Source organism: Oncorhynchus clarkii, chromosome 10 (genome assembly GCF_045791955.1).
Source record: "Oncorhynchus clarkii lewisi isolate Uvic-CL-2024 chromosome 10, UVic_Ocla_1.0, whole genome shotgun sequence".
In the NCBI taxonomy this organism is placed as follows: Eukaryota; Metazoa; Chordata; class Actinopteri; order Salmoniformes; family Salmonidae; genus Oncorhynchus; species Oncorhynchus clarkii.
Genome location: NC_092156.1, coordinates 50,335,260 through 50,479,438, shown reverse-complemented (window position 1 = coordinate 50,479,438; position 144,179 = coordinate 50,335,260). Strand labels below are relative to the sequence as shown.

General features: G+C 41.7%; 2 protein-coding genes across 3 annotated transcripts; both read right to left on the bottom strand.

Annotated features, from left to right (window-relative positions):
- Positions 1-36,957: 36,957 nt before the first annotated feature.
- Positions 36,958-97,267, bottom strand: LOC139418733 (ubiquitin associated and SH3 domain containing Ba). Its single transcript, XM_071168399.1, has 13 exons — positions 96,724-97,267; positions 49,037-49,090; positions 48,213-48,399; positions 47,709-47,907; positions 44,685-44,854; positions 44,236-44,444; positions 43,878-44,022; positions 43,522-43,642; positions 43,199-43,414; positions 42,931-43,075; positions 39,929-40,035; positions 37,500-37,609; positions 36,958-37,279 (listed from the first exon to the last, which is right to left on the bottom strand). The coding sequence occupies exons 1-13, from the start codon at positions 96,852-96,854 to the stop codon at positions 37,142-37,144; spliced, it is 1,932 nt and encodes a 643-aa protein (XP_071024500.1). The 5' UTR covers positions 96,855-97,267; the 3' UTR covers positions 36,958-37,141.
- Positions 97,268-97,912: 645 nt separating this feature from the next.
- Positions 97,913-141,078, bottom strand: LOC139418732 (junctional adhesion molecule A-like). Of its 2 annotated transcripts, XM_071168397.1 has the most exons (10): positions 140,816-141,078; positions 122,450-122,512; positions 122,153-122,269; positions 121,808-121,948; positions 119,057-119,259; positions 103,982-104,084; positions 101,295-101,402; positions 100,997-101,009; positions 100,670-100,727; positions 99,999-100,181 (listed from the first exon to the last, which is right to left on the bottom strand). In XM_071168397.1, the coding sequence occupies exons 1-10, from the start codon at positions 140,862-140,864 to the stop codon at positions 100,146-100,148; spliced, it is 891 nt and encodes a 296-aa protein (XP_071024498.1). In that variant the 5' UTR covers positions 140,865-141,078; the 3' UTR covers positions 99,999-100,145. The 2 variants fall into 2 exon arrangements, with proteins under 2 accessions (XP_071024499.1, XP_071024498.1); XM_071168398.1 differs by lacking the exon at positions 100,997-101,009 and having other exon boundaries at positions 97,913-100,181; positions 101,291-101,402.
- Positions 141,079-144,179: the final 3,101 nt, after the last annotated feature.

The window sequence follows — 144,179 nt, the reverse complement described above, 5'->3', positions numbered from 1 at the left end:
CATTTGCTGTTGACGTGGAAAGCTCACCACCAAACCTCCAAATGGAGTTGATTGACCTCCAATGCAATGATGCACTGAGGGCAAAATATGCGGCAGTGGGTGCTGCGGAGTTCGCCCGTTTCCTCCCCGGCACAATGCCCCAGCTGCGCATCCAGGCTGCTCAAACGTTGTCTATGTTTGGCAGCACATACCTGTGTGAACAACTGTTTTCTTTGATGAACCTGAACAAAACATCACACAGAAGTCGACTTACTGCTGAACACCTCCACTCAATTCTGAGGATTTCTTCAGCTCAGAGCCTTACCCCGAACATTGATGAACTTGTGGAAAAGATGGGACACCACCAAGTATCACCCTCAACCTCAAACAAGTGAACATTACTGTGCAATCACATATTTAGAGTTTTTACTCAGTTCAAGTTTAAAAGTTAAAATTTAATATTTGTTTTCACTGCATGTTACTTCTCCTTAAACAAAGTGTTGTTTTTGATTAATAGATTTTTGCACTTTATTTTTTTGTATTTCAATCCAATTATATTTTAAAAATATTTCAGTTGAGTGGATGATAGAAAATTGCTATTATTGTTTTTTCTTTGAAGTAAATTTAGCCCACTTTTGCTAAAATAGAAAATATAGTCTACTGATGGTGCCTTGAATACCGGTTTCTTTCATTTAATGTTCATGTTATGGGGATATTTATATAAAGGAAATTTGTCTTTTGTGTCTGTTGAAAATTAAAGATTACTGACAGAGCCATAAGAAAATATTGCTTTATTTATCTGATCATATTGTAATATATTTGTTAGGTTTTCAGTAGGTTCAATTAGGTTCACTAGACTATATGCGTCATTTAAAAATTTTTCAATGAACATTCGAACAGTCCGGCCCTCGTCTTGTAGCTGATTTTTTTATTTGGCCCTCCGTCCATTTGACTTTGACACCCCTGGCCTATAAGGTAGGGAGGGATGTGTTTTCTGTTTGTCAAGATTGAAATAGACAATTTATTGTGGTGTTAAAAACACACCATGATATTAAAGTGACCGAAGTCGGTATGTTTTGTTTATTGGTTGTGGTGCATTGGCACTGAAACCTGTTGCTGGATAATTCATTGCTTAGATTTTATATAATTATAAATATGCCATCAAAACGTAAAACAACGCATTTATCACAACACATACAGTAGGTTGTAATATGGCTATTTTGGGGGATTGGCTTCCCCGGTGATTTTACACACGCATCCATACTGGCAGAGCCAAGGGTGGGTCCCATCTTGTGTGCAGCATCAGAGTGAGATTTGCGCAGGTTAGCGTTTTTTGTTCTGGAGGCAGCTCTGCAGAGCGGTCATTTGTTGGCACAGCCACAAAGTCATCAAATCTGATATTAAACCTAATCCTAACCACACTAGAAATCCTAATGCCTAACCCTAACCTTTTTACAATATGTGACCTGTTTCAAGACACTAGGGTCTTTTATTTTTTTATCAAAATGTGTTTTTGCCATCTCGAACTTTCATGTTCCTTAATAACAAACGTGTATGCTATCTGTAAATACAAATAAAATTGTTACATTACGAGCCTAGTTGGTTTAGCCAAGTAAAAACAACCTTCCCGCTAGCCATGATTGGATGAGATTATGAGTGGGCTGGACATGCAGAGAGATGAGTTTGGATTGGTCTGCCATATAGCACACTTCTGTCTATTTGATCTGGTCAGTATATCTAGGTAATCCTGTCTAACATGGCTTTAATTTTTTTTTATCATGTATTAAAACTGCATAAGTGTTGCTCTCCACTTTCTGGAGGACTGAGTTTTGAAATCAGTGGAATTTGAGTATGATAGCTAAGGAGGTGGAGAAAACACCTGTCTCCGGATTACATCTTCAAACTAAGGACAACCATGGCATCCAACCGGAGACGCGTCGAACCATGAATGATGTATACGGTATAATGATGTAAGATAGTTTAGCTAGCTACATTTTCAGGTATTACACATTTCTAATTTTGACAGAAAGAGCCATTTGCTTGGTTCGCTATATCCTAATGTTAGCTAGCTAACACTGAACCTGGTTGGTTAGCTACCTGCAGATTCACGCAGGGTAGTAACGTCATCAGTTTTGATTATGGTTCCTGTTTACCTAGCTAGCTATTTTTTTTTACGTATATGACATTATTTGTATCTCAGAGCCAATTGCTTAGCTAGCTATAGCCTAATGTTAGCTAGTGTAACAGTTTTTAAAATACTTTGTGAATTTCACCAGGTTCATATATTAATATAGCATGATGATTTGTTATTATGCATGCCTGCATCCTGGGAATAGGTGAGTGTGTACTTGCGTTTTGCCCTGCGTGCTCATGTTCAAATCATTTTGATTGACTGTGAGAGGAAGGCATGTTTTTTCAGTTGTCTTCAGAAAAATTAGATTCCTTTAAGCACAAGCACAAGTCATGATACAGTGTTTTGCTCATGAATAATGTTGTATATTTAGAGTTTACTCATAAGTGGATGGTATTGTCAAAATGCAATTGTAATTGTACTTTTTAGAGTGATATTAACATTCTGAATTGAACATGTGGTTACTAGCTATGTTTTAGAAAAAGGCAACAATTGGCAGAACATATTTATGCTCTTCAAATGTTTTGTATTTTCTTTTTGATGCAGTTATGTAGTTTTATCGATGTAAAATGTGCGTTGTGTTGATACATTATGAGAGGCTGTACTCATTTTTGTATTCTAAAATATTTTTTACGCACTATGAGAGAAAGAGGCGGCAGTTGCCAGAAAATATTTGTGCAATACAAATATTTTGTCTTTTCTTTTAGATGCAGTGAATTCTGATGAATTAAAACAACCTGATCTCCGAAGTTCACGTCTATAGTCTCAATCAATCACATACAACGCAGAGTTACAGCAGTTCAGTTCAGCACCGGTTACACTATCTAACATTGAACCTGGTTGGTTAGCTACCTGCAGATTCATGCGTGGTAGTAACGTCATGAGTTGTAATTATCGTTAATTGTTTACCTAGCTAGCTAGCTAACGTTAGCTGGCTGGCTGGCTTGCTAGCTAACGTTATGTGCATGACCTTATTTGTATCTCAGAGCCATTTGCTTAGCTAGCTATAGCCTACTGTTAGATAACCAACCAGGTTGAATGTTAGCTATCTACCTGCAGATTCATGCTGAGTAGTAACGTCATGAGTTGTGATTATTGTTTACCTAGCTAGCTAACTAGCTACATGTCTTAACAAAAGACTCCACTATGCAAGTAACCATTTTGGGTATCTTCGTAAATTCAGTCTGGCACTCTGCTCCAATTTCAAAGCACTCTCGTCTGTGTGTGCAAGAGAGTGCAGAATAACTGATGAATTTACAAAAGCTCAACACCAGTTGAATGTGGCCGGTGCCAGTAAGTTCATCGGCCAGATCGTCCGGTGTGCGAAACGCTCTGAATTTATGAACGGACAATCTGACATCACAGTTGCAGTCACCAATGCTCTGGATAACATAACAGCCTAACCAGCCATGCAAGGGCTAGTAATGTTCAGTGAGCTGTTCGCTCTGACTTAGATGTCTGGAAGTAGCTAGCAAGTTAGCTTGGGTGCTTGACTGCTGCTGTTAGTACATTCGGATCAACCCTTAAATAGTTGGGTGGGGCTAAAGCTTAAGAGGGTGTGAACAATGCTGAATGGGTGTAGACAAAGAAGGGCTCTCCAATAGTAGTACCAAAACATTAAAAAGGCTATTTTCTCAAAAGTGAGTTTAAAAGTTTATCATCTTTCAAAGCAGAATTACTTTCCCATTGTTCCTCAACTGTAGTGTATGATATAACATTTTGTAGCTCATGAGTCTCTACTTTTAGCCTATGTAAAATAAAATAAAATTCAAATTATGCTACATAAGACCGATTTGAGCAGGTCAGTCACATATGGCAACTGTTTACTTTGCAGCTGGCCTAATGGGAAATCGCTCAGTTCTGCCTCCAGGAACAGGCAATAAGCAATAAATGTCAACCTGCAAGATTTACAGTGCCTTTCACCATATCATTTGCAATGCTGTCCCTTATTCTTCCTATATTGTCTGCAGAATAATTAAGAATAATTCAGTGTGCAGTGTATTGTACTGTGTCACCGTCGCATGCCCTATATATATGTGGGCTGGGAGTAATGGGGAGAGTAACCTACCTGAGGCTGACAGTCTGGGCAATGGTACAGTCTGCGGAAAAGGGGGTCCAGTAAACTATGAATGTTTCGGCATACTTACTGTACTTCTCCTGGTCTTCTGCGCTGGGTTTAAGTGCTGGAGAACTTCAAATTATGCATTGGGTGAAGTAATAGGGGTTCACTCTAAACTGTGACATGTACACCTTGGGGAAAATAACTACGGACAGAATAAATCTATAATGTATAACCTTCCAGTTTTTGCATTTGAGCTTTTTGCGGCTAGATCAATGAACTACCTCCTCCGCTATTCAACATTAAGAAACTAAGACAGATACATTTAGTGGTATTTTTGTGATGCATGCAGCATGTCACAATATATTATAGCCTACCATTTAAAGAAAGTGCAGAAGATATAAGTAAACACTTTTCTTGTAGACGGGGTGTTCAAAGCACACTGTCTAACGAGATCACTGTACCAGTAGTGCCAAACACACGTCTACCACCAGTGAGTGAGTGATCAAACAGCAAAGAGAATATTCCCCGATTGTTTCAACTGTCTGCTCTGCTCTGTTCTGTTCTGTGCGGCCTGTTACATAAAGGCTGTCCTCAAAACACTGCCATCCAATTCTGCTCACAGCACTGTTCGTTGTCTGTCTGAGTAATCTTCTTTTTTCCTCTGGCTGTGTCTGCGATGACCCAGTTTGCCTGCCTCTGCCTCCTCACTCAAAACACAACCAGAACACACAGGCTGCGTCTGAAATTGCACCCTATTCCCTGTATGGTGCACTTTTGTACAGAGCCATGTACTACTTTTGACTGGAGCAGTCTCAGGGCTCTGTCTGCGTCTGAAATTGCACCCACCCTATTCAATCAAAAGTAGTGCACTGCATAGGGAATAGGGTGACATTTCAGACGTTGTCACTGAGTCACAGGGCAATGAGTTTGCTCTGGGCAGTACACTTGACTGGACTGGACTGACAGACAGAAAGAGAGAGAGCTAGAGAGAGAGAGAGAGAGTCACAGCTCATGCCTGACAGTATCATGTCTCCCCAAACACAGTCCTAGTGCTGGAAATAGCTGTCAGTAATCCAGTGTGCAGACAGAATGCTCAGTCTTTTTCATGCACACGTTCAGGCAGCTTTTCTTTTTCATACCCATCAACACACAGCCAGCCTGGCTCACTGTTAGATCCCTTCTTACTCATCCCCATCTCTGTCTTCTCTCCTGTTCTCTACACTCCTCCACAGTTCTCCCCATCTCCTTTCCTCCCCTCTCATCTCTTCTCCTCCCACCTCAGCTCAACCCAGCTGATGAACTCATTAACTTACGCTGCTGCTGTATTCATTCATATATGATTCCATATTCTCATGCCAACTTCACTATAGGACACGACCCACTTGTTAACTATTACTCAATACCCACACAAACATGTGGAGCACAGAACGAGTCACTGTATTAGAAATAGATGTGCTATAGAGAATATGGAGAACAGGTTTAGTCAAGTAGCTGACTTCTAGTTGAGTAGTTTTAACACGGATAACTTCTTCAAAAGGTGATGTTTTGTGGGTTAATTGTGTGATATGCTAGTTACAGTGCATTCAGAAAGTATTTTTCCACATTTTCTTACGTTACAGCCTTATTCTAAAATGGATTACATGTTTTTTTCCCCTCATCAATCTACACACAATACCCCATAATGACAAAGCGAAAACAGGTTTTTAGAAATGTTTGCAAAAAAGAAATAAAATACCTTTGCTATGAGACTCGAAATTGAGCTCAGGTGCATCCTGTTTCTATTGATCATCCTTGAGATGTTTCTACAATTTGATTGGAGTCCACCTGTTGTAAATTCAATTGATAGACATGATTTGGAAAGGCACACACCTGGCACACAGTTGAAAGTGCATGTCAGAGCAAAAACCAAGCCATGAGATCGAAGGTATTGTCTGTAGAGCTTCGAGACAGGATTGTGTCAAGGCAAAGATCTGGGGAAGGGTACCAAAACATTTCTGCAGCATTGAAGGTCCCCAATAACACAGTGGCCTCCATCATTCTTCAATGGAAGAAGTTTGGAACCAACAAGACTCTTCCTAGAGCTGTCCGCCCGGACAAACTGATCAATCAAGGGAGAAGGGCCTTGGTCAGGGAGGTGACCAAGAACCAGATGGTCACTCTGACAGAGCTCCGGAGTTGCTCTGTGGAGATGGTTGTCCTTCTGGAAAATTCTCCCATCTCTGCAGCACCAATCAGGTCTTTATGGTAGAGTGAACAGACAGAAGCCACTCCTCAGTAAAAGGCACATGACAAAAAAAAGGCAATTAAAGGACTCTCAGACCAAGCGTCACATCTGGAGGAAACCTGGCACCGTCCCTACGGTGAAGCATGGTGGTGGAAGCATCAGGCTGAGATTAGTCAGGATCGAGGGAAAGATGAACGGAGAAAAGTACAGAGAGATCCTTGATGAAAAGACAACGCAGGAGTGGCTTCAGGACAAGTCTCTGAATGTTCTTGAGTGGCCCAGCCAGAGCCCGGACTTCAATCTGATCGAACATCACTTGGAGAGACCTGAAAGTAGCTGTGCAGCTACGCTCCCCATCAAACCTGACAGAGTTTGAGAGGATCTGCAGAGAAGAAATGGGAGAAACTCCCCAATTACAGGTGTGGAAAGCTTATAACGCCACACCCAAGAAGACTCAAGGCTGAGTGTAATCACTGCCAAAAGTGCTTCAACAAAGTACTGAGTAAAAGTTCTGAATATTTATGGAAATATGATATCAGTTTTTATTTTTTCTAATATTTTAACCTCTTTTTGCTTCGACTTTATGAGTTATTGTGTATAGATTGATGAGGATTTGTTTTAATCAATTAGATTGATGAGGATTTTTTTTAATCAATTTTAGAATATAAGTCTGTATCATAGCAAAATGTGGAAAAACTCAAAGGTTCTGAATACTTTCCAAATGCACTGTGTCTATATATACACACACAATACTTCTAGCAATGCTAATATACAGTATGACCAACGGCTAAAAACAGGAAGTAGTTCTCCGGAGGCAGAATGCCGTGAACCTATATTATCCGGAAATTGTTTTATGATGTTGAGAAGGTATCCCATTCAAATTCTGTTTCCAGTGCGTTGTGGCCAATTCAAATTCAATTCATTGTTTGAATTTAGAAATTCCGAATTGACCCCAACCCTGTCACACACACACACACACACATATAGTTGAGAGGAGCACAGGGTCACAGCAGTGCAGCGCATGTTGTGGGGTAAAGGGCTTTACTCAATGGCCCAATGGTAGGGAACTATTGTCAGGATCTGAACACAGCAGCCCTCCAGTTACCAGTTCAGTTCCCCCCACAGGAGGTTGGTGGCACCTTAATTGGGGAGAACAGGCTTTTGGTAATGACTGAAGCAGAATGGGTGGAATGGTATCAAATACATCAAACACACGGTTTCATTTTCTTCCAGAAACCGGCCCAGGATTCAAACTGGCGACCTTTCGGCTGCAGGTCCAACTCCTTAGCCGCTGGGCTACCTACAGGTTGATTAGCAGGTGCAGATATTCACCTGTACTGAGTGATTAATGTAGCAGCATTAAACAGATGTGGCAGAGCTACTGTACACTCAATTCCTTGTTGACCTTTCTGACCCCCCTTCTTCCTCTCTATCTTTCCATTTCTCTCTTTTGCCTCTCTCCCGTCTCCCCCTTTGTCGTTCTCTCTATTTTTCTCTCCTGCTCTCTCTTTCTCCCCTGTCTCCTACGCCTCTCCCATTATATTCCTTGCAATAACCATGTAAGTCTTTGAAGGGATACATTTTAACGTTTCTCAATCATCCCTGCACCCTACACCCCACCAAAGTGTTTTACATTTGTGTGTGTGTGGCTAGTGCATGTAGTGGTGTGTAAGCACAGAGCCTGGCATGGGGGGTGGGGGACACCTCTTAACTCCAGACAGCCATCCCACTGATACTGAAGGTTAAAGGTCATGGGAAAAGCAACAAACAAAATAGCTCAAGGTGAGAAAAGGAGAAGAAAAGAGAGCTTTCAGCTTGTGAGTGTGTGTGTGATGGTGTGGGGCTTCAGGATGTGTGTGTGTGCTAGCTATTCCTGTTTTGGGAGTGGGCGGGGCTAACCCCAACAAAACCAGAATACAGAGGCACTAAAGCAAAGTTCACAGCAACATGCAACACATGCAATCCAAGCTCTCCTTAAAGCTTGTCCACCCAGGGCCTTTGTCAAAAGTACTATGCTATAGGGAATATGGTGTCATTTGGGATGCATGAAATGGCTTTTTGACCTCCTCCCAGTCTGAGGTAATTTATAGGGGAAACCAGGGATGGTTGTAACACAGAATAGTTGTTACACTCTAAATATCTTTAACCAGGAACAAGATAAAATCATGTGACTCACTATGCACATGGTCAGTTTAGTCCTCAACCCTAATGTGAAGAAGCAAGACCCTGTGATAGACTGCAGATTTTATTGACAAAAAAAATCAGATTTTGAGGTAAGAAATTATTTTCTCTGGCATCAACTGCTTTGTCATTAGATTCACCTAACTTACTGTATATCATGTTTATAACCAGTGTGTGTACATATATTTGATGTAATTTAGCAATGCTAAAGTTTGAACACGCAGCTAAAATTGAAGATAGCTAATGACAGCAAGTTGTAACAAGCCTAAAGAGGACTTGGTGCTGGGAATGCAAATGATGGGCCCACCAAGCGTGTACCCTAGGACTATCATACCACTGTCACAACTGTGACTCTGATGGAGTGAACATGTCCAACATTTACTCACACACGCAAAAAAAGCATGTATTTTTGGAACACTTCACATGACATTCCACATGTGAAAACGTGTTTATGGACAACAAAAATGTGTCTATGATACACACACACACACACACAGTGGGTTTAACATAGTGTTTTCAGCTTACATATTTGACACACTTGACTACATTGTGTATGTTTATTTATATAGTAATTATTATTCAATCTGGGATTTGAACTCACAACCTCTTGGTTCACGTCTGAATGATATTTCTGCTACGCCACCACACCTGCATTCCTGCACTTTGAACTTCAAAGTACATCTCAGCTTTGTTAAATACACACTCAAGGAAAACTACGATATTGTGTTTATCATAGTGATTCAAGAGTAACATTGAAACAGAATAATATGCCCCACCAATATTAGACAACTATACAGAAAAGCAAATTTCGGAAATAAGTAATTGAAATCAATGAGAAAATAGTCAGATTAACTTCTAACTAAAATAATAATGAATTTGTAGGGGAATGCTGCAGACATTGTTGCTAAGCAGAAAGATCAGCACACCTCAAATCCAGAGGTTGTGAATTCAAATCCCAGGTGGGGTTAAATTTTAGATGAACAGTATACCACTTACTTTAAAACTACCATACCATTACCTTACTTACAATGGTTTGTGATGGTTTGGGACATCACATGACGTCCTGACGACTGGTAAAACAAATGTCTTGAGAACATCCATGTGCTTAATCTAAGTCACTTTTATCTTGAGCTAGCTTCGCCGTGGGCTTCGCCGAATGCTATCACTTTTTACCTGGGGTAAACTCCTCCCGCCGGGACAACCTGTGTCAGATAATCAAATCCCTGCAATATCTAGTGTGAAGTCTTCCAAAAACACATTTGCACATGATTTCACATGACATTTCACGAATGTGAAGTGTTCCAAAAACACATATTTATATGTGAAATGTCACATGAAGTGTTCCAAAAACACATTTATATGTGAAATGTCACATGAAGTGTTCCAAAAATACATATTTATATGTGAAATGTCACATGAAGTGTTCCAAAAACACATATTTATATGTGAAATGTTACATGGTGTTCCAAAAACACGTTTACTATGTGAAATGTCACATGAAGTGTTCCAAAAACACATTTATATGTGAAATGTCACATGAAGTGTTCCAAAAACACATGATTTCACGTGTGAAATGTCATGTGTAGTGTATCAATGTTGCATCCCCATGTCACATTGTATTAACATGAGATCATGTTCTCACGTGCTCACATGTTGTCACATGTAGTTTTACATTAGCTTCACATATAATCACGTGATCACACAAGATCATGTTCACGTGAAATTATTTATTTTTTCTTTCATAAGAGACACCACAAACATTAAATTGTTTAGTCCAGATTTTGCTATTTAGTTGTGAGATGTTTAGTTGAGAAGGGCCAGTTAATGGAACTTTTTATGATTTGTATTATTATTTCTGCAGCACAAAATGTTAAACATGGCAATGTTGTTCTCATGTTCTCAATAAAGGCTTTCAATATTTCGTTGCATATGATGATTTGTGCACTCTTTCAAACGGTTACATTTCACCCACGTCCCGGGTCAGTTGTAACATTTCAAAGTCACAACTTGTCTGTTTGATTTAGAGAGATAATACCTATGCCCATTTGTTGCAAACAGATGGAAGCTGTCCCTATCACATTTTGAATGTAGTACATCAAACATTCTCTGAAAAATTGACAAAAATGCTAAAAAAGAACATCCCTCAACAAACATCCCTCATCTCCCCTACTCAATATGAGACTTGACATACAGATATTTATAGTAGAAGTATATGGAGTCTAATTAGGACTTTGATACGTTCAAACTTGCACTCTATCATGGAGTAAGAAGGGGTGTTTTCGGAATGGAGTCTCCGGTGCCTGTGCAGTCACCCTGTTTTTAGAGCTACAGTTGAAGTCGGAAGTTTACATACACCTTAGCCAAATACATTTAAACTCAGTTTTTCACAATTCCTGACATTTAATCCTAGTAAAAATTCCCTGTCTTAGGTCAGTTAGGATCACCACTTTATTTTATGAATGTGAAGTGTCAGAATAATAGTAGAGAGAATGATTCATTTCAGCTTTTATTTCTTTCATCACATTCCCAGTGATTCAGAAGTTTACATACACTCAAATAGTATTTGGTAGCATTGCCTTTAAGTTGTTTAACTTGGGTCAAACATTTCAGGTTGCCTTCCACAAGCGTCCCACAATAAGTTGGGTGAATTTTGGCCCATTCCTCCTGACAGAGCTGGTGTAACTGAGTCAGATCTGTAGGCCTCCTTACTCGCACACGCTTTTTCAGTTCTTGCTCACACACTTTCTATAGGATTGAGGTCAAGGCTTTGTGATGGCCACTCCAATACCTTGACTTTGTTGTCCTTAAGCCATTTTGCCACAACTTTGGAAGTATGCTTGGGGTCATTGTCCATTTGGAAGACCCATTTGCGACCAAACTGATGTCTTGAGATGTTGCTTCAATATATCCACATAAATTTTGCTCCTTCGTGATGCCATCTTTTTCGTGAAGTGCACCAGTCCCTCCTGCAGCATAGCACCCCCACATCATGATGCTTCCACCACTGTGCTTCACGGTTGGGATGGTGTTCTTCGGCTTGCAAGCATCCCCCTTTTTCCTCCAAATGTAACGATAGTCATAATGGCCAAACAGTTCTATTTTTGTTTCATCAGACCAGAGGACATTTCTCCAAAAAGTACAATCTTTGTCCCCATGTGCAGTTGCAAACTGTAGTCTGGCTTTTTAATGGCGGTTTTGGAGCAGTGGCTTCTTCCTTGCTGAGCGGCCTTTCAGGTTATGTCGATATAGGACTCGTTTTACTGTGGATATACATGTACTGTAGATACCTTTGTACCTGTTTCCTCCAGCATCTTCTCAAGGTCCTTTGCTGTTGTTCTGGGATTGATTTGCACTTTTTGCACCAAAGTACGTTCATCTCTAGGAGCCTGAACGCGTCCCCTTCCTGAGCGGTATGATGGCTGGAATTTTACAAGCTGTTTAAAGCTTGTTAAAGGCACAGTCAACTTAGTTTATGTAAACTTCTGACCCACTGGAAATGTGTTACAGTGAATTATAAGTGAAATAATCTGTCTGTAAACAATTGTTGGAACAATTACTTGTGTCTTGCACAAGGTAGATGTCCTAGCCGACTTGCCAAAACTATAGTTTGTTTACAGTAAATTTGTGGAGTGGATGAAAAACAAGTTTTAATGACTCCAACCTAAATGTATGTAAACTTCAGCTGTATGTCCCATTGTGCCATACAGAATCAAGAGTGTCACACACAGTTGCACACACACCACCATTACCCTTCACACTTGCAAAAACGAGAGTGTTTGAGACACAGCTACTGGTTAGACTCACATAGACCCCTAACCTCTAAGGCAGGCTGGGACTTAGTGGGACTCGGGGCAGAAGGGAGGGTTAGTGGTATTCAGTAATGCTAAAACAAACAGAGGGCATCTGTCATTAAACAAGACCTCGTAATTTGAATATAGGCAAAACGTGCTGGTTTAACTACTCAACTCACTTTCTTGTTATGACTTCCAATACAGTCCAAACCCAACAAACGCTATCCCTGCCACTACTACTTTGTAAAGGGCATGGGCATTAGACAGTCCAGTATAAAAATAAATAAAATAAATTAACCAGGAAGGGCTCATTAAGATTTGAAATGTATTTTTCAAGAGCGTCCCGGCCAAGATGGGCAGCACCAAATCCTTACACAATTACAGACAAACATGAAAAACTACAGGCAATCTAAAAACTGAATTCACAAGTGTATAACAAAATCATAAAAGAGAAAATTAAAAACATTGAAAGGTCAGGGAATCAGCCTCAAAATCCTTCATCAATGATTGAAACGTACTGGTTTAAAGATGCACTATGCTCTGTTTTGTCTTGCTTGCAAAATTTCTAATAGTTTGCTTCATTTCAGTTTATCTGACAAAACAAGCAAGTATAGTGCAGAGAATCACTGTACCATCTAAACCGCTGTGAAATATATTTTCCATAACTAAAATAGTGTATTTTCAGCTGTTTGACTGCAAGTCTACGAAGCAATTGATCTGTTCTATGTGCACTATTTCTATGCTTCCCGTTTTGTTTTTGCATCTTTTACTATCGGTTTTGTACACTAGTTTCAAACAGCCGAAAAATACAATATTTTGAGTTTTAGAAAATATATTTCACATCCGTTTAGATGGTACTCTACACTATACTTGATTGTTTTGTCACAAACTGAAATTAGGCATACTATTAGAATTTGAGCATACTAGGAACTGGCAGAGCGATTTCTGCATAGTGCATCTTTAAGTCCAATTATAATGCTGTGAAGGCCTCCTACTGATATTACAATTTTCTACAAATTATTCCAATACATTTTTAGGCTATTTGACATTTAAAATATGCATGTATTTCTATTGTAATGGCAGAAATTATTGACGAGAACTTGGAAGACCGCCAACAGAGGGAACTTCTTGGAGAACTGATTGATATTCAGTGGAAAATGTCAGCTTTATGTTTAAATCAACTTTCTAGGACAGCAATGTGAGGTTTTGTGGTTTGCCAATATGGCAGTCACTATTAGGTCTACTTTCAGAAACTCCCATTACATAGCCTACTACAACAACACTATGTTGATGCTCGCTGGGATGTTGGTTACCAGAGATGGACTGTCTCAATACATTGCACAATTTCTCTGACATTTGGCTCGTAGTTCTTGCACAGGAAAGAATTGGAGACTGTTGTGATCTGATTGGTCCCTGAAAACTAACAGTGAACAGCGAGGGGGAGATAAAAATGATGGTTAAGGAGAAACCAATCAAACGACCACCACTACAGATAGAGTCCACTAGCTAGCTGCACTGGTGTAAAATGTCGCAATTGATATGATTTGTATATTAACACACAATATCTGGGACATTCTGGAGAACACTTATGGATCTGTTACCAACATACATACTGTACATCCATATATTTTCTCTGTAAACTGATTTGACAAATGATTTGCATTTATGCGGTGAGGTGGGGCTAACTAATTGAGAAATTGCAATCCAGGAGAAATGGAAACACAGCATACTTTGTGATATCAAATGCCTTACACTTTAGGATGGGGCATGCAACCAAGCTCACATGAAACAATCCATGAAGACAAATCTGAAGTATGAAGTATACCTTCTGAGTATAAAAAATTAAGATGATTATAGATAACGCAAAATATACTTAACAAAAAATTGTGCACAACATGCAACAATTTCTAAGATTTTATTGAGTTACAGTTCATATAAGGAAATCAGTCAATTTAAATAAATTCATTAGGCCCTAATCTATGGATTTCACATGACTGGGTCACAGATACCTTTAAAGAAAAAGTAGGGCTGTGGATCAGAAAACCAGTCTTTCTGGTGTGACCCCCATTTGCCTCATGCAGCACGACACATCTCCTTCGCATAGAGTTGATCAGGCTGTTGATTGTGGCCTGTGGAATGTTGTCCCACTCCTCTTCAATGGCTGTGCGAAGTTGCTGGAAATAGGCGATCCAGAGCATCCCAAACATGTTCAAATGGGTGACATGGCTGGTGAGTATGCAGGCCATAAAAGAACTGGGACATTTTCAGCTTCCATAAATTGTGAACAGTTCCTTTGCCGAATGGGGCTGCGCATTATCATGCTGAAACATGTGGTGATGGTGGCAGATGAATGGCACGAAAATGGGCATCAGGATCTCGTCACCGTAACTCTGAGCATTTACATTTCCATCGATAAAATGCAATTGTGTTTGTTGTCCATAGTTTATGCCTGCCCATACCATAACCCTACCATGGGGCACATTGACATCAGCAAACCGCTCACCCACACGACGCCATACACATGGTATGTGGTTGTGAGGCGAGTCGGACATACTGCCACATTGGATGTAGGATGGATTATCTTGACAAAAGGAGAAAAGCAGGGTTGTAGACAAATTTGAGCACAACATTTTAGAGAAATAAGCTTTTTTTGCATATGGAACATTTCTGGGATCTTTTATTTCAGCTCATGAAACCAACACTTTACATGTTGTGTTTATATTTTTGTTCAGTGTAGATTGAATGGGCTTGTCATTCACACATTAACGTATGCTCAACAGAAAAATAACCGTTTGCAAATTATCTGTGGGACAACAAAATATACTAATCCCAAAGTCGTCTGCTCCCGCCCGCAGCATGAAAAACCTCAATGATCGCTGTCCCGCAGGAGGGGTCCCAGCAGGGTCAGACAGCCAGGGAAGACCAGTCTACGCAGCAGAATTTTGCAGTGAATGATATAAAGTTCCATCTTGAATTGGGTAGACCTACAGTAGCTACAGGACAGCAGCTTAAGCTTAAAGTTACAGTCTGGGATCTGGGAATAATAGTCATTTAAATTATTGAACCATTGATTATATTTTTGGTTAATATAATGTGTACATGTACACCAAAATAATTATTTGTCATGCCTCATTTTAGGAGGATCAGATGGTGACATGGGTCTCAGCAGGGTCAGGCAGCCAGGTAAGACCAGTCTGTGACGAATGTAAGGTGAATTTTTGCAGATACAACACTTTACTCTCTCTGTGCAGCAAACACTGGAGAAGCCAGATGCCATTTTAAGATAATTTGACAAACCTTCAAATTTGATTTTCAAACTGTATCAAGGGTTGATAGAGGCTTTTCACGAAGACACAAAACATGGAAAACAAACATTTGAGGAAGACCTGATAGAAGCTATGATGATGATGAATGGATATGTTTGAATGCCCAGACATGTTCATATATCTCAGACATAAATTACTGCAGTTTAAGACTATCCATAGAATGTACTATATGCCTATGAAACTGAATATCATGCAGAGGAAATGCAATTCCTCTGCTGGAGGTGTAAAACACAAAACGGGACATAAATGCATATGTTATGATCTTGTGAAGGCCGGCTCAATTCAGGCAAAGAGTATGTTCTTTTATCTCAGCATGTCTACAGATTCTACCTTCTCCCTTTTGTTGTTTGTTTGTAAATGTTGATACTGGAGACTTACCTGAAGAAAATGTGCAACAAAGCATTTATAGCGGCAAAGAAATGCATTGCTATTAATTGGAAGGTCAGTTATCCTCACACAATGTCAAAGTATGTATCACTAAATGTAAACTCAGCAAAAAAATAAATGTCCTGTCACTGTCAACTGCGTTTATTTTCAGCAACTTAACATGTGTAAATATTTGTATGAACATAACAAGATTCAACAACTGAGACAAACTGAACCAGTTCCAAAGACATGTGACTAACAGAAATGGAATAGCGTTCCCCTGAACAAAGGGGGAAAATCAAAAGTAACAGTCAGTATCTGGTGTGGCCACCAGCTGCATTAAGTACTGCAGTGCATCTCCTCCTCATTGACTACACCAGATTTGCCAGTTCTTTGCTGTGAGATTTTACCCCACTCTTCCACCAAGGCTCCAGCTAGTTCCCGGCTATTTCTGTGGGGAATGGCCCTAGCACTCATCTTCCAATCCAACAGGTCCCAGACATGCTCAATGGGATTGAGATCCGGGCTCTTCGCTGGCCATGGCAGAACACTGACATTCCTGTCTTGCAGGAACTCATGCACAGAACGAGCAGTAATGCTGGTGGCATTGTCAGGTACCACATAAGGGAGGAGGATGTCTTCCCTGTAACGCACAGCGTTGAGATTGACCGCAATGACAACAAGCTCAGTCTGATGATGCTATGACACACCGCCCCAGACCATGACGGAACCTACACCTCCAAATCCATCCCGCTCCAGAGTACAGGCCTCAGTGAAACGTTCATTCCTTCGACGATAAACGTGAATCGTCAATGAAGAGCACTTTTTGCCAGTCCTGTCTGGTCCAGCGATGGTGGCTTTGTGCCCATAGGCAACGTTGTTGCCGGTGATGTCTGGTGAAGACCTACCTTACAACAGGCCTACAAGCCTTCAGTCCGGCCTTTTTCAGCCTATTGTGGACAGTCTGAGCACTGATGGAGGGATTGTGCATTCCTGGTTTAACTCGGGCAGTTGTTGTTGCCATCCTGTACCTGTCCCGCAGGTGTAATGTTCAAATGTACCAATCCTTTGCAGGTGTTACACGTGGTCTGCCACTGTGAGGACAATCAGCTGTCTGTCCTGTCTCCCTGTAGCACTGTCTTAGGCATCTCACAGTATGGACATTGCAATTTATTGCCCTGGCCACATCTGCAGTCCTCATGCCTCCGTGACTAAGGCACATTCACGCAGATGAGCAGGGACCCTGGGCATCTTTCATTTGGTGTTTTTCAGAGTCAGTAGAAAGGCCTCTTTAATGTCCTAAGTTTTCATAACTGTGACTTTAATTGCCTACCGTCTGAAAGATGTAAGTGTCTTATCGATCATTCCACAGGTGCATGTTCATTAATTGTTTATGGTTCATTGAACAAGCATGGGAAACAGTGTTTTAACCCTTTACAGTGAAGATCTGTGAAGTTATTTTGATTTTTACGAATCATCTTTGAAAGACAGTGTCCTGAAAGAGGGACGTTTCTTTTTTTGCTGAGTTTATTACAAGATTAGGGGTAAACTGGGGGAGGGGAGATACCTTTTGAGGTAATCCCTAGCTGCTGGGCTGCTCTGCCCTGGCCCTGGGGGTCTGCCATCCTGTAGGTTGTCACTCTGGCCTTGGCCTAACACACCCAAAACAAATAATGAATGTTCCACTTAGGTCCCAAACCTAAGTGGGGTGTGTTTCATTTGGGGGCTGCAGGGTGGTGGACCCCTAAGGACAGGACGTTTGAAACCCAGCTATATTGTGTGCAAGTAAAAAGAGCTCTACAGTACTATTAGACCTATCAGATTAATTATATGGAGGATTTGCTGTTTCTGTGTGTTAATGTACACTACCAGTCAAAAGTTTGGACACACTTACTCATTCCAGGGTTTTTCTTTATTTGTACTATTTTCTATATTGTAGAATAATAGTGAAGACATCAGAACTATGAAATAGCACATATGGGATCATGTAGTATCCAAAAAAGTATTAAACAAATCAAAACAAATTATATTTTCCAAAGTAGCCACCCTTTGCCTTGATGACAGCTTTGCACACTCTTGGCATTCTCTCAACCAGCTTCATGAGGTAATTACCTGGAATGCATTTAAATTAACAGGTGTGCCTTCTTAAAAGTTAATTTGTGTAATTTCTTTCCTTCTTAATGTGTTTGAGCCAATCAGTTGTGTTGTGACAAGGTAGGGGTGGTATACAGAAGATAGTCATATTTGGTAAAAGACCAAATCTAATCAAAGTTTATTTGTCACGTGCGCCGAATACAACCTTACAATGAAATGCTTACTTACAGGCCCTAACCAACACTGTAATTTAAAGTAAAAAAAAATTGGTATTGGGTGAACAATAGATAAGTAAAGAAATTTTCAAAAACAGTGGCGAGGCTATATACAGGCACCGGTTAGTCGGGCTAATTGAGGTAGTATGTACATGTATAGTTAAAGTGACTGTATGATAAACAGAGAGTAGCAGAGGGGGTGGGGGGGCGACGACGACACACAATGCAAATAGTCTGGGTAGCCATACCTGTTCAGGAGTCATATGGCTTGGGGGTAAAAGCTGTTGAGAAGCCTGTTGGTCCTAGACCTGGCGCTCCGGTACTGCTTGCCATGCAGTAGTAGAGAGAACAATCTGACTGGGGTGGCTGGGGTCTTTGAACATTTTTAGGGCCTTCCTCTGACCGCCTGGTGTAGAGGTCTTGGATGGCAGGCAGCTTAGCCCCAGTGATGTACTGGGCCGTACGCACTACCCTCTGTAGTGCCATGCAGTCGGAAGCCGAGCAGTTGCCGTACCAGCCAGGGATGCAACCAGTGTAGGATGCTCTCGATGTTGCAGCTGTAGAACCTTTTGAGGATCTGAGGACCATCGCAAAATCTTTTTAGTTTCCTGATAGGGAATAGGCTTTGTCGTGCCCTCTTCACGACTGTCTTGGTGTGTTTGGACCATTCTAGTTTGTTGGTGATGTGGACACCAAGGAACTTGAAGCTCTCAACCTGTTGAGAGAATGGGGCGTGGTCGGTCCTTTTCCTGTAGTCCACAATCATCTCCTTAGTCTTGATTACGTTGTGGGACTGGTTGCTATTCTGGCACCACCCGGCCAGGTCTCTGACCTCCTCCCTATAGGCTGTCTCGTTGTTGTCGGTGATCAGTTTACAGACTGTTGTGTAGTCTGAAAACTTGATGGTGTTGGAGTCGTGCCTGGCACACACCTCTCTGTAGGCTGTCTTGTCGTTGTTGGTAACCAGGCCTACGACTGATTGTGTCATCTAAAAACTTGATGATTGAGTTGGAGATGTGCGTGGTCACGCAGTCATGGGTGAACAGAGAGTAAAGGAGTGGGCTGAGTACGCACCCCTGTGGGTCCCCTGTGTTGAGGATCAGCATATTGGAGGTGTTGTAGCCTACCTTCACCACCTGGGGGCTGCCCATCAGGAAGTCCAGGACCCAGTTGCACAGGGTGGGGTTCAGACCCAGGGCCCCAATCTTAATGATGAGCTTGGATGGTACTATGGTGTTGAAGGCTGAGCTGTAGTCAATGCACAGCATTCTTACATAGTAGGTATTCCTCTTTTCCAGATGGGATAGGACAGTGTCCAGTGCGATGTCAATTGCGTCATCCATGGATCTATTGGGGTGGTACGTAAATTGAAGTGGGCCTAGGATGTTGGGTAAGGTGGAGGTTATATGATCCTTAACTATCCTCTCAAATGACAGTAGTGAGTGCTATGGGGAAATAGCCATTCAGTTCAGTTCCCTACACTTTCTTGGGTACAGTAACAATGGTGAATATCTTGAAGCAAGTGGGGACAACAGACTGGCATAGGGAGAGATTGAATGTGTCCATAAATCAAATCAAATCAAATGTATTTATATAGCCCTTCGTACATCAGCTGATATCTCAAAGTGCTGTACAGAAACCCAGCCTAAAACCCCAAACAGCAAGCAATGCAGGTGTAGAAGCACGGTGGCTAGGAAAAACTCCCTAGAAAGGCCAAAACCTAGGAAGAAACCTAGAGAGGAACCCGGCTATGTGGGGTCGCCAGTCCTCTTCTGGCTGTGCCGGGTGGAAATTATAACAGAACATGGCCAAGATGTTCAAATGTTCATAAATTACCAGCATGGTCAAATAATAATAATAATAATCACAGGCAGAACAGTTGAAACTGGAGCAGCAGCACAGCCAGGTGGACTGGGGACAGCAAGGAGTCATCAGGCCAGGTAATCCTGAGGCATGGTCCTAGGGCTCAGGTCCTACGAGAGAGAGAAAGAAAGAGAGAAAGAGAGGATTAGAGAGAGTATACTTAAAATTCACACAGGACACCGGATAGGACAGGAGAAGTACTCCAGATATAACAAACTGACCCTAGCCCCCCAACACATAAACTACTGCAGCATAAATACTGGAGGCTGAGACAGGAGGGGTCAGGAGACACGGTGGCCCCATCCGATGACACCCCCGGACAGGGCCAAACAGGAAGGATATAACCCCACCCACTTTGCCAAAGCACACCACTAGAGGGATATTTTCAACCACCAACTTACCATCCTGAGACAAGGCCGAGTATAGCCCACAAAGATCTCCGCCACGGCACAACCCAAGGGGGGGCGCCAACCCAGACAGGAAGATCACATCAGTGACTCAACCCACTCAAGTGATGCACCCTTCCTAGGGACGATATGAAAGAGCCCTAGTAAGCCAGTGACTCAGCCCCTGTAATAGGGTTAGAGGCAGAGGATCCCAGTGGAAAGAGGGGAACCAGCCAGGCAGAGACAGCAAGGGCGGTTTGTTGCTCCAGAGCCTTTCCGTTCACCTTCACATTCCTGGGCCAGACTACACTCAATCATATGACCCACTGAAGAGATGAGTCTTCAGTAAAGACTTAAAGGTTGAGACCGAGCTTGCGTCTCTCACATGGGTAGGCAGACCATTCCATAAAAATGGAGCTCTTTGGAGAAAGCCCTGCCTCCAGCTGTTTGCTTAGAAATTCTAGGGACAATTAGGAGGCCTGCGTCTTGTGACCGTAGCGTACGTGTAGGTATGTACAGCAGGACCAAATCAGAGAGATATGTAGGAGCAAGCCCATGTAATGCTTTGTAGGTTAGCAGTAAAACCTTGAAATCAGCCCTTGCCTTGACAGGAAGCCAGTGTAGGGAGGCTAGCACTGGAGTAATATGATCACATTTTTTGGTTCTAGTCAGGATTCTAGCAGCCGTATTTAGCACTAACTGAAGTTTATTTAGTGCTTTATCCGGGTAGCCGGAAAGTAGAGCATTGCAGTAGTCTAACCTAGAAGTGACAAAAGCATGGATGAATTTTTCTGCATCATTTTTGGACAGAAAGTTTCTGATTTTTGCAATGTTACGTAGATGGAAAAAAGCTGTCCTTGAAACAGTCTTGATATGTTCTTCAAAAGAGAGATCGGGGTCGAGAGTAACGCTGAGGTCCTTCACAGTTTTATTTGAGACGACTACAACCATTAAGATTAATTGTCAGATTCAACAGAAGACCTCTTTGCTTCTTGGGACCTAGAACAAGCATCTCTGTTTTGTCCGAGTTTAAAAGTAGAAAGTTTGCAGCCATCCATATCCTTATGTCTGAAACACATGCTTCTAGCGAGGGCAATTTTGTTTCATTGAAATGAACAGCTGTGTGTCATCCGCATAGCAGTGAAAGTTAACATTGTGTTTTCGAATGACATCCCCAAGAGCTAAAATAATAATGAAAACAATAGTGGTCCTAAAACGGAACCTTGAGGAACACCGAAATTTACAGTTGATTTGTCAGAGGACAAAACCATTCACAGAGACAAACTGATATCTTTCCAACAGATAAGATCTAAACCAGGCCAGAACTTGTCCGTGTAGACCAATTTGGGTTTCCAATCTCTCAAAAAGAATGTGGTGATCGATGGTATCAAAAGCTGCACTAAGGTCTAGGAGCACGAGGACAGATGCAGAGCCTCGGTCTGATGCCATTAAAATGTAATTTACCACCTTCACAAGTGCAGTCTCAGTGCTATGATGGGGTCTAAAACCGGACTGAAGCATTTCGTATACATTGTTTGTCTTCAGGAAGGCAGTGAGTTGCTGCGCAACAGCCTTTTCAAAAAAAATTGAGAGGAATGGAAGATTCAATATAGGCCGATAGTTTTTAAAATATTTTCTGGATCATGTTTGGCTTTTTTAAGAGAGGCTTTACTACTGCCACTTTTAGTGAGTTTAGGTACACATCCGGTGGATAGAGAGCCGTTTATTATGTTCAACATAGGAGGGCCAAGCACGGGAAGCAGCTCTTTCAGTAGTTTAGTTGGAATAGGGTCCAGTATGCAGCTTGAAGGTTTAGAGGCCATGATTATTTTCATCATTGTGTCAAGAGATATAGTACTAAAACACTTGAGCGTCTCTCTTGATCCTAGGTCCTGGCAGAGTTGTGCAGACTCAGGACAACTGAGCTTTGAAGGAATACACAGTCGATAATTTGCTTTCTAATAATCATGACCTTTTCCTCAAAGAAGTTCATGAATTTATTACTGCTGAAGTGAAAGCCATCCTCTCTTGGGGAATGCTGTTTTTTAGTTAGCTTTGCGACAGTATCAAAAAGGAATTTCGGATTGTTCTTATTTTCATCAATTAAGTTAGAAAAATAGGATGATCGAGCAGCAGTAAGGGTTCTTCGACACTGCACGGTACTGTCTTTCCAAGCTAGTCGGAAGACTTCCAGCTTGGTGTGTGGCCATTTCCGATCCAATTTTCTGGAAGCTTGCTTCAGAGCTCGGGTATTTTCTGTATACCAGGGAGCTAGTTTCTTTTGAGAAATGTTTTTAGTTTTTAGGGGTGAAACTGCATCTAGTGTATTGCGCAAGGTTAAATTGAGTTCCTCAGTTAGTTGGTTAACTGATTTTTGTCCTCTGGCGTCCTTGGGTAGACAGAGGGAGTCTGGAAGGACATCAAGGAATCTTTGTGTTGTCTGTGAATTTATAGCACGACTTTTGATGTTCCATGGTTGGGGTCTGAGAAGATTATTTGTTGCAATTGCAAACGTAATAAAATGGTGGTCCGATAGTCCAGGATTGTGAGGAAAAACATTAAGATCCACAACATTTATTCCATGGGACAAAACTAGATCCAGAGTATGACTGTGACAGTGAGTAGGTCCAGAGACATGTTGGACAAAACCCACTGAGTCGATGATGGCTCCGAAAGCCTTTTGGAGTGGGTCTGTGGACTTTTCCATGTGAATATTAAAGTCACCAAAGATTAGAAAATTATCTACTATGACTACAAGGTCCGATAGGAATTCAGGGAACTCAATGAGGAACGCTGTATATGGCCCAGGAGGCCTGTAAACAGTAGCTATAAAAAGTGATTGAGTAGGCTGCAGAGATTTCATGATTAGAAGCTCAAATGACGAAAACGTCATTTTTTTTTGTAAATTGAAATTTGCTATCGTAAATGTTAGCAACACCTCCGCCTTTGCGGGATGCACGGGGGATATGGTCACTAGTGTAGCCAGGAGGTGAGGCCTCATTTAACACAGTAAATTCATCAGGCTTAAGCCATGTTTCAGTCAGGCCAATCACATCAAGATTATGATCAGTGATTAGTTAATTGACTATAATTGCCTTTGAAGTAAGGGATCTAACATTAAGTAGCCCTATTTTGAGATGTGAGGTATCATGATCTCTTTCAATAATGACAGGAATGGAGGAGGTCTTTATCCTAGCGAGATTGCTAAAGCGAACACCACCATGTTTAGTTTTGCCCAACCTAGGTCGAGGCACAGACACGGTCTCAATGGGGATAGCTGAGCTGACTACACTGACTGTGCTAGTGGCAGACTCCACTATGCTGGCAGGCTGGCTAACAGCCTGCTGCCTGGCCTGCGCCCTATTTCATTGTGGAGCTAGAGGAGTTAGAGCCCTGTCTATGTTGGTAGATAAGATGAGAGCACCCCTCCAGCTAGGATGGAGTCCATCACTCCTCAGCAGGTAAACACTCCAGCCAGCTGGTCTGCGCATGCTTGGAGGACGAGGCTAGGGATGCCTTGCGAGGGTTAACACGCTTAAATGTCTAACTCACGTTGACCACAGAGAAGGAGCAGTGGTGGCCCACGTCAGCGGCACTGTGTTTTCCTCGAAGTGGGCTAAGAAGCTGTTTAGCTTGTCTGGGAGCAAGACATCGGTGTATGCGACGTGGCTGGTTTTCTCTTCATAATCTGTGATTGTCTGGGGTCCCTGCCACATACATCTCATGTCTGAGCTATTGTATTCCAACTCCACTTTGTTTCTGTACTGACGTTTTGCCTATTTGATTGCCTTACAGAGGGCATAACTGGACTGTTTGTACTCAACCATATTCCCAGTCACCTTGCCATGGTTAAATGAGGTGGTTCGCGCTTTCAGTTTTGCAGGAATGCTGCCCACTATCCACGGGTTTTGGTTTGGATAGCTTTTAATTGTCACAGTGGGAACAACATCCACTTTAAGCTTTCTGATGAATTCAGTCACCATGTCAGTGTATATGTCAATGCTATTCTTAGAGGAAACCCGGAACATATCCCAGTCCGTGTGATCAAAACAATTTTGAAGCATGGATTCCAATTGGTCGGACCAGTGAACAGTCCTTACCACTTGTACTTATTTGAATTTCTACCTATGGGAAGGGAGGAGCAGGATGGAGGCGTGATCTGATTTGGCGAAGGAAGAGCGGGGGAGGGCCTTGTTGCCGTCCCCGAAGTGAGATTAGCAGTAGTCGAGAGTTTTTGAAGTGTGAGTGGCGCAGGCAATGTGTTGAAACAAATTTGTTAGCATTTTCCTCAGATTTGCTTTGGTAAAGTTCCCAGCTACAATAAATGGGGCCTCAAGATATGCGGTTTCCAGTTTGCACAAAGTCCAGTGTAGTTCCTTGAGAGCCGTTGTGGTATCAGCTTGAGGGGGAATATACACGGCTGTGACGAAGACCGAAGAGAATTCTCTCGTGAATTTGATTGTAGGTCGGGTGAACAATAGGACTCGAGTTTCTGTACATTACCACAATCACACCATGAGTAGTTAATTATGAAATGCACACCTTCGCCTTTCACACCCACTTAAGCCTTAGCCTCACCCATCTCTTTAAGGATTCACATGTAAAGCCAAGTGCTAAACAGTGAGTACAGTAGTAAAGTATATGTCAATCTAGCAAACCAGGCTACAAACAGCAACTTTCTAAGCAACGTTTTGGTTTGTTTCTAGCTTGTTAGCTAGCTAGCTAACAGTGTGCTTTGATTGACTCCATTGTCTTAGTTGAGATGTTGACATCACTGGTGTGATCCACATGTTGCAGGTCAGTTGTGGCCAGGCCCATAGCGTAGACCGTGGTTGGAGTTTGCATTTGTCTGTGCTCTGTGGTTGATTGAGCTGTTCTGGACAAGAAGTTAGCTACCTGTAGTTATTTGCCCTGTTTCATTGCATGTGGAGTTGGTATCTTTGTAGCCTTAGCAACATTCTCTGCGGTCGCTTGGGGGCTGTGAGAAAGGGTTTCTTGAAGATTGTCTCGGGGGTTCGCGGTGTATTGTGATGAACTCTCTACCATGCAGATACTGGTCAAACGTGCAAAACAATAGAGAGACATTCTTTCTCAAACTGTGCATATCTTTGTTCTGTGTGAGTCAATGTTCTGGAGGCAAATGCGACAGGTTGTCCTTTTCGTAGAAGGTCTGCACCCAAACCTGTCTCACTGGCATCACACTGCGGTGTGACGTCATCACTCAGGTCGTCGTATCTGAGCACTGGGTGTTGTTTGACTAACTGTTTGATAGTCTCAACTGCTGTGTCATTTCTGTGGTAGACATGTCCATTCAATGTCCTTGTCAGTCAGTCTTCTGAGCGGCTCACACACATCAGATAGGCGGGGCATGAATTTTGCAAGATAGTTCACAAACCCCAATAGCCGCTGTAGTGACTTGACGTCGGTCTGTGTACCCATATTCTGAATGGCTGTTATTTTCTCTGTGTCAGGGCAAAGGCCCTCTGTGGTGAGAAGATGACCCATGTATGTCACACTAGGTAGCTTTAACCTGAGTTTATTTTTGTTCAGCTTTAGGTTGACATCTCTTGTTCTCTGCAGACGAGCTGTAAGGTTTCTGTCATGATCTGCCATCGCCTCTTCGTGTGTGTCACCACATCCATAGCGTAGAATGTAATCTGCGATCACACTCACTCATTTTAGTACCTGTAGTGATTCGTCCTCTCTGCGCTGGTATTCTTCAGCTGCTGGGTTGATTCCAAATTGCATTCTCAGAAATCTATACCTTCCTACAGGTGTATAGAAAGTTGTTAGCTGCTCACTTCATCAAGTTTGACATGCCAATATCCATCTTTGGCATTGAGTACTGAGAATACCTTTGCACTGGATATCATTGGTAGAATATTTTCTATTGTGGCCATCTGGAAGTGGATCTCAGTAAGGCGTTGTTGAGTGCACTGGGGTCCATGCATATTCGTCGTTTACCGGGTTTTTCAATAACAACCATGTTGCTGATCCACAGTGTGGGCTGTGACTTTCATGATGTCTGCAATGTCCGTTCAATGTATGGCCTTTGTGATCCTTTCCTTCAGTGGAATAGGCATCCGTCTTGGTAGCTGCTGCACAGGCCGGGCTGCATTGTCTACTTCTAGGTGTAACTCTCCAGGAAGGCAGCCAATCCCATCCAACACATCCTTGTACTTGGAGATGATCTCCTCAGTTGTCATGATGACCTCAGTGAATGTGGTGCTTGGGGTGTCAACGTGATGTAGCACATGGCTGTGGTTCACGTGTAGTAGGCTGAGTCTTTCACATGTGTCAGCTGACAGCAGAGGAAGCTGGGATGTCTTCAACTGGAATTTGAAATGAAACATTTTTCCATCATGATCTGCTGAGATTGCATTCTCCTGTTGAAAATTATCAGTGTGCCGTCATCTAGCTTGAGTGTAGTTTTGCTGGTTAGGAGAACTGGGTTACTGTCTTGCATGACTCGCTGTTGGTCCCCATAGCTTATGACATTCCCTGTTGATCCTGTGTCTAGTTGACATTTAATTGTATGGCCGGGGTCATATGTCAATGGCTCATCACTGAGTGGAGCTAGCTTAAGGTTAACGAACCATTTGTTTGCCTTGTCTTCCACAGAGTTAACCTGTGAGATGTACAAGATTGCATCTGTTTGGTCATCTGACTCATTATGGTCCTCTAATAGATTAAGTTGAGGTTTGTGTTGTGCTTGTTTATAAACTCTGGCAAAATGGTTTCGTTTGCCACATGCTTTACAGGTGACACTGTATGCTTGGCATTTGGCTTTGGCATTAGCATGTACTGAACCACAGTAATGACAGGGTCAGTCGTTTGGCATTCAATGTTTGTAAGTATCCCCTGTAAAGTCTGTCTGTTTACGACCTTATGTTTGGCGTATTTATTCTGAACGTCGCTCAATGGAGGTATAATGTACAGTCTTGTGTTTATTCACTTGAACGACACGTGAATGGATTTGTTCAGTGTGAGGTTAGGTTCTCTGAGCATGCGCGCTCGCACAGCTATATCTTTAGTGCCTATGACAGGCCTGTCACAGACTAATTCCTCCCGTAATGCGCCAAATTCGTGTGTCTGCTAGCTTCCTCAGATTTCCAATGTACTGCTCTGTTTCACATTGACTTTGTTGACAAGCATTAAACATGTGACTATTAAAACCTACCCTAAACAGAAACTGTGGATCGATGGCAGGATTCACGCAAAACTGAAAGCGTGAACCACCGCATTTAACCATGGAAAGGTGACTGGGAATATGGTTGAATACAAACAGTGTAGTTATTCCCTCCGCAAGGCAGTCAAACAAGCAAAATGTCAGTATAGAGACAAAGTGGAGTCGCAATTCAACGGTTCAGACATGAGACATATGTGGCAGGGACTACAAACAATCATAGACTACAAAAAGAAAACCAGCCATGTCACGGACACTGACGTCTTGCTTCCAGACAAACTAAACACCTTCTTTGCCCGCTTTGAGGATAATACAGTGCCACCGACGCGGCCCGCTACCAAGGACTGTGGGCTCTCCTTCTCTGTGGACGACATGAGTAAGACATTTAAGCATGTTAACCCTTGCAAGTCTGCAGGCCCAGACGGCATCCCTTGCAACATCCTCAGAGCAGGAGCAGACCAGCTGGCTGGTGTGTTTATGGACATATTCAATCTCTCCCTATGCCAGTCTGCTGTCCTCACATGCTTCAAGATGGCCACCATTGTTCCGGTACCCAAGAAGGCAAAGGTAAGTGAACTAAATGACTATCACCCTGTAGCACTCACTTCTGTCATCATGAATGCTTTGAGAGGATAGTCAAGGATCATATCAACTTCACCTTTCACCTGTCCCCCTAGACCCACTTCAATTTGCGTACCTTCCCAATAGGTCCACAGATGATGCAATCGCCATCACACTACACACTGCCCTATCCCATCTGGACAAGAGGAATACCTATGTAAGAACTCTGTTCATTGGCTACAGCTCAGCATTCAAAATCATAGTACCCTCCAAGCTCATCATTAAGCTGGAGTCCCTGGGTCTCAACCCCACCCTGTGCAATTGGGTCCTGGACTTCCTGATGGGCCACCCCCAGGTGGTGAAGGTAGGCTACAACATCTCCACTTCGCTGATCCTCAACACTGGGGCCCCACAAGGGTGCGTGCTCAGCCCCCTTCTGTACTCCCTGTTCACCCATGACTGCAAGGCCATGCACACCAACTCAATCATCAAGTTTTCAGACGACACAACAGTAGTAGGCTTGATTATCAAAAACAATGAGACACTCTATACTGTGGAGGTCAACACATTCGGAGTGTGGTGTCAGGAAAACAACTTCTCACTCAACGTCAACAAAACAAAGGAGATGATCGTTGACTTCAGGAAACAGCAGAGGGAGCACCCCTCTATCCACATCGATGGGACAGCAGTGGAGAAGGTAGAAAGATAAGTTCACATCACGGGTAAACTGAAACAGACAGTGTGGTGAAGACGGCTAAACAGCGCCTCTTCAACCTCAGGAGTCTGAAGAAATTTGGCTTGTCACCTCAAACCCTTACAAACCTTTACAGATGCACAATTGAGAGCATCCTGTCGGGCTGTATCACCGCCTGGTACGGCAACTGCCCTGCCCACAACCGCAGGGCTTTCCAGATGGTGGTGCGGTCTGCACAACGCATCACCGGGGGCTAACTACCTGCCCTCCAGGACACCTACAGCGCCCGATGTCACAGGAAGGCCAAAAAGATCATCAAGGGCAACATCCACCCGAGCCACTACCTGTTCACCCAGCTACCATCCAGAAGGCCAGGTTAGTACAGGTGCATCAAAGCTGGGACTGAGAGATAGAAGCTATTTTTCAATCTCATGGCCATCAGACTGTTAAACAGCCATCTCTAACACAGAGGCTGCTGCCTACATACAGACTTGAAATCATTGGCAACTTCAATAAATTGATCACTAGTCACTTTAATAATGCCACTTTAATAACATTTACATATCTTGTATTACTCATCTCATATGTATATACTGTATTTTAGACCATCTATTGCATCTTGCCTATGCCGCTCGGTCATTGCTCATCCGTATATTTATATATTCTTATTCCATTCCTTTACTTAGATGTGTGTGTACTAGGTAGTTGTGGAATTGTTAGATTACTGCACTGTCGGAACTAGAAGCACAAGCATTTCGCTACACTCGCATTAACATCTGCTAACCATGTGTATGTGACCAATAGAATTTGATTTGATTTTGGATTACTTCTAGTAGATCACATTTCTGGATGGCTCAAAGTGTTTCTGTAGCGCATCTATAATTTTTACCGGGTCAGTTCAGACATATGATGACGCTGTTGGAGATGACATTCATTTCCCCATCACATTTAGCAGAGTTGCCATGCATAATTTTTCTTCCTTTTCATCCAGACCCGTAGCCATCTCATAGTTTTCCCATTGTGCTCGGAAAAATGTGCAGTTGTATGTATCTCCTTTCATGTCCATAGGCTCTGGTACTGGAATGTTTTTTTTGTGTTTTGTTGTCGTTATTATTTGAAGCTGGTTAGCTAGTTGGCATGTCCCTTCCTGCTGTGCATTTATCCATGTGCTGTTTTGATATTTTGATTTTCAGGTATATGCCTATTTGGTTCTAACACTGTTTTGTGTGGTGTTTGATCTATACAAGAGCGAGGTAATGTTGATAAGAATGTCTTTACTTCAGAGGCCATGCAATTCAATACTCATCTTTAAAACAAAAGCAATTTAGGTCAAGCGGGTCCATATTAACAAAGGAAATGGAAGGACAAACAGTACAGCTAGATAGCAATAGAAACTGTACCATAGAGGCACAGAATAAGTTAGAGGAAAAACAAAAAGAAATGGAGGGAATTATTAAAGAAAGATCAAGTGTAATATATTAGGAAATATAAAAAATAAAGCGAACTGGATGCAATATGGGGAAAAATTTACCAAATATTTGTTTTAATCTTTTAACATAGAAATGCTACCATTCTTTTTTTTACTGAAACTGGTAACAAATGACGGAGTCGCCCATAATTCCCCAAACGATTATTTGAAAAAGAAAGCAAAGTACTTTAAGCATATATCTTCTCCATCTCCACTAACCTAAGTTAATTGTATGGATTTATATAATGAATATGAATTCAGAGGGCAGAAATGATTAAATATTAAAGCATAGACCTTTCACTAAAGGTGTGAGTCACACACAAGTTATACTTTTTTTCCGAACTGGTTCTCCAGCAGATAAGTGAGAATGTCTCACCCCATGTTCAAGAATGTCCTTTTTCTCTTTATTCAGATATCAACCTCTCTTTTTAAACAAGCCATAGAAAGTTAGTTGCAATTTCAGTTTAATCCACCAGAAAAGACAGAACAAATAATACAACAAGTAGTGGTTCAACTAAAATATACTAAATTGATTAAACATTTTTTTTTTTACAAAGATTATACATTTTTTAATGTTTAAAAATTATATCATAAATATGATTGGTGGAGTTGTCACACATGGAGCTAAAAAAAAAACATGGAAATGTCTGCTCTACTCAAAATTACAACCAACTAATTGCAGCATTTCCACAAAAATGGAAGAGGGAAAAAGTAAGGAACTTGTCTGTCTGCATTGTGGAATAGATATTGCTAGCTCCTGTACATATGTATAAAATGGTTTTACATAATGTTTTTTACAAGTGTACTGACAAGTATGTTTACATGCACACTAATAATTTGATATTAAACTGATTATGGCAGTAGGCCGAGTATGTAAATAGTCATGTAAACACCTTACTATGTTTATCTTAAATCGGCGTAACGTCAAAAGACGAAAATGCTATGACATATTCATGGGAAATCGTTGTGTATTGTCTGTATTCCTACTGTAGCAGCATGGTGCAGAATATGAGACATCTCAAAGACACACATTAGCTAGCAAGAACACACAGTTAAAAGACTAATGAGTCATTAAGCCAAAGTATTTTACTGAGTAACTTTCTATTAAGGTATCTATACTTTTACTCAAGTATGATAACTGGTTACTTTTTCCACCACTGCTCGTTTATCATTTGTTTTGTCAATGTTTTGTTGTCCGTCTCCTCTTGGAAAGAGGAATCATCAGAAGCAGCCATTGTAGATAATTATTTAACAGTCTTGGATGGACAGTGCACGGTAACATTGCTCCTGTGATCCTGTACCAGCTCTGTTTTGTAAAGCCTACCTTCGACGGTTGGAACAAGGAAATATGGTTCCTGTCAGGCTGTAGTCTTTACAAAGCCAGGGAAAATGAGTCAACCTAAATATCCTGCAATTTCCTGGCAGATAGGAACATCATTGAGACAACTCCAGTAGCTGCATTGAACAAGGATAACCCTACAGTATCTACTCGCATGATCTGTCACACCCTAATCTGTTTCACCTGTCCTTGTGATAGTCTCCACCCCCCTCCAGGTGTTGCACATAAGCCGCATTATCCCCTGTGTATTTATACATGTGTTCTCTGGTTGACCATTGCCAGTTCATCAAGCCAACCAGTGTTTTTGTTCTCAGCTCCTGCTTTTCCCAGTCTCTTTTTCTCGGCCTTCTGGTTTTGACCATTTCCTGTCCTGACTCTGAGCCTGCCTGCCTGCCCGACCTGTACCTTTGCCCCACCTCTGGATTGTTGACCTCTGCCTACCCTGAGGCTGCCTGCCGTCCGGTACCGTTGCACCACCTCTGGTTTACTGATCCCTGCCTGCCTTGACCTGTCTATTGCCTGCCCCTTTTGGACTATTAAACCATTTGTCAATTCGACGTTGTCTGCATCTGGATCTTACCTTCATTCCTGATACTGTTGGTCGTGCAATCAGTGAAATACAAAGGCCGCAATATTTGCTACAAAAAAATGACTCCAAAGACTTTTAGATCAGACATCAGGCTCAATCAAGCAATGACGTCATTGGCGTTACTCCCATGGTGAGAAAATACAGCTTTAGTGCATAATTATATCTGAAACACCTTCTCATCACTCAATCATGTAGGGAGGGATACATTGGTTGGCTAATACAGGACTAGTGAAAGACTCAGAGCACTACTTGTGAGAAAAAGTGTAATATTTTTATTAAGGTTTTTCAGGGGGTGCTGCAGCACCCTCAGAACCCCGACTTCCCATGGCTATGCTATTCACTCAGTGTAATGAAAAAATGTCTAGCTAAAATTGATCAAATCTTGCTGCGCAATGACAGAAATTCAGTCTATGCCTTCTCAGAGTATAATATGTCTAGTTAAATGACTATGGTATATCAACCGGTAAAAATGTGCTGTCCAACTGAAATACTCCAATCATACATTGCCACCTAGTGGCATTTAATAGTAGCATCTTTGCGAATATCAAAAATCACACATGAATGCAGATAAAACATTTATTTGCAAATCATTTGTATATTTCTTAAGCAGTTCATGATCACTATAATTTTCACAATCCTTTATCATTACAGAGGCAGTCATTTGCAACAAAATATAATACACAACCTTCTGGAACACTGTGTAATGCACACATCTTAAAACAATAAATACAACATTTTAACAGGATTTCTTTTTTTTTCATGTATAGTTTGTGAGCTTGTTTTATTTCCCCTTTTTGCATGGAGAGCACTTGTGGAAATAGTGAGAGCAGTCTGGCTCAGCGCAGAGGAGGTTATTAATAATAACAGTTTTTTCTTACCATTAAAATGACAACAAAACAAGTTAACGGTAATGTGGGAAGACTAGACTGTGTCGAGTACTGACGACTTCAATAGATGGAGTACTGCCAACTCAAGTAGGATGGACGAAACAGTGTGAGGGTAAAGTGAAGTTGCAAAACCAAGTAAAGGGAATTAACTCAGCGCAGAAAAAATTGATCTGTAACTTCTTTAACCAATAATACGTTTTCTTCACTCATTCATTAAAGCATTCGCTCCTTTACAACAATATAAATGAATGGTTTCATACATTATCATTTGAAGGCTGTTGTATATATTGTACATACATTTGACAACCATATCATTATATCCATTTTTCAATAATTGTGATTCCCCGGTTCATATAGGCAATCACGTACATTTAAAATAAACAACTTAAATATCCAATCTTTCAACATATTCAAATAACTTTCTAATCTAGCAAACATATCACTGGCTAAACACAGACAATGGGAGAGTCCTGAGAAGAGCTTTCTGTGCTCTGTGCAAAGACATGGCATAGAGCACAGTAAAGAGGGGAGAGAGAGAAAAACAGTGAGAGAGAGGAAGAGACAGAAGCGAGAGAGAGGGGGGGGGCCGTGACAGAAGCATTGTTTTAATTTCTAAGATCACGCTTTCCCACTTCTGCCAGCATATTGTGTTTGCAGCCATGTTGTTGCAAGCGCAATGCTTTGTTATACTGTAGATGGGGTTACTAATGACGTTTATCAGGTTGTGAAAGAAACAGGTGTATAGCTTTGCGGGGAGACCGAAACACAGTTGGCCTCAAATGTAGACATTTGTGACGTGACTGATCGTCATGACAAAACATATTGATATTGGCAATAGATTAATAATAAGTCCTTCCAGAGGAAGCATCTCAATGTTGATGGGTTTTAATGTACTGTTTAGTCAGTGTTTTTTTTGAGCAAAGGTGACGTTTGGGGCGGAGGAGTGGGGCTGTGTGGGTTACATTGCACATTTACCAGGTCTCCACTCATAGGTCACTATATAAAGGAAAAGGAAAGCATACATACATTAAGGGAAAAAAAGTGAAAATATGCTGGTGCTTTTTAACATAACACTGCTTATAACAGGTTCTGAGAAGGATCATTAGGATCAAATGCTTCTTCTCAAGACATCTGTGATGACTGTCAACCATCTCCATTTCACCTTGATAAGAAAAATCTTAATTCAGACAGCAAGAGTAGTTTGGTTGGTTGGCTACATCCTAGGTGTCTCATGTGCAGTAGCTAGCTGTCCCAAAACACATGGCACTGGTTGATATGTAGAACTGCTCATGACATCGTCCCTCTGCCTTCATTGGTTGGACATACCTGCATGTCATTTCTTAGTTGTGCTAACAAACGTGAACACTCTTGTCATTTAACAGGATGTGCGCTGCACAAATGTAAAAGACAAAAACAAATAAATGTTAAAAGCTTGAATGTTTAACCCTTTCCAAACAAACGTCTTTAAACAAAGCATTTACGGCTAGGTTGGAGTTGCTGAGGAATGGTTGAACTAGCCAACTCGACCCTAAAGCTAAAAGTGACAGCTCTCATCTGATTGTCAAGATTCAGGCCTATATTTGTGCTTTTTGAGGAGGGTTTATGCAGCGGGTGAAATGACTGAGTACATTGAACGTCACATTTTCAGAGCCATGGAAGATTTTAGCAGAAAAGGGGTTTCTTGTGCAGGTCTCTTCTCGTCACAGTGTATGAGAAAGCAGCCATGTTTTTTATTTTTTTATTTTAAAGGTGGCACCAAAGCGTCGGCTGGGTAGAGACCCCAGGCAGCCATGTCTGAAACATCCCCTTCTCATGACACGACCCAACCTAAGTTTGTTAGCCATCAACAACGGCTCAGAAATATGACACGTTTTCATGAAGCGCTCTCCCCATTCAGTGAGGCATAGGGAAGGGAGGGGAAAGGGCAACTTGGAGATTTTGCTGCCCTGCTCCTTTGTGCTCTGGCCAATACACACACCTCCTCATTCACAAATAGTGCATTAAAGCATACATCTTCAATACATATCAATATATTCTATCAATATACACTACCGTTCAAAATATACTATAACATCAAATTGATCAGAAATACAGTGTAGACATTGTTAATGTGTTAAATGACTATTGTCTCAACGTCAACAGTGAAGAGGCGACTCCGGGATGCTGGCCTTCCAGGCAGAGTTGCAAAGAAAAGGCCATATCTCAGACTGGACAATCAAAATAAATGCTTAAGACGGGGCAAAAGAACACAGACACTGGACAGAGGAACTCTGCCTAGAAGGCTAGCATCCCGGAGTCGCCTCTTCACTGTTGACATTGAGACTGGTGTTTTGCGGGTACCATTTAATGAAGCTGCCAGTTGAGGACTTGTGAGGCGTCTGTTTCTCAAACTAGAAACTCTAATATACTTGTCATCTTGCTCAGTTGTACACCGGGACCTCCCACTCCTCTTTCTATTCTGGTTAGAGCCAGTTGGTGCGGTTCTGTGAAGGGAGTAGTACACAGCATTGAGATCTTCAGTTTCTTGTCAATTTCTCGCATGGAATAGCCTTCATTTCTCAGAACAAGAATAGACTGACGAGTTTCAGAAGTTAGTTATTTGTTTCAGGCCATTTTGAGCCTGTAATCAAACCCACAAATACTGATGCTCCAGATACTCAACTAGTCTAAAGGCGGCCAGTTGTATTGCTTCTTTAATCAGAACAACAGTGTTCAGCTAACATAATTGCAAAAGGGTTTTCTAATGATCAATTAGCCTTTTAAAATGATAAACTTGGATTAGCTAACACAACGTGCCATTGGAACACAGGAGTGATGGTTGCTGATAATGAGCCTCTGTATGCCTATGTAGATATTCCATTAAAAAAATATGCCGTTTCCAGCTACAATAGTAATTTACAACATTTAACAAGGTCCACACTGTATTTCTGATCAATCTGATGTTATTTTAATGGGGGAAAAAAAATGCTTTTCTTTCAAAAACATCAACATTTCTAAGTGACCCCAAACTTTAGAACGGTAGTGTTTATATATATCTCAATGCTGCAATATACACTGATTGTACAACATATTAGGAACACCTGCTCTTTCCATGACATAAACTGACCAGGTGAATCCAGGTGAAAGCTATGATCCTTTATTGATGACACCTGTTAAATCCACTTCAATCAGTGTAGACGAAGGGGAGGACACAGGTTAAAGAAGGAGTTTTAAGCCTTGAGACATGGATTATGTATGTGTGCCATTCAGAGGGTGAATGGGCAAGACAAAATATTGAAGTGCCTTTGAACGAGGTATGGTAGCAAGTGCCAGGCGCACCGGTTTGAGTGTGTAAAGAACTGCAACGCTGCTGGGTTTTTCATGCTCAATAGTTTGCCGTGTGTATCAACAATTGGTCCACCAGCCAAAGAACATCCAGCCAACTTGACAACTGTGGGAAGCATAGGAATCAACATGGGCATCATCCCTGTGGAACGCTTTCAATATCCACGCCTCAACGAATTGAGGCTGTTCAACTCAATATTAGGAAGGCATTCCTAATGTTTTGTACCCTCAGTGTATATAGACTCATTCAATGAGTGTGTTTACACAGCATATGCGATGGAAGGCGGGGCATTTTTGGTCTGGTTTTGATAGCGGTGTGTGTGTGTGTGTGTGTGTGTGTGTGTGTGTGTGTGTGTGTATGTTTACCGCGCTAGTTAGATAGCAGAGGAAATGTTTGCTTTGCGTTGGCTGCATCCGTCTTAGCTCAGCAGTGTCTCTCTGGGCTGCTGGGAGGTGGGGGCAGGGCAGGAATTCCTCAGTCCTGCTGTAGCGTCTCCCTCCAATTGAAGCTGTGATTGGGCCCGTGGGTTAATGGAAGGATGGGCGGGTCCACCAGCTGCCACACCCCTGTCTCCCCCATCTCCTCAGCCGCACAGAAACCTAGGTAAGGAATCTATACAGGGAGAGAAGGAGAGATGGATGCGTATTGAGGGACAAACTGGTGTCATTAGAGAAGTGTGCGGGGGGGTGGGGAGGCAGAGAGAGAAAGGAGGCAGAGAGAAAGGGATAAAGAGGGAGAAAACAAGATACATTAGAAGGGAGAGAGCAAAAGAAAGCGAGATAGAAAGCAAGATATAGCAGATCAAGAGATGTCCTAAAGAAAGCATGCTGACCTTTCTGACCACTTGTACAAAGTCCTTGGCGTTCTGTGGGCTGAGGCCCTGCATCTGGCGAGTACATGCCTCCAGGGAGGAAGCATGGGCCACAATCAGCACATTGTTTCCTGTGTGAGACCAGAGGTTACATACGTTTAAATGTTTTGTCATTTAGCAGACATTCTTATCCAGAGCGACTTACAAGAGCAATTTGAGTTAAGTGCCTTGCTCAAGGGCACATCAACAGGTTTTTCACCTAGTCGGCTCGCGGATTCAAACCTTTCAATTATTGGTCCAACGCTCTTAACCGCTAGGCTACCTACCACACATAACATGACTTACTTACAGTACATATCTACTTATACACGCTAACTCACAAATACCATCACTTAAAGTACATGGACCAGTGGAGGCTTCTCAGAAGAGGAAGGGGAGGACCATCCTAATCAGTGAATTTCAGAAATAGATACAATTATATTCACTTCACCAAGTACCTGATTAAAACACACTGTTTTGCAATGAAGGTCTATAGTAGTCTCAACAGCACCCTCTAGGGTAGCACCATGGTGTAGCCGGACAACAGCTATTTTCCATCCTCCTCTGGCTACATTTATTTCAATACATAACCTAGGAGGCTCGTGCTCCTCAACCCCTTCCATAGACCTACATGGTAATCATGACGACTTTCGGCGCACGTCCTCAAACCAATCAAAGCTTTTGCAGTATGAACTGACATGTTGTTCATCCAATTAAAGAATTAGAGAATGAACCGAGTACTACGCATGTGTGATTTAGAAGCTTGGTGAGTTGGTGACATCGTTGGTTAGTTAGATTGAGATTGGCATAGTGAATAGTTAAGCGTTTTTAAGATATCCAATTCAAATTAGTTTCTTCAAACTACAGGACACGAAGGTAAAGTATATATTGTTTTCTTGGTTTTAGAACTATTTTTGTGTTGCGTTAGTGCTGTTTATAAAAATAAAAAAATGTGTAGCAAGTAGCTAGTTTAGCTACCAGAGTGCAGTTCTCTCTGCTAGAATTGCTGCTAACGCTCACAAACAATGTAGTGGATTTTTTTGTTGAGGAACCCTCATTGCCCACATCAGATGTTACGATGCTTTATTTGCTGAGCATATGGAAGTTTCTACTGTCTTCTTCTTTGATCATCTTCTTTGAGACAAAATCAATTCAGAATGATTTGACAGCTTCCATCGCATAATCCATTAAAAGAGAGATTAAAAGAAAGGTTGACGCAGAGCATTTTGGCACATGGCAAATCAGCTGTCGCTCGCAGTTGTTAGCTGTGAATACAAATAGCCAATACAATTCCATTACAGAAGCGCCATCATAGGTTTGTGCAACAAGTTTCTCCATGAAGTTAAACTCTGACTTTGTTAATTCTGAGTTGTCCAACAGACTGCGCACCTTGCTCATTTGACACAAAAGTACCCCAAGAAATGTTCCTGAATAAAGCCCTGATCATCCACATACCCGACTATAACTAACAACTGCAAGCGACAGCTGATGTCTGTGGTTTCATCCATTTGCCATGTGACAAAATGCGCTGTCAACCTCTTAAATGGATGGAAGCTATCAAATCATTTTGAATTGATTTCGGCATCAAAGAGAAAGACAGTAGAAACTTCCATATGCTCAGCAAGTAAAGCATCGTCACTTGTTGCCCAAACCTAGGATGGCGCTTATGTAATGGAATTTATTGGCTATTTGTATTCACAGCCTGGTCCCCTCCTGTTCCCTGATTAAGAGGGGATGACCACTCCGTTACCAGTGTCAACTCTTCTGACATGAACTGAAGCCATGTCTCATGGATGCACTGACTGTTTCCTGTCCAAGCATTGTGAGTAGGCCTGTCAATTTTCTCTCATTACAGTATGTAGAGTCAATCACATTCACAAACACAATCACATTATTACACATCAATGTGATTTTAATCCTTGCTTGGACTAACTCATTCTTAGCTATTTTGTACTGCACTGAAGCCTTTGAACACACCTCATACCCACATTCAATCCCTTCCCAACACTGTAAGTGGCCCTCTCATTCCCATTCCCCATAATATTTCATTATAAATGGTTTATTAAATGTATTAGGTTAAAATCATTTTTGAAACACACCGTCTTCTTTGTGTGGTCTGTGACTATACCGTGGTTCTCTTATACTCCTCCATTTTTGAAGTTACCAGCCTCCATTGATCAACTCAAGAGTTTAGGAGTTAATCAGCACTTTCGAGGGGATCATCCCGAGCGATTAGTTGCACAGATTTGCTAATCTTGACCACATCATGAGTAGTTGTTTAGGATGCAGGATGATTTGTAGATCAGGGATTCTGCACAGAGCCTTGCTCAAGCCCATCCTCTGGAACACTCTGAATATGTAGCATAGTGTTACTTCACAGTGACTGTCTAATCTGCTTTGGTCCTCCTTACCCAGGTTTTTGCACTCTGTCAGAATCTCCCTGGTGACCTGGAAGCTCCGGCTGATGTAGGCGTCATAGGACTCTGACACGCCAAGCTTGCTGATGGGAATATGAGGTCTGGAAGAGAAGGAGAGAATAATCTGTTAGTTACACTGAGCCCTGTCCTCTGTAGCTCAGTTAGTAGAGCATGACGCTTGCAACGCCAGGATAGTGGGTTAGATTCCCGGGACCACCGTACGTAAAATGTATGCAAGCATGACTATGTCACTTTGGATAAAAGCATTTGCTAAATTACATATTCAGAAAATCCTCATAATGACACTGTATACATTTTTTATTGCTGGCTATTTTCTGTTTACAATGTATTTTCACCTGACTGCAACACTTACCAAAGAGCTGCAGTTAGTTTCAGAATGGGTAGCAAGGAATTAGTTAGTCCTAAATATTTCCAAAACTAAAGACATTGTATTTGGGACAAATAATTCACTAAACCCTGTATCTCAACGTCTCGTAATGAATAATGTGGAAATTGAGCAAGTTGAGGTGCTTGGTGTAACCCTGGTTTGTAAAATGGTCAAAACATATTGATACAACAGAAGCTATGATGGGGAGAAGTCTGTCCATAATGAAGCGCTGCACTGCCTTCTTAACAACACCATCAACAAGGCAGGTCCTACAAGCCCTGGTTTTGTTGCACCTGGACTACTGTTCAGTAGTGTGGTCAGGTGCCACAAAGGGGGACTTGGGAAAATTGCAGTTGGCTCAGAACATGGCGGCACGGCTGGCCCGTAAAAGTACATGGAGAGGTAACATTAATGACGTGCATGTCAATCTCTCTTGGCTCAAAGTGGAAGAGAGATTGACTTCATCATTACTTGTTTTTGTAAGAGATTGACAAGCTGAATGTACCGAGCTGTCTGTTTAAAATTCTAGCATACAGCTCGGACACCCACGCATACCACACAAGACATGCCACCAGAGGTCTCTTCACAGTCCCCAAGTCCAGAACCGAATATGGAAGGCCATAGAGCCATGACTACATGGAACTCTATTCCACATCAGGTAACTGATGCAAGCAGTAGAATCAGATATAATAAGCAGGTGAAAACACACACAAAGGTAGACACATGCATACGCACACATTGTGTGTATGGGGTTATTACATTTTTGGGGGGTTGTGGATATGTGGTGGTGAAGGGATGTTACAGTGAGGGAAAAAAGTATTTGTTCCCCTGCTGATTTTCTACGTTTTCCCACTGACAAAGAAATGATCAGTCTATAATTTTAATGGTAGGTTTATTTGAACAGTGAGAGACAGAATAACAACAACATAAATCCAGAAAAACACATGTCAAAAATGTTATAAATTGATTTGCATTTTAATGAGGGAAATAAGTATTTGACCCCCTCTTAAATCAGAAAGATTTCTGGCTCCCAGGTGTCTTTTATACAGGTAACAAGGTGAGATTAGGAGCACATCTTAAAGGGAGTGCTCCTAATCTCAGTTTGTTACCTGTATAAACGACACCTGTCCACAGAAGCAATCAATCAATCAGATTCCAAACTCTCCACCATGGCCAAGACCAAAGAGCTCTCCAAGGATGTCAGGGACAAGATTGTAGACCTACACAAGGCTGGAATGGGCTACGAGACCATCGCCAAGCAGCTTGGTGAGAAGGTGACAACAGTTGGTGCGATTATTCGGAAATGGAAGAAACACAAAAGAACTGTCAATATCCCTCGGCCTGGGGCTCCATGCAAGATCTCACCTCGTGGAGTTGCAATGGTCATGAGAACGGTGATGAATCAGCCCAGAACTACACGGGATGTCAATGATCTCAAGGCAGCTGGGACCATAGTCACCGAGAAAACAATTGGTAACACACTACACCGTGAAGGACTGAAATCCTGCAGACCCCGCAAGGTCCCCCTGCTCAAGAAAGCACATATACATGCCCGTCTGAAGTTTGCCAATGAACATCTGAATGATTCAGAGGACAACTGGGTGAAAGTGTTGTGGTCAGATGAGACCAAAATGGAGCTTTTGGCATCAACTCAACTTGCCATGTTTGGAGGAGGAGGAATGCTGCCTATGACCCCAATAACACCATCCCCACCATCAAACATGGAGGTGGGAACATTATGTTTTGGGGGTGTTTTTCTGCTAAGGGGACAGGACAACTTCACTGCATCAAAGGGATGATGGATGAGGCCATGTACCGTCAAATCTTGGGTGAGGAGAACCTTCCCTCAGCCAGGGCATTGAAAATGGGTCGTGGATGGGTATTCCAGCATGACAATGACCCAAAACACACGGCCAAGGCAACAAAGGAATGGCTCAAGAAGAAGCACATTAAGGTCCTGGAGTGGCCTAGCCAGTCTCCAGACCTTAATCCCATCCAACATCTGTGGAGGGAGCTGAAGGTACGAGTTGACTTGGAGAAGATCTGCAAAGAGGAGTGGGACAAAATCCCTCCTGAGATGTGTGCAAACCTGGTGGCCAACTACAAGAAATGTCTGACCTCTGATTGCCACCAAGTACTAAGTAATGTTTTGCAGAGGGGTCAAATACTTATTTCCCTCATTAAAATGCAAATCATTTTTTTTTGTTGATATTCTGTCTCTCACTGTTCATATAAACCTACCATTAAAATTACAGACTTGATCATTTCCTTGTCAGTGGGCAAACGTGAAAAATCAGCAGGGGATCAAATACTTTTTTCACCTCACTGTATATGATGTACTATTTTACATGGCCTTTAGATTGCAGGCCTGCGTAAGAGTAAAGCAAAAAAACTGGTTAGGAACTGCTCTGAATCAGCCGTTATGGGGAGCCTAGCTGTGTGGAGAAGGCACTTTTTGTTTCCTTAAGTGTCCTTGCATCAACAACCTTTGAAATGTTTGAATCCTTTATGATGCCATGTTATTTGTGGATTCAAATAAAGTATTTCAGGTGTGTGTGTGTATGTATGTAAGTTCTGAGGTACTGTATTCAAACTAGGTGTACTGTACCTGTAGGTTGTGTCCACACTCAGGCTAGCAGCAGCCATGTCAGTGGGAGGAATCCAGGCAGGGAGAGAGGTGCCAGACACCCACTTGGTCCACTCAAACAGACCAGGCTCTATACGGATCTTAGTCTTCCCCTCCTGCTGCAGGCCTGTGGAATAGAATAAAACAGAATGGAATACAATAGAATAGTTTATTGTAATCCGAGGAGGAAATTCTTTGTTCATCAGGCTGATGATTGTGGTGGTTGGTGATGATATTGATCAGGACATACCTCTGAGGATGTTGTGGGCAGTCTGGACACAGCGCAGCGAGGGAGAACAGTAGACAAAATCTATCACCGCTTGGCTCTCCAACAGAGCTTCACCCACAAGGCGGGCCTGAGTGGAACCGAATACTGTGATTGGACAGTCTTTGTCGTAGTCTCGGAAGCCTCCACTTCTCGTTGGCAAACTAGACGGCATGTTGAGGTTGGAGCGAACATATCGGCCTAGAGTCATGAACGTAAAATAGGAGGCAGACTGATTATCATAATAGAGTAGGTACATTAGTACTACAGTAAAGCATATCTACTATTCAATCCAATCTCCTACTGACCTTTAGCATCAAAGCACTGAGTGATCCAGTGTTTCCCAAACACTACATCCATCCTCTCACCATGGCGACACACAAACAGACTCCTCTTGGGAAGACATGACTGAGTAGTGGGCCTCAGCATCTGGAGAACACAGTTTCATTACACACCGTTCATACATACTGTTAATAGCCATTATTAAGTACTATTATTCAATCATGTCTGTGCATAAACATTTGAATTCTTATTCAGAGTAGAATAAGCAAGGTTGTACAGCCTTTAGTAACCTAAAAAATGTATTGTGAAACAAAAAAATATATATAGATATATCAAAAATTTGTTACATTTTGTGGCAAATCATTCAGTGTAACACAACTACCTGGACAGGTGGACAGAGGACAGTGAGGCTGGATGGATCTCCAGGGTCGTCAAGAAAACTTCCGTCCAGCTGTCCATCAAATAACAGGCCGCCCACTGCACCCCCAGTGTTGGACGGGGAGGCTGGGTTGCTGAAAGAGTGAGATCTGGGGAACAGATATACAGAATCAGGAAATTAACTTGAACCTAAACCATATCACAAGTAACAACCCTCTTTTAAAATTGCTACGTTTTGGAGCAGCAAAACAGCAAGCAGATAGAAAAGGGGACAACTCTACTGCATTAAAAACTCACTTATTTACAAAATCACAGCCATAGCAAATCTCTACCCATTGAGTATGAAGCCTTCCTCTACTTACCCATGGAAGACCCAGGTGTCACACTCATCTGCCCGCCTGACATAGTTCTCAGGCAGCAGTCCAGGTAGCCCAGTGCCCAGAGAGGTGCCATAGACCCAGCCCTCGCTGGCACTACCCTGTTCCACGGGGGTCATGAAGATAAAGTCGCCAGGCGCCAGCTCTAGCTCGTCCTCATTCTGGGGCACGTATGGGTACATCACACGCAGCGTCTGGGGGGGGGGGGGTAGAGGTCAGGTTTCAAACAGGTCACCAATCAGAGAGCAGGGGTCAAATCTAAATTGCATTTAAAAATACACTTTACAGTAAAACAATACGACAATACAGTGAAACAAAACAATAAAGTAAGAGAGATATATAAAAAGGAAAACAAGAGATCAGTAATAAAGACAAAAAAGAGAGATGAATAACACATAGACCACAACCAGGTCAGATTGGGGGGGCTGGTGTACCTCGTGGTTGGCAAATCGGATGTCCCGGGAGAAGAGCACGGCCAGCCAATCGCAGCCCAGCGACACGTCCACTCCCTTGGCCAGCTTCTCCAAGGCAGCCAGGTGATTGGTCTGGAAGTGGTAGGCCAGGGTCACATGGAGCTGCTTCTTATGGGGCTCCACGTGCACATCTGAGTTACGGAGGGAGAGAAACAGGAGCATTATAGACACCATTTATATATTTACAGCTATATGGTAATTTATTTTTGAAAGTTTGATAATTGGAGAGAGACAGAAACAGAAAAGACCAAGTCCATATTATGGCGAGAACAGCTCAAATAAGCAAAGAGAAACAACAGTCCATCAATACTTAAAAGACATGAAGGTCAGTCAATGCAGAACATTTCAAGAACTTCAAGTGCAGTTGCAAAAACCATCAAGCGATAGGAGGCCGTCATGGGGACCGCCACAGGAAAGGAAGACCCAGAGTAACCTCTGCTGCAGAGGATAAGTTCATTAGAGTTACCAGCCTCAGAAATGAGCAATTAACTGCACCTCAGATTGCAGCCCAAATAAATGCTTCAGAGTTCAAGTAACAGACGCATCTCAACAACAACTGTTCAGAGGAGTCTGCATGAATCATGCCTTCATGGTCGAATTGCTGCAAAGAAACCACTACTAAAGGACACCAATAATAAGAAGAGACTTGATTGGGCCAAGAAACACGATCAATGGATATTAGACCGGTGGAAATTCAAAGGACTCATCTGAGTCACTGGCTTACTGGTGCTCTTCCATGCCATCCCTAGGAGGGGTGCGTCACTTGAGTGGGTTGAGTCACTGACGTGATCTTCCTGTCCGGGTTGGCACCCCCCCCTGGGTTGTGCCGTGGGAGATCTTCGTGGGCTATACTCGGCCTTGTTTCAGGATGGTAAGTTGGTGGTTGGCGATATCCCTCTAGTGGTGTGGGGGCTGTACTTTGGCAAAGTGGGTATCGTCGGACGGGGAACAGTCTCCCCTGACCCCTCCTGTCTCAGCCTCCAGTATTTATGCTGCAATAGTTTGTGTGTCGGGGGGCTAGGGTCAGTCTTATATCTGGAGTACTTCTCCTGTCTTATCCGGTGTCCTGTGTGAATTTAAGTATGCTCTCTCTAATTCTCTCTCTCTCGGAGGACATGAGCCCTAGGACCATGCCTCGGGACTACCTGGCCTGATGACTCCTTGCTGTCCCCAGTCCACCTGGTCGCACTGCTGCTCCAGTTTTAACTGTTCTGCCTGCGGCTATGGAACCCTGACCTGTTCACCGGACGTGCTACCTGTCCTAGACCTGCTGCTCTACCTGCGGTAGATACTCTGAATGATCGGCTATGAAAAGCCAACTGACATTTACTCCTGAGGTGCTGACTTGTTGCACCCTCTACAACCACTGTGATTATTATTTGACCCTGCTGGTCATCTATGAACATTTGAACATCTTGGCCATGTTCTGTTATAATCTCCACCCGGCACAGCCAGAAAAGGACTGGCCACCCCTCATAGCCTGGTTCCTCTCTGAGTTTCTTCCTAGGTTCTGGACTATCGAGGGAGTTTTTCCTAGCCACCGTGCTTCTACACCTGCATTGCTGTTCATTGCTGATGTTTAGGGTTTTAAGCTGGGTTTCTGTACAGAACTTTGTGACATCAGCTGATGTAAGAAGGGCTTTATAAATACATTTGATTGAGGAGTCCAAATGTAAGATTTTTGGTTCCAACCGTCGTGTCTTCATGAGACAGTAGGTAAACGGATGATCTCCGCATGTGTGATTCCCACCGTGAAGCATGGAGGAAGATGTGTGATGTTGCTTTGCTGGTGACACCGTCTGTGATTTATTTAGAATTCAAGGCACACTTAACCAGCATGGCTACCACAGCATTCTGCAGCGATACGCCATCCCATCGGGTTTGCGCTTAGTGGGACTATCATTTGTTTTTCAACAGGACAATTACCCAACGCACTTCCAGGCTGTGTAAGGGCTATTTTACCAATAAGGAGGGTGATGGAGGACTGCATTAATGACCTGGCCTCCACAATCACCTGACCTCAACCCGATTGCGATGGTTTGGGATGAGTTAGACCGCAGAGTGAAGGAAAAGCAGCCAACAAGTGCTCAGCACATGTGGGAACTCCTTCAATACTGTTGGAAAAGCATTCCAGATGAAACTGGCTAATGCCAAGTGTGTGCAAAGCTGTCATCAAGCCAAAGGGTGGCTACTTTGAAGAATCTAAAATATTTTGATTTGTTTAACACTTTTTGGATTACCACATGATTCCATATGCGTTATTTCATTGTTTTTGATGTCTTCACTTTTATTCTCAATGTAGAAAATAGTAAAAATAAAGAAAAACCCTTGAATGAGTAGGTGTGTCCAAACTTTTGACTGGTACTGTATACAAAATAACTATCTATAGAAAACAGGTCAAACGAAATTAAGTGCAGCTAAATTTGCAGTCTTTCCAGCTTCAGTTTGAAGTGATTGTGTTATCTGTGTTGTTGGCTAGCTCTCGAACAACAGTGTCCTGAGCACATTGTCTATGGCAGGTGAAATCTCGCATCATTAGGCCATTGATATGGATGTAACCAAATAAAACAGCTTAAACAAATGCAAATGCAGCTACTATGTTGTTTTTCTGGTTGCACTGTTTGACGTGACTGTAACTTAGCTGTAGTTGGCTAGCTAGCAAGCAAAGGATAAGAATGTTGCCAGCATGGTAATGGAACATTTAGAACGATCGATTGGGTCGCGTCCATAGATACAGAACAAAAAGACTGAACGATTGGGTCGTGTCTCTGGCAACCGAAACGATAGAACTAACGACCAGCCGGCTTGGGTAGCAACCCTAGATGTGTGTCGGAACTTGTGGAAGGATGAAACAGTGTGAATAAATGAATCAAAATACCATTTTCATTATTCGACTATGTTGGTAACCCGTTGTATGTCCTCCAAACACCTGCTTCTCGGACAGTATCATTTAAACGTATTGTCCAATACATAAGTCCAATATACCTGCTTTAGTAGCCGCCTCCGTAGCAAAGTCAGCGGCAAAGTCCTTGAGCACTTCTGCCACCTGCTCCTCCACAAAGAGGCCTATGAAGTTGGAGGAGGTGTAGAGCTCCAGGGGGAGAGGGTTAGGGAAACGACCCCTCCATGACCCCACTGTAGCCTGTAGGGCCTCACTCAGTGCCTCCACCTTACCGTCCGCACACTGGAGAGAGAGGGTGACTGAGTTAGTTACATGTACAGTATAGTACAGACAGAGACGCAACTCTGTACACAGTGCTGCATAACACAGAGATTGCACAGATACAGAGCAACGACAGCCGAGTCAAAACCCAGCTAGCAGCGTATACATGCACCATGGCACATTACACAGTAAAACAATGCCAAGAATCCAGGTCAAAGAAACCCAGCCAAGACGTGCAGTCACTGCCAGTACTGACGACAAACAGTCTCACGGTTTGTCCTGAAACAGACAAACAAGGGTCCCCCATTGGTCAGGGCAGTACTCACCATGAAGAACTGGCAGAGGGTGATGTGAGGGAAGATGTTGTGGGCCTTGTTCTTGCCGCAGGTGACCCGTGACTGCTGCCAGAAAGTGCTGAGCTGGTGGAGCAGGGGGCCGCTGGGGCGCAGGTACAACACATACTCCCTGGGGAGAGGGTCGTCCAGAAATGGGTCGTCCACATGAGAGAACAACCTTGGGCGAGGATAAGGGTAGGTGAGGAGAAGGAGAGGGGGAGGCGAGGAGGGATGGCAGGAGGGTCAGTACACAGGGCAAATTCAAAAAGTCTCAGAGTGGAAGCACTGATTTAAGATCAGTCTTGCCTTTCAGGTCACAACGAATATGTCTATATGGACGAGCGTGGGGGGCCCGATCCTAGATCAGCATTCATACACAAAGATGCCTTTGAAATATGAGCCTAGGGAACTGGATGTGGGCTACACCCTCAACCAACAACATGAGTCATGTCTTTATAACGAAGTGTCTGTCAAAATAGCCTTTCACTTGACACTACAGTATATTTCATTACTCTACAGTATATTCGTTCATATAACAACAAAAAACATATTTTTTCCATTTTATAAAGCGGCACTGTGCAATAATAAAAAGAGTGTGGGGTGAGTGAGTGGTGCATGTTTGTTCCATCACCAGCAGCTAGCAACAGGGTTTGCAGTAACAGAGTTACAACGATGTCCTCATACAGTCTATGGACAGATGTCCTTAAATGTGATCCGCTTGAATTACCACCTCTAACCAGGCCTTCACTATTAAGTCAGGAAGAAGTAAGTAAGGTGTGTGTGTGTGTGTGTGTGTGTGTGTGTTCAATACCCACCAATCACAGGCTGCCTGCACATTTTTGCCTCCCGTAGACACCAGAGCTTTTAGCCTGCAGAAAGAGAAAGACAGAGAGATGATCAGCAGTGTCAAAATCAAGTGTCTTTTCCAGAGGATGTTTTACTAGAACTTAGTTTATTGGAACTTGTTCAAGAGTTTTGTATTATTACCATGTATCCCTGTACCACAGTACCCAGCACTGTACCACAGCGAAAAATGTATCCAAGTATGCAGGCCTTGCAGTAGGTATGGCTATAGTTTGCATTTTATATGGCTCTAAATGTCATGATACAGTACAACCACAGTCGGCAAAGTCAACTTCTGTTCATTTGCTTTGGAGAGAGTTTAAATTAAGATGTGAAAACAGGGCTTATTAAGGGTTAAATAAATTACTCCTAATGCATGCTAAACACAAGCTACAGTGTTCATTCTTATCACGCGCTAGGGAGGGAGGAGATATCACACGCTAGTTCCTCTTACACTTTATTAGTCATTAAGAAAAACTGTGGCCACTGACCATCTTTAGATCAGCAAAGCCACTGTCCTCACGTCACACGGTTGGAGTGGATGATATTCAGTCGACTGTAATCAATAGCTCCTTACACAACTCTTAACAGACAGGCTGCAATAACACACTTTCCGTGGCAAGATTGAGCGGGTAAGATAGCTATAGCGTTTGACAACATGTATGTTTGTTTGTGTCTTTATGGACGATGTGTATCCATGCGTGTCCGTGTCAGAGAGAGAAGAGTCATTGTGTGCAGTGATAAAAGGCAGCAGCTGCAGATGTATTTTTCTTGTGGAAATTAATGATTGAATATGTGACGAAAATGCAAATGAGTTACTGCTGGGAAATGAGAAAAACATCAGCTAAAACTAAAGTGGGGAGAAAGTCACTGAGGTCAATTAGAAACATTATTACCTACATTTGATACCATCTATGAAGCTACGGTATAAAAAGCTAGCTAATTGTGCCATTTCCCAAAGCCAGTCAGCTAACATCTATGGAATTTTTTTTTACTCTGAGTGAGAAAGAGCTAATGACATTACAGTTAATGAGAGCTTCTCAGATTATAATTAGTGTCTTTTTATAAAACCTCTAAAATCACATGTTCACACTCACAGTAACTCTGTAGGGACTAGAATACCTGCTATGATGATCAGAGACTGTGCCAGGCAGTGCCAGCTGCCACATAACTCAAAGGACTACATATTAACCCAGAATACAAACTGACAACTGGACTACAACTCGGAGGACTTCATTACCCAGAATCCCCACTGACTACGGCACTGGGGATGGTAATTAACTGTGAGCCACATGGACAGAGTTAAGTGGATGGACTCTTATTGACACACACTCCCTCTCAGTGTGACACTGTTCTATGTCACATTGTTTCACACCCACCCCAGTCAGCCTGTCCTCAATGTGTCATTTGTACCTGTGAAGGATCTATATTCACACACACACGGACACCTGCACGCACGAATAAACAATTCAAGTGAATGACACAGATGAGAACTTTTACACACCGTCACACACGTTCGGACGCAACATACAACACCACACTGTCTCTCTGACTCGAGCTGAGAATAGCAAAAGCCCTAGTTTATTTCAGATGACAATAGAACACCATTTGTGTGATGTAATCACAAAAAGGGCCATTGACCAATTCCTTTTCCTGGTTCTTCTCAAGGTTACTTCACTTCCTGCTTCTCTTTCACAGGCTACTTACTGGTCACTTTAATAATGTTTTCATATTTTGCATTACTCATCTCATATGTATACACTATATTCTATCATATTCTACGGTGTCTTAGTCTATGCCGCTCTGACATTGCTCATCCAAATATGTATACATTCTTAATTCAATTCCTTTACTTTAGATTGTGCCTATTGTTAGATATTACTTGTTAGATATTACTGTTGGAGCTAGAAGAACAAGCATTTCGCTACACCCGCAATAACATCTGCTAAACAAGTGTATGTGACAAATAAAATGTTATTTGATGAACTGTATGCATTTCATTTCCGTTAGCAGTAAAAACTATCAAAAGTACTCGTGACTCTGCTCTATCACCATCAGTGAATGCGGAACAAACATTGTAAGAAGCACCACACAGACTAAAATGTACTGTCTTTTTCCCCCATTTCTGTTAGCAGCATAGAAACAACTGAGAAGACTAGTCTACCAATCACCCTGTTTGTGACTCTGCTCTCTTACTTTGCATGTCTCATGATCTCACCATCTGTCTGTGAATGAGTTAAGTTTGAAGTTGTATTCGTCACATGCAAAATAACAGTGAAATGCTTAACTTGCAAGCCCTTCAAAACAGTGCAGCATTCTATATCAAAATAGTATTAAAAAAAAAACAAGTCACACAAAAATGACAGGTTGACCTCAGAGTAAGCTATATACAGGGTCAGTGCCAGTACCACGTTTACAATGTGCATACTGGAGTAGTTGAGGTAGATACAATGCCTTCATAAACTATTCATACCCCTTTACTTATTCCACAAGTAGTTGTGTTTTTAGAAATAATGTCTGCAAATGTATTGAAAGTGAAATACAAAATTACATCATCATTCAGACCCCTGAGTTAATACTTTGTAGAAGCACCGTTGGCAGCGATTACAGCTGTGAATCTTTCTGGGTACGTCTAAGAAAGTTACACACCTGACTGTGCAACATTTGACCATGATGCTTTTCAAAATTCTTCAAGCTCTGTCAAATTGGTTGTTTATCATTGTTAGACAACCATTTGCAGGTATTCATAGATTCAAGTCAAAACTGTAACTCGGACACTCAGGGACATTCACCATCTTCTTGGTAAGCAACTCTTGGTAAGCAAAAGGTGAATTAATCTCCCAGCGTCTGATGGAAAGCAGACTAAACCAGCTTTTCCTTTAGGATTTTGCATGTGCTTAGCTCCTTTCCGTAATAATAATTATAATAACAATATAGCAGCAACATAAGTGGTGGGTGTGGGCATGGTGGTAAGTGTGTGTGTGTGTATGTGACTTTGTGTGTGTGTGTGTGCGCAAGAGTGTTAATGTGTATGAGTTGAGACAGTTTGCATTTAGTCAGTCAGAAGCATATGGTCCTTAGTGGGGGTAGGCAGCTATTGTCTATCTGCTTAAAAGTGCAATTGCTTGGGGGGGAAGGGGGGGGAAGCTGTCTCGGAGCCTGTTGTACCGAGACCTAATACTTCGCTGCCGCCAGCCGGACGGAAGCAGAGCGAGAACAGTCTATGGAAGGGGTGGCTGGAATGTTTGCCTATTTTTCGGCCCTTCCACAGATACCGTTTGGTGTGTACAGTATGTCCTGAGGATAATTCAGTGTGTAGACTAGACACTTCATAAAGAGGTGGAAGCAAATAAGTGTCAAAGACAACACTTACTATTACATTTTTGTTAGCAGTATAGAAACTATCCAAGACACAAGCAACCAACCAACCATCGTGAATATGACTATATTCACTGTGTGTGTGTGTGTGTGTGTGTGTCTTGGCTCACCACCATCTGTGTGTGAATGATTCATAAATGGAAACAGAGCCTGCATCTCAAATGGACCACTTTCCATGTATAGTACACTAGTGTTGACCAGGGTCAACAAGCAGTGCCCCATATAGGGAATCAGGTGCCATTTGGGACACATCCAAAGACTCCACCATCACCACTATGTGACCAGACCTCAGAGTGAGAAGCTAACAGTGAATGTTGTGCCACTCTGGTGTTCACAGTCGGTGAGCTATTTTTACACTAGCCATCCCCACAGAGAGAAAGCCTGCCGACAGAGCAGTGTGCCTGCCTGCCCTGGCTGCTGCTGCCGCAATGCATGCTAGGACAAGAAAGTCCTGATTACCTCACCAGATGGCTCATACAGTCACATAGAGAAAACACAGAGACATACGGTCATTTCCATGTAAAATTACCCATGAGCACCAACATATGAAGTTCAAAGGAGCATGTAAAATTGTGTGTGAAATATTTTGCAAAAGTAATTCATATATACACTACCAGTCAAAAGTTTAAGAACACCTTCTCATTCAAGGGTCTTTATTTTTACTATTTTCTACATTGTAGAATAATAGTGAAGACATCAAAACTATGAAACACATATGGAATCATGTAGTAACCAAAAACGTGTTAAATAAGTCAAAATATATTTTAGATGTTAGATTCTTCAAATGTGACCCATTTCAGGAAACTAGGCATATGTCGCTAGTCATGACTTCACAGGAGAGCCATTACATTTTATTTTTATTATAAAAATGCGTTTTTGGGCAGGAATGCCTTCTGGAATATGTGAACTTTCAAGTGCCTTAATAACAAATTTGTGTGCCATCTGTAAATATGAATACAAATTGTAAAATTACAAGCCTTGTTGGTTAAACCACAGAAAGAGACAGCAACCTTCCCACTAGCCATGATTGGCTGAGATAATGAATGGGCTGGACATGCTGTGCGAGGAGTTCGGATTGGTCTGCCATATAGAAAGCTTCTGTCTATTTGAGCTGGTCAGTCTGTTGGTAATCATGTCAAACATGGCATTAAAAAAAAATATACACTGCATCGCAGTGCTAGAGGCGTCACTACAGACCCTGGTTCGATCGGGAGTCCCATACGGCGGCGCACAATTGGTCAAGCGTCATCCGGGTTAGGGGAGGATTTGGCCGGGGTAGGCCGTCATTGTAAATAAGAATTTGTTCTTAACTAACTTGCCTAGTTAAATAAAACGGAGGTACATTTTACCGAAACTCTGTTACCAAACTTTGCATCTTCAGTAAAAATGTGTTTTTGTCAAATGTTCAGTGTACATTGTTAAAAGCAGTCCGTGCATCGATTTGTATGGTTTGTTAAATTTGGAAATGTATTTTAAAGTGAAAAATATGAGTTTACCATGGATGAGCATTACCATGGAATTGCCCATATGCAGTGAGGGAGCCATGTGGAAGCATAGGCCTACACACAAGCACTTTCGAACACACATATACAGTATATTCCACCTTTATTCAAGGGAGAAACTACGCTGAACAAAAAAAATAAAACGCAACATGTAAAGTGTTGCTGCCATGTTTCATGAGCTGAAATGAAAGATCCCATTCATTTTCCATACTCACCAAAAGCTTATTTCTCTCAAATTGTATGTACACATTTGTTTACATACCTGTTAATAAGCATTTCTTACAACCTGACCCCGTGTGGCATATTAAGAAGCTGATTAAACAGCATTATCATTACATATGTGGACCTAGAGACAAAAGGCCACTCTAAAATGTGCAGTTTTGTCACACAATACAATGCCACAGATGTCTCAAGTTGAGGGAGCAAGCAACTGCCATGCTGACTGTAGGAATGACCACCAGAGCTGTTGCCAAATAATTTAATGTTAATTTCTCTACCATGAGCCGCCTCCGTCATTTTAGAGAATTTAGAAGTATGTCCAACTGGCCTCACAATTGCAGACCATGTGTATGGCGTTGTGTGGGCGAGCAGTTTGCTGATGTCAACGTTGTGAACAGAGTACCACATGGTGGCGGTGGGGTCATGGTATGGGCAGGCGTAAGCTACGGACGCTGAACACAATTGCATTGTATTGATGGCAATTTTAAATGGACAGAGATACCGTGAAGAGATCCTGAGGCCCATTTTCGTACCATTCATCCGCAGCCATCATCTCATGTTTCAGCATGATAATGCATTTCACAATGATCTGTACACAATTCCTGGAAGCTGAAAATGTCCCCGTTCTTCCATGGCCTGCATACTCAGACATGTCACCCATTGAGCACGTTTGGGATGCTCTGGATCAACGTGTACGTCAGCTTGTTCCAGTTACTGCCAATATCCAGCAACTTCGCACAGCCATTGAAGAGGAGTGGGTAAACAGTCCACAATCAACAGCCTGATCAATTCCATGCGAGAGAGGCAAATGGTCTGACTGGTTTTCTGATCCACGCCTTTACTTTTTTTAAAAAGGTATCTGCGACTAACAGATGCATATCTGTATTCTCAGTCATGTGAAATCCATAATCCATAGATTAGGGGATAATGAATTTACTTCAGTTGACTGATTTCCTTATATGAACTGTAATTCAATAAAATCTTTGAAATTGTTGCATGTTGCATTTATATTTTTGAACAGTATAGATCGATTTCCTATTTCTGCAGGAGATATACTTATGAGATCACAGCGACCCAGAGGTGACCGAGTGACACCAATAATGAGGAGGACACTGCCCTCACATAAAACATTTGGCACACAATCAAATGAAGTGTGTTAGAACCCGTTTTCTCGATATTCTAACATTCTCAGTACAGCATTCTATGGAAGACACCCCAATGTGGTTATTATAAAGTAGCTAAATCTATGTAAGTGACACTTACAGCGACACAGACTAAAATACTTTGAAGCTTATCATCTCATGAGGATTAGGTGTGAGAGAGTTTAACTCATTCAGTGGAGACTAGAACACTAATATAACACACACACCTGTTAAAATGCTAGCTTGTCACCTTCTCCAGTGTGGGTGCTGGCCAGGTCTGGAGTTATTAACTCCAACCCCCTCCACCCCTCACAACTCCTCTAGTCCCTAACAGTGATGGGAGGGAAGAAAAAAAATATATAGTTACATATCAGGATTTCTCTTTGATGATATTATAATACATTATATCATATTGACAATATCGCAACATACTGTCATTTTTGCTCTAGTTGGCTGTACCTGCACCAAAACTCCAGTATTTTTCCTTCATTAGCTAGATCTCCATCTTGTTTTTAAATAGGGAGGCAATTTTTTTTGCGCTCTTATTTCCATGACTGATCAAAACTCGTTTTCTCATGGCTCGTCCTTCTGCAGCCGACATACGGTCAGCGAAATGTTTGCAACATCGAATCACAATACATATACAAATCGTATTGGCATTTAAGCATTGTGATATCATATCGTGAGGTCCTTGGCAATTCCAGGCACTAGTCCCTAGCCCCTCTCCTCGTCCACCCCGCCCCTCCTCGGTTCCAAGCAGGAACTCAATGATTTATTTATAAACTGCATTTCCTGTTCAAGGCAAGCAAGGGATAAAAAGGTTGGAGTGCACTCTGATAATGTACAATCATAGTAGTGGTGTGGTGAAAGGGAGTGTGGATTTGTCTGAATGGACATGTTGCATAGCCGTAGTGAATGTATGTTTTTGTTCTTGAATAAAATCACACAACAGGGTCAAACGGGAGAACTAACTGCTTGGTGATAAAGGAGGAGATATTTGAGCGAGTACAACATTTAGGAAACACTTGAGGGAGCTCTGTTTACTCACACAACCTAAAAACATACTCATCTGGTTGCATCCCCTTTCAGAATCTGAACTACAGCTCCCCCTGGCCCCTCCCCGACTCAGCCTCTATGGGGAAATTCACATTTCCTGTTTACAAAGCTGCTAGTGTGCACACATCACTCACCACTTATCACACTGACCGTGCAGAGAAAACTCCTCATCCACAATACACAAATCAACTGCACCTCCAAAACTATCAACAGAGGAAGTGTCCTTCCCTGTATCTGGCCTGGCTTCTGACTCACCCTTAGACAGCTGAGATAAGGCTTCACGAACCTGATCCTCATACATCATCAGCCTGCGTTTGAACTGAACCACACAGAATAAGAAAACACTTCCTCATCCTCTCCAACTTTAGGGCCTTTTTTCAACAGCAGTTAGTGAATTCCTGCTGGATGACCTTTCAGAAGAGAATATGTAAAAAAAAAAAAGGTTGAAGAACAACATTCTGTATGCGTCCGAAATGGCACCCTATAACCTACATAGTGTACTACTTTACAGTGCACCCTATGGGCCCTGGTCAATGTAGTGCACTATGTAGAGAATAGGTGCCCATTTGGGACAGAGCCTATGTCTCAGTCCCTGTGCTCTGTTGTGCCGTAAATGCATCATCTCCAGCTACGATCAGTCTCAATGAGACTCACTTCATATCCCTACTCACTCAGGGAGGAGTGATGGCACACCTCGCTGTAATGTGCAGAGGTAGGCAGAGCAGTGGGGGAAGAGGAGAGAGGGAGGAAGAGAGAGTTCTAAGACAAAGAGGATAGAGAGGGGGGGGGGGGGGGAGAAAAGGATATGGAAGACAACAGGAGGGAGATGGAAGTGAGTTAGGCATGCTGATCCTCTGTGCTTAAACCACACAAAGCCCATTCTGTGCTGTACTGACTGCGAGCTGCTCAAACATCTTCTGAACCCAACAAAAAAGCTCAGCCCACTAATTGGTTGTGTAAGACATCTTTGTTATCCAGGGCCAGTATTCATAAAGCAGCTCAGAATACAAGTGCCAATTTAGGATCAGGTCTCCCTCCTGTCCATGTGATCTTATTCATTATCATCTAAAAGGCAAAAAGGATCCCTGATCAGCACTCTTACTCTGAATACGGCCCCTGGTCTCTGGTACGGTGAATTAATTGATTGTGGTTAACAACTAGGCCTTAACTTTCCATTCAGTGTTTCCCTCAGACCGTAGTCTCTCTACAAAGCCAACAGTATGATGAACCCCTCTGCCAGTGTCTCACACAATCACTCACTTCATAAAAAAACATTAAAAAAAAAAAAGAGGATAGTGGACCATGTGGTCATTCAGGGTAGAGATAGCGGTGGGTGACACCATTAAATATAGAGACAGAGCGAGAGAGATAAAGAAAAAACACATTTTCATCCACAGTTATGAGAGTTAAGTCATAACGTATAAAACATTTTTTTAAATCACAACAGCTGTGATGGAAACAGGAACTTTCGGTACAATTTTTAGTAAGTGGTGTGATCTGTGTCTGTAAAATGTATTATGCGAGAAATGGCGGAAGAAACATCTATGTGCAAATATTGATATAATAATCATATCGAAGGAAACTTGGAGTCACAGATTAAATAAATGAACTTTGCAGGTTGGTGAAAGTGCACGGTGATGAGCTTGATGCTCCTTGACAATAAATATTGAGGGTCTTATTCTGGTGACATGATCGATGCTTGAAAAAAATATTCCATAATAAACTCATGTAGGATAGCCTACCTGCACAGCCTGCGAGCTGTTGGCTAGAGGGCTCGTGCCAAGACCAGAGTAGGCACATTTGCTATTTAACGCAACGCTATTTGACAAAACTAAAATCGGTAGAGTTGATAATGCGATGGAAACACACTGAACATGAGATCTTTTATTCGGTACATAAAAACAGAAGAAAAGAACAAGCTCACATGGGAATGTAAAAGCAACTACTAGTCCGTCTAACATTGGGAGTCTCCAGGCAGAACACTATGCAGCAAGGACAGATGAGTGTGCAACTTTCTTTTTCATTGATATATAGTTTCTTATCCGTTAGTCAGCACCACCTCATCTAAAAGGGTGTGTGTTCTTTATTTCATTCCCTTTCTCTCCAGAGAGATATGGTAATGTCCTAAATGACACCCCATCACCTATATAGTGCCCTACTTTTGACCAGAACCCTTAAAAAAAGGGCCCTGGTCAAAAGTAGTGCACTAAATAGGTGATGGGGTGTCATTTAGGACATTACCATATCTCTCTGGTGGCTCTGGAGAGAAAGGGAATGAAATAAAGGAGTAGGGTGTAATTTGGGACATAACCATAGCCTAACATCTGTCACACAGAAAGCCGAGTCAAGCTCAAGGCACCAGCAACATTTAATCCATCAGGTCCTCCCTATTCTACTCTAGCCTGGGTAGACCAGACTGAACACTGTACTTAGGTGGTGAGCGAATAGTACAGTCAGGTTTAACCAGGGCTGTGTTCAGTACAATTTTTTAGTTCTGGCACATTTCTTTTGAAGGGAAACGGTGCTGTACTGAACAACCATTTGAAAAACGGAATGTGGTTGGGTTGTGAAACGCTTGTCAGCATGGCCACTGCCCTTGATATATGTCACTCAATGCTTCAAGCCACACCCGCCGCGGTACATCCGCAAGACTAACCTAATTGTCAAACTGTAGAAATAGTAGCCCTTTACTGAAGTAGCACAACTTCAAAAGACTGGGTAGCTTTGCAAGGGACACAAATAAAAACACTAAATGATACCACCATTAATAACCAAATATGCTGATGTCAGTGTAGCTATTTGGATATGTTTTCCCCTCTGTTGCATAATGCATGAGATGCTGAGTCCACAGAAACAGTAAACACTAGTCTTTTGGTATTCACTTTTAGTTGACACAGAAGAGCCAGAGTAATCAATACAAATATCTCCTCTCAAAGTCTGTCCTCAGTGGCTCAGATCAGGCTACAAATGCATGAAGGCATCACCCCCCCCCCCCACACACACACACACACACACACACACACACATATCCAAAACAAAAAATGTTTTAAAACCTCTCTCTCATTTTGATCGTGGTCTAGTCCTTGTGTATGGCTTTAAGCTACAGTATATTACCAATGACACTACAGCTTTCTGACTCAGTACATACAGTATAGACTTGTCAGCAATCAAACCATACTTATTTTGTAATTCTAAAGAATTCCATCTATTCCAGCAGATCTGAATCTGTCCACCATGCATGTTTGTCTCTGGGGGCCTGATTGCTGAACGCACACAGTACAGAGCCTCAGCGAGCTATTCTGCAGACAGTCAGTAACCCCCCCCCCCCACCCACAAACAAACAAACAAACAAAAGAACATCAATATACCCATTTGCTTGTAGGCTACATCTAGCAATGTGGTAAACATCTCTACTGGATGTCCCTAGAATGCAACTACAAAGCTTTTAGAAAAAGGAAACAATAACAGGAGAGAGAGGGAGAGTCTTTGCTAGAGTGTACTTTATACCAAGTGTTAGATCTGTGACATTCACTTGTATTGATCATATCTTCAATGCAATATCAGATCCCATTGACTGTAGTGACCATAACATTGGCTTTCCTTGTTATTGCCACAAATTACCAAAGGAAGGGCTTATAGTTATTGATAAAGAGATCATCATGTTTCTCAGGAACATTTCTCTTTGTTGAAAATTTAAAACAAAGTGTATGTTAGTCTGATGTGTATAAGGAGGAGAATCCAGATGAAGCACGGAGTATTTGTAAAATTATTCTTGCTAATTGTTGACAAGCATGCACCTGTTAAGAAAGTGTCAGAGCCCACTGGATCGGTGATGAATTGAAAAATTGTATGGTTCAAAGAAATGCAAAAAAGTCAGGTTGTTCATCTGTTTGGTTGACATACTGTCAATTGAGGAAAATAAGACATATTAAAAAATAAATATATATATATATATATATATGTGTTTTGGTAAAGTAGGGATAAAGACTTCTGAGCACCTTACATGATAGGGAGTGGCTCCTAATCCATGACTGGATCTTTTATTTCTGAGGCTCAGTATTCATGAGTGTGCAAATTCTTGCAGTATCTCGCGGGAATTTGGGACTTCACTCATTTTCTCATGCCGAAATCAGATTAGATACATACAGTGACTTCAGAAAGTGCTCATAGCCCTTGACTTATTTCACAATCTGTTGTTTCTGTTTTCTGTCCTCTCCGGCACCTGACTTAGGAAGGACGCCTGTACCTTTGTAGTGACTGGGTGTATTGATACTCCATCCAAAGTGTAATTAACTTCACCATGATCAAAAAGATTTACAATGTCTGTTTTTTTTACCCATCTACCAATAGGTGCCCTCCTTTGCGAGGCATTGGAAAACCTCCCTGGTCTTTCTGGTTGAATCTTCGTTTGAAAATCAATGTTCGACTGAGGGACCTTACAGATAATTGTATGTATGTGTGGGGTAAAGTGACGAGGTAGTCATAAAAAAAAAATCATGTTAAACACGATTATTGCACAGAGTCCATGAAACTTGTTATGTTATAACCTCTTGAAGCTAGGGGGCACTATTTTTTATTTTTGGAAAAATAACATTCCCAAAGTAAACTGCCTATTTCTCAGGACCAGATGCTAGAATATGCATATAATTGACAGCTTGGGATAGAAAACTCTAAAGTTTCCAAAACTGTAAAAATATTGTCTGTGAGTATAACAGAACTGATATTGCAGGAGAAATCCTGAGAAAAATCCAATCAGGAAGTGACTCTTATTTTGAAACCCCTGTCTTTCTTTCGATCCCTATTGCCCATTGAAAGGGATATCAACCATAATTCCCTTTTCTGTGGCTTCCCTAAGGTGTCTACAGCCTTTAGACGTAGTTTCAGGCCTTTATTTTGAAGAATGAGCGTAAACATCCACATTGTGTAAGTGGTCTGTTGGCTCTGTGTGACTTTTGAGCAAAAAAGAGAGGTAGCCATTTTTCCTCCCGGTCCTAGTGAAAAGCCAACTATCCCGGTTGATATATTATCGAATAGATATTAGAAAAACACCTTGAGGATTGATTATAAAAAACGTTTGCCATGTTTGTCGATATTATGGATATAATTTTGAATTTTTGTCTGCGTTGTCGTGACCGCTATTTCCGGTGGATTCCTAGGCATAAAGGATCAAACTAACGGAGGTATTTGGATATAAAAAATATCTTTATGGGACAAAAGGAACATTTGCTGTCTAACTGGGAGTCTCGTGAGTGAAAACATCCGTAGCTCATCAAAGGTAAACAATTAATTTGATTGCTTTTCTGATTCGTGACCAAGCTTCCTGATGCTTAGTGTACATAATGCTATGCTAGGCTATCGATAAACTTACAAACGCTTGTATTGCTTTCGCTGTAAAGCATAATTTCAAAATCTGAGAAGACAGGGTGATTAACAAAAGGCTAAGCTGTGTTTCGCTATATTTCACTTGTGATTTCATGAATATGAATATTTTCTAGTAATATGTTTTGACTGTTGCGCTATGCTATTCAGCGTTGCTGATGACAAATATACCGGATCCGGGATGGGTAGTTCTAAGAGGGGAAGGGGTTGACTAGCTAGCCACATAGCCAGCAGGGTTGCATCAGTTTTCATTGGACTAGAGCTAGCTTGGCTGGCTAGCTAGGTAGCTAACACTAGCTAGATAACATGAGCTGATCATCATGTAGCAAGCAGCCTGTGCTGACTAGCGTCGTTAGCATGCTAAAATTAGTTAGCTAGCTATCAAAAAAAATAAAAAAGAAAGGAAATTGTACTGAACGCATGACAAAAAACATTGTAGTTGCTATTGATGTTTTGGTTGTTGTTTTTTTTGCTTAGTGACATTGTGAAAATCATAATTTTGCCATTTAACTAATTTAACTACCGGGATGTTTCTAAGAAGTCCTATACCTACCGGTATAAGAAGTCCTAAATCCCTGAGATAATTTGTGCGGAGAGGGAGCCTCAGAAATAAAAGATCCGGTCAAGCATTAGGAGACACCATAAGTGATATTATGGGAAGAAAACCCAATTCATCTCCATAGTTTAGCGATGGGTCATTTATAACAAAACCTTTTGATATAGCCAGTCATTTCAATTATTATTTCACCGGTAAAGTGGCCAAACTGAGAAGTGAAATTATAACATTGAACAGTGAACCACCATATTTGTGTATTGAAGATCTATTAATGAAAGAGAAGGATTGCCGTTTTGAATTTAGTCAAGTTTGTGTGGAAGAGGTGGAAAAACAGTTGTCATCAATAATGAAAAGCCACCAGGTATAGACAACCTAGATGGGAAATGATTGAGAATGCGAGCAGACTGTATTGCCACCCCTATTTGTCATGTCTTTAACCAAAGCCTAAAGAATGGCACTGGAGGGGACGGCTGCCGTTTTACGGTACCCTAACTAATTGTGCTATTTTGTGTGTTTTTTCACATTGTTTGTAACTTATTTTGTATATGTTGATGCTACCGTCTCTTATCACCGAAAATAGCTTCTGGATATCATAACAACAATTATTCACCTTGAACTGGACAAAGATTTTTTCTTTAATGAGTCGGAAGTGAAGGATATAATGTTGCTCCCAGACAAGGCCCAAATCCCCGTCATACGCATTAAGAAAATAAGGAAATAGAGGGCGTGGAAATCATGGTGCCTTCTGAGAATTCGTTGGCGAGTGGGTAACCCGCCTCTACCAACCATTCTATTAGCCAACGTGCAATCACTGGAAAATAAACTGGATGAGCGCCGTTCGAGACTATCCTACCAACTGGGCATTAAAACCTGTAATATCTTATGTTTCACCAAGTCGTGGCTGAATGACAAGGATAATATACAATTGGGTTTTCCGTGCATCGGCAGGACAGAACAGCTACGTCCGGTAAGACTATGGGTGGGGGTGTGGGTCTATTTGTCAAAAACAGCTGGTGCGCAACGTCTAATATTAAGGTCGTCTCGAGGCATTGCTCGCCTGAGGTAGAGTACCTCATGATAAGCTGTAGACTACACTATCTACCAAGAGTGTATCTATATTTTTCATAGCAGTCTATTTACCACCACAAACCGAGGCTGGCAGTAAGACCACACAATGAGCAGTATAAGGCCAAAATCAAACAAGAAAATGCTCATCCAGAAGTGTCGCTCCTAGTGGCAGAGGACTTTAATGCAGGCAACTTAAATCCGTTTTACCTAATTTCTAACATGTCAAATATGCAACCAGAGGGGGAAAAGAAGACCACCATTACTCCATAGAGCTCTCCCTCACCCTTCATTTGGAAAATCTGACCATAATTCAATCCGCATGATTACAAGCAAAGAATAAGGCAGGAAGTACCAGTGACTCGCTGAATACAGAAGCGGTACGATGACGCAGATGCTATGCTACAGGACTGTTTTGCTAGAACAGATTGGAATATGTTCCGGGATTCATCCAATGGCATTGAGGAGTATACCATCTCAGTCACAGGCTTCATCAATAAGTGCATCGACGACATCGTCCCCACAGTGACCGTACATGAATATCCCAACCAGAAGCAATGGATTACAGACAACAATCCGCACTGAGCGAAAGCCTAGTGCTGCTGCTTTCAAGGAGCGGGACACTAATCCGGACACTTATAAGAAATCTCCCAATGCCCTCAGACGAACCATCAAACAGGCAAAGCGTCAATACAGGATTAAGATTGAATCCTACTACACCGGCTAGGACGCTCAGCGGATGTGGCAGGGCTTGAAAACTATTACGGACTAAAGGGAAACCCAGCCACGAGCTGCAGAGTGACACGAGCCTACCAGATGGGCTAAATGCCTTTTATGCTCACTTTATAGAGCTGCACCATTGAGAGCATCACCGGTATGGCAACTGCTCGGCATCCAACCGTAAGGCGCTACAGAGGGTAGTGGGTACAGGCCAGTACATCACTGGGGCAAATCTTCCTGCTATCCAGGACCTACAGTTGAAGTCGAAGTTTACATACACCTCTGCCAAACACATTTAAACTCAGTTTTTCACAATTCCTGACATTTAAACCTAGTACAAATTCCCTGTCTTAGGCCAGTTAGGATCACCACTTTATTTTAAGAATGTGAAATGTCAGAATAATTTGAATGATTTCAGCTTTCATTTCTTTCATCACATTCCCAGTGGGTCAGAAGTTAACACACATTCAATTAGAATTTGGTAGCATTGCCTTTAAATTGTTTAACTTGGGTCAAACGTTTTAGGTAGCTTTCCACAAGCTTCCCACAATAAATTGGGTGAATTTTGGCCCATTCCTTCTGACAGAGCTGATGTAACTGAGTCAGGTTTGTAGGCCTCCTTGCTCGCACACGCTTTTTCAGTTCTGCCCACACATTTTCTATAGGATTGAGGTCAGGGATTTGTGATGGCCACTCCAATACCTTGACATTGCTGACCTTAAGCCGTTTTGACACAACTTTGGAAGTATGCTTGGGGTCAATATATCCACATCATTTTCCTGCATCATGATTCCATTTATTTTGCGAAGTGCACCAGTCCCTCCTGCAGCAAAACACCCTCACAACATGATGCTGCCACCCCCGTGCATCACGGTTGTGATGGTGTTCTTCGGCTTGCAAGCCTCCCCTTTTTTCCTCCAAACATAACGATGGTCATTATGGCCAAACGGTTCAATTTCATCAGACCGGAGGACATTTCTCCAAAAAGTATGATCTTTGTCCCCATGTGCAGTTGCAAACCGTAGTCTGGCTGTTTTTTATGGTGGTTTTGGAACAGTGGCTTCATCCTTACTGAGCATCCTTTCAGGTTGTCGATATAGGACTCGTTTTACTGTGGATATAGATACTTCTGTACCGGATTCCTCCAGCATCTTCACAAGGTCCTTTGCTGCAAAGAAAGCGTCTCCTTCCTGAGCAGTATGATGGCTGAGTGGTCCCTTGGTGTTTATACTTGCGTACTATTGTTTGTACAGATGAACGTGGTACCTTCAAGCGTTTGGAAATTGCTCCCAATGATGAACCAGACATGTGGAAGTCTACAATTTATTTTCTGAGGTCTTGGCTGTTGTCTTTTGATTTTTCCATCATGTCAAGCACAGAGGCACTGAGTTTGAAGGTAGGCCTTGAAATACATCCACAGGTACAACTCCAATTGACTCAAATGATGTCAATTAGGCTATCAGAAGCTTCCAAAGCCATGACATCCCTTTCTGGAATTTTCCAAGCTGTTTAAAAGGCACAGTCAACTTAGTGTATGTAAACCTCTGACCCACTGGAATTGTGATACAGTGAATTATAAGTGAAATAATCTGTCTGAACAATTGTTGGAAAAATGACTTGTCATGCACAAAGTAGATGTCCTAACTGATTTGCCAAAACTATAGTTTGTTACAAGAAATTTGTGGAGTGGTTGAAAAATGAGTTTTAATGACTCCAACCTAAGTGTATGTAAAACTTCAGACTTCAATTGTATACACACTATACGGTGTCAGAGGAAGGCCCCAAAAAAGTGTCAAGGACTCCAGTCACCCAAGTCATAGACTTGTGTCAAGTACCGCATGGTAAGCGGTACTGGAGCGCCAAGTCTAGGTCCAAAAGGCTCCTTAACAGCTTCTACCCCCAAGCCATGACTGCTGAACAATTAATCAAATGGCCACCCTGACTATACAGTGGGGTAATTGACCGTCATCTTGAACATTTTCTAATAATTGTGCCAACAGTTGTTGCCTTCTCACCAAGCTGCTTGCCTATTGTCCTGTAGCCCAACCCAGCCTTGTGCAGGTCTACAATTTTATCCCTGATGTCCTTATACAGCTCTCTGGTCTTGGCCATTGTGGAGAGGTTGGAGTCTGTTTGATTGAGTGTGTGGACAGGTGTCTTTTATACAGGTAATGAGTTCAAACAGGTGCAGTTAATACAGATACTGAGTGGAGAACAGGAGAGCGTCTTAAAGAAAAACGAACAGGTCTGTGAGAGCCGGAATTCTTACTGGTTGGTAGGTGATCAAATACTTATGTCATGCAATAAAATGGAAATTAATTACTTAAAAATAATACAATGTGATTTTCTGGATTTTTGTTTTAGATTCCATCTCTCACAGTTGAAGTGTACCTATGATAAAAATTACAGACCTCTACATGCTTTGTAAGTAGGAAAACCTGCAAAATCGGCAGTGTATCAAATACTTGTTCTCCCCACTGTATGCATTGACCCCCCTTTGTTTTTACTCTGCTGCTACTTGTTTATTATGTATGTGATTTTCATTAGTACCCCAGGTCATCTTAGGTTTCATTACATACAGTCGAGAAGAACTACTGAATATAAGATCAGCATCAACTCACCATCAGTACGACCAAGAATATGTTTTTCGCGACGCGGATCCTGTGTTCTGCCTTACAAACAGGACAACGGAGTGGATCCTATGCAGCGACCCAAAAAAACGACTCCGAAAGAGAGGGAAACGAGGCGGTCTTCTGGTGACTCCGGAGACGGGCACAGCGCTCACCACTCCCTAGCATTCTTCTTGCCAATGTCCAGTCTCTTGACAACAAGGTTGATGAAATCCGAGCAAGGGTAGCATTCCAGAGGGACATCAGAGACTGTAACGTTCTGTGCTTCACGGAAACGTGGCTTACTGGAGAGACGCAATGAAGCGGTGCAGCCAACAGGTTTCTCCACGCATTGACAGGAAAAAACATCTTTCTGGTAAAAAGAGGGGCGGGGGCGTATGCCATGACTAACGTGACATGGTGCGATGAAAGAAACATACAGGAACTCAAATCCTTCTGTTCACCTAGAATTCCTCACAATCAAATGTAGACCGCATTATCTACCAAGAGAATTCTCTTCGATTATAATCACAGCCGTATATATCCCCCCCCAAGCAGTCGATGGCTCTGAACGAAATTTAACTCTCTGCAAACTGTCCGGAGGCTGCTCATTGTAGCTGGGGATTTTAACAAGGCTAATCTGACTCCCCAAATTTTATCAGCATATCGATTGCGCAACCAGGGGAGGAAAGACCTTGGACCATTGTTACTCTAACTTCCGCGACGCATATAAGGCCCTGCCCCGCCCCCCTTTCGGAAAAGCTGACCACGACTCCATTTTGTTGATCCCTGCCTACAGACAGAAACTAAAACAAGAGGCTCCCACGCTGAGGTCTGTCCAACGCTGGTCCGACCAAGCTGACTCCACACTCCAAGACTGCTTCCATCACGTGGACTGGGAGATGTTTCGTATTGCGTCAGATAACAACATTACATACGCTGATTCGGTGTGCGAGTTCATTAGAACGTGCGTTGAAGATGTCGTTCCCATAGCAACGATTAAAACATTCCCTAACCAGAAACCGTGGATTGATGGCAGCATTCGTGTGAAACTGAAAGCGCGAACCACTGCTTTTAATCAGGGCAAGGTGTCTGGTAACATGACCGAATACAAACAGTGCAGCTATTCCCTCCGCAAGGCTATCAAACAACCAATTCAACGGCTCAGACACAAGAGGCATGTGGCAGGGTCTACAGTCAATCACGGACTACAGGAAGAAACCCAGCCCTGACACGGCCTGCAACGAAAACATGCGGTCTCTCCTTCACTGCAGCCGAGGTGAGTAAGACATTTAAACGTGTTAACCCTCGCAAGGCTGCAGGCCCAGATGGCATCCCCAGCCGCGCCCTCAGAGCATGCGCAGACCAGCTGGCCGGTGTGTTTACGGACATATTCAATCAATCCCTATACCAGTCTGCTGTTCCCACATGCTTCAAGAGGGCCACCATTGTTCCTGTTCCCAAGAAAGCTAAGGTAACTGAGCTAAATGACTACCGCCCCGTAGCACTCACATCCGTCATCATGAAGTGCTTTGAGAGACTAGTCAAGGACCATATCACCTCCACCCTACCTGACACCCTAGACCCACTCCAATTTGCTTACCGCCCAAATAGGTTGCAATCTCAACCACACTGCACACTGCCCTAACCCATCTGGACAAGAGGAATACCTATGTGAGAATGCTGTTCATCGACTACAGCTCGGCATTCAACACCATAGTACCCTCCAAGCTCGTCATCAAGCTCGAGACCCTGGGTCTCGACCCCGCCCTGTGCAACTGGGTACTGGACTTCCTGACGGGCCGCCCCCAGGTGGTGAGGGTAGGCAACAACATCTCCTCCCCGCTGATCCTCAACACTGGGGCCCCACAAGGTTGCGTTCTGAGCCCTCTCCTGTACTCCCTGTTCACCCACGACTGCGTGGCCACGCACGCCTCCAACTCAATCATCAAGTTTGCGGACGACACAACAGTGGTAGGCTTGATTACCAACAACGATGAGACGGCCTACAGGGAGGAGGTGAGGGCCCTCGGAGTGTGGTGTCAGGAAAACAACCTCACACTCAACGTCAACAAAACTAAGGAGATGATTGTGGACTTCAGGAAACAGCAGAGGGAACACCCCCCTATCCACATCGATGGAACAGTAGTGGAGAGGGTAGCAAGTTTTAAGTTCCTCGGCATACACATCACAGACAAACTGAATTGGTCCACTCACACAGACAGCATCGTGAAGAAGGCGCAGCAGCGCCTCTTCAACCTCAGGAGGCTGAAGAAATTCGGCTTGTCACCAAAAGCACTCACAAACTTCTACAGATGCACAATCGAGAGCATCCTGGCGGGCTGTATCACCGCCTGGTATGGCAACTGCACCGCCCTCAACCGTAAGGCTCTCCAGAGGGTAGTGAGGTCTGCACAACGCATCACCGGGGGCAAACTACCTGCCCTCCAGGACACCTACACCACCCGATGTCACAGGAAGGCCATAAAGATCATCAAGGACATCAACCACCCGAGCCACTGCCTGTTCACCCCGCTATCATCCAGAAGGCGAGGTCAGTACAGGTGCATCAAAGCTGGGACCGAGAGACTGAAAAACAGCTTCTATCTCAAGGCCATCAGACTGTTAAACAGCCACCACTAACACTGAGTGGCTGCTGCCAACACACTGACACTGACTCAACTCCAGCCACTTTAATAAATGGGAATTGATGGGAAATGATGTAAATATATCACTAGCCACTTTAAACAATGCTACCTTATATAAATGTTACTTACCCTACATTATTCATCTCATACGCATACGTATATACTGTACTCTATATCATCGACGGTATCCTTATGTAATACATGTATCACTAGCCACTTTATACTATACTATGCCACTTTGTTTACATACTCATCTCATTTGTACATACTGTACCCGATACCATCTACTGTATCTTGCCTATGCTGCTCTGTACCATCACTCATTCATATATCCTTATGTACATATTCTTTATCCCCTTACACTGTGTACAAGACAGTAGTTTTGGAATTGTTAGTTAGATTACTTGTTATTACTGCATTGTCGGAACTAGAAGCACAAGCATTTCGCTACACTCGCATTAACATCTGCTAACCATGTGTATGTGACAAATAAAATTTGATTTGATTTGATTTGACCTCCTGTATACAGCCTCTGTTATTTTATTGTGTTATTTAAAAAAAATGTTTTACTTATTTTCTTATCTCCATTTTCTTAAAACTGCATTGTTTGTTAAGGGCTTATAAGTAAGCATTTCACGGAAAGGTTGTATTCGACGCATGTGACATTTTTTTTTATTTGAGTGTCCCCACAGGTGTGGAAACTGAAGTAATTCCACTACCTAAAAATAGTAACATACACTTTTCTGGCTCTAACATCCACCTAATCAGTTTGCTACCTGTTCTTAGTAAACTAATGGAGATAATTGTGTTTGAACAAATAAAGTTATTTTTGAAAGAACAAGTCAAGTAATGACTTTCAGCATGCATATAGGGATGGGCAGTCAACTTGTAATCAAATGACTGATGATTGGCTAAAATAAATGGATAATAAGATAGGTTGCACTGAAATCTAACAATACAGTGCCAACCTTTGATGTTATTGATCATAATTTGTTACTAAAAAAAACAATTGTTATGGCTTTACATCACATGAATGGAGAATTACTTATCCAATTGAACTCAGAGAATATTCATTAACGGAAGCATCTCACCTTTATTTATTTTTTTTACAAATGATTTTCCACTTGTCTTACAAAAAGGTAAAATGACTATGTATTCCGATGTTAACACACACTACACATCAGCACCAACAGCCAGTGAGCTCACTGAGACTCTTAGCAATCAGTTACAGTCAGTGTCAGAATAGGTAATTAACAATAAACTGGTCTTAAATACATCTAAAACCAAAAGCATTGTATTCGGTTCAAAGCATTCTCTTAGACCTAAACCTCAACTGGAGATGTGCATTGTCATGACTCTCTCTCCTTGGTGAGGATCAAAAGGCGCCAGATCAGCTCGGTACAGGGCTTACAGAGAGCCAGACCCCACCCCCCTCTCCCACCAGAGAGGAAGGGGGAGTTGGGCCGGTTTGAAACTTTCTCTCGCTTGCCCTGCAGTAAATATCCCTTTGTTACACAGAGACTTCACCGCCAAAACTTCAAAATCAAACAGACACTGGGACAATATATTTCAACATCCAAACGTTGGGGATGGAATATTAAATGTCTATTTTGTGATGTCATAAAAATTATCAGAAAGACTGTACAACGGAAATACTAACTTAGGAAACACATTCTAGCTGTAATGTTTCCACCCTACAGGATGTTAATACAATATGAAGAGCAATGAAACTGTTTGAAAAGATAGAAATATGAGTTTAATGAGTTTTTCCCATGTCTGTTGCGCATTAACTAAACCACGCCCCTAATGAGGTCAGAGTTCGTGTCCACATGATCGAACCGCCCTCCAAGGCTTAAAAGGACTCAGAGAATTTAAATACAGACCAGAGAACGCGGTCCACATGTTGAAATGGACCAGAAAATGGTAAGACCCTCTGAAATTCTCAACGAGTGACGAAGGTGAAGACTAGACCAAACAGTCATAGTCTGCAGTCGGTATGGAAAGTAGTCAAGGAAATTCAACCAAAGACGAGAGCGAAGAACAGATCCCTCACCACCATAGGTACCTCTAACAAACACTACAAGACAAGGACATTGTGACCTCTGGTGGACAACCAGAGACTTACATTGAACTACTCGCCATAGAGGGATCGAGTGGTTTACCGCACCCACCCGTCCGACTAGGATCACTACTCTGGACGGTTCTGACATAGAATATGTGGATAACTACAAATACCTAGGTGTCTTGTTAGACTAAACTCTCCTTCCAGACTCACATTAACTTCAATGGGATAGGGGGCAGCATTTTCACTTTTGGATGAAAAGCGTGCCCAGAGTAAACTGCCTCCTACTCAGTCCCAGATGCTAATACAGTGGGGCAAAAGAGTATTTAGTCAGCCACCAATTGTGCAAGTTCTCCCACTTAAAAATATGAGGCCTGTAATTTATCATAGGTGCACTTCAACTATGACAGACAAAATTAGAAAAAAAATCCAGAAAATCACATTGTAGGATTTTTATTGAATTTATTTGGAAATTATGGTGGAAAATAAGTATTTGGTCACCTACAAACAAGCAAGATTTCTGGCTCTCACAGACCTGTAACTTCTTATTTAAGAGGCTCCTCTGTCCTCCACTCGTTACTTGTATTAATGGCACCTTTTTGAACTTGTTATCAGTATAAAATACACCTGTCCACAACCTCAAACAGTCACACTCCAAACTCCACTATGGCCAAGACCAAAGATCTGTCAAAGGACACCAGAAACAAAATTGTAGACCTGCACCAGGCTCGGAAGACTGAATCTGCAATAGGTAAGCAGCTTGGTTTGAAGAAATCAACTGTGGGAGCAATTGTTAGGAAAGGGAAGACATACAAGACCACTGATAATCTCCCTCGATCTGGGGCTCCACGCAAGATCTCACCCCGTGGGGTCAAAATGATCACAAGAACGGTGAGCAAAAATCCCAGAACCACACGGGGGAGATTAGGGGGGGACCTAGTGAATGACCTGCAGAGAGCTGGGACCAAAGTAACAAAGCCTACCATCAGTAACACATTACGCCGCCAGGGACTCAAATCCTGTAGTGCCAGACGTGTCCCCCTGCTTAAGACAGTACATGTCCAGGCCCGTCTGAAGTTTGCTAGAGAGCATTTGGATGATCCAGAAGAAGATTGGGAGAATGTCATATGGTCAGATGAAACCAAAATAGAACTTTTTGGTAAAAACTCAACTCATCGTGCTGGGAGGACAAAGAATGCTGAGTTGCATCCAAAGAACACCATACCTACTGTGAAGCATGAGGGTGGAAACATCATGCTTTGGGGCAGTTTTTCTGCAAAGGGACCAGGACGACTGATCCGTGTAATGGAAAGAATGAATGGGGACATGTATCGTGAGATTTTGAGTGAAAACCTCCTTCCATCAGCAAGGGCATTGAAGATGAAACGTGGCTGGGTCTTTCAGCATGACAATGATCCCAAACACACCGCCCGGGCAACGAAGGAGTGGCTTCGTAAGAAGCATTTCAAGGTCCTGGAGTGGCCTAGCCAGTCTCCAGATCTCAACCCCATAGAAAATCTTTGGAGGGAGTTGAAAGTCTGTGTTGCCCAGCAAAAGCCCCAAAACATCACTGCTCTAGAGGAGATCTGCATGGAGGAATTGGCCAAAATACCAGTGTGTGAAACAGTGTGAAACAGTGTGTGAAAACCGTGTGAAGACTTACAGAAAACATTTGACCTCTGTCATTGCCAACAAAGGGTATATAACAAATTATTGAGAAACTTTTGTTATTGACCAAATACTTATTTTCCACCATAATTTGCAAATAAATTCATTAAATCCTACAATGTGATTTTCTGGATTTTTTTTCTTGTTTTGTCTGTCATAGTTGAAGTGTACCTATGATGAAAATTACAGGCCTCATCTTTTAAGTGGAAGAACTTGCACAATTGGTGGCTGACTAAATACTTTTTGCCCCACTGTGTATATGCATATTATTAGTAGATTTGGATAGAAAACACTGAAGTTTCTAAAACTGTTTAAATGTCTGAGTATAACAGAACTCATATGGCAGGCGAAAACCTGAGAAAAATCCAACCAGGAAGTGGGAAATCGGAAGTTTGTAGTTTTTCAAAGCTTGGCCTATCGAATCAAATTGCACTTCCTAAGGCTTCCACGATATGTCAAGCGTCTTTAGAAACTTGTTTGAGTCTTCTATTATAAAGGAGGGGGGAATGAGGGCTCTTTGAGTCAGTGGTCTGGCAGAGTGTCACAGACTCGTCCGGTTGGAACATTGTTGAACATTTATGATAAAAACATCCTAAAGATTGATTCTATACATCGTTTGATGTTTTTACGACCAGTAATCTAACTTTTTTGGAATTTTCGTCCTACCTTTCCGCTGGAAGTTGCACGCGCTTTTCGATTTGTTTACCAAACGCCCTAACAAAAGGAGGTATATGGAGGTATAATTAACTTTATCGGATAAATCAAACATTTATTGTCGAACTGGGATTCCTGGGAGTGCATTCTGATGACGATCAAAGATAAGTGAATATTTATAATGCTATTTCTGACTAATGTTAACTGCGCAACATGGCGGATATTTCTTTTGGCTGGTTTAGGCTCTGAGCTCCGTACTCAGATTATTGCATGGTATGCTTTTTCCGTAAAGTTTTTTTGAAATCTGACACAGCGGTTGCATTACGGAGAAGTTAATCTAACGTTCCATGCATAACACTTGTATTTTCATCAATATTTATAATTAGTATTTCTGTAAATTGATGTGGCTCTGCAAAATCACTGCATGTTTTAGAACTACTGAACATAACACGCCAATGTAAAATGATATTTTTTGATACAAATATGCACTTTATTGAACAAAACATACATGTATTGTGTAACATGAAGTCTTATGAGTGTCATCTGATGAAGATCAAAGGTTAGTGATTAATTTTATCTCTTTGTGCTTTTTGTGATTCTCTTTGGCTGGAAAAATAGCTGGGTTTTTCTGTGACTTGGTGGTGACGTAACAATCGTTCGTGGAGCTTTTGCTGTAAAGCATTTTTGAAATCAGACACTGTGGCTGGATAAAAAAATATTTTATCTTTAAAATGGTGCCAAATACTTGTATGTTTGAGAAATTTGATTTATGAGATTTCTGTTGATTTGTATTTGGCGCCCTGCAATTTCATTGGCTGTTGGCGAGGGGTTCCGCTAGCTACCGTTCCCAGACAGGTTAAGCATCTCCAATCCAAAATTAAATCTAGAATCGGCTTCCGATTTCACAACAAAGCCTCCTTCACTCATGCCGCCAAAAATACCCACGTAAACTGACTGTCCTACCAGTCCTTGACTTCAGCAATATCATTTACAAAATAGCCTCCAACACTCTACTCAGCGAACTGGATGTAGTCTATCACAATGCCATCCGTTTTATCACCAAAGCCCCATACACTACCCACCACTGCTACCTGTATGCTCTCATTGACTACATATCCATCGCCAAACCCACTGGCTCCAGGTCATCTATAAGTCTTTGCTAGGTAAAGTCCCACCTTACCTCAGCTCACTGGTCACCATAGCAACACCCACCTGTAGCACACACTCCAGCAGGTATATTGCACTGGTCATCCCCTTTCCTTTCAGATCTCTGCTGCCAATGACTGGAACGAATTGCAAAAATCTCTGAAGCTGGTCATATCTCCCTCTAACTTTAAGCATCAGCTGTCTGAGCAGCTAACCTATCACTGTATCTGTATTAGAAGTTGACCGATTATGATTTTTCAACGCCGATACCGATTATTGGAGGACCAAAAAAGCCGATACCGATTAAATTGGACGATTTTTATTTTATTTATAATGACAATTACAACAATACTGAATGAACACTTATTTTAACTTAATATAATACATCAATAAAATCAATTTTCCTTGAAATAAATGAAACATGTTCAATTTGGTTTAAATAATGCAAAAACAAAGTGTTGGAGAAGAAAGTAAAAGTGCAATATGTGCCATGTAAGAAAGCTAACGTTCAAGTTCCTTGCTCAGAACATGAGAACATATGAAAGCTGGTGGTTCCTTTTAACATGAGTCTTCAATATTCCCAGGTAAGAAGTTTTAGGTTGTAGTTATTATAGGAATATTTCCCGCTATACCATTTGTATTTCATTAACCTTTGATTATTGGATGTTCTTATAGGCACTTTAGTATTGCCAGTGTAACAGTATAGCTTCCGTCCCTCTCCTCGCTCCTCCCTGGGCTCGAACCAGGAACACAACGACAACAGCCACCCGCGCTAACTCGCTAGCCATTTCACTTCGGTTACACCAGCCTCATCTCGGGAGTTGATAGGCTTGAAGTCATAAACAGCGCAATGCTTGACGCACAGCGAAGAGCTGCTGGCAAAACGCAAAGAAAGTGCTGTTTGAATGAATGTTTACGCGCCTGCTTCTGCCTACCACCGCTCAGTCAGATACTTAGATACTTGTATGCTCAATCATATTATATGCATCGCAGGACACGCTAGATAATATCTAGTAATATCATCAACCATGTGTAGTTAACTAGTGATTATGATTGATTGATTGTTTTTTATAAGATAATGTTTAATGCTAGCTAGCAACTTACCTTGGCTTACTGCATTCGCATAACAGGCAGTCAGGCAGGTCGTTATTGCGTTGGACTAGTTAACGGTAAGGTTGCAAGATTGAATCCCCCGAGCTGACAAGGTGAAAATCTGTCGTTCTGCCCCTGAACGAAGCAGTTAACCCACCGTTTCTAGGCCGTCAGTTAAGAACACGTTCTTATTTTCAATGACTTGCCTAGTTAAATAAAGGTGTAAAAAAATTTAAAAAAGGCAAAATACCGATTTCCGATTGTTATGAAAACTTGAAATCGGCCTTAATTTTTACAAAAAATTGGTCATTCCGATTAAATCGGTCGACCTCAAACCTGTATACAGCCAATATGTAAATAGCACACCCGACTACCTCATCCCCATATTATTACTTTCCCTCTTGCTCTTTTGCACCCCAGTAAATCTACTTGCACATCATCATCTGCGACTCCAGTATTAATACTAAATTGTCATTATTTTCGCCTCTAGGGCCTATTTATTGTCTACCTCCCTACATTTGCACACACTATACATATATTTTTCCTTTGTGTTATTGACTGTAGATTTGTTTGTGTAACTGTGTTGTTTTTGTCACACTGCTTTGCTTTACACATACTTTCCATTGTGAAACCAAACGGTCATGATTTTGTTAGTCCATTAGGGACTGTTTTCATTGCTTTATGTTAGCAATCAATAACCTATACTGTGTTTGTATGTATTTCTGTGTGATTATTTAGTTAGTTAGTAAATAATTAAATAAGCCAATTTGTGTATCGCTGATTCATCACTTAGGTTCGGGTTTGTGCAGATTTAAGAAAGTCAACGTTCAGAATGAGACTGATGAGGAAATAGTTAATAGTTGACTGTTATTGATGTAAGAGATATTTAGATAAACTCAAAAGATGGGAGATAGTAACTTGTAAAAAAACTTTTCCCATGGTGCCCCAAATTCCTAATGTGTTAATTGTTACATGATTCATTTAAAAATGTAAATTAAACATAGGTAATTATTCGATAAATAGCAGTCATCACATTAATGATAGTCACGACAACATAAAGTGTGTAACCATTGAACATGCTTGAAACATCTCCTTCCAACTCACTCTCAAACACATAGATCCCCTCAACGCAGCACACTCTCCAGATCCCAATCACCTGTTCACACACCTGCATGTCATTATCACAAGCTATTTAGTTCAGTTCTTTGCACCCCATCATTGTGAGGTATTGTTTGTTTTGTGACACATATTTGGAGCTCTGTTTTTCCCGTAATTTAATCCTCCCGTGTATGATAGAGAGGCAGGCCAAAACTAACGACGCCTTTTGCCTATTCCCTGCCTGTACTGTAGCCTATTGGATTTCCTGTTATCAATCTATTGCCTGATCTCCTGGACGATGTTACTAGCCTTTTCCCTGCCTGTACTGGACCCAGCTACCTGCCTCCACCTGTGGTCCTTTACAATAAACACCCGCTGCGCCCTGCGCTTGAAACCAGCCCTCTATGCCCATCGTGTTCATTACAATAGCTGAACTCCAAGGAGAAACATTGAATGGTCAGTTATCATGTTCAAGTCAGTTGTTGTGAAGATGGGGAGAGGCATGTCTGTTATAAAATGTGTTTAACACAAAGATCAACTGTACTAGTTGTTCAGGCTTTGATCTCATCTTGATTAGTGTCCCGTAAAATGGTCAAGTGCAACAAGAAAGACCTAGCAAAGCTGCAACTGGCTAAGAAAAAATGATTCCATGTGTTATTTCATATTTTTGATGTCTTCACTATTATTCTACAAAAAAAATATCAGTACCAGTCAAACGCTTGGACACACCTACTTATTCAAGGATTTCTCATATTTAACTATTTTCTACGTTGTCGAAAAATATTGAAGATAAACTATGAAATAACACATGGAATCATGTAGTAACTAAAAAAGAGAAGAAAAAGTGTTTAACAAATCAAAAATACATTTTATATGAGATTCTTCAAAGTAGCCACCCTTTGTCTTGACAGCTTTGCACAATCTTGGCATTCTCGTAGTCACCTGGAATGCATTTCAATTAAGGTGTGCCTTGATAAAAATGTATTTCCTTCATAATGCATTTGAGCCAATCAGTTGTGCTGTGACAAGGTAGGGGTGGTATACAAGAAGAAAGCCCAATGTAAAAACTTTGAAAGGTTTCTTCAAGTGCAGTTGCAAAATCCATCAAGCCCTATGATGTACTGGCTCTCATGAGGACCGCCACAGGAAAGGAAGACCCAGAGTTACCTCTGCTGCAGAGGATAAGTTCATTAGAGTTAACTGTGCCTCAGATTCCAGCCCAAATAAATGCTTCACAGAAAACAACAGACACATCAACTGTTCAGAGCAGACTGTGTGAAATCAGGCATTCATGGTCAAATTGATGCAAAGAAACCACTACTAAAAGGACACCAATAAGAAGAAGAAACTTGCTTGGGCCAAGAATCAAGAGCAATGGACATTACACCAGTGGAAAAAACGGTCCTTTGAGTCCAAATGTGATTTTTTTGTTCCAACCACCGTGTCTTTGTAAGTAGGCGAATGAATGATCTCTGCATGTGTGGATCCCACTGTGAAGCATGGAGGAGGAGGTGTGATATGTGAGGGTGCTTTGCTGGTGACAGTAATGTATTTAGAATTAAAAAGGCACTTAACCAGCATGGCTACCAAGGCATTCGGCAGCGATACGCCATCCCATCTGGTTTGAACTTAGTGGAACTAAAATGTGTTTTTTTAACAGGACAATGACCCAAAACACACCTCCAGGCTGTGTAAGGGCAATTTGACAAAGAAGAAGAGTGATGGAGTGCTGCATCAGAAGACCTGGCCACAATCCAATTGAGATGGTTTGGGATGAGTTGGACCGCAGAGTGAATGAAAAGCAACAAGTGCTCAGCATATGTGGGAAATCCTTCAGGAGACTGTTGGAAAAGCATTCCTCATGAAGCTGGTTGACAGAATGCCAAGAGGGCGCAAAGCTGTCAACAAGGCAATGGGTGGCTACTTTGAGGAATCTCAAATATAAAATATATTTTGATTTGTTTAACACTTTTTTGGTTACCACATGATTCCATGTGTTATTTCATAGCTTTGATGTCTCCACTATTATTCTACAATGTAGAAAATAGTAAAAATAGAGAAAAACACTTAATAAGTAGGTGTCCAAACTTTTGACTGGTACTGTATGTATGCATGTACACACACTTGAAGTCTGAAGTTTAAATACAGTCATTAAAACTTGTTTTTCCAACCACTCCACAAATTTCTTGTTAACAAACTAGAGTTTTGGCAAGTTGGTTAGGACATCTACTTTGTGCATGACAAGTCATTTTTCCAACAATTGTTTAGACAGATTTCACTTATAATTCACTGTATCACAATTCCAGTGGGTCAGAAGTTCACTACTGTGCCTTTAAAAAGCTTGGAAAATTCCACAAAATGTCATGGCTTTAGAAGCTTCTGATAGGCTAATTGACATATTTTGAGTCAATTGGAGGTTTACCTGTGGATGTATTTCAAGGCCTACCTTCAAACTCAGTGCCTCTTGATTTTCCCATAATGTCAAGCACAAAGAAATCAGACCTCAGAAAAAAAAATGTCTGGGTCATCCTTGGGAGCTATTTCCAAACCCCTCAAGGTACCACGTTCACCTACAAACAATAGTACGCAAGTATAAACACCATGGGACCACGCAGCTGTCATATCGCTCAAGAAGGAGACGCGTTCTGTCTCCTAGAGATGAACATACTTTGGTGCGAAAAGTGCAAATCAATCCCAGAACAACAGCAAAGGACCATGTGAAGATGCTGTAGGAAACCGGTACAAAAGTATCTATATCCACAGTAAAACAAGTCATATAACCTGAAAGGCCACTGAGCAAGGAAGAAGCCACTGCTCCAAAACCACCATAAAAAAGCCAGACTACGGTTTGCAACTGCACATGGGGACAAAAATAGAACTGTTTGGCCATAATGACCATTATGTTTGGAGGAAAAAAAGGGGGAGGCTTGCAAGCCGAAGAACAACATCCCAACCGTGAAGCACAGGGGTGGCAGCATCTTGTTGTGGGGGTGCTTTGCTGCAGGAGGGACTGGTGCACTTCACAAAATAGATGGCATCATGACGTAAATTATGTGGATATATTGAAGCAAAATCTCAAGACATCATTCAGGAAGTTCAAGCTTGGTCGCAAATGGGTCTTCCAAATGGACAATGAAGCATACCAAGCATACTTCCAAAGTTGTGGCAAAATGGCTTAAGGACAACAAAGTCGAGGTATTGAAGTGCCCATCACAAAGCTCTGACCTCAATCCCATAGAAAAGTTGTGGGCAAAACTGAAAAAGCATGTGCGAGTAAGGAGGCCTATAAACCTGACTCAGTTACACCAGCCCTGTCAGGAGGAATGGGTCAAAATTCACCCAACTTAATGTGGGAAGATTGTGGAAGGCTACCCGAAACGTTTGACCCAAATGAAATTATTTAAAGGAAATGCTACCAAATTCTAATTGAGTGTATGCAAAATTCTGACCCACTGGGTCAAAATTCTACTGTTATTCTGGCATTTCACATTCTTAAAATAAAGTGGGGATCCTAACTGACCTAAAATGTAATTTTTACTAGGATTAAATATTTGGAATTATGAAAAACCGAGTTTAAATGCATAAGGTGTATGTAAATTTCCGACTTCAACTGTACACACAACTTATTTGAAATTGAATTACATGTAATATCCTGTTGTTCTGGTCTATTACTGTTCTGTTCTGTCATGTATTTGTAAGTTTTACACAGACCCCAGGAATAGCAGCTGCTGCATGTGCAGTAGTTAATGGAGATCCTAATAAACTAAACTAAACTCTCTCGCTCTCAGCACTTTGATTCTGTAAAGGTCACAAACCACTTCCTCAAACAGCCCACTTCCTCTTGGTGGACAAACGAGAGACAGAGAGCCTGCCCTGGCAGCGTGGGTGGAGAATACGTGTGTGCATGAGTATGCATACATGTGTATTTGTGAGTGTGTGTAGATTTGCTTCTCTAATCAGAATATGAATTAATAAAAAGAGGCAAAGGTGTACGTTGTTTGGTAGAGAGTAGTAGAGCATTTCAAAAGAGATCTATTTTTACTCTCTGCATCATTCAGTGACCACAGAAAGAGAGACTGAAGTTCTCGGTTTAGGGAGGAGATGAGCAAAAAACAAAAGAGAGGCTTGGTTGGAAGAGACATGTTTAACACCACCATGAAGAAAAATGGTGCTAATTATACAGGAAACGATTAATCCTCCCTGCATCATGTGACAATAAGCCACAGTGATCTAACGAGTGTCAAGACATTGAAGAATTTTACTTTCACTCCAGTATAATACAATGGCTCAGATATTTTGTCATGATCAAGGCCTACCTTCAAACTCAGCAATTCTGTCTTAGCATGGTGCAAGTCGCCTATTTTAATAGTGTGCAACATTGAAATATTGTTCATTTCATCAACAAACAAAAAATATATATATATATATTTTTAACTGCACTCTCGGGTAAGGGCCTAGTAAGTAAGCATTTCACTGTAAGGTCACCTACACCTGTTGTATTCGGCGCATGTGACTAATAAAATAAAATTTGATTTGAATATTCATCAAACATTAATTTTTTCAGTGGCAACTGACGGGACCCAGAAAAAACAATATTTCCAGTTGACTACAACGAGAACATCTGACTAAAATCTGACTACTAAATGGACTGGTTAAGAGTTGGAGAGATTAGAGCTTTTCAGTGATAATCAAAACTAATAATAGAAGCGCAGATGCAAAACGAAATCCTGTCCAGCAGTTAGGATGCGCCAAATCCGGCACATACAGCCTAGCCTACATCAGCTGGTGCACTGCGGGAGAGCACGAGATGAGTGTGGGCACACAGGCTCCGCTCCAGCGCCGCCTCCGATTACACGTGTGGCCCAGGCGACGCTTGCTTTCCCATAGCTAACCAGTCATCACCAGCGTTCTAGTTAGATACCCTTTGCCTAGATGTTAAACACTAGCTGCTTTACGAAATTAAAAACAACGGCAGCATTAAGTTTAACGGTAAAACAGCCTAGCTACGCTACTCTCCCTTGAGTATAGAATGTTGAATTTGTAGTCACGCTCAACCCTCCCACTTTCCCCACTGCATTTCAGAGACAGGTTGTGTAGCCAACGTACTAGCTGCGTCTCCCTCTTTTCCTCAGAGAAAACAGCTTGATTCTAGCCATTGCTGTTCAAAAGTTTGGCCCGATAAGACCGGCTATACGTATCTTTCCATCAGTGTATTGGAGGGCTGCATTTTACTTTCATGAAACATATCGCAGGTCGTTGTAAAACTAGGCTAACCATTTGTTGAGACCTTGTTCAATTCCATTACCTCATCAGCTAGTTATAGCTAACAATCTGGGGTGCGTTCAGCACGATACAATGTTTTGGAAGGTTTAGATAACATTTCTATGTAGAACAAACCTGCCTCTGACATGTTGAATAAGGAATAAAGTCACTCAATTCATGGGATTTCTATCTGCAACGTAATGCAGCTGAACTTGGCCCTGGTAACATTACCAATAGCCTATATGTAAACATTTGGTGGCACAGAAAGACAGGAAAATGGATAGCAAACAATGTACTGACCAAATAATGTTAGTTCATGTGGACTCAGTGACTCAGACTTGAGCAGAGGGACTCGTGACTTGATAAGGGCTCTAGGTTTAGTGACTTGACTACATCTCTGGGCGTAATTACACAGTAACCACATTGTAGTATCACAGTAATAAGACAGTAACATAAGGCTGTTACTAAAAAATAAAAGTATTGCATGTCAGAGCAATTGTCGAGGGACAGTGGTATGCCATGCCTGCATATTGCAAAAGATTGATTACCCATGTGACATACACTACATGACCAAAGGTATGTGGACACCCGCTCGTCGAACATCTCATTACAAAATCATGGGCATTAATATAGGGATTTGCTTCTATTCAGCCACAAGAGCATTAGTGAGGTTGGGCGATTAGGCCTGGCACTCAGTCGGCGTCCCAAATCATCCCAAAGGCGTTCAATGGAGTTGAGGTCAGGGCTCTGTGCAGGCCAGTCAAGTTCTCCAAACCAATCGACAAACCATCTCTGTATGGACCTCGCTTTGTGCACAGGGGCAATGTCATGCTGAAACAAGAAAAGGCCTTCCCCAAACTGTTGCAAGCACAGAATCGTCTAGAATGTCATTGTATGCTGTAGTGTTAAGATTTCCTTTCTCTGGAACTAAGGGGCCTAGCCCGACCCATGAAAAACAGCCCCAGACCATTATTCCTCCTCCCCCAAACTTTAGTTGGCACTATGCATTGGGGCACGTAGAGTTCTCCTGGCATCCGCCAAACCCCAATTTGTCCATCAGACTGCCAGCTGGTGAAGCGCGATTTCGCACTCCAGAGAACGCGTTTCCACTGCTCAAGAGTTCAATGGCGGTGAGCTTTACACCACTCCAGACGACGTTTGGCTAGGGCTGGGCGATAAGAGTGCATTCAGAAAGTATTCCTTTGCTATGAAACTCGAAATCGAGATCCGGTGGATCCTGTTTCTATTGATCAACCTTGAGAGGTTGCTACAACTTGATTTGAGTCCACCTGTGGTAAATTCATTTGATTGGACATGATTTGGAAATGCACACACCTGTATAAGGGCCCACAGTTGACAGTGCATGTCAGAGCAAAAACCAAGCCATGAGGTCGAAGGAATTGTCCGTAGAGCTCCGAGACAGGATTGTGTCGAGGCACAGATCTGGGGAAGGGTACCACATAAAAATCTGCAGCATTGAACAAGAATATAGTGGCCTCCATTTTTAAATGAAAGAAGTTTGGAAACGACAGGTCGCCTAGTGGTTAGAGCATTGGGCCAGTAACCAAAAGGTTGCTAGATCGAATCCCCGAGCTGACAAGGTCGTTCTGTTCCTAACCCACTGTTCCTGGGCCTTCATTGTAAATAAGAATTTGTTCTTAACTGGCTTGCCTAGTTAAACATTTTTTAAAAAGGGCTGTAATGTAACAATGTGGAAAAAGTCAAGGTCTAAATATTTTCTGAAATGCACTGTATATCAAATAAATGTGATTCATTTAAATGTATATTTTTGAGCGATATTCCAAATGCCTTTTTCGCAGAGTCAAGTTATGAGTGTTTATGTCCGCTTGTTCTCATGGTATCCTCCTTCTCCCAAGCCCATCCCTCTACCACTCACAACAACAATGAGATCACTTCTTCCTCTCTGACAAATGGTTTCAACTTGCTATTTGTGCAACAAATTGATAAAGACAAAGAAACAGAAATATAATTTTACTGTAATGGAGTCAACCTTTCAAACCATACCCTGTTTATGTTTCAACTCCTACAAATTCGAGCAGAGCAGACACTACTAAAATGGATGTACCAATGAACATTCATTCTGGAAAATGAATGCTCAGTTTGTCGTGCACGCATTACGGTAGCACGTATTGCTAGCAACATTTAGTCAAATAAAGATTGCTATACTAGCGGTTTAGTCCGTTTTATAAATGTGCAATAAGCATTAAAAAAAAATCTAAGGAATTGGCAGCTAGTTCTCATTGAGAAATAACGTAGGACACTTTATTTCAACATTGAAACAGAGCTGGCTGGCTGGCATGTTGATGAAAGTCAGCTGGACAGAAGGTTATGTTCAAAATTCAACTGTGGCATTGTCAGCTGAATTCAGAGCTTGCACCTAGATCCAAGTTGGCTAAACTTGAAATATAAATATTAGCTGGCTACGCACTAGCACATTTTCTTGTGCTTGAGAGATTGTTTACGAGATCGGTGTTAATTTTATATAATGCCTGCTACATTAGTGAATTTGCATTAAGCACGTTTCTGGTTAAATTTGTAACTAAAAGCTGCAGTTTAGCAACATGGCAATGCTGGGTTACTATGTCACAACAACTCCCCGGTCATGTTTAGCAGCGTTTACATCTAACCAGAGTGGTCAGAACAAACAAACAAGAGGGAAGCTACAGAAGAGAAAAATGAGGAAGAGGGGAAGAGGACAAGTGAAATAAAAACCAAAATGTGCCAAGAAAAAGCAGATGGAGAAAAGGGAGGAAGAAGAGGAAAAGGGAGGAAGTATAGTCAGAGGAAGAGGCCGAAGAATAATAAGAACAAAGCAGAGCTAAGGCCAGGCCAGTGAACCCCACGGTTGTGTCAAAGGGCCAAATGTAATCAGGCGTTGTAATTAAAAGCCTATTACTCTGCAGCCATCCCATCCTAACCCCACAGAGAGCCAGATCGCCATCTGCACTATGCTATGTTGCACATGCCTTCCAGAGCCCTGCCAGACCCTACAGTCAAGTGCCCATGGGCTCTCAGTATGGAAACAGACTGAGGATGGGCATTAACAGACTGGGAATGGAAGGTGTTTGAACACAACCAGTATGGTACAGCAGGGAGGGACACTTACTATGGCAACAGCGACTAGGCAGATGGCTCATCAATAAACACATGCACAGAGAGAGACACTCGTACACAAAGACACCCTCCCTCTGTCAAACACACACACACACACACACACACGGATAAACACATACCAGTAATTACAGTCAAATGCATTACCCTCCAACAGAAGCATCGGCTACTCAAACATTAACAAGCAGCCTATGTCACATAATGTTAATGCAATGAGGCTGTGGAGTCAATACTTTCATATTTTTGGGTTGCGTAAGTACACACTTGTGGTCAAGCTCATCTTAGATATACTGTACAGCAGACACGCAGGCACTGCGAAATACACTTCTACTGAACTGTGGAAACTGATGAGTCTATACTGGTTGATTACAAAGCAGGGCTTAACTGCTATCTCACAGTCAAACTAGTTTAGCGGGCAATATTAACCAGGTGAAATTGTGTCATTTCTCTTGCGTTCATTGCACGCAGAGTCAGGGTATATGCAACAGTTTGGGCTGCCTGGCTCATTGCGAACTAATTTGCCAGAATTTTACATAATTATGATACATTGAAGGTTGTGTAATGTAACAAGAATATTTAGATGCCACCCGTTAGATAAAATACCGAACGGTTCCGTATTTCACTGAAATAAACGTTTTGTTTCGAAATGATAGTTTCCGGATTCGATCATATTAATGACCAAAGGCTCGTATGTGTTTTATGTTATAATTAAGTCTGATTTGATAGAGCAGTCTGACTGAGCAGCAGCATGCCTGTAATCATTCATTCAAACAGCACCTTCGTGCGTTTTGCCAGCAGCTCTTCGCAAGCACAGCGCTGTTTATGACTTCAAGCCTATCAGCCTAATGGCTGGTGTAACCAATGTGAAATGGCTAGCTAGTTAGCTGGGTGTGCGCTAATACCGTTTCAAACGTCACTCGCATTTAGATTTGGAGTAGTTATTCCCCCTGTGCAGCAAGGGCCGCGGCTTTTGTGGAGCGATGCCTCGAGTGTGGCTGTTGTCGATGTGTTCCTGGTTCAAGCCCAGGTAGGGGCGAGGGGGACGGAAGCTATACTGTTACACTGGCAATACTAAAGTGCCTATAAGAACATCCAATAGTCAAAGGTATATGAAATACAAATGGTAGAGAGAGAAATAGTCCTATAAATACTATATTAACTACAACCAAAAACCTCTTACCTTGGAATATTGAAGTCTCATGTTAAAAGGAACCACCAACTTTCATATGTTCTCATGTTCTGAGCAAGGAACTTAAACATTAGCTTTTTTACATGGCACATATTACTTTCTTCTCCAACACTTTGTTTTTGCATTATTTAAACCAAATTGAACATGTTTCATTATTTATTTGAGGCTAAATTGATTTTGATGTTTTATATTAAGTTAAAATAGGTGTTCATTCAGTATTGTTGTAATCATCAATATTACAAAAAAATATATATAATAATAAAAGTAAAAAAAATATTAAAAATCAGCCGATTTAAATCGGTATTGGCTTTTTTGGTCCTTAAATAAATCAGTATCGGTATTGAAAAATCATAATCGGTCGACCTCTAACAGAGACTTCCTGTCACAACATGTAATGATTAAAGTTGTTTAAGTGAATAACTCAAATAAAAAGGTTAACATTTTTTTAAACGTGTGGCAATACCTGGAGAAGCATAGCTTTTGTCCAGTATAATACCTTACAAGCTACGGAGTCGCTCTGGCATCAACTCTGCTATCCTGGAAGGACACACTGGGCATTGAGATACACCCAAGTCATAAATTGTTCTCTCCGCTATTGCACGGCAAGCGATACCAATGCACCAAGTCTGGAACCAACAGGGCCCTGAAGAGCTTCTACCCCCAAGCCATAAGACAGCTAAATAGCTAACCGGTCTATCTGCATTTACCCTTTTTGCACTCGACTCATCACATACGCTGATGCTATTGTTTGTCTATTTTTCATGTTACCTTTATTTAACCAGGTAAGCTAGTTGAGAACAAGTTACACATGGAGTTTCACATGGAATAAACATCAAGAAACTCTGGGATGCTGGCCTTCTAGGCAGAGTTCCTCTGTCCAGTGTGTGTTTTTTCGCCGATCTTAATCTTTTCTTTTTATTTGCCAGTCTGAGATTGGCTTTTTCTTTGTAACTCTGCCAGATACTCAAGTCTAAAAGGTCAGTTTCATTGCTTCTTTAATCAGAACAGTTTTCAGCTGTGCTAACATTATTGCAAAAAGGTTTTCTAATGATCAATTAGCCTTTTAAAATGATAAACTTAGATTAGCCAACACAACGTGCCATTGGAACAGGAGTGATAGTTTTTGATAATGGGCCTCTGTAGACACACCATTAAAATGCATTTACAACATTAACAATCTAACTGTATTTCTGTATTTCAGTTGCAAACTGAAGTCTTGCTTTTTTATGGGGTTTTCGGAGCAGTGGCTTCTTCCTTGCTGAGCGGCCTTTCAGGTTATGCCAATATTGGACTCCTTTTACTGTGGATATTCATATTCACAAGGTCCTTTGCTGCTGTTCTGGGATTGATTTGCACATTTCGCTCCAAAGTACGTCTCTAGGAGACAGAACGCATCTCCTTCCTGAGCGGTATGACGGATGCGTGGTCCCATGGTGTTTATACTATTGTTTGTACAGATGAATATGGTACCTTCAGGTGTTCAGAAATTGCTCCTAATGATGAACCAGACTTGTGGAGGTCTACAATCTTGGCGGATTTCTTTTGATTTTCCTATGATGTCAAGCAAAGAGGCACTAAGTTTGAAGGTAGGCCTTGAAATACATCCACAGGTACACCTACAATTGACTCAAATGATGTCAATTAGCCCGTCATGGCTATAGAAGCCTCCGATATCATTTTCTGGAATTTTCCAAGGCACAGTCAACTTAGTGTATGTAAACTGACTTGTGATACCATGAAATAATCTGTCTAAACAATTGATGGAAAAATTACTTGTGTCATGCACACAGCAGATGTCCTAACCGACTTGCCAAAAATATAGTTTGTTAACAAGAAATTTGTGGAGTGGTTGAAAAACGAGTTTTATTGACTCGAACGTAAGTGTATGTAAACTTCCGACTTCAACTGTATGTATGCATGCATGTATAAATACCTCAGCAAAAAAGAAACGGCCTTTCTTCAGGACCCTGTCTTTCAAAGATAATGCATAGAAATCCAAACAACTTCACAGATCGTCCTTGTAAAGTGTTTAAACACTGTTTCCCACGCTTGTTCAATGAACCATAATTAACGAACATGCACCTGTGGAACAGTCGTTAAGACACTAACAGCTTACAGACAGTAGGCAATTAAGGTCACAGTTATGAAAACTTAGGACACTAAAGAGGCCTTTCTACTGACTCTGGGGAAAAAAGACAAAGACACCCAGGGTCCCTGCTCATCTGTGTGAATGTGCCTTAGGCATGCTGCAATGAGCACTTCAGATGTGACCAGGGCAATAACTTGCAATGTCCGTACTGTGATACGCTTAAGACAGTGACACAGGGAGACTGGACGAGCAGCTGATCGTCCTCGCAGTGGCAGACCACGTGCAACACCTGCACAGTATCGGTACATCCAAACATCACACCTGCGGGACAGGTACAGGATGGCAACAACTGCCCAAGATACACCAGGAACGCACAATCCCTCCATCAGTGCTCAGACTGTCTAGGCTGAGAGAGGCTGGACTGAGGGCTTGTAGGCCTGTTGTAAGGCAGGACATCACCGTCGCCTATAGGCACAAACCCACCGTCGCTGGTGCAGACACTGACGAGTCACGTTCATCGTTGAAGAAATGAGCGTTACACCAAGGCCTGTACTCTGGAGCGGGATTGAAATGGAGGTGGAGGTTCAGTAATCGTCTGGGGCGGTGTGTTACAGCATAATCGGACTGAGCTCGTTGTCATTGCAGGCAATCTGAACACTGTGCGTTACAGGGAAGACATCCTCCTCCCTCATGTGGTACCCTTCCTGCAGGCTCATCCTGACATGACAATGCCATCAGCCATACTGCTCGTTCTATGCGTGATTTCCTGAAAGACAGGTATGTCAGTGTTCTGCCATGGCCAGGGAAGAGCCCGGATCATGTCTGGGATCTGTTGGATGGGAGGGTAAGGGCTAGGGCCATTCCCCCCCAGAAATGTCTGGGAACTAGCACGTGCCTTGGTGGAAGTGTGGGGTAACATCTCACAGCAAGAACTGGCAAATCTGGTGCAGTCCATGAGGAGATGCACTGCAGTACTTAATGCAGCTGGTGGCCACAACAGATACTGACTGTTACTTTTGACCCACCCCCCTTTGTTCAGGAATACATTATTCCATTTATGTTAGTCACATGTCTGAGGAACCTTTTCAGTTTGTCTCAGTTGTTGAATCTTATGTTCATACAAATATTTACACGTTAAGTTTGCTGAAAATCAGAGCAGTGGACAGTGAGAGGACGTCTTTTTGCTGAAATATATATATATATAAATAATCACAGAGTACCAGTCAAAAGTATCTTATTTGGACTATTTTCTCCATTGTAGAATAGTGAAGACAGCAAATCTATGAATTAACACAATGAATCATGTAACCAAAAAGTGTTAAACAAAAATATATTTTGAGATTCTTCAAAGTAACCACCCTTTGCAAATCTGTCAAGGCCATCATGGCATTCTCTCAACCAGCTTCTCCTGGAATGCTTTTCTAAGTCTTGAAGGAGTTCCCACATACGCTGAGAACTTCTTGGCTGCTTTTCCTTCACTCTGCCATCCAACTCATCTCTTGAATCAGTGGTCCACACTTTTGACTGGTACTGTATGTGTAGTAAAAGTCATTCAATATTTGAATAAAACCATTTACAATTCCATTTGTTAACTTATTTTATTTTAAACAACATTGGATGCAGCTTATGGTAGAGAAATTAACAGCTCTGGCGGACATTACTGCAGTCAGCATGAAAATTGCACGCTCCATCAAGACTTCACATCTGTGGCATTGTGTTGTGTGACAAAACTAGAGGTAGACCAATTAATCGGAATAGCCGATTAATTAGGGTCGATTTCAAGTTTTCATAACAAATCGGTATACCGATTTGGCCGATTTTTTCCCCGCACCTTTTTTAATCTTTACTTAACTAGGCAAGTCAGTTAAGAACACATTCTTAGTTTCAATGACTGCCTAGGAAGGGTGAGTTACCTGCCTTGTTCAGGGGCAGAAAGACAGATTTACCTTGTCAGCTCAGGGATTCAATCTTGCAACATTACAGTTAACTAGTCCAACGCTCTAACCACCTGCCTCTCATTGCACTCCACGAGGAGCCTGCCTGTTACACGAATGCAGTAAGCCAAGGTAAGTTGTTAGCTAGCATTAAACTTCTTATAAAAAAAACAATCATAAATCACTAGTTAAATACACACGGTTGATGATATTACTAGTTTATGTAGCGTGTCCAGCGTTGCAAATAATCGATACGGTGCGTATTAGCGAAAAAGGAATGTCCTTGCTCCAATGTGTACCTAACCATAAATATCAATACACAGAAGTACATATTTTTAAACCTGCATATTTAGCTAAAATAAATCCAGGTTAGCACATAATATTAACCAGGAGAAATTGTGTCACTCCTCTTGCGTTCAATGCACGCAGAGTCAGGGTATATGCAACAGTTTGGGCTGCCTAATTTGCCTGAATTTTGCGTAATTATGACATAACATTGAAAGTTGTGCAATGTAACAGGAATATTTAGACTTATGGATGCCACCCGTTAGATAAAATACAGAACGTTTCCGTATTTCACTGAAAGAATAAACGTCTGGTTTTCGAGATGATAGTTTCCAGATTCAACCATATTAATGACCTAAGGCTCGTATTTCTGTGTTTTAAGTCATAATAAAGTCTGATTTCATAGAGCAGTCTGACTGAGCGATGGTAGGCACCAGCAGGCTCGTAAGCATTCATTCAAAGAGCACTTTGTGCATGACAAGTAATTTTCCCAACAATTATTTAGACAGATTATTTCACAGTACCACAATTCCAGTGGGTCAGAAGTTTACATTCACTAAGTTGACTGTGCCTTAAAACAGCTTAGAAAATTCCAGAAAATGTCATGGCTTTAGAAGCTTCTGATAGGCTAATTGACATCATTTGAGTCAATTGGAGGTGTACCTGTGGATGTATTTCAAGGACTACCTTCAAACACAGTGCCTCCTTGCTTGACATGATGGGAAAATCAAAAGAAAAATCAGCCAAGACCTTAAAAAAACAAAAAAAAACAAATGTAGACCACAAGTCTAGTTCATCCTTGGGGGCAATTTCCAAGCACCTGAAGGTACCACGTTCATCTGTACAAACAATAGTATGCAAGTATAAACACCATGGGACCACGCAGCCGTCATACCGCTCAGGAAGAAGATGTGTTCCGTCTCCTAGAGAGGAACTTACTTTGGTGCGAAATGTGCAAATGAATCCCAGAACAGCAAAGGAACTTGTGAAGATGCTGGAAGAAACAGATAAAGTATCTATATCCACAGTAAAACGAGTCCTAGATCGGCATAACCTGAAAGGCCACTCAGCAAGAAAGAAGCCACTGCACCAAAACCGCCATAAAAAAGCCAGACTACAGTTTGCAACTGCACATTTGAAGAAATATCCTCTGGTCTGATGAAACAAAAATAGAACTGTTTGGCCATAATGACCATCGTTATGTTAGGAGGAAAAAGGGGGAGGCTTGCAAGCCGAAGAACACCATCCCAACCGTGAAGCACGGAGGTGCCAGCATGTTGTGGGGGTGCTTTGCTGCAGGAGGGACTGGTGCACTTCACAAAATAGGTGGCATCATGACACAGGAAAATTATGTGGATATATTTAAGCAACATCACAAGACATCAGTCAGGAAGTTAAAGCTTGGTCGGAAATGAGTTTTCCAAATGGACAATGACCCCAAGCATACTTCCAAAGTTGTGACAAAATGGCTTAAGGACAACAAAGTCAAGGTATTGGAGAGGCCATCACAAAGCCCTGACCTGGGCAGAACTGAAAAACCGTGTGCGAACAAGGAGGCCTACAAACCTGACTCAGTTACACCAGCTCTGTCAGGAGGAATGGGCCAAAATTCACAAACTTATTGCGGGAAGCTTGTGGAAGGCTACCGAAACGTTTGACCAAGTTGAAATTGTTTAAGGCAATGCTACCAAATACTAATTGAGTGTATGTAAACTTCTGACTTACTGAGAATGTGATGAAAGAAATAAAAGCTCAAATAAATCAATGTCAGGAATTGTGAAAAACTGAGTTTAAATGCATTTGGCTAAGGTGTATGTAACTTCCGACCTCAACTGTGTGTGTGTGTGTGTGTGTGTGTGTGTGTGTGTGTGTGTGTGTGTGTGTGTGTGTGTGTGTGTGTGTGTAAAATTATTTTGGGGAAGGAAAGGAATAGCTCCCTTGTGTACACTGCCGGTTATCAAGTCGACAGCCTTTCCTGCAAGACTTCTTGGAAACCAATCTTAAAATGGAGAAGCAGCAGGAAGCTAACAGCAACCACATTGAAATGTGAGATATTTCCATCTTATAATTCTCTCAGAAAGATCCATCTTCCACATGGCTGATCTAGCCTGGGTGCCAGTCTGTTTCTGCTCTCTTGCAGCACACACATTTCCAGATCCCCTCTTGCAAGACAGTAGAAAGGCTGGCCCGCAGGTTAGATCTGACCACCAGACTCAGGATCACTGCCCCTTCCTCCTACAGTTCTGCATGTGACAGTGGCTGACACTGCGTGCAAGTGTCCAGTGCTGTGACAGTGGCTGACTGTCCAGCTAGATCACATCTGATTATCGCTGCTCAATGACAAATTATTCAGCATGAATACCCTTCATACAACAGTAGGGTTGTATGATTCATGTTCTCCACACACACACTGAAGCTCTTGTCCTCGAAAGGCTATGCCAAAGAGTTTCCCGGACAAACATTTTGTCTTATCCTCATAGCTACAGTAGGTCGGTGAGGCTTGTGTGTTTGTAGAGTGAATCATATAACCCTTCTGTCATAAGTATTAGTGCTTCTCTGTACCAGGAAACCTTCAATCACTACAGGGATTGAAGGTAAAGAGACTCACTAAGCAATTAGCCATGCTAACAAAGGAGGATACACTGAAGTGAGGGTTAAAACTACACAAAACCCCTGGTCAACTTTCAATATTAAACTGTTTAAAGACAAACCAATCAACACTCATTTCCAGATCCCAATTGTTTGGTTGAAAAAAACAAAAAACTATGCTTGTCTTTCCCCATTTTCTCTCCTCCTTCCTCTGCTTACAATGTCGGATACCTAAACCATCTGTGACCTCACATCTGGTGAGTGACATGACGGTGCACTACTTTTCAGACAACAGTTTTTCCTTAAGAGTGGTTTTGGTAAATCCTGAGAAGTATTTTCATATTACTTACAACCTCATGCTAATCACATTAGCCAACGTTAGCTTAACCGTCCCGTTGGGGAGGGGGGGCAACGATCCTGTTCAGGTTAAGAAGAGTGTTTTTGGTAAATCCTGAGAAGTATTGCTTTGGCAGTACCCTCCTGTCCCGCCTGCCTGGGACGGTATTAAAAACAAACTCAAATTTGGCCAGGAAGACAATTTCATTTCCCAAGACGCAATACATGACCAAATATGTGAACTCCTGCTTGGGTTCACATACTTGAGATCATGTAGTGCATCATGGGCATTAAAATAGCAGCAAAGGGGGACCAATTCCATAACAGCCTCCAATCTTCTGGGAAGGCTTTCCATTAGATGGTGGAACATTGCTGCTTCCATTCAGCCACAAGAGCATTTGAGGTTGGGCACTGATGTTGGCCAGTTAGGCCTGGCTCGCAGTTGGCCTTCCCATTCATCCCAAAGGTGTTAGAAGAGGTTGAGATCAGGGTTCTGTGCAGGCCAGTCAAGTTCTTCCACACCGATCAACAAACCATTTCTGTATGGACCTCGCCTTGTGCACAGGGGCATTGCCATGCTGAAACAGGAAAGGGCCTTCCAAACTGTTGCCACAAAGTCGGAAGCACAGAATTGTCTAGAATGTCATTGTATGCTGTAGCGTTACGATTTCCCTTCACTGGAACTAAGGGGCCTAGCCAGAACCTTGGGTATTTTTTGTTTTTTTTTAAAGCCATTATTCCACCAAACTTTACAGTTGGCACTATGCATTGGGCCAGGTAGCATTCTCCTGGCATCCGCAACATTCAGATTTGTCCGTCAGACTACCAGATGGGGAAGAGTGATTCCTCACTCCAGAGAACGCGTTTCCAGTGCGCCAAAGTCCAATGGCGGCAAGCTTTACACCACTACAGCTGACACTTCCATCGCGCATGGTTATCTTAGGCTTGTGTGCGGCTGCTCGGACATGGAAACCCCTTTCACGAAGCTCCCGACGAACAGTTAATTTTGCTGACATTGCTTCGAAACCACTAATTTCAAGGGGTGTCTTCAGACACACATAATTCCAAAGCAACTAGGACAATTTCAGTTGATCAATGTATTTATAAAAGTTTTTTTTACATCAGCAGATGTCAAAGTGCTCATGCAGAACTCAGCTCAAAACCTCAATAGAGCAAGCAATGCAGATGTAGAAAACTCCCTAGAAAGGAGGTAACCTAGGAAGAAACCTAGAGAAGGACCAGGCTCTGAGGGGTGGCCGGTCATCTTCTGGCTGTGCCCGGTGGAGGTAAGACTACATGGCCATTTAAGCAAGATCGTTCAAGATATTCAAACGCTCATAGATGACCAGCAGGGTCAGATAATAATCCAAGTGGTCATAGAGGGTGAAGAGAGCAAGAGGATACCTAGTCAGTTGCACAACTGAATGCATTCAACCAAAATGTGTTTTCCGCATTTAACCCAACCCGTTAAGATGTTATTGAAGGAGTTCAAGACCTGTCCAAGGTGGATGGTTGATCGTGACAACATTAGGCTATAGAGCAGGGATGGGCAACTTTGATAGGGGTGGGGGCCAAACAATTTATATATATACACACACACTAGATGACTCACAGGGGGTGCTGTTCTGAAGCCAACGCAGCTCCATTTTGGTACTCACCCACGATTATAAAGCAAATAGTTGGGAAGCTATAGAAATGCATTGTGATGTCTACATTCAATATATTAGACACCTTAATGCATACTTCAACATTAAAACAATATACAAAATATGTACTTCAAGGAAAATGTTTAAGTAATAATGTTACGGTCCCCACTTCCCCCCCAAAAAAGTTAACAGAATTCCATTCATTCCTATGGAGGACTGCTCCTTCTAGGGAGTGGCAATATGTCCAATCAGTGGCTTCATAGCCCCCCTTTGGCCATTTACATAGCATCAGCAATCCAGAGTTTATATACACATCATTGGTCTGCATACCCACACATGCAGTAAGAGCCAGCCCTAGCCTTTTGGGGGCCCTAGGCAGGCAAGGGCAATTACACAGCCATAATGCAAATACTCAAAAACAATTACATCCAACACAATAACCTATCCATAATTTTTTTTTTAAGAAATAAAAAATAAAATCAGCTGTCATAGGTTTGGTTAAAATTTGAGCCATGATTTAAATGTTCTCCAGTATATGGTAACTGTCAGAAAGTGACAATCTGCACTCTCAGTAAGTCAACTCTGACAATGGTAACGGTATCAAAAATATGAACTGTTTGTAGAGTGATTCAATTGGTTTTAGAATGGTGGCTACTGCATGTGAGAAAAATAACATGTGAAAAGTTCATTGCATTCAGTTTGGTGGGTTCCAAAGGACGGCAAAGTCCTAGAACCCTTAAATTAGTCCAAACTAGACCGTGTTAACCACCTTCACCGGTTTCTTGAAAGTCAAGTTGGAGTCCAAATGATGCCGATATATAGGACATAGCATTTGACCCTCTACCAGTACCAACAATGGAGTGTTTCTTTTAACACCGGTATGGAACAATTTTGCTCTGCAACTTAACCTATAATAGCAGGCTTAAAATAAAGCTTTGTTTGCACATCTTAGGCTGTGTTTAGACACGCAGCCCGAATCTGATCTTTTTGTCACTAATTGGTATTTTTTGACCAATCAGATCAGCTCTGAAAAAAGATCTGATGTGAAAACATCTGATTGGTCAATACCAATAAGTGGAAAAAAAAATATCAGAATTGGCCTCCCTGTGTGACCGCAGCCTTAGTCTAAAATTAGACTGCATTAGCTAGGGAAAGTAATCTAATGAATAGCGGCAGTACACTAGCTGTAGGTCAGATACTCACGCCCTGGTCTTGGGGAATCCCATGGACAGCAGCACGTCCAGACTTGTCCCATGTTTTACAGTGCCCGATCGATTCTGGCGCTGCCTCCGCGGGGTGACTTTGGTGTAAAGCTCTTCTTTGGCTGCCATCATAACTCTCACCGTTCCATTGGTATTTCAGTCCTCGGTTTCACTTACTTTCAGTAAAACCGGAAAGATGGAGGCGGCGGCAGACATTGAAAAAGCGGAGAATTTGTGTTAAACGGAATTAGACTAGACGTTGCTACACATGAACGACAATCCCGTTTAGTGGATAGAATAAAGCGAACAGGAGGTTCTGTAGACAAATGTTCTGAACACAGAATGAACTAAGCAGCTTCCTGGTGAAACGCAGATAAAGTCATAACCATAGCTGCAGAAGGGGGGTCACTAGTCGGAAGTCACTTTTGCTCTCAACGTCGCCGAGTCGAATGCGCTGACTAGGATGTAAACTATTTTTTGCTGGGAGTTTCTTGCAATTGTTCGCTAAAAACGTTAACACATTTGTGTCCTGAAATTATTTATTCAATGTAACTATGCCTCAAATGTCTTATTTATGAATGGATTTTGAGTGAGCGTCGGGCCAGCCTGTCAAAAAGGTTGCAGCTCTCAACAGCTCCGCCCCTTTTTCTTAAAGAGACAGGATTCACTTACGTCACATTTCTTTCTGTATGATCAAATGTATCCATTCAAAGTGATTATACAGTGACTGCGCAAACAGAATAGAAGCTTACCCCCTCTCTGCACCACATGCACATGGTTATCTACGGAATTCTTAAGACATTCCGAATTACAAAAATATTTAAGGATACTGGTCTGTAAATGTACAAATTGTATATCTTTAAAATGTTTGGGTCTGGAAAACAGTAAGCTACATGGGAACACATCTAATTGGCACAGGTCAGAGGGCATATTAACATTCTCTAATTAGCCCTGCACCAAACCTGCTATACACTAAACAAAACATTTTATACAGTGTGCCTTAAGAATATTCTCTCTCAATCTAGCCTAAACTGATTATGGTAAAGGATAGATAACACTCAACAGTACTGAAGGACCATGGATGATCTTCGCTAGCACCTTCTGGATACATTGTACATAATAATAATAGCTCAAAGTCAAAGATATGGGAAAACACAACTATTACAAAAATGGTCTTTCAGAGACTGTTCTTCAAATAGTATTTAATATTAGAATCGGGTGTTACCTTAAAAACAACAAATACATTAATCTGTCAAAAATTGTAAAATGCTCAATGAAAAGATCTAGATTAAAACCTGACTAATTTTTGCGAAATAAATATCTTAAGTACGACTGCACCCATGTTCTTTGGATGATGTTGCTGTGAGCACAATATCCCATCTTTGGGATGCTAAACTTGATAACTTGCAAAGAAGGAGAATGCACATCTCAACAAGTCTGGTTGCTAGTTTGTTACTGCTCTTGACAACTTCTCATGGAATTGTCATGCCAAACATATTTAAGTGTTTAATAGTGAGTGACAAAGAGTTGGCACAGCAGCACAAACCGATCTGGGACCAGCAACAAACAATTCAATACAATGACTAATACAAACATTAGGAATGTGATCAAAATAGCGTTTTACCACCTGAGAAACATTGCCAAGGTGGGTCCGTTTCCATGCTTTTATTCCAAGCATGCTTGACCACTGTAATGCTAACCTGTCTGGTCTACCCAAGAAAGCCATTGGTCAACTGCAAAACATACAGAATGCTGCAGCACGGGTCCTGACTGAGACCAGATGGAGAAGCTACATTACACTGGTTTTATGGTCCCTGCACTGGCTGCCTGGGTTTTAGAATTAATTTTATTTTCTATTGGTTTTTAAAATCAATTCACAATTGTGCACCCAATACATGTAAGACAGGCTTTTAAAGTTATGTACACAGTAGGTTCCTCTGGCACTGGCCTTTTAACTATCCCAAAGCCTAGGACCAAGAGGCATGGAATGGCAGCCTTTAGTTACTATGCCCCCAGACTCTTGAATAGCCTGCCAGAGAACCTGGGGGAGCCAAAACTGTGGACATTATTTAAAGAGATCTTAACACATATTTTTAGATATGCATTTCCTTAGGGTGCTTTTTAGTCATTCAGTTCGTTATTCTTCAGTGTTTTTATGCTCTTATGTCTGTTGTGTAGTAAATCGTTTATTTATGGTTATAATTTCTCCCCTGTAAAGCACACGGTGTTGCATTCCATGTCAGAAATGTGCTGTATAAATCAAGCTCGATGTGAGTTGATCAAAACACAATGCCATTTAAAACTAACTACCGTAAACAAAACATTTCACATTACAACTCACTGAACAGCATGGATATTCAAGGCACACAAGGTATGCGTATCAAACTGCAACCTATTCCCTACATAAATGCTCTAGAGCCTTGGTCAAAAGTAGTGCACTATATACAGAATAGGGTGCCATTTGGGATACAGTAGAGGCATGGGACAGAGGGAGCTGTGGTATTTCCAAAGCTTGTGTCAGGTTGAACAATCAAGACTTGGCAAGTTGAATCCCTTATGAAGAATGTAGGTTGTAGCTCAAAATGACACTAATCCCTATATAGTGCACTTCTTTTGACCAGGGCCCATAGAGCTCTATATTGGGCTAGCCTAGCGGTTAACAGTGTTGCGCAAGAAACCAAAAGGTTGTTGGTTCAAATCCCCTTCTACCCTTGAACAAGGAAGTTAACCCCCAACATATACTCCCCGGGCATCGATGACGTGGGTGTCAATTAAGGCAGCCCACCACACCTCTGATTCAGCGGAGTTGGGTTAAATGCAGAAGACATTTGTTGAATGCCTTCAGTTGTGCAACAGAGTAGGTATTCCCTTACCCCTTCCTTCTAGTGACTATATAGGGAATAGGGTGCAATTTGGGACGCAATGCATAAAACGCATGTTCTATTGGGGTTAGAAAAATTTAAATCACCAGCGTTATTTAAATATTTTTGGGAAAAAAGAAAAGTTCTATACACACAGCCGCCACAAAATAAAGCAGACATAGAGTAAGTAGGTGACTGCCAGTTAGAGAAATATTAAAGTGGAAATAGTTTTTATAAACAGATGGAATTAAAAAAGATTACATTAAAATCAATCCACACCGAGCAGGTAAAAAGGCCAGTGGTATTAGCATTTACCCAATTATCTCTCCTTCCTCCCAAAGTGTGCACTTTGCTTCACTGATTTGAAAGGAAATGGCTGGTATAAGGAAAACATGTGGAAACTCCCACTAGCCCATGCCGCTGCAAATCCAATGCTTTGAGATTTGTGGGAAGCAGTAAACAAGAGCACACTTCAGGAGAAAAGGGAGATGTTATTGGGACGCAACCGCATTCATCGTTGTTGCCGTAGACTCCTGAGTATATCCTATGTTGCTTGCCCTGGCTATACCACGAAAGAAGACTTCTGTTTGAATTCCCCCTGAAACAGACAGAGAAGACTGCAATTACAAGACTACACCTTTTCACTGGAATACAAGACCAAAGGACAGCAACCATTAAGTCTTTAGAGATGGTCCTCTGCAGCTCAGTTGGTAAAGCATGGCGCTTGCAACGCCAGGATATTGGGGCCGATTCTCGGGACTACCCACATGTAAAAATGTAGGCACCTATGACTGAGTCGCCTTGGATAAAAGCATCTGCTAAATATTATATATTTCCCTGACAACCAAACCATATAATACACTACAATCGTAATAATCATCTAATTGTCAGAAATTGAATTTGAGAGCACAGAGAAAACAAAGCATATAGAAATTATTTTCATCACAATAATGTCTATTATCTTTTGAATAATCTTCTGCTTGCTAAAATGTTAAACATACCAGAGAAATGGAAGAAATACTATGGAAATTAATGTCTAAAAAGCACAAGACATGTTAAGACATTACAAAGAAGGATGAAACTTACATCCTCTTCATCGCCATACTCCGATGTTGGCTGGTAGACCACTGAGGGTTTGGGTTGGCTGTAAGAGGAACACACCAAGTGAGCCTACAGTGATATCTATAAAGCCATCAGCCACTTTAAAGTGTACTATATTGTACTTTTTACATGGTGTTCTCTTTTTATGAAATGTTACATAAAATCCTTAAATTAAAAAGCCCTCAGCAACAGGGGCTGAGGCAACCAAAGGAGGACATAGATGTAATTTGACACTGGCGCTGAAAACCAATTTGCTAAGTCCTGCATTAACATGATCAGACAAAGTAATCAGTTATTAAAGAGTCCACTTACCTTGCACTCTTTTCTGTGAGGACAGAATAAATAAAAGTGAGTTAAATGTAGAGACATTTGTATGATGATTTGAATTTGAAGGTTATAACTTGCAGTTCATAATGTTTCAGTCACTGATCTGGGCCCGTATTTTTTTAAATGTCTTTGAATAGGAGTTCTGATCTAGGATTAGGTCCCTTCTGTCCATGCAATCTTATTCATTATGATCGAAAAGTCCAATCTGTTCCTAGATCAGCACTCCTACTTTGAGACGCTTTATGAATACAAGACCAGGAGTGGTTAGGGGGTGTGAACTCACTAGGCAGGTATCCTTTGCGGCGGGCGTACCACAGTCCAAAGCCTAGCAAGGCCAGGGCTAGGAGAGCCACGATCACCCCGGCAACAATACCTCCAGTGTTGATGTCATCTAGACAGAGAGGAGGAGGAAAAATTGGGTAATTTCCACCAAAATGTTTGTTGATGCATCTTCCCGCACATTGATAAAACACTGTACTAGCAGACTAACTCAGCAAAAAAAAAAAAAAAAAATCTGTTTTTCAGGAACCTGTCTTTCAAAGATAATTAGTAAAAACCCCAAATAATTTCACAGATCATTGTAAAGGGTTTAAACACTATCCCATCCTTGTTCAATGAACCATAAACAATTAATGAACATGCACCTGTGGAACGGTCGTTAAAACACTAACAGCTTACAGACAGTAGGCAATTAAAGGTCACAATTATGAAAACTTAGGACACTAAAGAGGCCTTTCTACCGACTCTGAAAAACTCTGAAAAACACAAAAGGATAGAAGCCCAGGGTCCCTGGGTCCCTGCTCAACTGCGTGTTTGAAAGCTGCAAGGAGGCATTAGGACCAGGGTAAAACATTGCGATGTCTGTACTGTGAGACGCCTAAGACAGTGCTACAGGGAGTCAGGACGGACAGCTGATCGTCCTCGCAGTGGCAGACCACGTGTAACACCTGCACAGGATTGGTACATCCAAACATCACACCTGTGGGACAGGTACAGGATGGCAACAACTGCCCGAGTTACACCAGGAATGCACAATCCCTCCATCAGTGCTCAGACTGTCCGCAAAAGGCTGAGAGAGGCTGGACTGAGGGCTTGTAGGCCTGTTGTAAGGCAGGTCCTCACCAGACATCACCGGCAACGTCGCCACCTATGGGCACAAACCCACAGTCGCTGGACCAGACAGGACTGGCAAAAAGTGCTCTTCACTGACGAGTCACGGTTTTGTCTCACCAGGGGTGATGGTCAGAGTCGTGTTTATCATCAAAGGAATGAGCTTACGCAGAGGCCTGTACTCTGGAGCGTCCGTCATGGTCTGGGGCAGTGTGTCACAGCATCATCGGACTGAGCTTGTTGTCAAGCTCAACACTGTGCATTACAGGGAAGACATCCTCCTCCCTCATGTGCTACCCTTCCTGCAGGCTCATCCTGACATGACCCTCCAGCATGACAATGCCACCAGCCATACTGCTCGTTCTGTGCACGATTTCCTGAAAGACAGGAATGTCAGTGTTCTGCCATGGCCAGCAAAGAGCCCGGATCTCAGTCCCATTGAGCACGTCTGGGACCTGTTGGATCAGAGGGTGAGGGCTAGGGACATTCCCTCCAGAAATGTCCGGGAACTTGCAGGTGCCTTGGTGGAAGACTGGAGTAACATCTCACAGCAAGAACTGGCAAATCTGGTACAGTCCATGAGGAGGAGATGCACTGCAGTACTTAATGAAGCTGGTGGCCACACCAGATACTGACTTAATTTTGATTTTTACCTCCTTTGTTCAGGGACACATTCAATTTCTGTTAGTCACATGTCTGTGGAACTTGTTCAGTTCATACAAATATTTACACATGTTAAGTTTGCTGAAAATAAAACGCAGTTGAGGATATTTCTTTTTATGAAGAGTTTATAACACTTTAAATGTATCTTTTCTAAACCTTTGAGTGCAAAGTTCATTATTCATTTCTAATAGTTTAAATTATTTTCTTCTCAGTTGTATTTGTTCATTTCACTTGCCTTGGCAAATGTAAACATATGTTTCCTTTGAATTGAAAGAGGGAGAGACAAATAGAAAAATTAGATACATTACCCTGGCTCACAAAGTCAAAATGGGAGAGTGAAACAGCCTAGCATCCTTGTCAACGAGTGGAAAAAGAATATGTGCATTCACTATGGCATAAAGACCAAAGCAAATAATGCTAATATTCGGGAGGGTGCTTGTTACACACACACGTAATGGAAATAAATAGTTTTTGCATATCCCAACTCCGAGACAACTGCAGGGAGTGAGTGGGGTCACGGCCATGGTCACCTGCCCCTGGAGGAATTAGGGTTAAGTGCCTTTGCTTTGACGCCGGTATTCGAACCACCGACCTTTCGGTTACTCGCCCAACGCTCTAACCTATCTGCTGCCCACATCTAGGTCTGGTTATTGTAAAAGCACTTATGCGGATGTAAAAACTTTGATTCCAGGGGTTGTTAGGAAACATATCCACCAGCATAACAATATTTTAAGAGTACATAATGTGAATCGGCTGCAACAGGATTATCTAGATTTACCGGTGTATGGTATGACCTACATTTGAATGAAGGAAACACTTTCCTAGATCGCTTTCACATTTTTGTATTAGGCCAGTAAGCTACTATCCAAACCAAACAAGAGTGATTCACATTAGGGATGGGGGTTGGAAATAATTTCTCTATTCGAATAGTATCATGATTTATTTTTTGATATACAGCACCAGTCAAAAGTTAAACTATTCCTTCCAGGGTTTCTTCATTTTGACTACATTGTAGAATAATAGTGAAGACCTCACAACTATGAAATTTAACACATGGAATCATGTAACCAAAAGAAGTGTTAAACAAATCTAAATATATTTTGTATTTGAGATTCTTCAAAATAGCCACCCTTTGCTTTGATGACAGCTTTGCACTCATTGGCATTCTCCGATCCATAGAAAACAAAGAGCACTTACGGACTTCCATTCTGACAGCTTCACAGCGTTTCGCAGGGCCGGCAGCGTTCACAGCCTCACAGCTGTAGTCTCCTGTATCCATCTTGGAAGCAAAAGGAAACTCCTGCGGGGATAGAAAGAGACATTTACAAGCACTGAAATTAAATAAAAAGGGTAAACAATTGAAATAGAGGTTAGATACCACACAGTACTGTTGTGTTAGCCTGGTCCCAGATGTACAGTGCCTTGCGAAAGTATTCGGCCCCCTTGAACTTTGTGACCTTTTGCCACATTTCAGGCTTCAAACATAAAGATATAAAACTGTATTTTTTTGTGAAGAATTAACAACAAGTGGGACACAATCATGAAGTGGAACGACATTTATTGGATATTTCAAACTTTTTTAACAAATCAAAAACTGAAAAATTGGGCGTGCAAAATTATTCAGCCCCTTTACTTTCAGTGCAGCAAACTCTCCAGAAGTTCAGTGAGGATCTCTGAATGATCCAATGTTGACCTAAATGACTAATGAGGATAAATACAATCCACCTGTGTGTAATCAAGTCTCCGTATAAATGCACCTGCACTGTGATAGTCTCAGAGGTCCGTTAAAAGCGCAGAGAGCATCATGAAGAACAAAGAACACACCAGGCAGGTCCGAGATACTGTTGAATAAGTTTAAAGCCGGATTTGGATACAAAAAGATTTCCCAAGCTTTAAACATCCCAAGGAGCACTGTGCAAGCGATAATATTGAAATGGAAGGAGAATCAGACCACTGCAAATCTACCAAGACCTGGCTGTCCCTCTAAACTTTCAGCTCATACAAGGAGAAGACTGATCAGAGATGCAGCCAAGAGGCCCATGATCACTCTGGATGAACTGCAGAGATCTACAGCTGAGGTGGGAGACTCTGTCCATAGGAAGCGCAGTTATACCCAGTCAGACAACTTTTCTGTTGACTGCTTGGAGGTTGCCATTCATTCGTCTTGTGTAGCTATTTCGAGTGCGTATGTATATTGCACAAATCTGGCCTTTAAGGAAGAGTGGCAAGAAGAAAGCCATTTCTTAAAGATATCCATAAAAAGTGTTGTTTAAAGTTTGCCACAAGCCACCTGGGAGACACACCAAACATGTGGAAGAAGGTGCTCTGGTCAGATGAAACCAAAATTGAACTTTTTGGCAACAATGCAAAACGTTATGTTTGGCGTAAAAGCAACACAGCTGAACACACCATCCCCACTGTCAAAAATGGTGGTGGCAGCATCATGGTTTGGGCCTGCTTTTCTTCAGCAGGGACAGGGAAGATGGTTAAAATTGATGGGAAGATGGATGGAGCCAAATACAGGACCATTCTGGAAGAAAACCTGATGGAGTCTGCAAAAGACCTGAGACTGGGACGGAGATTTGTCTTCCAACAAGACAATGATCCAAAACATAAAGCAAAATCTACAATGGAATGGTTCAAAAATAAACATATCCAGGTGTTAGAATGGCCAAGTCAAAGTCCAGACCTGAATCCAATCGAGAATCTGTGGAAAGAACTGAAAACTGCTGTTCACAAATGCTCTCCATCCAACCTCACTGAGCTCGAGCTGTTTTGCAAGGAGGAATGGGAAAAAATGTCAGTCTCTCGATGAGCAAAACTGATAGAGACATACCCCAAGCGACTTACAGCTGTAATCGCAGCAAAAGGTGGCGCTACAAAGTATTAACTTAAGGGGGCTGAATAATTTTGCACGCCCAATATTTCAGTTTTTGATTTGTTAAAAAAAGTTTGAAATATCCAATAAATGTCGTTCCACTTCATGATTGTGTCCCACTTGTTGTTGATTCTTCACAAAAAAAATACAGTTTTATATCTTTATGTTTGAAGCCTGAAATGTGGCAAAAGGTCGCAAAGTTCAAGGGGGCCGAATACTTTCGCAAGGCACTGTATGTGTGTTATACAGCCAACTATGGTCAGCCTGTTTGGCATTCCAATGAGCATAGGCGTTTACTATTCAGCACACGTGTTATTAGCCGTAGCCTATTTAGCTAGCTCAAACCAGCTAAACTGCCACGATGGATATCAGAAATTGGCTTTGATAAAGTAGCGAAACAAAGCCAAAGTAGCAGGGGACACCTGGCTACTGTGTCAGTAGACCTTAAAAGTTGACAGCGCTGGAGTTCCTTGGGCACTGAATGCAAGTGTTCATAAAAAACACAGTAAGACTCGAGGCTACAGGGCTGCTGAAGGCAGTGACAGTTTACATCCTCCTCAGTCTTCGTGATCCTTCAAACAAATTACTCCAGGCAAAAGCAACAGATCTTTACACTGAAGTTAGTGGTCCGCAGTGCATCGAGAAGTTGGTGTGACAGCAACTTCGAAACCATTTGGTAACAGTTCAGTGGCACTAACGCACCACCAGCTCCAAGCAAATGACAATGTTATGCAAGTACAACTCCAGCAATACGTGGTAGACAGTACAGTAGGCCAGCAGGACAGAGGAGAAAATACTGCATCGTTCTGACATTTCACCAAGAACAGAGAAGGCAATAGCCAACTGTGTGCCCTTGACTTTATAGAAGGTGAAACCACTGCTGGATCTAAGCAAAACCCAATTTGGTGGAAGCGGAGCTGTCGCTCGCCAGGTTTTGCAAACTGAAATTGCCCGCTAAGGCTCCAATGTGCTAAATCACAACATGTCGCTGAACTCATGAACACCATCATTATCCATGTTTGAAGCATGCTGCATCTCACTGTAGTAGTCTGTTTTGAATTTCCAGTCGCCTTTTGTTTACTCTAACTAGCCTGTATCAATCTGATATTTTGTTTACTAGGCCTACTTGGTATCGCTGCTTTGTTCGGTTCACATTAGCAGTTGTCAGTATTCTAAGTCAAATTGCTATTCATTACTTTTGTTTTCATGCATGAATAACTAGGTTGCTACTTTCCAATGCAAGAACCCCCCCCCCAAATTGTGCCCCCTCACCGATTTCCACTGCCCCCTTAGTCACTATCCCAGCGACGGGTCTAGAAACGCCTGCAGTGGGGAGCGCACCTGGCCTGGGATAATCATCTGCTGTGTCATTGCTACCAGTGATGGGCACATTTAAGGGATGAATGGTCTCTAGACAGAATTGGCTATTGCTGCTGTCAGATTGACCAGATTATTACTTCCAATAATTGCAAGAGGGTCTTCAATACAATAGCTAGAATGCAGTTATACTTTTAAAATGTGATCCTATTGGTTTTCAATTTCATTAAGCAGTTAGTGTTTAACCAGGCAAAGCCAAAAAAAAGAGTAGGCTGGTGACTGTTGGTTACAAGGAAGCAAGCGAGTCGCCTGCGCGATGTGTTGCCTACGATCAGAGGCAGACCCGGAGCAGAGCCTGCACACACTCAGCACTTTCTTCGCCACAGCTGCGTGTGCCAGTGTCCTTACTGCTAGCTAGAGAACAGAACCCTTGCTCCTCTGCGCACAGTGTTGTTAATATTCTGCATATACAGTAGTAGCCTGTCCAGTCCAAATACAAGCACGCAGGAAGGCAAGTGAGTCACCAATGGTCGAGAAGGCGAGTCTGAGGTCAGAGTCACAAGTCATGAAAATCATGACTCCGATTATAACACTGGACTAATTCCTTTAACCTTTTTGGGATAGGGGGCAGCATTTTCACTTTTGGCTGAATAGCGTGCCCAGAGTGAACTGCCTCTTACTCAGACCCAGATGCTAATATATGCATATTATTAGTTGTATTGGATAGAAAACACTGAAGTATCGAAAACTGTTTGAATGATGTCTGAGTATAACAGAACTCATTTGGCAAGAAAAAACCTGAGAACAATCCAACCAGGAAGTGGGAAATCTGAGGTTTGTAGTTTTTCAAAGCTTGACCTACCGAAAACACATTGAGATATGGATGAGGTTGCACTTCCTAGGGCTTCCACTAGATGGCAACCGTCACTGACTCACCTGAGTCAGTGGTCTGGCAGAGAGCCTTGGTCTCATGACGTGCGGTCTCGACAGAGTTACCTCTCAGTGCCTTTCTTTTACCTTTATTTAACCAGGTAGGCAAGTTGAGAACAAGTTCATTTACAATTGCGACCTGGCCAAGATAAAGCAAAGCAGTTCGACACATACAGAGTTACACATGGAGTAAAACAAACATACAGTCAATAATACAGTAGAAAAATAAGTCTATATACAATGTGAGCAAATTAGGTGAGATGAGGGAGGTAAAAGCAAAAAAAAGGGCCATGGTGGCAAAGTAAATACAATATAGCAAGTAAAATACTGGAATGGTATATTTACAGTGGAAGAATGTGCAAAGTAGAGATAGATTTAATGGGGTGCAAAGGAGCAAAATAAATAAGTAAAATAAATACAGTAGGGAAAGAGGTAGTTTGGGCTAAATTATAGATGGGCTATGTACAGGTGCAATCTATGCGCTGCTCTGACAGCTGGTGCATAAAGCTAATGAGGGAGATGTGTTTCCAGTTTCAGAGATTTTTGTAGTTCGTTCCAGTCATTGGCAGCAGAGAACTGGAGAGGTAGCCAAAGAAAGAATTGGTTTTGAGGGTGACCGGAGAGATATACCTGCTGGAGCAAGTGCTACAGGTGGGTGATGCTATGGTGACCAGCGAGCTGAGATAAGGGGGGACTTTACCTAGCAGGGTCCTGTAGATGACCTGGAGCCAGTGGGTTTGGCGACGAGTATGAAGCGAGGGCAAGCCAACGAGAGCGAACAGGTCGCAATGGTGGGTAGTATATGGGGCTTTGGTGACAAAACGGATGGCACTGTGATAGACTGCATCCAATTTGTTGAGTAAGGTATTGGAGGCTATTTTGTAAATTACATTGCCAAAGTCGAGGATTGGTAGGATGGTCAGTTTTACAAGGCTATGTTTAGCAGCATGAGTGAAGGATGCTTTGTTTCGAAATAGGAAGCCAATTCTAGATTTAACTTTGGATTGGAGATGGTTGATGTGGGTCTGGAAGGAGAGTAACCAGACACCTAGGTATTTGTAGTTGTCCACGTATTCTAAGTCAGAGCCATCCAGAGTAGTGATGTTGGACAGGCGGGCAGGTGCAGGCAGCGATCGGTTGAAGAGCATGCATTTAGTTTTACTTGTATTTAAGAGCAATTGGAGGCCACAGAAGGAGAGTTGTATGGCATTGAAGCTTGCCTGGAGGGTTGTTAAGTGTCCAAAGAAGGGCCAGAAGTATACAGAATGGTGTCGTCCACGTAGAAGTGGATCAGAGATTCACCAGCAGCAAGAGCGACATCATTGACGTATACAGAGGAGAGTTGATCCAAGAATTGAACCCTGTGGCACTCCCAGAGACTGCCAGAGGTCCGGACAACAGACCCTCCTCCGGATTTGACACACTGAACTCTATCAGAGAAGTAGTTGGTGAACCAGGCAAGGCAATCATTTGAGAAACCAAGGCTGTCGAGTCTGCCGATGAGGATGTGGTGATTGACAGAGTCGAAAGCCTTGGCCAGATCAATGAATACGGCTGCACAGTAATGTTTATCGTCGATGGCGGTTAAGATATCGTTTAAGATATCGTTTAGGACCTTGAGCGTGGCTGAGGTGCACCCATGACCAGCTCTGAAACCAGATTGCATAGCAGAGAGAGTATGGTGAGATTCAAAATGGTCGGTAATCTGTTTGTTGACTTGGCTTTCAAAGACATTAGAAAGGCAGGGTAGGATAGATATAGGTCTGTAGCAGTTTGGGTCAAGAGTATCTCCTCCCTTTGAAGAGGGGGATGACCGCAGCTGCTTTCCAATCTTTGGGAATCTCAGACGACACGAAAGAGGTTGAACAGGCTAGTAATAGGGGTGGCAACAATTTCAGCAGATAATTTTAGAAAGAAAGGGTCCAGATTGTCTAGACCGGCTGATTTGTAGGGGTCCAGATTTTGCAGCTCTTTCAGAACATCGTCTGACTGGATTTGGGAGAAGTAGAAATGGGGAAGGCTTGGGCGAGTTGCTGTGGGGGGGTGCAGTGCTGTTGACCGGGGTAGGGGTAGCCAGGTGGAAAGCATGGCCCAGCCGTAGACAAATGCTTATTGAAATTCTCAATTATAGTGGATTTATCAGTGGTGACAGTGTTTCCTATCTTCAGTGCAGTGGGCAGCTGGGAGGAGGTGTTCTTATTCTCCATGGACTTTAGTGTCCCAGAACTTTTAGTTAGTGTTGCAGGAAGCCAATTTCTGCAAAACTGAAGACAAAGGAATTTAAAGGAATTCTCCGGTTGGAACTTTGATGTTATGTTAAAAACATCCTAACGATTGATATCATACATCGTTTGACATGTTTCTAAAGGACTGTAACGGAACTTTATGAGTTTGTCTGGACGAAATGCTCACGCCTCAAGAAGATGGATTATTATTGGTGGCTATTTGGACATAAATGATGGAACAAATCAGTCATTTATTGTTGAAACTGGGATTCCTGGGAGTGCATTCGGATGAAGATCAAAGGTAAGTGAATATTTATGGTGTTGTTTCTAACTTTGTTGATTTCAAAATGGCAGATATTCCTCTGGCTGTTTTGGGCTCTGAGCACCGTACTCAAATTATGCTTTTTCCGTAAAGTTTTGAAATCTGACACAGCAGTTGCATTAAGGAGAAGTTTCTTTAATTCTGTGAATAACAGTTGTGTCTTTTATCAATGTTTATTATGAGTATGTTTTACTGCCAATTATGTAAAAATGGGCCTTTGTTCAGGGACACATTATTCCATTTCTGTTAGTCACGTCTTGTGGAACTTGATCAGTTTGTTTGTTGTCTTATATGCATACATAAACACAGTTGAGTGAGGACGTTTCTTTTTTTTGCTGAGTTTAGTAAAACCCAAGATCATTCTGACTTCCTTTTATATAGAAAGGGCTCAAGAGGAATGATGTTCAGAAAAAGATAACAGCCAAGAGGGGGGTACTCCACTGACAAAATTGCAGAGAACAAAAGCCAACTAAATTAATTCTAAGAATTAGGATGTAGAAACTGCCAAAAACAAATCTAGTAGTAACGCCTAGACATTATGAGTGATCTGGTTTCCAACAAAACAATGGTGGCTAATGAATTCAACTCATATTTTACTTATGTTGCCAATATGTTGGTTAGCAACTTACCCACCACTTGTTTGGGAATTAACAACTCAAGAGCTACTACGCCAATCTGGGGTCCAACCAAACTCTTTCTCCTTTAAAAAGTGTTTATGTAGGCAAGGTAGCTAAAATGCTAGTGGAGCTTAACTGCTCCAAAGCCACTGGCTTGGATGCTATACCAGCAAAGTTGTTGAGATGCAGCAGATCAAATTGCCCCATGTATTACTCACGTAATTAACCTCTTGATCTAGGTACATTCCCAAACAAAAAATGGCCAGTCATTAATTTGCACAAGGACCAACCGTGGGCACTACAGGCCAGTCTCCATCCTCACTGTCAAGACCAAAATCTTAGCGTGTGGTCCATGAGCAGCTCTACTTGTAAATAATCTCATTAATGAATTCCAGTCAAGGTTCATAAAATCATACTCTACCGACTCATACTTAAAAATGTCCACATAAGGAAGGAGATTGATAATGGTGCAGCTTAACCTCAAGGCTTTTGATACAGTTAATCATAACATCCTACTTGCCAAGTTAAAGGCTCCGGGTTGGGAAGTACCACTCTTGAATGGGTTGTATGTCCTACTTGCAAGGGAGGGAACATGTGGTTGAAGTAAATGGTTTGCCCTCCAAGGCTAAACCCATAAGCGGTGGATGGCCATATGGGAGCATGCTAAGGCTTTGGTTATTCCTAACTAGAGGTAGACCGATTAACCTTTCTAGGGCAGGCATTCCGTTAGCGGAACCCCCTTAACATTCCGCTGAAAAGGCAGCGCGCGAAATTAAAAATTATTTTTTTAGAAATATGTAACTTTCACACATTAACAAGTCCAATACAGCAAATGAAAGAAACTTCTTGTTAATCTACCCATTGTGTCCGATTTCAAAAATGCTTTACGGCTAAAGCACAATATGTTAGGTCATAACCAGGTCGAAAAAAAAACTGCAATTTTTGCAGCCAAAGATAGGCGTCACAAAAAGCAGAAATGTAGATAAAATTAATCACTAACCTTTGATGATCTTCATCAGATGACACTCATAGGACATCATGTATGTTTTGTTCGATAATGTGCATATTTATATCCAAAAATATCCATTTACATTGGTGCCTTACATGCAGTAATGTTTTGACTCCAAAACATCCGGTGATTTTGCAGAAATACTCATAATAAACATTGATAGAAAGATAGTGTTATTCAGAATTAAAGATAAACTTCTCCTTAACTTGTTGAGTGTAGGGTGCAGTATTTAGATTTTTTTGGATGAAAAACATACCCATTTGAAATTGCCTGTTTCTCAGGCCCAGAAACTAGAATACGCGTATAATTATCAGATTAGGATAGAAAACATTCTAAAGTCTCCAACTGTCCAAATATTGTCTGAGTATAACAGAACTGATATTGCAGGTGAAAACCTGAGGAAAATCAAACCAGGAAGTGGCTTCAATTTTGAAAGCTCCATGTTCCATAGCCTGCCTTCGCTCCATTTAAAGGGATATCAACCAGATTACTTTTCCTATAACTTCCTCAAGATGTCAGTCTTTAGACATAGTTTCAGGCTTTTATTTTGAAAAATGAGTGAGAAAGATAACATTGCGCCAGTGGATAGCTGGGTGTCCGCATGAGTTTTGCTTGCGCAACCGGAGTGGGGCAGCCACCGTCTCTCCCTCTCCTATTGAAAAAATGATTATCCCGGTTGATATATTATCAATTATACATTTTAATAACAACCTGAGGAGTGATAAAAAACATTTGACATGTTTCTGTGGACATTACGGATACTATTTGGAATTTGTCTGCAATGTCGTGACAGCTCGAGCCTGTGGATTTCTGAATATAACGCGCCAAATAAATTGAGGTATTTTGGATATAAAAATAATCTTTATGGAACAAAAGGAACATTTGTGTAACTGGGAGTCTCGTGAGTGCAAAGATCTGAAGATCAAAGGTAAGTGATTCATTTGATTGCTTTTCTGATTCGTGACCAAGCTACTTTGATGCTAGGTGTTCATAATGCTTTGTCTAGTGATCGATAAACTCAAATGCTTGGATTGTTTCGCTGTAAAGCATATTTTCAAAATCTGACACGACAGGTGGATTAACAAACTAAGGTGTGTTTTGCTATATTGCACTTGTGATTTCATGAAAATTAAAACTGTTTAGTAATTTTATTTGAATTTGGCGCGCTGCAATTCAGCGGGTGTTGATGAAAATGATCCCGCTAACGGGATGGGGTGCGTCAAAAGCAATCGTTGCACAACTGTACCTAACCATAAACATCAATGCATTTTTTTAAATCAAGACAGACGTGTATATTTTTTAACCTGCATATTTAGCTAAAATAAATCCAGGTTAGCAGGCAATATTAACCAGGTGAAATTGTCACTTCTCTTGCATTCATTGCACGCAGAGTCAGGGTATATGCAACAGTTTGCCTAATTTGCCTGAATTTTACATAATTATGACAACATTGAAGGTTGTGCAATGTAACAGGAATATTTAGACTGATGGATGCCACCCGTTAGATAAAATACAGAATGGTTCCGTATTTCACTGAAAGAATAAACGTCTGGTTTTCGAGATAGTTTCCAGATTCGACCATTTTAATGACCTAAGGCTCATATTTCTGTGTTTTATTATGTTATGATTAAGTCTGATTTGATAGAGTAGTCTGACTGAGCGATGGTAGGCACCAGCAGGCTCGTAAGAATTAATTCAAACAGCACTTTCGTGAGTTATGCCAGCAGCTCGTCGCTGTGCTTCAAGCATTGAGCCGTTTATGACTGCAAGCCTATCAACTCCCGAGATTAGGCTGGTGTAACCGATGTGAAATGGCTAGCTAGTTAGCGGGGTGTGCGCTAATAGCGTGGCAAACACTCGCTCTGAGACTTGGAGTGGTTGTTCCCCTTGCTCTGCAAGGGCTGCGGCTTTTGTGGCGCGATGGGTAACGCTGCTTCGAGGGTGGCTGTTGTCGATGTGTTCCTGGTTCGACCCCAGGTAGGGGCGAGGAGAGGGACGGTAGCTATACTGTTACACTGGCAATACTAAAGTGCCTATAAGAACATCCAATAGGCAAAGGTATATCAACAAATCGTATAGAGAGAAATTGTCCTATAATTCCTATAACTGCAACTTCTTACCTGGGAATACTGAAGACTCATGTTAAAAGGAACCACCAGCTTTCATATGTTCTCATGTTCTGAGCAAGGAACTTAAGCGATAGCTTTTTTACATGGCACATATTGTACTTTTACTTTCTTCAACACTTTTTTGCATTATTTAAACCAAATTGAACAGGTTTCATATTATTTGAGGCTAAATTGATTGTATTAAGTTAAAATAAGTGTTCATTCAGTATTGTTGTAATTGTCATTATCACAAACACATAAAAAATAAAAATAAAAAAAGTCTGATTAATCGGTATCGGCTTTGAAAAATCATAATCGGTCGACCTCTAGCAGTAACAGTCAAAAGTTGACAGCTACTAATTCCAGGGTTTTCCTTTAAATTTTATTATTTTCTACATTGTAGAATAGTGAAGATGTAAAAACTATGAAATAGCATGGAATCATGTGGTAACCAAAAGTAGTGCTAAATTAAAATCTTATATTTGAATAATGTCAAAGTAACCACCCTTTGCCTTGATGACAACTTTGCACACGCTTGGCATTCTCACAACCAGCTTCATGAGGTAGTCTCCTGGAATGCATTTCAATTAACAGGTATGCCTTGTTAAGTTAATTTCTTTCCTTCTTAATGTGTTTGAGCCAATCAATTGTGTTGTGAAAAAGGCAGAGGTGGTATATAGAAGATAGTTTTTTACCAAATACGGCTAAGTTCATATTATGGCAAGAACAGCTCAAATAAGCAAAGAGAAATGACAGTCCAGCATTACTTTAAGACATGGTCAGTCAATCCGGAAAATGTCAAGTGCAGTCGCTAAAACCAAGCGCTGATGAAGAAACTGGCTCATGAGGACCACCACAGGAAAGGAAGACCCCAAGTTACCTCTGCTGCAGAGGACAAGTTCATTAGAGTTACCAGCCTCAGAAATTGCAGCCCAAATAAATGCAGAGTTTAAGAAACAGAAACTGCTCACAGGAGAGACTGAATTAGGCCTTCAAATTGCTGCAAAGACATTACTACTAAAAGGACACCAATAAGAAGACTTGCTTGGGCCAAGAAACATAAGCAAAATAAATTAGACCAGTGGAAATCTGTCCTTTGGTCTTATGAGTCCAAATTAGATTTTTGCTTCCAACCGTCGGGTCTTTGTGAGACGCAGAGTAGCTGAATGGATGATCTTCGCATATGTGGTTCCCACCGTGAAGCATGGAATAGGTGGTGTGATGTGTGGGGGTGCTTTGCTGGTGACACTGATTTATTTAGAATTCAAGGCACACTTAGCCAGCATGGTTACCACAGCAATACACCATCCCATCTTGTTTGCGCTTAGTGGAACTATCATTTGTTTTTTTTCAACAGGACAACAACCCAACACACCTCCAGGCTATTTGACCAAGGATAGTGATGGAGTGCTGCATCAGATGACCTGGCCTCCACAATCAGCCAACCTCAACCCAATTGAGATAGTTTGGGATGAGTTGAACTGCAGAGTTTAGGAAAAGCAGCCAACAAGTCCTCAATGTGGGAACTCCTTTAAGACTGTTGGAAAAACATTCCTCATGAAGCTGGTTGAGGGAATGTCAAGAGTGTGCAAAGCATGGCTACTTAGAAAAATAGAATATTTAGATTTGTTTAATACTTTTTTGGTTACTATATCATTCCATGTGTTATTTCATAGTTTGCATCGTCACTATTCTACAATGTAGAAAATAGTAAAAAATTAAAGAAAAACCTTCCAATGAGTAGGTATCCAAACTTTTGACTTGTACTGTAAATAATGAAGGATGTAGGACTGACCCCAATTAGTCAACCATTTGGTCAATAGGCTATTGGTCGACCAAGATATACTTTTTTTTATTCGAGCAGTAGCACACATATATATTTTTTGAAATGGCACACAGGACACCTGTTTGAGTCACACCCATGTCAGTGAACTAATCCATTGTGGAGGCCACGTGGATGGCATACTACAAGGGTCTGCACGTCTCAATGTGACTGGTGCCAATTTGTGCACTTTCGTAACTTCATTGTGTGAATTGTTTGCCTTGATTGTTATTGTATATCAATTCCCCATTACATATAAAAATCACCAGTAGTACATTTACCGTTAATGCCTATAATTTGTAATCTACAATGTGCTTGGTTATGCAAATATCTGTTAATGCATTCAATATTATTCCTGTCTTTTGCAGTTCTCATTGTCAGAGTGGAGAGGTTGTTTGCACAGAGCACAACATATACTACACAAGAGAAAAGTTTTGGTTAATTTCATTCCATTTACGAGTTGTCAATTTAGTCATCGTCTTTTGTTTGGAGCGCTACTGTCAATGTTGAGTAAGGACGCGCACGCATAGAAGTAGGTCTATAGGCTACCTGGCCTGCGGGCAAATGCAGGTAAATAAAACGTACCCTGATAGTATTTCTGATTGGCTTAATGAACCACTACTAATGACCTGTGGAGCTTCTCAAAGTAATGTTTTCACCTCTAACTGCACGCAAACAAAGTATGTTATTTCATCCAATGAGAATGGATGCTATTGTCAATGTATTTATATTTTTTTTAATCTTTCCAGCTCTCTCCCTTTCGATAACCACTCAGAATGAAGGGGGAAAAAAGTAATGAGTGGAGATTATGGTTCATTGCTTAGGTGGCTGGCTACATGTGTCCATTTTAATAGAACATCAATGCGACAACTGTTAGCCAGTTGGCTTGGGTGCTTGACTGTTAAAACAGAACGCTCGGATCAACCCTTAGAGATGGGTGTGGCTAAAGCTTAAGAGGGTGTGAACGATGCTGAATGGTGTATACAAAGGAGAGCTCTCCAGTAGGTACCAAAACATTCATAAGGTCATGTTGTCAAAAGTGACTTTACAAGTTGATCAACTTTCAAACCAGAATTACTTTCCCACTGTTCCTCAAATGCAGGCTATGATATACCATTTTGTAGCCCTGTGTGTGTGCTTTTATCCAATGTAAAAAAACACAATTTCAAACACCATTCCATTTTTTGCTACATTAGATCGAATCAAGGCGGTCGGTCACATACGCCAAACACTATCATGAAAGAGGGCCACAATGGATATACAGTGCCTTGCGAAAGTATTCGGCCCCCTTGAACTTTGCGACCTTTTGCCACATTTCAGGCTTCAAACATAAAGATATAAAACTATTTTTTTGTGAAGAATCAACAAGTGGGACACAATCATGAAGTGGAACGACATTTATTGGATATTTCAAACTTTTTTAACAAATCAAAAACTGAAAAATTGGGCGTGCAAAATTATTCAGCCCCCTTAAGTTAATACTTTGTAGCGCCACCTTTTGCTGCGATTACAGCTGTAAGTCGCTTGGGGTATGTCTATCAGTTTTGCACATCGAGAGACTGACATTTTTCCCATTCCTCCTTGCAAAACAGCTCGAGCTCAGTGAGGTTGGATGGAGAGCATTTGTGAACAGCAGTTTTCAGTTCTTTCCACAGATTCTCGATTGGATTCAGGTCTGGACTTTGACTTGGCCATTCTAACACCTGGATATGTTTATTTTTGAACCATTCCATTGTAGATTTTGCTTTATGTTTTGGATCATTGTCTTGTTGGAAGACAAATCTCCGTCCCAGTCTCAGGTCTTTTGCAGACTCCATCAGGTTTTCTTCCAGAATGGTCCTGTATTTGGCTCCATCCATCTTCCCATCAATTTTAACCATCTTCCCTGTCCCTGCTGAAGAAAAGCAGGCCCAAACCATGATGCTGCCACCACCATGTTAGACAGTGGGGATGGTGTGTTCAGGGTGATGAGCTGTGTTGCTTTTACACCAAACATAACGTTTTGCATTGTTTCCAAAAAGTTCAATTTTGGTTTCATCTGACCAGAGCACCTTCTTCCACATGTTTGGTGTGTCTCCCAGGTGGCTTGTGGCAAACTTTAAACTACACTTTTTATGGATATCTTTAAGAAATGGCTTTCTTCTTGCCACTCTTCCATAAAGGCCAGATTTGTGCAATATACGACTGATTGTTGTCCTATGGACAGAGTCTCCCACCTCAGCTGTAGATCTCTACAGTTCATCCAGAGTGATCATGGGCCTCTTGGCTGCATCTCTGATCAGTCTTCTCCTTGTATGAGCTGAAAGTTTAGAGGGACGGCCAGGTCTTGGTAGATTTGCAGTGGTCTGATACTCCTTCCATTTCAATATTATCGCTTGCACAGTGCTCCTTGGGATGTTTAAAGCTTGGGAAATCTTTTTGTATCCAAATCCGGCTTTAAACTTCTTCACAACAGTATCTCGGACCTGCCTGGTGTGTTCCTTGTTCTTCATGATGCTCTCTGCGCTTTTAACGGACCTCTGAGACTATCACAGTGCAGGTGCATTTATACGGAGACTTGATTACACACAGGTGGATTGTATTTATCATCATTAGTCATTTAGGTCAACATTGGATCATTCAGAGATCCTCACTGAACTTCTGGAGAGAATTTGCTGCACTGAAAGTAAAGGGGCTGAATAATTTTACACGCTCAATTTTTCAGTTTTTGATTTGTTAAAAAAGTTTGAAATATCCAATAAATGTCGTTCCACTTCATGATTGTGTCCCACTTGTTGTTAATTCTTCACAAAAAAATACAGTTTTATATCTTTATGTTTGAAGCCTGAAATGTGGCAAAAGGTTGCAAAGTTCAAGGGGGCCAAATACTTTCGCAAGGCACTGTAAGTAGACTGCTTATCCTCGATAATTCTTAATCAAGTGCATAATTGTGTACGTGTATGCAAAACGTTTTGTTCCAATGTGCTCCAATGAATATGACCCAGGTTAATGTTGTATAGGCCTAGCAATGAGAGTTGGGGTGAAAAGGACGCAGGAACACTGACCAGGTTGCCATTGACAGTGTTGATCTTGTAGGTGTAGTTCCTGAAGGCAGCGAACTTGCTGGGGTCCTCAGGGAGAGGGTTATTGTCTTTGTACCACTTGTAGGTAGGGGGAGGTGACCCCTGGGCATCATGGCAGGAAAGCAGCACGCTACGCGCCGTTGTCACAGAGGTTGGGACCCTACACATAGGCATGGATGGAGGCACTGCAGGAAAACGTAATATGTTACACTGACATCTTATTGTCGCGGTATCCTGAATCAATTCACACACGATCATAAAATTGTCACATTACAAGGGAGTTTCTATCCTGTCTATAACATTTACAGGCAATATCATTGCTCAAACTCAGATGAACTCCGACGAAGATAATCCCTCAAAGCAGTGTCTAGCTCTTATGTAATAATAAATCGGGTAGTTTGGGTCCTGGATGCTGATTGGCTGAAACAGCTGTAGGTACATCAGATAATATACCATGGGTATGACGCATAAAACACTTGTTTACTGTTGTATTCATGTTGGTAATCAGTTTAAAGTAGCAATAAGGCACCTCTGGGGTTTTTTGGTATATGGCCATAACACATTTAAGGGCTGTTCTCGCTTAGTTAACAAATGATACAAGTCAAATCTCTAATTTTTTAGGGGGTAGATCAGCTTTAATATTGCAGCTTCCATCAATGTAATTGTCTGCATCATTTCGAATCCCCTCACATTTTTTAAAAATATATTAAAACAAATTGGGGTGGAAATGTAACACGGGATTCTTTATTTTTCCTATATTGAAGAATGTACAACTTATTGGCTCAAACGCATTAAGGAAAGAAATTCTGTAATTAACTTTAAGGCACACCTATTAATTGAAATGCATTCCTTATGAAGTTGGTTGACAGAATGCCAAGTGTGTGCAAAGCTGTCAAGGCAAAGGGTGGCTACTTTAAACAAATGAAAATATATTTGAAGTTCAACACTTTGATTCCATGTGTTATTTCATAGTTTATGTCTTTATTATTCTCCAATTTTTTGTGATCTAATATGTAATAGTACACTTAGAATTTTGTTGTAATCCAGAGAGGTTTGAAAAGTATCTAGATCCTCTATGAGGCTGTGGAGGGATCCAAATTGTGGATATAAGAAAACATGAATCTGCATACAATGACAACTTTGTTTTTAACCCCTGGATTTCTAGACCCTTAAGATTGTTGGATATGATTTGAATAGCTCACATTTCAAATGGTCTTAATAAATAGATATAGTGCATTAATAGAGTATTTAGACCCCTTGACTTTTCCCATGTTATCCTAAAATATATATTTTTAATGAAAATCCTCAAACACACACAAATCCCCATAGTGACAAATAGAAAACCGGTTTAGACATCTTTGCAAGAACCCAATGGACTGACAGAGCTCCATAATTCCTCTGTGGAGGAGAGACTCTCCCAGAACGACAACTTTGCAACACTCCACCAATCAGGCCTTTATGGTAGAGTAGGCAGACGGAAGCCACTTCAGTAAAAAAGGCACGACAGCCAGCTTGGAGTTAGCCAAAAAGGCCCAGAAAGACTCTCAGACCATGATAAACAAGATTCTCTGGTCTAATGAAACCAATATTGAACTATTTGGACTGGAGGAAACCTGGCACCATCCCTACAGTAAAACATGGTGGTGGCAGCATCATCCTGTAGGGATGCTTTTCAGAGGCAGGGACTGGGAGACTAGTCAGGATCGAGTGAAAGATGAACTGAGAAAAGTACAGAGAGATCCTTGATGAAAACCTGCTCCAAAGCACTCAGTACCTCAGACTGGGGTGAATGTTCCAACAGGATAACAACCCTAAGCTAACAGCATAGGAGTGGCTTCAGGACAAGCCTCTGAATGTCCTTGAGTGGCCCAGCCAGAGGCCAGACTTGAGCCCGATCGAACATCTCTGGAGAGACCTGAAAATAGCTATGCAGTGACACTTCCCAGCCAACCTGACAGCGGTGGAGAGAATCTGCAGAGCAGAAATTGGAAAAACTTACCAAATACAGGTGGGCCAAGCTTGTAGCGTCACACCCAAGGCTGTAATCACTGCCAACAAAGGTGCTTCAACAAAGTACAGGGACTGAATACTTAATTTGATTTCAGTTTAAATGTTTTTATAACTTTGCAAAAAATTCTTACAACCTCTTTGCTTTGTCATTTTGGGTTATTGTGTGTAGATTGAGACATTTTTCATCAATTTTAGAATAAGTAATGTAACAAAATGTGGAAAAAGTCAAAGGGTCTGAATACTTTCCAAATGCACCGTACATAATTTCAGACCATTGTATAAGAGATTATCCAAACTTGAAATATTCCAGACATTTTTATATAAACTCCAGTTGTACTTTATCAAAAGTATTTTAAAAGTCAGCTATGAATACCAGGCCTGGTTTCCCAGATTTTTCAGTGTTCTATTGTTTATAGTACTTGTCTTATTTTATCTCCCGCTTATCTTCCATATAAAAAAACCTGTCTAATCAAGATGAATAATATCGAACAATATCTTTTTAATTCTATGCGCTATGTGTTTTGCTAGCATTTCAGGATCACAACACTGAAGTGTAAGGGGATTCAATTTTTTTTTATGGACTGCATCTTTATATGTAACACTTGGGTCCCGTTTCAGTAATAATGAAAATCAGGCCTTCTTGTTGAGTATCTGAGTCTACAATTTGTTATAGGAGTGGTTTAAAAAAAACATGCTAATAACAGTCCTCTAGATTATACTTACCTAAAACGGTGAGCTTCACTTTGACCTCCCCAAACATCTGACTACCAGACACCGCGCAGTAATACTCCCCATTATCTTTACGTGTCACCTTACTGAACCTCAGCATCCCATCAAACTTAGTGACACGGTCGGCATACGGTGCTGAGAGAGGGAGGAAACATTATACTGGAGGAATGGCCAGTCACTCATTTGTAGGGATAACAAAAGTGTTCTGGTTTGAATACAAGAATAACGGTTAGACCAATGTGGATGAATATACAAGCTAATAATCACAAGTCCTACAAATACAAGAGGCCATACGTAATGCATTTCTTTGGAATCAGTCTGAAAAGTTGATGTACTTACTGGTAGGTTTCCCATCAAAAATGACATTGGTTGTAGAACCCTTCATGTCCTTAAACTTCCACTCAACTCTGGCATTTGCACCAAAGTCAGCAGAGTGAGTGCAGTAAAGATCAGCACCTGTAGAGAACAGTCTAATCAGTTTAAACCACAAAGCTGTGGGACAAATACAATAAAACGTTTTCAAGATATTCTGTATTCCTTCCTTGTAACAGACAATGTGACAGTTGAAAGCTTTTGTTTATTTCAGAAAAGCTCAACATGCCAATTGATAGCCAATTTCTATTCTCCAGGACTTACCTTCATTCTCTTTAGCCCTCACATCTGCATTGCTGGTTGTGACTGTGAAGGCGCAGTCTATACCTGGGGAGAGAGCAGTAGAGAGATCAGAGACATTAAAGATGTGAAATTACTTAAGGGATGCATTGCAGCTTCGGAAATCAAACACCAAGTGCTCAAGTCCTAACACCACCATCTACAATTAACATAAACACCTGCAGAGATTACTGTTTTGGTTTCCGCTGAACTCTAAAGCCTTTCAATTTTTATCAGGGAGTCATATCAATGACCTGCTCCGCTCTCTTTAAAGCCCTAAGAGCATGCCTGGTGATCTGCCAACCAATGGCCTGAAGCCTACAGGGTGTGGACTAGGTCTTCACGGGTCTGGGGTAGGAAATACTATAGATGACCCTCGGATCCAGGTCAGATCCCATTCTGTGTCCTTGGGTCTATGTAACTACAGCTGATAGGCTATACAGAGCCATGGTTGGGTCTAGGACATGAATTCATTGACTTAAGGCCTACCCAACATAGACCTAATTGTAACCATAGGAGCAACTTAGTTGAGAACATTTGTCACTCTGCTCTAGACAGGTACGGTCTAGTTGTCCTCGGATCAACTTTTTGGACCCGAGATAAACTTGTGGTTTGACTAGACAATCACTGGATTGTATTCATTAGTTGTAGACCGTAGCAAAACATTTTTCATAGTGAAATATTATTTTCTCCAAATGATTTGAGGGAGTGCACACGGCTATTCTGTGTTGAGCAGTTAAGAAACAGTTCCACCTGTTATGCTTCATTTAGAGTTATTTATGCAACTTCAGTTGTAAAAAACATTGGGCTATATGTTTAGATGTTTTATACATTCTAAGGCTGCATGATGCAACTAACGATGATTTGAAAAAAGTAGCATGAAAGGCAGCTTTGTTTTTTTGTGCAGGCTGTACACACTTCAGTCTCATTCACAATAACTACAATTTCCCAGCTACATCCCCTTTGTGTGGCTGTAATGCCACCTAAAAAAAAAATCCATGCTTTTGCGGCCAGTGGCCGTTGTATAATAATGATTTTAATTCCCTTCTGCTTGCCAAAGCGTCGCTCACTCACATGGCTCACCGTGACCGGGTCACAGATTGAAATATTTCAATGGATGTATGAATTTGAAGCTTCCGCTTGGCGTTTCCACTCACTACAAAATATGGTAATGAGGGGAAGCCCAGCGGCAGCAGTGAGAGTAGATGGATTTTGGCCTACATCCTGCACATTCTCATCGATTAAACATTTTATCTAAATACAGTTCCCAAAACTAGAATCTTATGAACAGAATGGACATCATTTTGTAGACTTTAGCCTTTGCCAAAGTTTGTAAAACAAAAGTGCATCGTTTGAGTGCAAAAGCAAATTGAGTGATTGCACGTGCACTTCAGAGTAGGCGTTCCCCAACTGAAATATGCAGATTTATGCTACAAAGGGACCATAGGATCTTGCAAACTCATGCTTGGCTCTGCCCACCTCCTTGCTTATGCTGCCCACTATGACTTCTGTTCTCAATGGAAATGATAGGCTGTTGTTCATCTTGGTTTAGTTATAAAAATCTTTGATTGAGGCTACAAGTGAACACACAACGAGCACACAACTGAGCGCATCCTTATCCAGATCCGAGGCGCATATTGAAGAACTATTTATTTTTTCTCTACCAGCCAGATGAGTAGGGTAACTATAACTAACACACTTTTGTACATAGTGCTGGTCCGTAATATTGACCTTATTTTAGCGCCCCCAAAACATAATACTTCCAGGTCAACTGTAATATCAACACCATTGTAAAGCACAATTTCTCCCCTTTCAGCAAAATCAACGACGAGACCTTCAAGATGCCTGTCTCTGCACGATTTGAAGGAAATTAGCTCCTTCGGGTCTTTTTTAAAATGGCAGGTGGGGAAGTGAAACCAACTGTGTGATAGTGAAAGGTGTGGGGAAAACTGCTTTTTTCACCCGATCTGTCCAACTGATCACCTCTAAAATGTAAATAAAACACTATAAAGATATATATTTATATGTGTGTGTGTGTCAATACATACCTATTTGAAGGTTTGTGTCAGGTTTTTAGGGGGCTGCTAAAGTTCAGGAGCAAACAGCAGCTGTCGCAGCTTTTTAAAGTCTTGATGGATTGCAGTGATGACAAAAAAAATGAATGCATTCAGCTGTACAATTGACTAGGTATCCCCCTTACAAACAAAGGGACAAGGTAATATACGAGAGAGAGAGGGGCTAACCCTGGTGGAAAGAGGCTGTACGGCACAAAATGAGTTGCAAATGAGTGCAATACGTTACGTCACGATGTAACGTACTGCATTGCTTTGTCTCAATTGCGATGAAGGTCATGCTAAGAACAAGAAAAAAACAGCTAAAGTTAACACTAGGTACAGTGGGGCAAAAAAGTATTTAGTCAGCCACCAATTGCGCATGTTCTCCAACTTAAAAAGATGAGGCCTGTAATTTTCATCATAGGTACACTTCAACTATGACAGACAAAATAAGAAAAAAAAAATCCAGAAAATTACATTGTAGGATTTTTTATGAATTTATTTGCAAATTATGGTGGAAAATAAGTATTTGGTCAATAACAAAAGTTCCTCAATACTTTGTTATATACCCTTTGTTGGCAATGACAGAGGTCAAACGTTTTCTGTAAGTCTTCACAAGGTTTTCACACTGTTGCTGGTAATTTGGCCCATTCCTCCATGCAGATCTCCTCTAGAGCAGTGAGGTTTTGGGGCTGTTGCTGGGCAACACGGACTTTCAACTCCCTCCAAAGATTTTCTATGGGGTTGAGATCTGGAGACTGGCTAGGCCACTCCAGGACCTTGAAATGCTTCTTACGAAGCCACTCTTTCGTTGCCCGGGCGGTGTGTTTGGGATCATTGTCATGCTGAAAGACCCAGCCACGTTTCATCTTCAATGCCCTTGCTGATGGAAGGAGGTTTTCACTCAAAATCTCAATACATGGCCCCATTCATTCTTTCCACGGATCAGTCGTCCTGGTCCCTTTGCAAAAAAACAGCCCCATAGCATGATGTTTCCACCCCCATGCTTCACAGTAGGTATGGTGTTCTTTGGATGCAACTCAGCATTCTTTGTCCTCCAAACATGACGAATTGAGTTTACCAAAAAGTTATATTTTGGTTTCATCTGACCATATGACATTCTCCCAATCTTCTTCTGGATCATCCAAATGCTCTCTAGCAAACTTCAGACGGGCCTGGACATGTACTGGCTTAAGCAGGGGGACACATCTGGCACTGCAGGATTTGAGTCCCTGGCGGCGTAATGTGTTACTGATGGTAGGCTTTGTTACTTTGGTCCCAGCTCTCTGCAGGTCATTCACTAGGTCCCCCCGTGTGGTTCTGGGATTTTTGCTCACCGTTCTTGTGATCATTTTGACCCCACGGGGTGCGATCTTGCTTGGAGCCCCAGATCGGGAGATTATCAGTGGTCTTGTATGTCTTCCATTTCCTAACAATTGCTCCCACAGTTGATTTCTTCAAACCAAGCTGCTTACCTATTGCAGATTCAGTCTTCCCAGCCTGGTGCAGGTCTACAATTTTGTTTCTGGTGTCCTTTGACAGCTCTTTGGTCTTGGCCGTAGTGGAGTTTGGAATGTGACTGAGGTTGTGGACAGGTGTCTTTTATACTGATAACAAGTTTAAACAGGTGCCATTAATACAGGTAACGAGTGGAGGACAGAGGAGCCTCTTAATTAAAGAGGTCTCTTAATTGCAGGTCTGTAGAGAGCCAGAAATCTTGCTTGTTTGTAGGTGACCAAATACTTATTTTCCACCATAATTTGCAAATAAATTCATTAAAAATCCTACAATGTGATTTTCTGGATTTTTTTCTCATTTTGTCTGTCATAGTTGAAGTGTACCTATGATGAAAATTACAAGCCTCATCTTTAAGTGGGAGAACTTGCATAATTGGTGGCTGACTAAATATTTGTTTGCCCCACTATTTCATGAAATGTTTTTAGAGCACAACTCATGAGCCCACCTCCTGCACTGTTCACACCTAATCCAGTCCCCACCTGGAACTGAACAGGGGGAGAGATGCCAATTGAAAACCGCTTTTAAAAAAAATTATCTAACCAGGTATGAACAAGTTCTCATTAAGAACTGCGACTTGGCCAAGATTAAGAAAAGCGACAAAAAGCTACACCTACATGCATAGTCAATAACACAATGTAGAAGAGTAGGGAGGTAAGGCAATAAAACGGGCTATAGGAGGCAAAATAATTACAATTTAGCATTAACACTGGAGTGAAAGATGTGCAAGTAAAGTAACTGGGGTGCAAAAGCGCCCCCCCAAAAAACACACAATATGGGGATGAGGTTCTTGGATGGGCTATTTACAGGTACAGTGATCAGTAAGCTGCTCTGACAGCTAATGTTTAAAATTAGAGGGGGAGATATAAGACTCCAGCTTCAGTGATTTTTGCAATTAATTCCAGTCATTGGCAGCAGAGAACTGGAAGGAAAGGCAGCCAAAAAGGTGGTGTTGGCTTTGGTGAAGACCAGTGAGGTATACCTGCTGGAACGCGTGCTACAGGTGGGTGTTGCTATGGTGACCAGTGAGCTGAGGTAAGGCGGCGTTTTACCTAGCAAAGACTTATAGATGACCTGTAGCCAGTGGGTTTGGCGACAGATATCTAGCAAGGGCCAGCCAACGAGAGCAAACAGGTCACAGAGGTGGGTAGTATAGGGGACTTTGGTGAGAAAACAGATGGCACTGTGATAGACTACATCCAGTTTGCTGAGTAGAGTGTTGGAGGCTATTTTATGTAGGATAGTCAGTTTTACGAGGGTATGTTTGGCAGCATGAGTGAAGGAGGCTTTGTTGTGAAATAGGAAGCCAATTCTAGATTGGAGATGCTTAATGCAAGTCTGGAAGAAGAGTTTAACCAGTCAACTAGGTATTTGTAGATGTCCACATATTAAGTCAGAACCATCCAGAGTAGTGATGCTACTCGGGCAGGCGCTACCAACAATTGGTTGAAGAGAATGCATTTAGTTTTACTAGCATTTAAAAGCATTTGGAGGCCACGGAATGAGTAATGTATGGCATTGAAGCTTGTTGAGATTTGTTAACATTGTCCAAAGAAGGGCCAGATGTATACAGAATGGTGTCGTCTGTGTAAAGGTGGCTCAGAGAATCACCAACAGCAAGAGAGACAATTGATATATACATTAAAGAGTCAGCCTGAGAATTAAACCCTGTGGCACCCGCATAGAGACTGCCAGAGGTCTGGACAACAGGCCCTCCGATTTGACACACTGAACTCCAGCTGAGAAGTAGTTAGTGAACCAGGTGAGGCAGTCATTAGAGAAACCAAGGCTTTTTGTCAATCCCCACATTCTTATCGGCAGACACGAGTCGAAAGCCTTGACCAGGTCGATGACGACGGCTGCACAGTATTGTCTCTCATCAATGGGGGTTATGAGATCATTTAGGAACTTGAGGGCGGATGAGGTGTACCCATGACCAGCTGGGAAGATTGCATAGTGGAGAAGGTACGATCGGATTCAAAATGGTCGGTGATCTTTATGTTAACTTGGCTAGGTCTTGAACAGTTTGGGTCTAGAGAGTCTACCCCTTTCAAGAGGGGGATGACTGCAGCAGCTTTCCAATCTTTGGGGATCTCAGATGATACAAAAGAAGTTGAACAGGCTAGTAATAGGGGTAGCAACAATTTCAGCTGATCATTTTAGAAAGACAGGGTCCAGATTGTTTAGCCCAGTTGATTTGTAGGGATCCAGATTTTGCAGCTCTTTCAGAACATCAGCTGTCTGGATTTGGGTGAAGGAGAAGCAGCTTGGGCAAGTTTCTGCAGGGGTGCAGAGTTGTTGGCCAGGGTTGAGGTAGCCAGGTGGAAAGCATAGCCAGCCATAGAGAATTGCTTACTGAAATTCTTGATTATAAAATTGGTGGTGACAGTGTTTCCTAGCCTCAGTGCAGTGGTCAGCTGGGAGGAGGTGCTCTTATTCTCCATGGACTTTAGTGTCCCAAAACTTGGAATTGGAATTAGTGCTACAGGATGCACATTTGTTTGAAAAAGCCGGCCTTTGCTTTCCTAACTGACTGAGTATATTGGTTCCTGACTTCCCTGAAAAGTTTAATACCACAGGGGTTATTCAAGGCTAATGCAGTACACCACAGGATGTTTTTGTGCTGGTCAAAGGACAGTCAGGTCTGGGATAAACCAAGGACTATAGCTGTTCTTAGTTTCTATGTTTTTTGAATGGGGCATGCTTATTTAAGACGTTGAGGAAGGCACTTTTAAAGAGCAACCAGGCATCCCCTACTGACGGGATGAGGCCAATATCCTTCCAGGATACCCAGGCCAGGTCGATTAGAAAGGCCTGCTCGCAGAAGTGTTTTAGGGAACGTTTGACAGTGATGAGGGGTGGTCGTTTGATTGCAACTAGCTTAGATTGTAGGACGCCGGGGTGTTAAGCATATCCCAGTTTAGGTCACCTAACAGTAGGAACTCTGACGGTAGATGGGGGGGGCAATCAAATCACATATGGTGTCCAGGGCACAGCTGGGGGCTGAGGGTCAAAAACAAGCGGCAACGGTGAGACTTGTTTCTGGAAAGACAGATTTTTAAAAAAGGTAGAAGCGCGAATTGTTTGGGCACAGACGTGGATATTATGACCGAACATCTCTGCAGTAGCCATCTATTTTACGCAAATGGCTGGGTAAAATAGCTAAAAGGCTATAAACTAACATTAACTGTAAAGCTATCAGTCACTCGTGGAAACACTTACAACTGCAATTAAGTTACGTTAACTTTAATGTATTTTACCTCAGACGACCTGTTAATAAGGTTGCTAGCTAGCACTCTAAGCAGCTCATGCTAACTAAAATCACTGGTGGGGAAGTGAGTTGATTTTCAGCAAACTTACATTGTGTAAATATTTGTATGAATATAACAAGATCCAACAACAGACAAACTGAACTAGTTCCACAGACATGTGACTAACAGAAATGGAATGATGTGTTCCTGAACAAAGCAGGTCAAAAATCTAAATTAAGACAGTATCTGGTGTGGCCACCAGCTGCATTAAGTACTGCAGTGCATCTCCTCCTCATGGACAACACCAGATTTTCCAGTTCTTACTGTGAGAGGTTACCCCACTCTTCCACCAAGGCACCTGCAACTTCCCGGACATTTCTGTGGGGGGGCTGCATGGCCCTAGCCCTCACCCTCCGATCCAACAGGTCCCAGACCTGAGATCCGGGCTCGTCGCTGGCCATTGCAGATCGCTGACATTCCTGTCTTGCAGGAAAACACACAGGATGAGCAGTATGGCTGGCAGCATTGTCATGCTGGAGGGTCATGTCAGGATGAGCCCGCAGGAAGGGTACCATATGAGGGAGGAGAATGTCTTGCCTGTAACGCACAGCGTTGAGATTGTCTGCAATGACAACAAGCTCAGTCCAATGGCGATGTGACACACCGCCCCAGACCATAACGGACCCTCCACCTCGATAACGCTCATTCCTTCGACGATAAAAGCAAATCCAACCATCACCCCTGGTGAGACAAAACCACGACTCATTAGTGAAGAGCACTTTTTGCCAATCCCGTCTGGTCCAGCGACAGTGGGTTTGTGCCCATAGGCAATGTTGTTGCCGGTGATGTCTGGTGAGGACCTGCCTTACAACAGGTCTACAAGCCCTCAGTCCAGCCACAGCCCGGACAGTCTGAGCACTGATGGCGGGATTGTGCGTTCCTGGTGTAACTTTACACATTCTACAGTCACAAGACGACTTCAGATGGGCCTATGGCATGTCATCTACCGTTTAGATGGGTTAAATTAAACCTGAAATTCTGGACAACAGAATAACCTATTTTTGGGCAAATTCCTGATGATACCAGTCCCTTGCAAATTGCATCCCTGTGTTGAGAGAAAATGTCAGTTTTCCAGGTGTTGCGCACAGTTTGAGCAAAAAAACTGATTCGATAAATTGAACGAATGGCCAACATGAATCTACTTTCACAGTGAATGTTTTTGTTTATACGTTTTGTGGGAATGAATTGATCACCAAATGCATCATTAAAACAATATTGCACCCATTTAAATGCAACCCTTGCTGTTAATACAGTGCACTTGTAAAGTATTCAGATCTCTTGACTTTCCACATGGTTACGTTACAGCCTTATTCTGAAATTGATTAAATGCCCCCCACAATACCCCATAATGACAAAGCGAAATCAGGTTTAGAAATTACATTTACACAAGCATTTAGACCCTTTGCCATGTGACTCAAATCAAATTGTATTTTATTTTAACCAACAACGAACGCACTTAAGAAAAACATTTGTGTTAAAAAAATAAACAAATAGTTAAAGAGCAGCAGTAAAATAACATAGCAAGGCTATATACAGGGGGTACCAGTACAGAGTCAATGTGCAGGGGCACCGGTTAGTTTAGGTAATATGTACAAGGTAAACACTCGAAATTGAGCGCAGGTGCATCCTGTTCCCATTGATCATCCTTGATGTTTCTACAACTTTGAATCCACCTGAGTTCAATTCAATTGATTGGACATTTGGAAAAGCACACACACACACCTAAATAAAAACAAGGTCCCACAGTTGACAGTGCATGTCAGAGTAAAAACCAAGCCATGAGATCAAAAGCATTGTTTGTAGAGCTCTGAGGCAGGATTGTGTCAAGGCACAGATCTGGGGAAGGGGACCAAAACATGTCTGCTGTATTGAAGGTCCCCAAAAACAGTGGCATCCATCATTCATAAAATGGAAGAAGTTTGAAAAGACCAAGACTGCCCGGCCTGGTCGCCTAGGCCAAACTGAGCAATCAGGGGAGAAGGGAATTGGTCAGGGAGGTGACAAAATATCAGATCGTCACTCTGACAGAGCTCCTTTGTGGAGATGGGAGACTCTTCCAGAAGGACAACCATCTCTGTAGCACTCCACAAAAATCAGGCCTTTATGGTAGAGTAGACAGACGGAAGCCACCCAGTAAAACGCAAATGAATCCATTTTAGAATAGGGCTATAAATTTAACAAAATGTGGAACAAGGGGTCTGAATACTCCGAAAGCACTGTATAAATCGCAATGCAGCATACAACTGAGATACACGTTTGGAACAAGTTCACTTTCATCCATAGCCTAAAAACACATATCAAGTGCAAGTTAGCAGCTAAGCTCACATCTGAAGGCATTTAGGACGTCTTCTACTGCGGATCATTAAAATAACCCAATGATTATGGTCATAAATATTATAGCGACACGACACTAAAGATGGTTTGGTATGGTTTAGAAATGTGTGAACCAAGCTTGAGTTAAACTGGACAAAAACCAAGGATTCCATCATAACTGTCATTTAAATAGATGTTTTATTTTCATGAATTAAAATATGTATCCCATGTGAAACATACTTTGGAATAACAGACATTTTGGGGCAATAAATACATAAGTCTAGTAACACTAGTCCCTTGCGAAGAGAGCTACAGCCTTAACTCCTGCAGAAAATGATACAAATGCACACGTCTTTGTGCTTCTTGAGAATGCAATGCTCAGTTATATAAAATATGTAGAGGTGCTGTCTTCATCATAAAAGCTGATACATATTTTGTGGTTGAAATACTATTGCTTTATTGTATTTTCTCCCTAGTCCATAAACGTCATTGTTGCACAAAAGATGAGAACTTTACCGATGTAAACTAGATAGACGCATTCTATTACATTATACTGTTGAGCAAGGTTTTTTTTGTTTTTTTTACTCTTCAATGGCAACATGACAAAGGAGAAGCTACATGTATCTAATTATAGACAAGTTCACTAACAAAGCCAGAAATAAGCAGAAACAACTACAATCAGGCAAAACAAACTCATCGGAAAAAAAATTGTTATGCAGTCTGTCTGTGCGGGCCTCAGATTTTCACAAATAGTCTGTGGTTGTGGATGGTTATTAGCCATTGCGGGCGGGTGCACAAACAGCTGACATGTGCAACGCTAACAGATTTGTAAACAAATCTGTGCACAGAATGGCAGAAATAAGCTTTTTGTCTATCCAGAAATGTTCCATACTGTGATGTTTTATTTCAGCTCCTGAACAAAAAAAATATAAATGGGACCAACACTTCACATGTTGCGTTTATAATTTTGTTCTGTATAGATAATTTGTAGTCAGCAACATGGGAGTGATTGCTTCCTTTCAAGAGCACAAAACATCTACATTTGTGACCCGTTTCAGGAAACTAGGAGTATAATAGCTAACGAGTTGAGAAAACACCGGTCTCCGGATTACATCTGCAAACTAAGGGCAACCATGGCATCCGACCGGAGACGCATCCATCCATGATGTATACCAGGTAAGACATTCAGATATTACACGTTTCTAATTGACAGAAAGTGGTTTAATTTCAAGTAAAAAAATGCTATTAGCTAGTTAATGTTAGCTAGCTGGCTGGCTTGTTAACATTACGTGTATGATCTAATTATTCAAATCTCAGCCATTTGCTTGGCTAGTTCTAGCCGAATGTTAACATTGATCCTGGTCGATTAGTTACCTGCAGATTCATGCAGTGTAGTAATGTTATGAGTTGGGATTATGGGTAATTGTTTAGCTAGCTACATGTCTTAAAAAGACTCCATTATGAAAGTAACAATTTCGGGTGCGTTCGTAAATTCAGTCTGGCCATCTACTCCAATTTCATAGCACTCGTCTGTGTGCCAGAGCGCAGAATAACTGATGAATTTACGAACGCTCAACACCGGTTGAATATGGCTGGTGTCAGTAAACGTCGGCAAAAAAATAAATAATTGTTGCCAGCAGCAGTTAGTCACCAACGCTCTGGATAACATGAAAACAGCCTAACCAGCTCTGCTAGGGCGAGTAAAATTGTCAGAGTATGGTGTTCTCTCATGTGTCTGGAAGTAGCTAGCCAGTGAACAATGGTCAAGCACCCAAGCTGTGAGAACGATCGGAGCAACCCTACTGGTCAGCCTGAGCTTCCAGTAGGCCGCTCCGAGAGCGAAACGCTCTGAATTTACAAAATTACAACCTGACAGCACAGTTAGTCACCAACACTCTGGATAACATGAAAACAGCCTAACCAGAACTGCTAGGGCAAGTAATGTTCAGTGAGCTGTTCTCTCATTTGTCTGGAAGTAGCTAGCATTTAGCTTGACTGCTGTAAGTGCAGAACGCTTGGATCAACCCTTAACTAGATGGGTGGGGCTAAAGCATAAGAGGGTGTGAACAATACTGAATGGAAGTAGACAAAGGGCTCTCCAGTAGTAGTACCAACATATTCAAAGGCTATTTTCTCAAAAGTGAGTTTACAAGTTTATCAACTTTTCAAAGCAGAATATTGTTCCTCCAATGTAGTGCATGATACCATTTTTGCAGCTCCAAGTTTACTTTTATCCAATGTTAAAAAAGGTTGCTACATAAGACCATTTTTAGCCGGTCAGTCACATTACTAGACATCTTTGAAAAAGGTTGAGTAGAGCTTTTTTTTCCCTCTCAAAAAGCAGCAGAATTTTATTTTGAGACTAGCTTGAATAAGCTTAGTTAGTGAGGATCTTAAGGGCCAAGAAATTATCAACCTCCTGAGGTTGAAGAGGCGCTGTAGCGCAGTGTGGTTGGACTACACACCCCTATCCACAACACTAGGTGGACCATTTCAGATCGTCAGTGATGTGTACGCCGTGGGAACTTTAAGCTCTTCACCTTTTCTACTGCAGTCCCGTCAATGTGTATAGGGGCTTGCCTCTTCAGGCTCCTGAAGTCCATGATCAGCTCCTTTGTTTTGTTGACATTGCGGGAGAGGTTATTTATTCTCCTGGCACCATTCTGCAAAGGCCCTCACCTCCTCCCTTTAGGCCATCTAGTCATTGTTATAGTCAGGCCTACTACTGTTGTCATCCCCAAACTGAAATGATTGAGTTGGAGGCATGCGTGACCACACAGTGATGGGTGAACATGGAGTACAGGAGGGGGCTGAGCAAACACCCTTATGGGGCCCCTGTGTTGAGGATCAGCAGGGCAGAGGTTGTGTGCAGTGCGATTGCATCCTTTCTGGATCTATTTGGGCGGTACGCAAATTGAAGTGGGTCTAGGGTGTCAGGTAAGGTGGAGGTGATATGATCCTTGACTAGTCTCAAAGCATTTCATGATGACAGAAGTGAGTTCTACAAGGCAATAGTCATTTAGTTCAGTTACCTTTGCTTTATTGGGTACAGGAACAATGGTGGACATATTAAAGCAAGAGGGAGAGCAGACTGGTCTGCGCATGTTCTTAGGATGTGGCTAGGGATGGCATCTGGGCTGGCAGCCTTGCGAGGGTTAACACGCTTAAAATGTCTTACTCACGTCGACCACGGAGAAGAGCCCACAGACCTTGGGATCAGAGCGCGGTGGCGGCACTTAACCTCAACGCGGGCGAAGAAAGTGTTTAGCTTGTCCAGGAGCAAGACTGTCCACCACGTGATTGTTTTTCCCTTTGTAATCCCGCGACTGTCTGTAGACCCTGCCACATACATCATGTTTGAGGCATTGAATTGCGACTCCACTTTCTCTGTAGTGACATTGATTGCTTTACGCAGGGAACTACACGGTTTGTATTTTGACCATATTCCAAATCACCTTGCAGTGGTACATCTTTTGAATATATATTTAACCTTTAATGTGGTGGTTTGCGCTTTAAGTTGAGCAAACAGTCATCTATCCACAGATTTTGGTTTGGGTAGGTTTTAGTCAGTGTGAACAACATCCCCTATACACTTCCTGATGAACTCAGTCATCGTGTATACGTCAATGTTATTCTCCGAGGCTAACTGAAACATATCCCAGTCAGAGTGATCAAAACAATCTTGAAGCATGGATTCCTATTGGTCAGACCAGCATTGAAAATACCTTAGCATGGCTACTTCTTTTTGAGTTTGAGCCTATAGGAAGGAAGGAGCCAAATGGAGTCATGATATGATTTGCCCAAAGGGAGTGGAGGAGAGGGCCTTGTAGCCATGCCAGAAGGGAGAGTAACAATGGTCTTGAGTTGAAGCGTGAGTACTACAGGCAAATGTGTTGATAGAACTTCATTAGCATTTTCCTCAAATTTGCATTGTTAAAATCCCCAGCTACAATAAATGCATCATCAGGATACAGTGGGGCAAAAAAGTATTTAGTCAGCCACCAATTGTGCAAGTTCTCCCACTTAAAAAGATGAGGCCTGTAATTTAGCATAGGTACACTTCAACTATGACAGACAAAATGAGAAAAAAAAGTCCAGAAAAATCACATTGTAGGATTTTTAATGAATTTTTTTGCAAATTATGGTGGAAAATAAGTATTTGGTCACCTACAAACAAGCAAGATTTCTGGCTCTCTACAGACCTGTAATTAAGAGACCTCTTTAATTAAGAGGCTCCTCTGTCCTCCACTCGTTACCTGTATTAATGGCACCTGTTTGAACTTGTTATCAGTATAAAAGACACCTGTCCACAACCACAGTCACATTCCAAACTCCACTACGGCCAAGACCAAAAGGCTGTCAAAGGACACCAGAAAAAAAAATGTTAGACCTGCACCAGGCTGGGAAGACTGAATCTGCAATAGGTAAGCAGCTTGGTTTGAAGAAATCAACTGTGGGAGCAATTGTTAGGAAATGGAAGACATACAAGACCACTGATAATCTCCCGATCTGGGGCTCCAAGCAAGATCGCACCCCGTGGGGTCAAAATGATCACAAGAACGGTGAGCAAAAATCCCAGAACCACACGGGGGGACCTAGTGAATGACCTGCAGAGAGCTGGGACCAAAGTAACAAAGCCTACCATCAGTAACACACTACGCCGCCAGAGACTCAAATCCTGCAGTGCCAGACGTGTCCCACTGCTTAAGCCAGTACATGTCCAGGCCTGTCTGAAGTTTGCTAGAGAGCATTTGGATGATCCAGAAGAAGATTGGGAGAATGTCTTATGGTCAGATGAAACCAAAATATAACTTTTTGTTAACTCAACTCGTTGTGTTTGGAGGACAAAGAATGCTGAGTTGCATCCAAAGAACACCATACCTACTGTGAAGCATGGGTGTGGAAACATCATGCTTTGGGGCTGTTTTTCTGCAAAGGGACCAGGACGACTGATCCGTGTAAAGGAAAGAATGAATGGGCCATGTATCGTGAGATTTTGAGTGAAAACCTCCCTCCATCAGCAAGGGCATTGAAGATGAAACATGGCTGGGTCTTTCAGCATGACAATGATCCCAAACACACCGCCCGGGCAACGAAGGAGTGGCTTCGTAAGAAGCATTTCAAGGTCCTGGAGTGGCCTAGCCAGTCTCCAGATCTCAACCCCATAGAAAATCTTTGGAGGGAGTTGAAAGTCCGTGTTGCCCAGCAACAGCCCCAAAACATCACTGCTCTAGAGGAGATCTGCATGGAGGAATGGGCCAAAATACCAGCAACAGTGTGAGAAAACCTTGTGACGACTTACAGAAAACATTTGACCTCTGTCATTGCCAACAAAGGGTATATAACAAAGTATTGAGATAAGTATTTGGTCAATAACAAGATTATTTTCCACCATAATTTGCAAATAAATTTAAAATCCTACAATGTGATTTTCTGGATATTTTTTCTCATTTTGTCTGTCATAGTTGAAGTGTACCTATGCTAAATTACAGGCCTCATCTTTTTAAGTGGGAGAACTTGCAAAATTGGTGGCTGACTAAATACTTTTTTGCCCCACTGTATGTGGTTTCCAGTTTGTACAAAGTCCAGTGTAGTACCTTGAGGACCGTAGTGGTTTCAGCTTGGGGGAAATATACCTGGCTGTGACTAACAAAATAATTATCTTGGGAGATATACGTCGATATTCTAGGTAAGGTAAACAAATGGACTTGAATTCCAAAACATTATCACAATCACACCATGAGTAGTTAATCATGAAACATACACCACTGCCTTTCTTCTTCCCAGATAATTATTTATTCCTGTCTGCACAATGTACTGAACCCAGGCGGCTGTATGGATGGTGAAAGTATATCCAGAGAGAGCCATGATTCTGTGAAACAGTGTGTTACAGTCCCTGAGGTCTCTCTGGAAGGAGATCCTTGCCCTGAGCTCATCTACTTCATTGTCCAGGGACTGAACATTAGCAAGTAATATACTCTGCCTTGAAGTCCACTACGAATACAAAAATAAACATTCTGGACTAACATTTAAAAAAAATTAAACTGCAAAATTGCTTAGGAGCTAGAAGCACAGCTTCCATGTCTGTCGGCGTCATCTTGAGGGAATGTCTGCATGGTCAATGCAGCACAAGCAACAATGATGACAACTATGCAGTTTTCACATTGCTTCTTAATATAAACCCACTAGCATTTTATAATTACACTATTAGTTTGTTTCTTACTTCTGCAAACTAGCTCGTCTTTTCTTAGCAAGTTGGGCCTAAATTGTGTTAGCGGCTAATGCTTGTCACTAGTTAGCCAACTAATAAATGTATAGAGTCTGCGCGAACGTAATTAGCTATACAGCCTGATAATACGCTTCTAAATCATAAAGATAATGTGCTTCTAAATCAAAGAGCAATACGCAAAAGCATGAATGTTTGCAACATGAATACAATTTCTGCTACATGAAGTAGCAAAGAGAAAACAAAATATAGCCAAAGATAACAAGGTCCCCTAAGAAACATTTATCCACATTTTGGTTCCTACACAGTCACAATAACTCCTCTTTGGCCTTTCTTCGTTGTCATGTCAAACACAATTCAAAGTGCCCACTATGATATTTTAACTATAGAATTAGAACATTGATTCCATTTCCATGACTCCAACAGTACACCCAAGTGTTTTGCTCTAAAATCGCAACTAAAATCATAATTGCAACATTTGGTAAAAAAAAATAAAAAAATCCTAGATTGTTTGCCCATATCGTGCAGTGACCTCAGAGCAGGAAATGCAGAAAATGATGAAAATAGTTTTTGGTTGTAGATGAATTGAACATAAACTGGGTGGGTCGAGCCCTGACTGCCATGATATCAGACCACAGGTATGACAAAACATGCATTTTTACTGCTCTAATCACGTTGGTAGACAGTTACTAATAGCAATAAGGAACCTCGTGGGTTTGAGGTATATGGCAAATATACCACAGCTAAGGGCTGTATCCAGGCACTCCGCGTTGTGTAAGAACAGCCCTTAGCCGTGATATATTGGCAATAGAATGGAGAAAGATTGAAATCACTTAGAATGTGTGTTGCCAACCTAGGGCAAAACTTTTTCAAAAACAGTCATACCATCAAAATTTGAAAATTACCGTGATATGATATTTTGGCCATATTACCCAGCCCTAATTCGCTGTAATATTGGTATGGGAATAATAATGCATTTGATTTTTTTGAAGTGGTTTCTTGCATCAAACATTTTCATCCACCTCCTTGTCTGAAGGACAAGTGGATAAACAGGTTAATGCCAAGCCCTGCATGTTTTTTTGTTTTTTATAGACTCATGGAATGTAGGCCTACATTGAATACCACACAATGGCTGCTACTGTAGGCTGAATGATAGCTATTTACATGTTAAAATGTTATGGGATGCATTTTCTCCATTGTTTGATGGTAGGCCTCCATTATGATCAAATAGCCACAGTAGCCTACTTGATCACTCTCTGAAACTTAAAAAGTGAGTACAGCCTGTGTTCACAGTAAACGCGCACTGGAAGTTGCACAGAACTCACAACATTCAAGTTTGCGCTCAGCAAACCTGAAATTTGCTCAGTGGCAAAAAACAGAGGGAACATTGGTATGGGCCTCATCAGGTACATGGAGGACAGGATAGCTTAGCTCAGTTCTACACACTACTGCATCTGCAAAGTTGTATTAAAGAGGATATTTTATGTCCAGGGTACAGCTTGTACAGTAGATCTCCCACTGCGCTGCTCAGTTAAAAAGCAATCTCAACATCTATCAATCTCAATTCATCAGCTTTTATCTGAAGGTATCAGTGGTGACTGTGTGAACCGAGTTTGGTTTGCCCATTTAGATAAATGATTTGTCCAGATAAAAGCATGGGAACTAAGTCTACAGTGTGTAAAATGAAACCAGAGAATTCTCTTGTTTGCTTGTCGTGTGAGTTTCGGCAGTGGGGAGGCAGAGCTAGGGTTTCCAAGGTAAAGCAATAACCACATAACAGGTGGAAAGTATAGGTCCCCTTGCACGGATTTTAGGAATGTTTAAAGGCCTTCTAGACCAATATTTCATTCAACTCTTGAAACTAAGCTAATAGTCCTGAGGGCTGGTTTATTTGAAGCCAGTGTTGCACTGTCATTTTAGACAATCTAAAGAGAAGGGAGTATTACTTTATTGATCCCAATGTGTTAAATTATTTTATCATCTCCAACACCTAATTAAAGAGATGAATGCACCTGCACCATGGTAGCCATACTTAAAATGCACAAAATTCTTGTTGTGTCCACAACTCTGAAAAAGTAATCTTCCATTCATTACTCAATGGTTATGACAGCAAAGTAAACAATTCAGTTGCATATTAATAAAAAATAAAATAAAAACTTGCCTGGGAACCAAAAAAAAGTGTCTTCGGATATTTAAAAAAATAGTTCCCTCACAGGTACTCAACAAGCCATAATGTTGAATACCGGTATACTTTCCTGTGGATAGTCTCACATTCCTACCGTCAGAATGACCAACAGCGGTAACAACCGGTAGAACATGTTTATATGTCATTTTATTCAACATGCTGGCTTGATTTGATGTATTAGGATCCCCATTAGCGACAGCTAATCTTACTGGGGTCCGACAACGGAAGACAGTACAGGCAAAAAGGTAGAGGAAACTTTTCTGATCCAAAATACATTTTTGCCCGAGGTAGAATTCAATGCAATGGGAGTTTTCGATTCCAGGCAATCGAAAACCCCACGGAGAGAAGGATTTTCAGCGCCCAAAGTTGGCTTTGTGTGAACTACACTTCCTACACAGCTTATTTATTTTTTAGTTTACACAAATGTGTTCTAATCAAGCTAGACAGCGAACGTTAATTAGCCCAGGTAGCAGCCTTCATCTTCCCTCAGTATTCTGTAAACAAGCGCTGTAACATTGAGAAAAGTCCATGTGGGAACACTAACCCTATAAAAGAAAAGCTATCAATAAGCAATTTGTTATTTATTACTAATATGAAAAGGTCCTTATGCTACCAAAAAAACGTAGTTGTAGTTTAGTAATAGTTTTACATTAGTTATAATCAAGTTTGTCTTTCCAATACAATATACCGATTGAAACGTAATCTAAGACCAGAAGAGGAGTTTTGATCGACAGAAGGAGCACTCACCTGTTGCATGAAGGAAGAGAAACACCGATACCAAGCCGCTGACAAACATATCGGCTCTCGACAAATGAAGCCTTATTTGTTTTCAAAACTGGTGAAGTGTCCAATTTCGACAGTCACTTTCAAATCAAAACTTTTCGATTAATCCAAAATTCTAAGTATGGTTAAGTAATTGTTGAAACTGTGGCCCACTCTGATTGAAATTGAAATATAATTTCGAAGAACAAAGAACCGACGCCCTACCGAATGCACCTGTAGAACAGTATGACGATTCTTCTTTCAACTGCACCTGTAGAAAGGAATGATTCTTCTTCTTTTAACTTTTGCGGCAGACTACACCTATTGGTGTATTGCTGCCACCTATTGTACGGGGTATTGAAACAAACAAAAATATTCCATTGCGGGACATAATACAAAATACAAAAATAATCCACTTCTTCAGTGATAATAAGGCTCAGGGGCCTGTGTGGACTGGAACATCCAACAGGATTCCTTATTTAGCCTCTGCTGTAAATTCCCTGACTCCCAAAAAACGTTCAGCAACACTCACAATGATGCCTTTTTTTTCTCAGATATCTTCTTTGTTTGTGCTGTGCAGTTTATAACCAATGCAATAAACAAGTTCACATTTTTTAACATGCAACATGTCAGGATCCATTTGGTGAGCAACATTTACTGATTGATGTCTCTAATCCAATACCATGGTTTCTTCAAAATGACTCCCTTCTTCGACTCTTCTCACCGCCTCCGGATAGGAAACATGCTGGACAGCCCTTATTCTTGACACCTCGGTCTCCTTCACCTCCTTCAACAGGGCACTTCATGAATTCTGGTGCATGCTCGCCACCATAATTGCAGCATGTCTACATACACTTGACACATGTCCCAATAGTTTACATTATCATACTGCAAGGGTTTGGGCACAAAGGCTCTTACAGGATATCTCACATCACCCAAAAGTACGTATGACGGGAGAGACTCTTCTTCAAATAACAAAATAAAGGATGACCTTACGGGTCAGTCGGTGTGCACCTGTAACGGATGTGAAACGGCTAGCTAGTCAGCGGTGGTGTGCGCTAAATAACGTTTAAATCGGTGACGTCACTTGCTCTGAGACCTTGAAGTAGTGGTTCCCCTTGCTCTGCAAGGGCCGCGGCTTTTGTGGAGTTATGGGTAACGATGCTTCGTGGGTGACTGTTGTTGATGTGTCCAGAGGGTCCCTGGTTCGCGCCCGGGTATGGGCGAGGGGACCGTCTAAAGTTATACTGTTACACACTGCCTCTACTTCTTCAGTTATATCCTCTGCACTCACTTCTAGCTCCACTCCAGAGATAAATAACCCCCTTGATAAGCGTCCTGCTTTGCAGATCCACATACGACAAATTCCAATCCGATATATTTTTCAGGTGCACAGGCTCTCACAGAATAGCAAATAAAACTTAACCCAAAGATTATGGATATACTGACAAGATTACATGTCTCTCCGCCCTAACAATGGGAGTCGTTGTCCACAAAGCGGCACAGTGGGCTCCCACCTATAGCTCCCACCTATCCTTTCTTTGGATTGGAGGATACATCTCATTATTGTAATTATTTTAAAAATATTGACATCAATGGATAGAGATACTATACTACTAACCTCATACCATGAATATGCATAACCATCTCAAGACAACGCCGATATAAAGTGTTTTTTCTCAAAGTTGCTGGGATGTCACATATCCTACTTATATCAGTAAACTCCTAACAATTTAAGCATAACAAAACTTCTATTCGATAAAACAAACCTCACGTAGCAAATAAGTTATAATTTTTTTGTTGTTGACCAAATTCGCCACCCTCTCATTGACCTCCATACAAACAAAATAGCAAAATAGCGGAAAAACGCCACCTGCTGAATTTTCAGCTAATTTGGGACTCGTTCTTCCTTGCCTGACCTGACTTTATCAGTAAGAAACTGTCAAAGCTCAACGAGACAGACAGGGTATTTTCAATCTCGCCATTGCCACTGGGTCTACGTCTCACCAAACGACAAGCGCCACAAACACTGTGACGTATGTCCATGAGGTGGTTTGATTAATCCCGCCCAGGCGCCCGTGGAGACTTGTTTTGCATTGGCTGAAAGTTGATCGCATTCGATGTTGAACTGGGCCGCCTCCCGGTCGTGAGCCAGGTGCCCTGTTCAAAGCCCATGGCGAAGTCTGCTCAAAACAAAAGTGACGCAATTAAGCAAGTGTAGTAATCACTAGGATTCTGTTTCCCATGCAAAAGGGATTGCTTTTGATAAAAACGCTTTATCTGCCCTTCCCAATGAAAACTAATTAGACAATTCTAACATTTATTTTATGAAAAATAGATGTATGTTTCTGGACGATGCATCATGCTGCCTTGTTGACAATATGACCGAGTGGTGCAGATTACTGTTCGATTTGAGAAGGACGTGCATCCCTCCCTGCTTTCGCCCAATGATGTTACATCATGCCTGGTGGCCCGCTGCTCAGCATAATCAAATCCGCCCAGCATAAAGCCGTCTATTTGAATAAGCAGTTGAACTTGTTTAGAGTATTTACAGTATATTCTTTATACATACAGTCTTTGAAGTATAGCCTATGTGGTATAAAAAAAATAAACAGTGAAGTGTTGAATTGTGCAATAATTTCATTGTGTTTTTATTCTACCTTATGTTATTTTTAGTATTACATATATTGGTTACTTGCATGCAGCAGAAAGGCATTTCACTGTACTTGTGCACGTGACATTAAAAGTTGAAACTTACAATCATTGGTGTCTACTCAATCATCCCAGTCGGTAATTAACTTGTCTTCATCCTCCTATCAGGCTGCAAAGGGGTCGGTTTCCTCAACTCAATTTAATGAAAAGGTCAAGCAGTCGAGCAGTGAATTTCAAACAAAGATTCAACCGCAAAGACCAGGGACATTTTCCAATGCCTCGCAAAGAAGGGCACCTATTGGTAGAAAAAAGCAGACATTGAAAATCCCTTAGAAGATGGTGAGGTTATGAATTGCACCGAGTCACTACAAAGTTACAGGCATCCTTCCTAAATCAGTTGCCAGAGAAGAAGGAAACAGCTCAGGGATTTCACCATGAGGCCAATGGTGACTTTAAAACAGTTAGAGTTTAATGGCTGTGATAGGAGAAAACTGAGTTTAGAGATTGTTTTAATACTCACATGTACAGGGTTTCAGGTGTGATTAAAGGGTACAGTGAAAATCTTAGGCTCTGAGCTACAACATGCACAACTTAAGTGAAATAAAGTAATGAAAATGATAATTTAAAAAAAGGTAACGTTCATAGGGGGAGTAGCCGGGGGTTGTTGAAGTCACTGTCGTGCCTTCTTCACCATGGT

Bases quoted from the DNA above. Each gene is read 5' to 3' on its own strand.
- LOC139418732 (XM_071168397.1), bottom strand. From the start codon at position 140,864: ATGTTTGTCAGCGGCTTGGTATCGGTGTTTCTCTTCCTTCATGCAACA. The intron at 119,260-121,807 runs GTAAGTATAATC...GTTTTCCTGCAG, and splicing joins AGTGAAGCTCACCGTTTTAG to TGCCTCCATCCATGCCTATG. The intron at 101,403-103,981 runs GTAAGTGCTCTT...CTCTCTGTCTAG, and splicing joins AGCTGTCAGAATGGAAGTCC to ATGACATCAACACTGGAGGT.
- LOC139418733 (XM_071168399.1), bottom strand. From the start codon at position 96,854: ATGATGGCAGCCAAAGAAGAGCTTTACACCAAAGTCACCCCGCGGAGG. The intron at 43,415-43,521 runs GTCAGTAGGAGA...TCATGACTCTAG, and splicing joins TCAGTGCTTTGATGCTAAAG to GCCGATATGTTCGCTCCAAC. The intron at 37,610-39,928 runs GTAAGGAGGACC...GGTCTCACACAG, and splicing joins GACAGAGTGCAAAAACCTGG to GAAACAATGTGCTGATTGTG.